The 108,525-nt window shown below is 49.1% G+C and overlaps 10 protein-coding genes and 3 long non-coding RNA genes across 33 annotated transcripts; 6 read left to right on the top strand and 7 right to left on the bottom strand.

Annotated features, from left to right (window-relative positions):
- Positions 1–739: 739 nt before the first annotated feature.
- Positions 740–16,617, top strand: LOC139587009 (cyclic AMP-dependent transcription factor ATF-6 beta-like; the record flags this gene model as incomplete). Its single annotated transcript, XM_071420817.1, has 9 exons — positions 740–887; positions 3,093–3,272; positions 3,841–3,920; positions 8,299–8,445; positions 10,014–10,113; positions 11,269–11,333; positions 12,517–12,622; positions 13,515–13,599; positions 15,008–16,617. Coding segments are annotated over 9 exons (1,078 nt in total), but the record flags the coding sequence as incomplete, so codon positions are not given.
- A 922-nt stretch (positions 16,618–17,539) lies between these two features.
- Positions 17,540–30,693, top strand: AGPAT1 (1-acylglycerol-3-phosphate O-acyltransferase 1). Of its 17 annotated transcripts, XM_071420814.1 has the most exons (10): positions 19,818–19,995; positions 20,537–20,715; positions 20,907–21,265; positions 24,654–24,787; positions 26,406–26,581; positions 27,601–27,696; positions 28,817–28,889; positions 29,823–30,028; positions 30,203–30,244; positions 30,338–30,652. In XM_071420814.1, exons 3-10 carry the CDS (start codon positions 21,081–21,083, stop codon positions 30,650–30,652), a joined length of 1,227 nt encoding a protein of 408 aa, XP_071276915.1. In that variant the 5' UTR covers positions 19,818–19,995; positions 20,537–20,715; positions 20,907–21,080. The 17 variants fall into 17 exon arrangements, with proteins under 17 accessions (XP_071276904.1, XP_071276907.1, XP_071276908.1 ...); XM_071420809.1 differs by having other exon boundaries at positions 29,823–30,488; positions 30,558–30,693; XM_071420810.1 differs by having other exon boundaries at positions 29,823–30,244.
- On the bottom strand, positions 19,107–19,821 carry LOC139587008 (uncharacterized). 2 transcript variants are annotated; one of them, XR_011678125.1, is made up of 2 exons: positions 19,730–19,821; positions 19,107–19,163 (listed from the first exon to the last, which is right to left on the bottom strand). It is a non-coding gene; the product is annotated as an uncharacterized lncRNA (long non-coding RNA). The 2 variants fall into 2 exon arrangements; XR_011678124.1 differs by lacking the exon at positions 19,730–19,821 and adding an exon at positions 19,548–19,613.
- LOC139587007 (uncharacterized) lies at positions 24,777–25,722 on the bottom strand. Its single transcript, XR_011678123.1, has 4 exons — positions 25,614–25,722; positions 25,383–25,495; positions 25,157–25,351; positions 24,777–24,985 (listed from the first exon to the last, which is right to left on the bottom strand). It is a non-coding gene; the product is annotated as an uncharacterized lncRNA (long non-coding RNA).
- Positions 30,694–32,777: 2,084 nt separating the features above from the next.
- LOC139587000 (protein starmaker-like) lies at positions 32,778–34,855 on the bottom strand. Its single transcript, XM_071420792.1, has 2 exons — positions 33,993–34,855; positions 32,778–33,908 (listed from the first exon to the last, which is right to left on the bottom strand). Exons 1-2 carry the CDS (start codon positions 34,126–34,128, stop codon positions 32,794–32,796), a joined length of 1,251 nt encoding a protein of 416 aa, XP_071276893.1. The 5' UTR covers positions 34,129–34,855; the 3' UTR covers positions 32,778–32,793.
- Positions 34,856–35,179: 324 nt separating this feature from the next.
- Positions 35,180–42,227, bottom strand: LOC139587002 (zinc finger protein 239-like). The gene is made up of 4 exons (XM_071420794.1): positions 41,992–42,227; positions 40,103–40,216; positions 37,128–38,055; positions 35,180–37,091 (listed from the first exon to the last, which is right to left on the bottom strand). The coding sequence occupies exons 1-3, from the start codon at positions 42,023–42,025 to the stop codon at positions 37,148–37,150; spliced, it is 1,056 nt and encodes a 351-aa protein (XP_071276895.1). The 5' UTR covers positions 42,026–42,227; the 3' UTR covers positions 35,180–37,091; positions 37,128–37,147.
- A 2,144-nt stretch (positions 42,228–44,371) lies between these two features.
- MGAT1 (alpha-1,3-mannosyl-glycoprotein 2-beta-N-acetylglucosaminyltransferase) lies at positions 44,372–54,686 on the bottom strand. Of its 2 annotated transcripts, XR_011678121.1 has the most exons (4): positions 54,525–54,686; positions 51,827–51,935; positions 46,618–48,037; positions 44,372–45,290 (listed from the first exon to the last, which is right to left on the bottom strand). XR_011678121.1 is itself a non-coding variant. In XM_071420793.1 (3 exons), exon 3 carries the CDS (start codon positions 48,022–48,024, stop codon positions 46,681–46,683), a length of 1,344 nt encoding a protein of 447 aa, XP_071276894.1. In that variant the 5' UTR covers positions 48,025–48,037; positions 51,827–51,935; positions 54,525–54,686; the 3' UTR covers positions 46,564–46,680. The 2 variants fall into 2 exon arrangements, 1 of the variants encoding a protein (XP_071276894.1); XM_071420793.1 differs by lacking the exon at positions 44,372–45,290 and having other exon boundaries at positions 46,564–48,037.
- Positions 54,687–54,815: 129 nt separating this feature from the next.
- POLR1H (RNA polymerase I subunit H) lies at positions 54,816–70,554 on the top strand. Its single transcript, XM_071420797.1, has 4 exons — positions 54,816–54,995; positions 58,077–58,215; positions 64,806–64,901; positions 68,927–70,554. Exons 2-4 carry the CDS (start codon positions 58,077–58,079, stop codon positions 68,995–68,997), a joined length of 306 nt encoding a protein of 101 aa, XP_071276898.1. The 5' UTR covers positions 54,816–54,995; the 3' UTR covers positions 68,998–70,554.
- A 163-nt stretch (positions 70,555–70,717) lies between these two features.
- On the top strand, positions 70,718–76,023 carry PPP1R11 (protein phosphatase 1 regulatory inhibitor subunit 11). The gene is made up of 4 exons (XM_071420796.1): positions 70,718–70,995; positions 71,347–71,455; positions 74,850–75,238; positions 75,871–76,023. The coding sequence occupies exons 1-3, from the start codon at positions 70,924–70,926 to the stop codon at positions 75,227–75,229; spliced, it is 561 nt and encodes a 186-aa protein (XP_071276897.1). The 5' UTR covers positions 70,718–70,923; the 3' UTR covers positions 75,230–75,238; positions 75,871–76,023.
- A 453-nt stretch (positions 76,024–76,476) lies between these two features.
- LOC139587005 (uncharacterized) lies at positions 76,477–77,523 on the top strand. Its single transcript, XR_011678122.1, has 3 exons — positions 76,477–76,490; positions 76,603–76,691; positions 76,876–77,523. It is a non-coding gene; the product is annotated as an uncharacterized lncRNA (long non-coding RNA).
- Positions 77,524–78,653: 1,130 nt separating this feature from the next.
- On the bottom strand, positions 78,654–83,334 carry LOC139586999 (RING finger protein 39-like). Of its 3 annotated transcripts, XM_071420790.1 has the most exons (4): positions 82,178–82,197; positions 81,144–81,405; positions 80,881–81,110; positions 78,654–78,762 (listed from the first exon to the last, which is right to left on the bottom strand). In XM_071420790.1, the coding sequence occupies exons 2-4, from the start codon at positions 81,330–81,332 to the stop codon at positions 78,675–78,677; spliced, it is 507 nt and encodes a 168-aa protein (XP_071276891.1). In that variant the 5' UTR covers positions 81,333–81,405; positions 82,178–82,197; the 3' UTR covers positions 78,654–78,674. The 3 variants fall into 3 exon arrangements, with proteins under 3 accessions (XP_071276891.1, XP_071276892.1, XP_071276890.1); XM_071420791.1 differs by having other exon boundaries at positions 80,881–81,405; positions 81,937–83,334; XM_071420789.1 differs by having other exon boundaries at positions 80,881–81,405; positions 82,178–82,196.
- A 996-nt stretch (positions 83,335–84,330) lies between these two features.
- Positions 84,331–90,555, top strand: LOC139587010 (uncharacterized). The gene is made up of 5 exons (XM_071420818.1): positions 84,331–84,381; positions 85,186–86,859; positions 88,383–88,465; positions 89,681–89,815; positions 90,474–90,555. The coding sequence occupies exons 1-4, from the start codon at positions 84,331–84,333 to the stop codon at positions 89,751–89,753; spliced, it is 1,881 nt and encodes a 626-aa protein (XP_071276919.1). The 3' UTR covers positions 89,754–89,815; positions 90,474–90,555.
- LOC139587011 (guanine nucleotide-binding protein-like 1) lies at positions 90,530–107,465 on the bottom strand. Its single transcript, XM_071420819.1, has 14 exons — positions 107,344–107,465; positions 106,618–106,921; positions 106,018–106,105; positions 105,775–105,904; positions 104,635–104,810; positions 103,183–103,254; positions 102,035–102,227; positions 101,357–101,421; positions 100,906–101,005; positions 100,144–100,341; positions 99,095–99,273; positions 96,623–96,767; positions 94,127–94,267; positions 90,530–90,803 (listed from the first exon to the last, which is right to left on the bottom strand). The coding sequence occupies exons 1-14, from the start codon at positions 107,417–107,419 to the stop codon at positions 90,616–90,618; spliced, it is 2,055 nt and encodes a 684-aa protein (XP_071276920.1). The 5' UTR covers positions 107,420–107,465; the 3' UTR covers positions 90,530–90,615.
- Between the last annotated feature and the right edge of the window lie 1,060 nt (positions 107,466–108,525).

Consider the following 108,525-nt stretch of genomic DNA (forward strand, 5'->3'; position numbering starts at 1 on the left):
AGGATTTTTGGGGGATGGTTTTGGGGTTGATTTTGGGTTCGTTTCAGGTGATTTTGGGTTGAATTTGGGGTATTTTGGTGCATTTCCAGTGCCCTGCACGCTGCTGCTCTCCCACATTTTGGGTTGGATTTTGGGGTGGATTTTTTGGGAATTTTTGGGGTTTTTGTGAGCAGGGAATTTTGGGATTTTTTGGGAGGATTTTTGGGGATGGTTTTTGGGATGGTTTTGGGGTTGATTCCAGGTGATTTTGGGTTGAATTTGGGATATTTTGGTGCATTTCCAGTGCCCTGCACGCTGCTGCTCTCCCACATTTTGGGGTGGATTTTTCGGGAATTTTTGGGGGTTTTTTGAACGGGAATTTTTGGGGTTTTTTGAGCAGGAATTTTGGGATGGTTTTGGGGAGGATTTTTGGGGTTAATTTTGGGTTGAATTTGGGGTATTTTGGTGCATTTCCAGTGCCCTGCACGCTGCTGCTTTCCCACATTTTGAGGTGGTTTTTGGGGTGGATTTTTCGGAAATTTTTGGGGTTTTTTGGGACGATTTTTGGAGTCGGTTTTGGGTTGATTTCAGGTGATTTTGGTGTTGATTTCAGGTGATTTTGGGGTGGATTTTTCAGGAATTTTTGGGGTTTTTTGAACGGGAATTTTTGGGGTTTTTTTGGGGATGGTTTTGGGATGGTTTTGGGGTTGATTCCAGGTGGATTTTGGGTTGATTTCAGGTGATTTTGGTGCATTTCCAGTGCCCTGCACGCTGCTGCTCTCCCCCGGCCGAGCTGCTCCTCCCGGGGGGGCTCCCTGTGCCTGCCCCACCCCCCCCCCGGCCACCCCCCCAAAACCATCGCCCCTGGCCCCGCCCCCGCCACGCCCACGGCCACGCCCACGGCAGATGTGAGTGACCCCAGAGTGACCCCAGAGTGGACCCCGGAGTGACCCTGAATGACCCCTGAATGACCCCTGAGTGACCCCTGACCAAATCTGTGCCCACCTGAACTCACCTGCACCCACCTGTGCCCCCCTGTGTGCACCCACCTGTGTCCCCCTGCACCCACCTGACCCCCACCTGTGTGGACCCATCTGCACCCATCTGAACCTACCTGAACTCACCTGTGTGCACCCACCTGACCCCCACCTGCACCCACCTGTGTGGAGCCTCCTGTGCCCCCCTATCCCCACCTGCACCCACCTGCACCCACCTGTGCCCACCTGGACCCACCTGCACCCACTTGAACCCACCTGAACTCACCTGTGTGGACCCACTTGGACCCACCTGACCCCACCCTGCCACCCACCTGTGCCCACCTGCACCCACCTGTGTGGACTCACCTGGACTCACCTGCGCCCACCTGCACCCACCTGTGCCCCCTGTGCCCACCTGAACCCACCTGACCTCACCTGTGTGGACCCACTTGCACCCACCTGTGCCCACCTTTACCCCCCCTGTGCCCACCTGCACCCACCTGACCCCCACCTGTGCCCACCTGTGTGGACCCACCTGACCTCACCTGCACCCATTTGTGGCCACCTGTGTGGACCCACTTGCACCCACCTGCACCGAACTGACCCCACCTGGACCCACCTGTGCCCACCTGACCCCTCCTGCACCCACCCTGAACCCACTTGGACCCACCTGGACCCATCTGACCCCACCTGAACCCACCTGACCTCACCTGTGCCCACCTGCACCCACCTGTGCCCACCTGGACCCACCTGTGTGGACCCACCTGCACCCACCTGTGCCCCCCTATCCCCACCTGCACCCACCTGTGTGGACCCATCTGCACCCACCTGAACCTACCTGAACTCACCTGTGTGCACCCACCTGCACCCACCTGCGCCCCCTTATCCCCACCTGCGCCCACCCTGCGCCCACCTGAGCCCCCTTATCCCCACCTGAACCCCTCCTGCACCCACCTGCGCCCACCTGCACCCCACCTGCACCCCAACTGACCCCACCTGCACCCACCTGAGCCCACCTGAACGCACCTGCACCCACCTGTGTGGACCCACTTGGACCCACCTGCACCCACCTGCCCCCAACTGACCACACCTGCACCCACCTGAACGCACCTGAACCCACCTGTGTGGGACCCACTTGGACCCACCTGACCCCACCTGCACCCACCTGTGTGCACCCACCTGTGCCCACCTGAACCCCCCTATCCCCACCTGAACTCACCTGTGTGCACCCATTTGCACCCACCTGCACCCACCTGTGTGGACCCACCTGCACCCCACCTGTGCCCACCTGCACCCATCTGAACCCACCCTGCACCCACCTGTGTGGACCCACCTGCACCCACCTGAACTCACCTGTGGACCCACCTGAACCAACCTCACCCCACCTGAACCCCCCCTGCACCCACCTGACCTCACCCTGTGTGGACCCCCCTGTGCCCCCCTATCCCCTCCTGTGCCCCCTGCACCCATCTGAACTCACCTGGGTGCACCCACCTGCACCCACCTGCACCCACCTGCACCCACCTGTGTGGACCCCCCTGAACCAACCTCACCCCACCTGCACCCACCTGCGCCCACCTGACCTCACCTGTGTGGACCCCCCTGACCCCATGTGCACCCCCCTGCACCCACCTGTGCCCTCCTATCCCCACCTGCACCCACCTGTGTGGATTCACCTGAATGCACCTGCACCCATCTGAACCTACCTGAACTCACCTGTGTGCACCCACCTGCACCCACCTGCACCCAACTGACCCCACCTGCGCCCACCTGAACGCACCTGCACCCACCTGCACCCACCTGAACGCACCTGAACCCACCTGTGTGGACCCACTTGGACCCACCTGCACCCCACCTGCGCCCACCTGCACCCAACTGACCCCACCTGCACCCACCTGAACCCTCCTGCACCCACCTGCACCCACCTGTGTGGACCCACTTGGACCCACCTGCACCCACCTGACCCCACCTGTGTGGACCCACCTGAACTCACTTGTGCCCATCTGAGCCCCCCCTATCCCCACCTGCACCCACCCGGACCCATCTGAACCTACCTGAACTCACCTGTGTGCACCCCCCCTGCACCGTGTGCACCCCCCTGCACCCACCCATGCCCACCCATGCCCCCCCGTGCAGGTGCGGGCGCTGCGGCGGCAGCAGCGAATGCTCAAGAACCGCGAGTCCGCCAGCGCCTCCCGGCGGCGGCGCAAGGAATACCTGGAACACCTGGAGAGGAGCCTGAGGCGCGCCCTGGCCGACAACGAGCGGCTGAGGAGGGACAACGGCGCCCTCAGGAGGAGACTGCAGGAACTGCAGGTGGGAATGGGGAGATACACCTGGGACAGGGGAGATACACCTGAGATACACCTGAGATACACCTGAGATACTCACGGGTTACACCTGAGTTACACCTGGGGTACACCTGAGTTACACCTGGGGTACACCTGGGTACACCTGGGATACACCTGGGATACACCTGGGGGCATTGGGAACACACCTGGGGATACACCTGAGTTAAACCTGAGATACACCTCGGTTACACCTGGGATACACCTGGGATACACCTGGGGGCATTAGGAACACACCTGGGTACACCTGGGATACACCTGGGTTACACCTGGGACACACCTGGGATACTCACAGGTTACACCTGGGATACTCACAGGTTACACCTGGGATACACCTGGGTTACACCTGGGACACACCTGGGACACACCTGGGATACTCACAGGTTACACCTGGGATACACCTGGGTTACACCTGGGACACACCTGGGACACACCTGGGATACTCACAGGTTACACCTGGGTCACACCTGGGGCTCCCTGGGCTCCCCTTTGCTCCCCTGACCCCTCCCCCCCCCCGTTATTTTTGCCCCCCCCAGGGCCCCCCGCCCCTCCCCCCAGTGAAGCTGGCGTGTCTGGGGGCGCTGCTGCTGCTCACCTGGTACCTGGCACCGCTCAGGTGAGCACAAAAACATCCCCAAAAACATCCCAAAAATCCCCCCAAGAATCCCCCAAAAATCCCCAAAAATCCCAGAAAAATCCCTGAAAAATTCCAAACAAATTCCAGAAAAATCCCAGAAAAATCCAGAAAAATCCCAAAAAAATCCAGAAAAATCACCCAAAAATCCCAGAAAAATCCCCCAAAAATTGCCCAAAAAATCCCTGAAAAATCACCCAAAAATCCCAGAAAAATCACCCAAAAATCCCAGAAAAATTCCAAAAAAATTCGAAAAATATCCCCAATAATTCCCAAAAAATCCCCCCCCAATAATCCCAAAAAATCCCCCCAAAAATCCCAAAAAAATCTCCCCAAAATCCCAGAAAAAATCCCCCCAATAATCCCCAAAAAATCCCCCATAGATCCCAGAAAATCCCCTGAAAAACCCCCGAAAAATCCCTCAAAAAATTCCCCCAACAATCCAGAAAAATCCCCCCCAAAAATCCCAGAAAAATCCCCCTCAAAATCCCCCAATAATCCCCAGAATTCCCCCCAAATCCCCAAAAATACCTTAAAAAATCCCCAAAAATCCCAGAAAAATCTCCCAGAAAAATCGCCAAAAAATCCCCCCAAAAATCCCCGAAAAATCCCTGAAAAATTGCCCAAAAAATCCCAGAAATCCCCCCAAAAATCCCCCCAAATATCCCTCAAAAATCCTTCCAAAAACCCAAATAATCCCCTAAAAATACCTTAAAAAATCCCCCTTAAAAATCCCCTAAAAATAGCTTTAAAAATCCCAGGAAAATAAAAAAAAAATCCCCAAAAAATCCCAGAAAAATCTCCGAAAAATCCCCCCCAAAAATCCCCAAAAAATTCCCCTGAAAAATCCCAGAAAAATCCCCCCAAAATCCCAGAAAAGTCCCCCAAAAATCCCAGAAAAATCCCTGAAAAATTCCAAACAAATTCCAGAAAAATCACCCAAAAAATCCCAGAAAAATTCCAAAAAAAATCCCCCAATAATGCCCAAAAAATCCCAGAAAAATCCCCAGAACTGCCCCCAACAATCCCCAAAAAATTCCCCTCAAAAATCCCCCAAAAATCCCATAAAAATCCCAGAAAAATCGCCCAATAATCCCAGAAAATCCCCCCCAAAATCCCAGAAAATCCCCCCAAAAATTCCATAAAAATTCCAAAAAAATCCCAGAAAATTAAAAAAAATCCACGAAAAATACCCAAAGAATCGCCAAAAAACCCCCAAAAATTATCAAAAAAATTCCCCAAAAATCCACAAAAAATCCCCAAAAAATCTCCCAAAAAACCCAGAAAAATTTAAAAAAATCCACAAAAAATCCACAAAAAATCTCCAAAACCCCCCAAAAATTATCAAAAAAATCCCCCAAAAAATCTCCCAAAAATCCCAGAAAAATCTTAAAAAACCACCAAAAAATCCACAAAAAATCGCCAAAAAAACCTTTAAAAATTCCCAAAAAATCCCCATAAAAATCCCCAAAAAATCTCCCAAAACCCCCAGAATAGTTTAAAAAAAACCCGCAAAAAATACACAAAAAATTCCCAAAAAAACCCCAAAAATTATCAAAAAAATCCCCAAAAAAATCTCCCAAAAATCCCAGAAAAATCTTAAAAAACCACCAAAAAATCCACAAAAAATCGCCAAAAAAACCTTAAAAAAATCCCAAAAAATCCCCATAAAAATCCCCAAAAAATCCATTAAAAAACCCTTTAAAATCTCCCAAAAATCAAATTTAAAATCTCCAAAATTTCCCAAAAACCCCAAATTTTCTCTTTTTTTTTTTTGCAGTTTCGCTCCGGGCCCCGCCCCTGCCCCTCCCCCACGGGGGGGGGCGGCGCCTCCTGGGGGCGGGGCCGGAGCCGAGGCCCCTCCCCCCCCACCTTGGGGACCCCCCCGGGATTTGGGGACCCCCCCCGGAGCCGGGGCCCCGCCCCCGCGGCCCCTTCAGGTAAGGAGACCCAAAAATGCCCCAAATTTACCCCAAAAATGCCCCAAAAATGCCCAAATTTACCCCAAAAATGCCCCAAAAATGCCCAAATTTACCCCAAAAATTCCAAAAAATTCCCCCCAAAATTTGCCTCAAAATTCCGTAAAATTTTCCCCAAAATTGCCTCAAAATTCTTCCAAAATTTCCCCAAAATTTCCCTCAAATTTCCTAAAAAATTCCAAAAAAATCCCCCAAAATTGCCTCAAAATTCCCTAAAATTTCCCCAAAAATTAAAAAAAGTCCTCAAAATTTCCCCCAAAATTTCCAGAAAATTTCTCTCAAAATTTCCCCCAAAATTGTCTCAAAATTCCCCCCAAAATTTCCCTCAAACTTCGACCAAAAATTCCCAAATTTACCCCAAAAATTTGCCTAAAATTTCCCTAAAAATTCCAAAAAATTCCTCAAAATTTCCTCCCAAAATTCCCCAAAATTTTCCCCAAAATTGCCTCAAAATTTCCCCCAAAATTCCAAAAAAATTCCTCAAAATTTCCACACAATTTCCCTCAAAATTGTCTCAAAATTTTGCCCAAAATTCCCACAAAAATTTCCAGTAAAAATGTCTCAAAATTCTTCCAAAATTTCACCCAAAAATTCCCCCAAAATTGCCTCAAAATTCCCTAAAATTGTCCCCAAATTGTCTCAAAATTCTTCCAAAATTTCACCCAAAATTTCCCTGGAATTCCCCAATTTACCCCAAAAATTTCACCCAAAATTTCCCCCAAAAAATTCCAAAAAATTTCACCCAAAATTTCCCCCAAAAATTCCAAAAAATTCCCCCAAAATTGCCTCAAAATTCCCTAAAATTTTCCCCCAAATTTTCCCCAAAAATGCCCAAATTTCCCCCAAAATTTCCCCCAAAATTTCCCCCAAAATTTCCAAAAAATTCCCCAAAAATTCCAATAAATTTCCACAAAATTTCCCCCAAAAATTCCGAAAAAATTCCCCCAAAATGCCCAAATTTCCCCAAAAAAATTCCCCAAAAATTCCCAAAATTCCCCCCAAAAAAATTCAAAAAAATTCCCCCAAAATTCCCAAATTTCCCCCAAATATTCCCTCAAATTTCCCCCAAAAATTCCCCAAAAATGCCCAAATTTACCCCCAAAATTAAAAAAAAAATTCCCCAAATTTTCCCCAAAATTGCCTCAAAATTCCCTAAAATTTTCCCCCAGAAAAATCCCAAATTTTGGGACAAATTTTTTGGGTTTTTTTTGAAAAATCTCCAATTTTTGGGGGGAAAAAATCCCAAATTTTGGGACAAATTTTTGGATTTTTTTTTTTTTTAATTTCCAAATTTTTGGGGAAAAAAAAATCCCAAATTTTGGGGGAATTTTTGGATTTTTTTGGGGGTTTTTTTTTTTTGGAAAAATTATCAATTTTTGGGGGTAAAAATCCCAAATTTTTTACTGAATTTTTGGAATTTTATTTTCAAAAAATCTCCAATTTTTTGGGGAGAAATTCCCAAATTTTTTCGGGTAACTTTAGAATTTTATTTTTAAAAAATCTCCAATTTTTTGGGGGGAAAAATCCCAAATTTTGGGACAAATTTTTGGAATTTTATTTTCAAAAATTCTCCAATTTTTGGGGGGGTAAAAATCCCAAATTTTGGGGCAAATTTTGGATTTTTTTGGGGGGTTTTTTTTGAAAAATTTTTAATTTTGGGGGGGTAAAAATCCCAAATTTTTGGGGGAATTTTTTGGGTTTTTTTTGAAAAATCTCCAATTTTTTGAGGAAGAAATTCCCAAATTTTGGTGGCAATTTTTGGATTTTTTTTTTTTTAAATCTCCAATTTTTTGGGGACAAAAATCCCAAATTTTGGGACAAATTTTGGATTTTTTGGGGTTGTTTTTTGAAAAATCTCCAATTTTTTGGGGTAAAAATCCCAAATTTTTTACTGAAATTTTAGAATTTTATTTTTAAAAAATCTCCAATTTTTTGGGGAGAAATTCCCAAATTTTTTCGGGTAATTTTAGAATTTTATTTTTAAAAAATCTCCAATTTTTGGGGACAAATTCCCAAATTTTTTCGGGTAATTTTAGAATTTTATTTTCAAAAAATCTCCAATTTTTGGGGGGAAAAAATCCCAAATTTTGGGGGAATTTTTGGATTTTTTTGGGGTTTTTGTTTTTTGAAAAATCTCCAATTTTTGGGGGTAAAAATCCCAAATTTTTTACTGAAATTTTGGAATTTTATTTTTAAAAATCTCCAATTTTTGGGGGGTAAAAATCCCAAATTTTGGGACAAATTTTTTGATTTATTTTGGAAAAATCTCCAATTTTTGGGGGGAAAAATCCCAAATTTTGGGGGAATTTTTGGATTTTTTTGGGTTTTTTTTTTTGGAAAAATTCCCAAATTTTTTTGTGTTTTCCCCTCCCCCCCCCCAGGAATTCGTCGCTGACCCCGTGGGGCCCCGCCCCCAGCCCTGGCCCCGCCCCCAACCCTGGCCACGCCCCTGGCCACGCCCCCGGCCACGCCCCCGGCCCCGCCCCCAGCCCCGAGTGCCGCAGCTTCAACCGCAGCGAATCCCTGAGGTAGGAACGGGAATTTTGGGGATTTTTGGGATATTTTGGGCAATTTTGGGACATTTTGGGACATTTTGGGATTTTTCAAAATTTTTTAGGAATTTTGGGGAATTTGGGGATTTTTTTCCGAATTTTTTTAGGAATTTTGGGATTTTTTTTGGATTTTTTTTGGAATTTTAAGGGAATTTTTTGAGGATTTTTTTAGGAATTTTGGGAGGATTTTGGGGGGGATTTTTCAGGATTTTGGGGGGATTTTTGGGGCTTTTTGGGAGGATTTTGGAGGTGATTTTGGGAGGATTTTATGACAATTTTGGGGGTTTTTTTGGGGAGGATTTGGGTGGATTTTTGGGTGGATTTTGGGGCGTTTTTCTGGGATTTTGGGGTTGTTTTGGGTGGATTTTTTGGAGGATTTTTGGGCCATTTCTTTGGTATTTTGGGGTTTTTTTAGGGCGTTTCTTTGGGATTTTTGGGAGGATTTTTTGGTATTTTGGGGTTTTTTTTGGGAGGCTTTGGGAGGATTTTTGGGCCGTTTCTTTGGGATTTTTTGGTGGATTTTTGGGCCGTTTCTTTGGGATTTTTGGGTTATTTTGGGGTTGTTTTGGGTGGATTTTTGGGGTGTTTCTTTGGGAGTTTTGGGAGGATTTTTGGGGCGTTTCTTTGGGATTCTTGGGTGGATTTTTGGGTGGGATTTTTTGGTTCTTTTGGGGTTGTTTTGGGTGGATTTTTGGGCCGTTTCCTTTGGATTTTTGGGGCTATTTGGGGCCGTTTCTTTTGGATTTTTGGGAGGATTTTTGGGAGGATTTTTGGGAGGATGTTTTGGTATTTTGGGGTTATTTTGAGTGGGTTTTTGGGTGGATTTTTGGGCCGTTTCTTGGGGATTTTTGGGAGGATTTTTGGGCCGTTTCCTTTGGATTTTTGGGAGGATTTTTGGGCCGTTTCTTTGGGATTTTTGGGAGGATTTTTGAGTGGATTTTTGGAAGGATTTTTTGGCATTTTGGGGTTATTTTGGGAGGATTTTTGGGCTGTTTCTTTTGGATTTTTGGGTGGATTTTTGGGGCATTTTTTTGGTATTTTGGGTGGATTTTTGGAGGATTTTTGTGCCGTTTCTTGGGGATTTTTGGGAGGATTTTTGGGCCGTTCTTTTGGGATTTTTGGGTGGATTTTTTGTTATTTTGGGTGGATTTTTGTGCTGTTTTTTGGGGATTTTTGGGAGGATTTTTGGGAGGATTTTTATGCTGTTTTTTTGGGAATTTGGGGCCTTTTTTTGTGGATTTTTGGGCGGTTTTTTTTGTTATTTTGGGGTGTTTTGGGGTGGATTTTTGGGAGGATTTTTGTGCCGTTTCTTTGGGATTTTTGGGAGGATTTTTGGGAGGATTTTTGGGAGGATGTTTTGGTATTTTGGGGTTATTTTGGGTGGATTTTTGTGCTGGTTTTTTGGGGATTTTTGGGAGGATTTTTGGGAGGATTTTTATGCTGTTTCTTTGGGATTTTTGGGAGGATGTTTTGGTATTTTGGGGTTATTTTGGGGGGGTTTTTGTGCCGTTTTTTTGCTATTTTGGGGTGTTTGGGGTGGCCAGGCTGGCGCATGAGCTGCGGGGTTGGGTCCGGAGGCACCAAAGCCAAAAGGAGCGAGAGGGGCCCGGGGGGAGCCCCCAGAGCCAACAAAGGCAGCGCCCGGTGAGAGAGGGGGGGATTGGGGGGAATTTGGGGAATTTTGGGGATTTTCGGGGATTTTTGGGGGGTTTGGGGGATTTTGGGGGAAGTTTGGGGGGATTTGGGGAGTTTGGGGCATTTTGGGGGGATTTGGGGGAGTTTGGGGCAGATTTGGGGGAATTTGGGGGAATTTTGGGGGGAATTTGGGGGAGTTTGGGGGGAATTGGGGGGAATTTGGGGGGGATTTTGGGGAATTTGGGGGAATTTGAGGGATTTTTGGGGGGATTTGGGGGGAATTTTGGGGCAGATTTGGGGGGAATTTGGGGGAAATTTGGGGGGGAATTTGGGGGATTTGGGGGGGATTTGGGGGATTTTTGGGGCATTTTTGGGGGGGGTCTGGGGGGCATTTTGGGGAGAATTTGGGGGTATTCGGGGGGATTTGGGGGGATTTGGGGAAATTTGGGGAAAATTTGGGGGAATTTGGGGGGAAATTGGGGGATTTGGGGGGATTTGGGGGGATTTGGTGGGAATTTGGGGGGATTTGGAGGGTTTGGGGGAGTTTGGGGGGATTTGGGGAAGTTTAGGGGGATTTGGGGGATTTGGGGGGAATTTGGGGACGTTCGGGGGAAAATTTGGGGGAAATTTGGGGGATTTTGGGGGATTTTGGGGAGTTTGGGGGGTTTGGGGGGATTTGGGGGGATTTGGGGAAAATTTGGGGCATTTTGGGGGGGAATTTGGGGGGATTTGGGGGGATTTGGGGAGTTTGGGAGGGTTTGGGGGGGAATTGGGGGATTTGGGGGAATTTTGGGGCATTTTTGGGGGGGTCTGGGGGGGATTTTGGGGAGAATTTTGAGGAATTTGGGGAGGATTGGGGGGGGAATTTAGGGGGTTCCAGGGGGATTTTGGGGGAGAATTTTGGAGGATTTGGGGGAGATTTGGGGAGGATTTGGGGGAATTTCCGGAGAATTTGGGGAGAATTTGGGGGAATTTTGGAGAGGTTTGGGGGGGGTTTAGGGGATCCCAAGGGGGTTTTGGGGGGAATTTGGGGAGGTTTGGGGTGGATTTTGGGGAGGTTTTTGGGGAGGTTTTTGGGGGTTTCTGGGTGGTTTTTGGGGTTTTTTTGGGTGTTTTTTGGGGTTTTTGGGGTCCCTGACCCTCTTTTCCCCCGTTTTGGGGCAGTTTCAGGGCTCCCCCCCCTGGAAGGGCCCGGGGCTGCTCCCGGCTGCGCCCCCCAGGCCCGAGAGGTGAGAGCCCAAATGTGGGCACCCCAAAATCCCCCAAAAATGCCCCAAATTCCCCCCAAATCCCGCCCAAAACTCCTCTCAAAACTCCCCCAAAAATCTCCCCCAAACCTCTCCCAAATTTTCCGCAAAAATCCCCCCAAAATTCCCTCAAAATCTCCCCAAATTTCCCCCCAAATCCCACTCAAAATCCCCCAAATTTCTCCAAATTCCCCCTCAAAATCTCCCCTAAACCCCCAAATTTTCCCCAAAATCTCCCCACATCCCACTCAAAATCCCCCCTAAACCCCTGAAAATCTCCCCAAATTTCCCCTGAAATTCCCCCTAAATCTCCCCTAAACTCCAAATTTCCCCCAAATTCTCCCCAAAATCCCCCTCAAAATCCCCCCAAATTCCCTCTCAAAATCCCCCGAATTTCCCCCGAATTCCCCCAAATTTCCCCAAAATCCCCCCTAAACCCCCAAATTCCCCCCTAAACCCCCAAATCCCCCTCAAAATTCCCCCAAATTTCCCCCCAAATTCCCCCAAATCCCCCCAAAATCCCCAAATCCCCCTCAAAATCCCCCCTAAACCCCCAAATCCCCCCAAAATCCCCAAATCCCCCAAATTTCCCCCAAAATTCCCCCTAAACCCCCAAATTTCCCCCAAATTCCCCCCCAAATCCCTCAACATTTCCCTCTCAAATCCCTCTCAAAATCCCCCCAAATTCCCCCAAAATCCCCCTTAAAATCCCCCAAAGTCTTCCCTAAATCCCCAGTTTTCCCCAAATTTCCCAGATCCCCCAAATTTCCCCAAAATCCCCCTCAAAATCCCACAAATTTCCCCCAAATTTCCCCCAAAATTCCCCCAAATTTCCCCCAAAATCCCACTCAAAATCCCCCTCAAAACCCCCAAATTCCCCCAAATTTCCCTCAAAATCCCCCAAAATCCCCCCTAAACCCCCAAATTCCCCTCAAAATTCCCCCAAAATCCCCCAAATTCCTCCCAAATTTCCCCCAAAATCCCCCCAAAATGTCCTTAAAACCCCCAAATTTCCCCCAAATTTTCCCCAAATTTCCCCCAAAATCTGCTCTAAAACCCCCGAATTTCCCCCAAATTTTCCCCGAATTTCCCCCTAAACCCCCAAATCCCCCCAATTTTCCCCAAATTTTCCCAAAATCCCCCAAATTTCCCCCATTTCCCCCAGGCCTCCCCCGTGGCCGCTGCAGCCGTTGCGAGGCCCCGCCCCCTCGGGGCTGCTGGCGGCGCTGGAGCGCAGGGACGACACTTTCTATGTGGTGTCCTTCCAGAAGGTGTTTTTGGGGCAAATTCGGGGCTTTTTGGGCAAATTCGGGGTGCTTGGGGGCCTGGGGGGGTTGGGGGATTTTGGGGGATTTTTTGGGATTTTTTTGGGATTTTTTTCGGGGTTTTTTGGGGGTTTTATTTGGATTTTTTTGAGATTTTTTGAGGATTTTTGGGGGATTTTTTTTAAATTTTTCTTTTTATTTTTTGGGGATTTGGGGTTTTGGGGGAGTTTGGGAATTTTGGGGATTTTTTCGGGATTTTTTTGGGATTTTTTTGGGATTTTTTTCAGGGTTTTTGGGGGTTTTATTTGGATTTTTTGAAGATTTTTTGGGGGTTTATTCGGATTTTATTTGGGGCAAATTCGGGGTGCTTGGGGTGCTGGGGGGTTGGGGGATTTTTGGGGATTTTTTGGGATTTTTTCAGGATTTTTTTCGGGGTTTTTTGGGGTTTTTTTGAGGATTTATTTGGATTTTTTGGGGATTTTTTAAAGATTTTTTTTAGATTTTATTTGGTGTTTTGGGGCAGATTTTGGGTATTTTGGGGCTGGGGGGGTTGGGGAATTTTTGGGGATTTTTGGGGATTTTTTGGGGATTTTTTCGGGGTTTTTTGGGGGTTTTATTTGGATTTTTTGGGAATTTTTTTTAGATTTTATTTGGGGGTTTTGGGGCAAATTCTGGGTATTTTGGGCCTGGGGGTTTGGGGAATTTTTTGGGATTTTTTGGGGATTTTTTGGGGGGGAATTTGGGGTTAATTTGGGGGGGGTTCAAGGAATTTTCGGGGCTGTTTTGATGGGATTTTGGGGCTAATTTGGGAAGGGTTTTTAATGGGATTCTGGGGGTTTTTTCATGGGAATTTTGGGGGGATTTTTGGGGTAAATTTGGGCTTTTTTGGTGCTTCCAGGACCACCTGCTCCTCCCAGCCCGGAGCCACAACAAAACCTCGAGGCCCAAAATGTCCCTGGTGATGCCGGCGGCGGCTCTGAACGGTGAGGGGAGCCCCAAAAACCCCCAAAAACCCCCAAAACCACCCCAAAAACCCCCAAAAACCACCCCAAAAATCCCCCTAAAACACCCAAAAAAACACCCCCAAAATCCCCCCAAAACAGCCAAAAAAACACCCAAAAAATGCCCCAAAAACCCCCCAAAACCACCCCAAAAATCCCCCTAAAACACCCCCAGAACACCCCAAAAAACACCCCCAAAATCCCCTGAAAAACACCCCAAAAATTCCCCAAAAATCCCCCAAAAACTACCCAAAAAAACCACCCAAAAAACGCCCCAAAAATGCCCCAAAACCACCCCCAAAATCCCCCCAAAACACCCAAAAAACGCCCCCAAAATCCCCCAAAAAACGCCCCCAAAATCCCCCAAAAATCCCCCAAAACCACCCCAAAAATCCCCTAAAAACACCCCCAAAAAACCTCTGAAAATATCCCCTAAAACACCCCCAAAACTCCCCAAAAATACCCAAAAAATTCCCCCTAAAACACCCCAAAAATTCTCCAAAAAACCCCAAAAAATCCCCCTAAAACACCCCCAAAAAAATCTGATTTTGGAAAATTCCAATTTTTGGGGTCTCCAATTTCTGGAAATCCCAATTCTAGAAAATTCCAAATTTGCGAATTTTGAAAATTCCCAATTCTAGAAAACTCCAAATTTGTGAATTTTGAAAATTTCAATTTTAGAAAATCCCGATTTTAGAAAACTCCAAATTTGTTCATTTTTTAAAATTCCCAATTTTAGAAAATTGCGAATTTCTGAAAATCCCAATTTTAAGAAACTCCAAATTTACAAATTTCGGAAAATCCCAATTTTAGAAAATTGCAAATTTTGAAAAAATCCTAATTTTAGAAAATTGCGAATTTTGGAAATCCCAATTTTAGAAAACTCCAAATTTACAAATTTTGGAAAATCCCAGATTTTAGAAAATCGCGAATTTTGAAAATCCCAATTCTAGAAAATCCCAATTTTTGAATTTTGAAAATCCCAAATTTGTTCATTTTTGAAAATCCCAATTTTAGGAAACTTGAAATTTGCGAATTTCTGAAAATCCCAATTTTAGAAAATTGCGAATTTTGAAAATCCCCATTTTAGGAAACTCCAAATTTGTGAATTTTGAAAATCCCAAATTTGCGAATTTCTGGAAATCCCAATTTTAGAAAATTGCGAATTTTGAAAATCCCAATTTTAGAAAAATCCAAATTTGTGAATTTTGAAAATATCAATTTTAGAAACTCCCAATTTTAGAAACCCCCAAATTTGCAAATTTCTGAAAATCCTAATTTTAGAAAATTGCGAATTTTGAAAATCCCGAATTCTAGAAAACGCCGAAATTTGTTCATTTCTGAAAATCCCAAATTTGCTCATTTTTTGGTGTTTTCGCCCCAACCCCAGAGTCCCTGGGCGGGGCCCAGCCCATGATGCAGGTGGACTGCGAGGTCCTGGACACGCGCGTCATCCACGTGCGCCGGGCCACGCCCCCCCGCCGGGACACGCCCCCTCACCGAGCCACGCCCACCCGCAGACCCCGCCCAATCAGCTTGGGGGGAGACGGCGGCTGAGACACGCCCACTTCCGGGGAAAAAGACACGCCCACTTTGTGAGATGCGCAGGTTGAAGCCGCGCCCCCTTGACGGGATTGAGTTTAAGCCACGCCCATTATCAAGGTCATGCCCCCTCACAGAGCCACGCCCACCCGCAGACCCCGCCCAATCAGCTTGGGGGGAGACGGCGGCTGAGACACGCCCACTTCCGGGGGAAAAGACACGCCCACTTTGTGAGACGCGCAGGTTGAAGCCGCGCCCCCTTGACGGGATTGAGTTTAAGCCACGCCCATTATCAAGGTCACGCCCCCTCACAGAGCCACGCCCACCCCGCAGACCCCGCCCAATCAGCCTGGGAGGAGACGGCGGCTGAGACACGCCCACTTCCGGGGAAAAAGACACGCCCACTTTGTGAGATGTGGTTGTTGAGGCCACGCCCCCCATGGGGGGATTGAGTTTAAACCACGCCCCTTTTACACTCACGTGTTTGAGGCCACACCCCCTTGAAAATGTTAATATGCTGAGGCCACGCCCCCTTTAAACTCACCCGATGGAGGCCACACCCCCTTGGAAATGTGCATATTCTGAGGCTACGCCCCCTTGGCGGGATTGAGTTTAAGCCACGCCCCCTAAGAAGGATGGGGTTTAGGCCACGCCCCCTTTAAAATATGTGTATTTGGAGGCCACGCCCCCTTGTTGGGATTGATAGTTTAAGCCACGCCCCCTTTAAACGCACACGATTGAGGCCACGCCCCCTTTTAGATGTGCGTATTTTGAGGTCGCACCCCTATGGAAATGTGCGCATTCTGAGGCCACGCCCCCTTGGAAATATGTAAAATTTGAGGCCACGCCCTTTTGATGGGATTGATAGTTTAAGCCACGCCCCCTTTACACTCACGTGTTTTGAGTCCACACCCCTTTTAAAATATGCATACTCTGAGGACACGCCCCCTTTGAAATGTGCATATTCTGAGGCCACGCCCTCTTTGAAATATGCAAATTTTGACGCCAAGTCTCACGATTTGGTATTGAAAATTTAAGCCACGCCCCTTTGAAACCATATGGTTTAAGCCACACCCCCAAGTCACATGGGTTGTTTTACGCCACACCCCCTGCAAAAAAAGCTTGGTATAGAGCCACACCCCTCTAATGATTTGCATAATTAAGCCACACCCATCCTTTTAAAAAGTTTATTAATATCAAGCTTTCAAACTCCGCCCACTTTGCATCAGGCCACGCCCCTTCATTCAAATCAGTGCGTTCGAGGCCACGCCCCTCAAGGGACTCGAACCTGGTCACGCCTATTGTAAAGCCCCGCCCCTTTTTCCTTGTACGGGCGTGGTTAATTCTGAGGCCACGCCTCCTCTTAAAGGGGCGGCGCCTTTTTCGGTCCCTGCCCTTCCCCCCGCGGCGTTTTTTACCCAAATCAATAAAAAATGGGGGAAAATCCCCAAAAATCCACCTGGAGTCTGTCTGTGGGGGCGGGGCTGAGAAAATCTGGGGATTTTGGGGGGAAATTTGGGGATTTTGGGCCATTTTTGGGGGGGTTTTTTGTTGATTTTTGTGGTGAACTTTGAGGGGAATTTTTGGTGAATTTTGGGAGGGAGTTCATTGGAATTTTTAGGGAGTTTCTTAGGAACTTTCTGGGAGGATTTTTGGTGACATATTTCGGGCATTCCTCACGAGTTTTTTGGGGGGAAATTTTGGAGAATTTTTTGGAAAATTTTTGAGGAAATTTTCCAGAATTTTAGGGGGATTTTGGGAGGAGTTTTTTTTTTTATTTTCGGCTTTTTTCCCTCATTTCGAAGCCACACTCAGCGTCGGCCGGGGGAGCAGCAGCTTTGATTCAATTTTGGGTGTTATTTTTAAGGGGAATTTGGGGGGATTTTGGGGTTTTGAGAGCAATTTTTTGGTTTTTGGGTTTTTTTTGGGAGGGGGGCTCTCACCTAATGGGTGAGAGACCCCCAAAACGCCCTAAATTTCCTCCCAGGAGGCCTCAACACCCCCAAAACCTCTCAAATTTCCTCCATGGGGTTTCCAATCCTTCTTAAATCTCCTTTTTTGGCGTCCCAGCCCCTCAGAACCCCCAAAATCCTCATAAATTCCCCCAAACCCCTCACAAACGCTCCTGGCCGCCGCCATCTTCTCCTTCCCCTCACACACCCTCCTCCCTCCCCATTTGCCGCCGGGCCTGCCAATCAAATCACCGCGCTGCTATTGGTGGAAACCCGTTAGGATCCGCCCACCATGACGCGCTGTGTATTGGTTCTCGGCGCGCCGCGCGCTGATTGGTTACCTGCTTTGACAAGCAGCCCTCTTATCCAATCAGACCCGCGAACTCACGTTGCCCTGGCGACGCCGCAATTTCCTGCCTGTCCGCTACCACGGCAACCACGCAGAGCGATTAGGCGGGGCCAGGCGCGCTTTTTGAGGCGGTGATTGGCCGAGCGCGCTGTCAATCAGCGACGTGGCTTCCGGCGGCGGGACGGGCCCGCGCCGCCGCCGCAGCCGCCGCCCCTCCCGGTACCGGCGGGGCCTGAGGGGACCTGGGGGTTCCTGAGGGGATTTTGGGGCTCCTGAGGGGTCCCCGGGGCTCCTCGGGGCTCCCGGAGGTCCTTGGGAGGCCTCGAGGCCCTTTCCGAGCCGGGGATGCCCCGCCCGGTCCCGCCCGGTTGGGCCCGGCCGAGCCCTGAGGGGAGGGCGGGGCCGGGGTGGGGCCCGTGAGGGAAATTTGGGGAGCCTGAGGGGATTTGAGGGGTTTTGGGGCGTTCTGAGGGGATTTGGGGATGGAAATGGAGAAATTCAGCTGAAAATTGGGGATTCGGGGGGTCCTGAGGGGGATTTGAGGGGTTTTGGGGCGTTCTGAGGGGATTTGGGGATGGAAATGGGAAAATTCAGGTGAAAATTGGGGATTCGGGGGGTCCTGAGGGGGATTTGAGGGGTTTTGGGGCGTTCTGAGGGGATTTGGGGGTGGAAATGGGGAATTTGGGGGTCCTGAGGGGGTTTTTGGAGTTCTGAGGAGATTTTGGGGTCCTGAGGGGATTTTGGGGTGGAAATGGGGAATTTGAGGAGGAAAATTGGGAATTTTCTGGGTTCTGAGGGGAATTTGGGGATCTTGAGGGGAATTTGGGGATCTTGAGGGGAATTTGGGGTGAAAATGGAGAATTTGGGGGATCCTGAGGGGAATTTGGGGATCCTGAGGGGATTTGAGGGATTTTGGGGCATTCTGAGGGGAATTTGAGGTGAAAATGGCGATTTTGGGGTGAAAATTGAGGATCTGGCAGATTCTGAGGGGAATTTGGGGTGAAAATGGCGATTTTGGGGTGAAAATTTGGGATCCGGGAGATCCTGAGGGGATTTTGGGGTCCTGAGGGGATTTTGGGGTTTCTGAGGGGATTTTTGGGGTCCTGAGGGGATTTTGGGGGATTCTGAGAGGATTTGGGGGTGGAAATGGGGAATTTGAGGTGAAAATGGGGAATTTGGGGTGAAAAGTGGAGATTTTGGGGGATCCTGAAGGGATTTTGGGGTGAAAATTGGGATTTTTGGGGGGTCCCAGGGAAGATTTGGGGGCCAATTTATGAACCCCAGTTGTAATTTTGGGGTGAATTTGAGATTTTTCAGGGGATTTTCTTCGGGGTTTCTCACCCAAATCCCCACAGAGGGAAAAATTCAGGATTCTCTAAATTAATTTAATTTAAATTTCAGATTTTTCTCCCCATTTTAGGCGCCATGGAGGTGACACCAGGGTGCAAACTTGAGGTTTTTTAATGGGGTTTTTTTGCCATTTCTGACCCCAAATCTCCGGGAATTTTCCCTCCTTGACCCCCCCTCCCCCTGAGGACCCAATTCAGGTTAATTTTGAGATAATTTAATTTAAATTTCACATTTTTTCCCCATTTTAGGTGCCATGGAGGTGACGGTTGAGGGGACAAAAACTGAATTTTCTCATGGGGTTTTTTGCCATTTCTGACCCCAAATCTTTGGGAATTTTCCCTCCTTGACCCCCCCTCAAACTGAGGACCCAATTCAGATTAAATTTAGGTTAAATTTGGGACAATTTAATTTAAATTTCAGATTTTTTTGCCCCATTTTAAGCGCCATGGAGGCGATGCCTTAGGGCAGAATTGAAGTTTTTTAATGGGTTTTTTTTGCCATTTCTGACCCCAAATCTTTGGGAATTTTCCCTCTTTGAGCCCACCTCCCCCTGAGAACCCAATTTAGGTTAAATTTGGAATAAATTTTGGATAATTTAATTTAAATTTCACTTTTTTTCTCCCCATTTCAGGCGCCATGGAGGTGACGATTGGGGACCAAAAACTGAATTTTCTTTTTTTGGTTTTTTTGCCATTTCTGACCCCAAATCTTTGGGAATTTTTGCTTTTAGACCCCACCTCCCAGAGAAGGGACATTTTGGGTTAAATTTATGATTTTTTTTAGATTAAATTTGGGATTTTTTGGTCCCCCTGTAGCTGCCATGGAGGTGATGCCTTAAGGCAGAATTGACCTTTTTTAATGGGGTTTTTTGGCCATTTCTGACCCCAAATCTTTGGGAATTTTCCCTCTTTAACCCCACCTCCCACAGAAGGGACATTTTAGGTTAAATTTATGATTTTTTCTATATTAAATTTGGGATTTTTCTGCCATTTTAGCTGCCATGGAGGTGACACTGGAGGACAGAATTGAGGTTTTTTAATGGGGTTTTTTGGCCATTTCTGACCCCAAATCTCCGGGAATTTTCCCTTTTTGACCCCCCCTCCCCCTGAGGACCCAATTCAGGTTCAATTTGAGATAATTTAATTTAAATTTCACATTTTTCTCCCCATTTCAGGCGCCATGGAGGTGACGGTTGAGGGCACAAAAACTGAATTTTCCCATGGGGTTTTTTGGCCATTTCTGACCCCAAATCTTTGGGAATTTTCACTGTTTGACCCCACCTCCACCTGGGGCCATAATTTAGGTTAAATTTGGGATAATTTAGGTTAAAATTTGTGCTTTTCCTGCCCCTTTTAGGAGCCATGGAGGTGACGGTTGAGGGCACAAAAACTGAATTTTCCCATGGGGTTTTTTGCCATTTCTGACCCCAAACCTCCGGGAATTTTCACTGTTTGACCCCACCTCCCCCTGAGGACCCAATTCAGGTTAATTTTGAGATAATTTAATTTAAATTTAGTATTTTTTTCCCCTTTCAGGAGCCATGGAGGTGACGCCGCAGTCCAAACTTGGGGTTTTTTAATGGGGTTTTTTGGCCATTTCTGACCCTAAATCTTTGGGAATTTTTGCTTTTAGACCCCACCTCCCACAGAAGGGACATTTTAGGTTAAATTTATGATTTTTTCTATATTAAATTTGGGATTTTTCTGCCATTTTAGCTGCCATGGAGGTGACACTGGAGGACAGAATTGAGGTTTTTTAATGGGGTTTTTTGGCCATTTCTGACCCCAAACCTCCGGGAATTTTCCCTCCTTGACCCCCCCTCCCCCTGAGGACCCAATTCAGGTTCAATCTGAGATAATTTAATTTAAATTTAGTATTTTTTTCCCCATTCCAGGAGCCATGGAGGTGACGGTTGGGGGTCAAAAACTGAATTTTCTCATTGGGTTTTTTGCCATTTCTGACCCCAAATCTTTGGGAATTTTCCCTCTTTGAGCCCACCTCCCCCTGAGAACCCAATTTAGGTTAAATTTGGAATAAATTTTGGATAATTTAATTTAAATTTCACATTTTTTTTCCCCATTTTAGGCGCCATGGAGGTGACGGTTGAGGGCACAAAAACTGAATTTTCCCATGGGTTTTTTTGCCATTTCTGACCCCAAATCTCCAGGAATTTTCCCTCCTTGACCCCCCCTCCCCCTGAGGACCCAATTCAGGTTCAATTTGAGATAATTTAATTTAAATTTAGTATTTTTCTCCCCATTCCAGGAGCCATGGAGGTGACGGTGGGCACGGCGGCGCTGGCCCTGGCGCTGCTGCTGCTGCCGCTGCTCTACGAGCGCTGGGGCTCCTTCCGCTTCTTCTGCAAGATGGGGTTTTACAACGGCTGGATCCTGCTCCTGGCCCTGCTGGCCATCCCCCTGTGCGCCCTCAGGGGCAGGGATGTGGAGAACATGAAGTGAGAGGGGATTTTGGGGCCATTTCAGGGGATTTTGGGTCATTTCAGGGCCATTTCCGGTGAATTTGGGTCAGTTCGGGGCCACTTCCGGTGAATTTCTGTCATTTTTGGGGTGGTTCTGGGGTGGTTTTGGGGTGGATTTGGGGCTCCTGGCCCTGCTGGCCATTCCCCTCTGTGCCCTCAGGGGCAGGGACGTGGAGAACATGAAGTGAGAGGGGATTTTGGGGGGAATTCAGGGGATTTTGGGTCACTTTGGGTCGGTTATTGGGGTTTATGGGGTGTTTATGGGGGATTTTAGGGTGGTTTTGGGGCTCCTGGCCCTGCTGGCCATCCCCCTGTGTGCCCTCAGGGGCAGAGACGTGGAGAACATGAAGTGAGAGGGGATTTTGGGCTGAATTTGGGCACTTTTGGGTCAGTTCGGGGCCATTTCGGGCGGTTTTGTGTCATTTATTGGGGTTTATGGGGGATTTTTGGGGGGATTTTGGGGTTTTATAATGGCTGGATCCTGCTCCTGGCCCTGCTGGCCATCCCCCTGTGTGCCCTCAGGGGCAGGGACGTGGAGAACATGAAGTGAGAGGGGATTTTGGGCTGAATTCGGGCAGTTTTGGGTCAGTTATTGTGGGTTTTGTGTCATTATTGGGGTTTATGGGGGATTTTTGGGGGGATTTTGGGGTTTACAATGGCTGGATCCTGCTCCTGGCCCTGCTGGCCATCCCCCTGTGCGCCCTCAGGGGCAGGGACGTGGAGAACATGAAGTGAGAGGGGATTTTGGGCTGAATTTGGGCAGTTTTGGGTCAGTTATTGTGGGTTTTGTGTCATTATTGGGGTGTTCATTGGGGATTTTGGGGTTTTATAATGGCTGGATCCTGCTCCTGGCCCTGCTGGCCATTCCCCTGTGTGCCCTCAGGGGCAGGGACGTGGAGAACATGAAGTGAGAGGGGATTTTGGGGTGAATTTGGGCGGTTTTGGGTCACTTATTGGGGTTTATGGGGGATTTTGGGGGGATTTGGTGTGGTTTTGGGGATTTGGGGTGGCTATGGGGAATTTTGGGTGGTTTATGGGGGATTTGGGGTTTCTATGGGGGATTTGTGGTTTCTATGGGGTTCCTATGGGATATTTGTGATTTCCATGGGGTTCCTATGGGGAATTTGTGATTTCCATGGGGTTCCTATGGGGAATTTGAGGTTTTATGGGGTTTCCATGGGGTATTTATGGTTCCTATGGGGTTCCTATGGGATATTTGTGATTTCTATGAGGTTCCTATGGGGGATTTGGGGTTTTATGGGGTTTCCATGGGTTGTTTGTGATTCCCATGGGGTTCCCATGGGGTTCCTGTGGGATATTTGTGGTTTCCATGGGGTATTTTTGATTTCCATGGGGTTTCTCTGGGATATTTGTGTTTCCCACGTGGTTTCTATGGGGTTTCTATGGGGGATTCATGGTTTCTATGGGGTATTTGGGGTTTTTATGGGGTTCCCATGGGGTATTTGTGGTTCCTCTGTGATTTCCATGGGTTCTCTGTGTTTCCTATGGGATATTTGTGATTTCCATGGGGTTCCTCTGGGATATTTGTGATTTCCATGGGGTTCCTCTGGGATATTTGTGTTTCCCACGTGGTTTCCATGGGGTTTCTATGGGGTATTTCTGGTTTTTATGGGGTTTCTATGGGGTATTCATGGTTTCTATGGGGTATTTGGGGTTTTTATGGGGTTCCCATGGGGTATTTGTGGTTCCTCTGGGGTATTTGTGGTTCCTCTGTGATTTCCATGGGTTCTCTGTGTTTCCTATGGGATATTTATGATTTCCATGGGGTTCCTCTGGGATATTTGTGATTTCCATGGGGTTTTTGTGGGATATTTGTGGTTTCCACGTGGTTTCCATGGGATATTTGTGCTTTCCATGGGATTCCTGTGGGATATTTGTGATTTCCATGGGATATTTGTGATTTCCATGGGGTTTTTGTGGGATATTTGTGATTTCCATGGGATATTTCTGGTTCCTATGGGATATCTGTGATTTCCATGGGGTTCCTATGGGATATTTGTGGTTCCATGGGATATTTGGGGTTTCCATGGGGTTTCCATGGGGTATTTGGGGTTTTCATGGGGTTTTTGTGGGATATTTGTGATTTCCATGGGATATTTCTGTTTCCTGTGGGATATTTCTGTTTCCTGTGGGATATTTGTCATTCCTATGGGATATTTGTGATTCCCATGGGGTATTTGTGATTTCCATGGGGTTTCCATGGGATATTTGTGATTTCCATGAGGTTCCTGTGGGATATTTGTGGTTCCTATGGGATATTTGTGGTTCCCATGTGGTTTCCATGGGGTTCCTCTGGGATATTTGTGATTTCCATGGGGTTCCTCTGGGTTATCTGAGTTATTTCTGGGTTTTCTATGGGGTTTCTATGGGATATTTGTGGTTCCTATGGGATATTTCTGTTTCCCACGTGGTTCCCATGGGGTTCCTCTGGGATATTTGTGATTTCCATGGGATATTTGTGATTTCCATGGGGTTCCTGGGGGATATTTGTGATTTCCATGGGATATTTGTGGTTCCTGTGGGATATTTCTATTTCCTATGGGATATTTCCGTTTCCTGTGGGATATTTCTGTTTCCTATGGGATATTTCCGTTTCCTATGGGATATTTCTGTTTCCTGTGGGATATTTCCGTTTCCTGTGGTATATTTCTGTTTCCTGTGGGATATTTCTGTTTCCTGTGGGATATTTCTATTTCCTGTGGGATATTTCTGTTTCCTGTGGTATATTTCTGTTTCCTGTGGGATATTTCTATTTCCTGTGGGATATTTCTATTTCCTATGGGATATTTCTATTTCCTGTGGGATATTTCTGTTTCCTGTGGGATATTTCTATTTCCTGTGGGATATTTGTGTTTCCTGTGGGATATTTGTGATTTCCATGGGGTTCCTGGGGGATATTTGTGATTTCCATGGGATATTTGTGGTTCCTGTGGGATATTTCTATTTCCTATGGGATATTTCCGTTTCCTGTGGGATATTTCTGTTTCCTATGGGATATTTCTGTTTCCTGTGGGATATTTGTCTTTCCTGTGGGATATTTCTGTTTCCTATGGGATATTTCTGTTTCCTGTGGGATATTTCTGTTTCCTGTGGTATATTTCTATTTCCTGTGGGATATTTCTGTTTCCTGTGGGATATTTCTGTTTCCTGTGGGATATTTCTGTTTCCTGTGGGATATTTGTGATTTCCATGGGGTTCCTGTGGGATATTTGTGATTTCCATGGGGTTCCTGGGGGATATTTGTGATTCCCATGGGATATTTGTGGTTCCTATGGGATATTTCTGTTTCCCCTGAGTTCTCCCCTGTTCTCCCCGTGCCCCTGACCCCGCTGTGTCCCCCCAGGATCATCCGGGGGCTGATGCAGCACGTCAAGAGGCTCTATGGGATCCGCATGGAGGTCAGGGGGGCGCAGCACTTCCCGCCCCGCCAGCCCTACGTGGTGGTCAGCAACCACCAGAGCTCCCTGGACCTGCTGGGTATGGGGCTGACCCATGGATCTGACCCACAGATAGCCCTGACCCCATAGATCCTGATCCTATAGAGCCCTGACCCCATAGAAACCCCATAGATCCCTGCCCCATAGAGCTCTGACCCCATAGATCCTGACCCCATAGAGCCCTGACCCCATAAAGTGACCATTGCCAGTGGTCAGCAACCACCAGAGCTCCCTGGACCTGCTGGGTATGGGGCTGACCCATAGATCCCCATAAAAACCCCATAGAAACCCCATAGATCTGACCCACAGATAGCCCTGACCCCATAGATCCCCATAAAAACCCCATAGATCCTGATCCCATAGAGCCCTGACCCCATAGAGTGACAGCAACCACCAGAGCTCCCTGGACCTGCTGGGTATGGGGCTGACCCACAGAAACCCCATAGAAACCCCATAGATCCCTGACCCATAGAGCCCTGACCCCATAGAGCCCTGCCCTATAGAGCCCTGACCCCATAGAGTGACCATTGCCAATGGTCAGCAACCACCAGAGCTCCCTGGACCTGCTGGGTATGGGGCTGACCCATAGAAACCCCATAGAGCCCTGCCCCATAGAGCCCTGACCCCATAAAAACCCCATAGATCCTGATCCCATAGAGCCCTGACCCCATAGATCCCGATCCTATAGAGCCCTGACCCCATAGAGTGACCATTGCCAGTGGTCAGCAACCACCAGAGCTCCCTGGACCTGCTGGGTATGGGGCTGACCCATGGATCTGACCCACAGATAGCCCTGACCCCATAGATCCTGATCCTATAGAGCCCTGACCCCATAGAGTGACAGCAACCACCAGAGCTCCCTGGACCTGCTGGGTATGGGGCTGACCCATAGAATATCCATAAAAACCCCATAGATCTGACCCACAGATAGCCCTGACCCCATAGATCCTGATCCTATAGAGCCCTGACCCCATAGATCCCCATAAAACCCCATAGAGTGACAGCAACCACCAGAGCTCCCTGGACCTGCTGGGTATGGGGCAGCCCCATAGAGCCCCAAACTCTCCCCAGCCCCACACGTGCCCCACACACCCCAAACCTGCCCCATAACCCCAAATGTGCCCCATAACCCCAAAGGTGCCCCATAACCCCACACACCCCACAGACCCCAAACGTGCCCCACAGACCCCATACATGCCCCATAACCCCCAGGGATGCTGGAGCTGCTCCCAGATTGCTGCTTCCCCATTGCCAAGCGGGAGCTGCTTTACATGGGCAGTTATGGGGCAGGTGTAGGACACCCCATAGACCCCACATGTGCCCCATAACCCCAAACATGCCCCACAGACCCCATACATGCCCCATAACCCCCAGGGATGCTGGAGCTGCTCCTGGATCGCTGCATCCCCATCGCCAAGCGGGAGCTGCCCTATATGGGTGGCTATGGGGTGGCTATGGGGCAGCTGTAGGGTGGCTATAGGGCACCCCACACACCCCATAACCCTATAACCCCCCCAGGGATGCTGGGGCTGCTCCCAGATCGCTGCGTCCCCATCGCCAAGCGGGAGCTGCTCTACATGGGGGGCTATGGGGTGGCTATGGGGCAGCTCTGGGACACCCCATAGACCCCACACACCCCATAACCCCATAACCCCCAGGGATGATGGAGGTGCTCCCGGATCGCTGCGTCCCCATCGCCAAGCGGGAGCTGCTCTACATGGGCGCCGTGGGCGTCGTGTGCTGGCTCGGGGGCATCATCTTCATCGACCGCAAACGCACCCACGACGCCATCAGCGTCATGGCCGAGGCCGCCCACACCATGCTCAGCCAGGACGTGCGTTTGGGGGTGGTTATGGGGGGATATGGGGGGCTATGGGGTGATACAAGGTGGTTATGGGGTGGTTATGGGGTGATACAGGGTGGTTATGGGGTGGTATGGGGTGGTTATGGGTGGTTATGGGGTGATACAAGGTGGTTATGGGGCAGTTATGGGGTGCTACGGGTGGTTATGGGGTGCTGTGGGGTGGTTATGGGGGGCTATGGGGTGATACAAGGTGGTTATGGGTGATAAGGGGTGGTTATGGGGTGGTTTAGGGGTGTTATGGGGTGGTTACGGGGTGATACAGGGTGGTTATGGGGTGGTTATGGGGTGCTATGGGTGGTTATGGGGTGATACAAGGTGGTTATGGGGTGGTTATGGGGCGGTTATGGGGTGGTTATGGGGTGCTATGGGACCCACGACGCCATCAGCGTCATGGCCGAGGCCGCCCACACCATGCTCAGCCAGGACGTGCGTTTGGGGGGTCAAGATGGGGGGATATGGGGTGATATGGGGTGGTTATGTGGGGCTGTGGGTGGTTATGGGGTGTTATGGGGTGATTATGGGGGGCTATGGGGTGGTTATGGGGTGATACAGGGTGGTTATGGGGCGGTTATGGGGTGATATGGGGTGGTTATGGAGTGATACAAGGTGGTTATGGGGTGATACAAGGTGGTTATGGGGTGATTATGGGGTGGTTATGGGTGGTTATGGGTGGTTATGGGGTGATACAGGGTGGTTATGGGGTGGTATGGGGGGCTATGAGTGGTTATGGGGGGCTATGGGGTGATACAGGGTGGTTATGGGGCAGCCATGGGGCGGTTATAGGGTGGCTATGGGGTGGTTATGGGGCAGTTATGGGGTGGTTACGGGGCAGTTCTAGGGTGGTTATGGGGCAGTTACGGGGCAGCCATGGGGCAATTATGTCACGGTTATGGGGCAGTTACAGGGCAGCCATGGGGCGGTTATGGGGTGGTTATAGGGCGGTTCTAGGGCGGCTATGGGGCAGCCCCACAGCCCGTCCTGCCCCACAGGTGCGCGTCTGGGTGTTCCCCGAGGGCACGCGCAACCACAGCGGCTCCATGCTGCCCTTCAAGCGCGGCGCCTTCCACCTGGCCGTGCAGGCACAGGTACCTGGGGGCTGTGGGGCGCTGTGGGGTGTTATGGGGTGGGTATGGGGCTCTATGGGGTGGGTATGGGGTGGTTATGGGGTGGGTATGGGGTGGTTATGGGGTGCAGCTCCATGCTGCCCTTCAAGCGCGGCGCCTTCCACCTGGCCGTGCAGGCACAGGTACCTGGGGGCTGTGGGGCGCTGTGGGGTGGGTATGGGGTGGGTATGGGGCTCTATGGGGTGGTTATGGGGCGCTATGGGGTGGGTATGGGGCGCTATGGGGTGGTTATGGGGCGCTATGGGGTGGCTATGGGGCACTATGGGGTGCAGCTCCATGCTGCCCTTCAAGCGCGGCGCCTTCCACCTGGCCGTGCAGGCACAGGTACCTGGGGGCTGTGGGGCGCTGTGGGGTGGTTATGGGGTGGGTATGGGGCTCTATGGGGTGGGTATGGGGCGCTATGGGGTGGGTATGGGGCGGTTATGGGGTGGTTATGGGGAGTTATGGAGGCCTATAGGATGTTATGGGTTGTATGGGGTGGTTATAGGATGGGTATGGGGCACTATGGGGTGGTTATGGGGCAGCTGTGGTGTTCATGAGGCAGTTATGGGGCAGTTATAGGGCTGTTATAGGGGCAGTTATGGGGCAACTTTAAGGTGGTTATGGGGCAGTTACAGGGCAGTTACGGGGCAGTTATAGGGCAGTTATGGAGCAGTTACAGGGCAGTTATGGGGCAGTTATGGAGCAGTTATAGGGGCAGTTATGATGTGGTTATGGGGCAGTTACAGGGCAGTTATGGGGGCAGTTATGGGGGCAGTTATGGGGCAGTTATAGGGGCGGTTATGGGGCAGTTATGAGGCAATTATGATGTGGTTATGGGGCAGTTATAGGGTGGTTATAGGGGCAGTTATGGGGCAGTTATGGGGCAGTTATAGGGCAGTTATGGGGCAGTTATAGGGGCAGTTATAGGGGCAGTTATAGGGCAGTTAAAGGGCAGTTATGGGGCAGTTATGGGGCAGTTATAGGGCAGTTACGGGGCACTTATAGGGCAGTTAAAGGGCAGTTATGGGGCAGTTATAGGGCAGTTATAGGGGCAGTTATGGGGCAGGAGGAGCCCCCCCGAGCCCATGCTGCCCCACAGGTCCCCGTTGTCCCCATCGTCATCTCCTCCTACCAGCACTTCTACAGCAAACGGGAGCGGCGCTTCACGGCCGGTCAGGGCACGGGGGAAATGTGGGGCTGGGGGGCAAATGTGGGGCTGGGGGGCAAATGTGGGGCTGGGGGGTTCATATGGGGGTGGGGGGTTCATGTGGGGCTGGGGGGCACCTGTGGGGCTGGGGGGCAAATGTGGGGCTGGGGGCTTCATGTGGGGCTGAGGGGTTCATATGGGGCTGGGGGGTAAATGTGGGGCTGGGGGCAAATGTGGGGCTGGGGGGTTCATATGGGTCTATGGGGGATTTGTGGGTCTGGGGTTTCTGGTGAGTCTGGAGTCCCAATGTGGGTCTGGGGTCTCTCTATGGGTCCCAGTGTGGGTCTGGGGTCCCAATGTGGGTCTGGGGTCTCTCTATGGGTCTGGGGTCTCTCTGTGGGTCCCAATGTGGGTCTGGGGTCTCTCTATGGGTCTGGGGTCTCTCTATGGGGTATTTATGGGTCTGGGGTCTCTCTATGGGTCCCAATGTGGGTATTTATGGCCCCGCCCCCAGGCGAGTGCGTGATCCAGGTGTGGGTCTGGGGTCTCTCTATGGGTCTGGGGTCCCAATGTGGGTATTTTTGGCCCCGCCCCCAGGCGAGTGCGTGATCCAGGTGCTGCTCTGGGGTCTGTCTGTGGGGTCTCTCTCTATGGGTCCCAGTGTGGGTCTGGGGTCTCTCTCTATGGGGTCCCAATGTGGGTCTGGGGTCTCTCTATGGGTCCCCCTGAGGGTATTTATGGGTCTGGGGTCTCTCTGTGGGTCTGGGGTCCCAATGTGGGTATTTGTGGCCCCGCCCCCAGGCGAGTGCGTGATCCAGGTGTGGGTCTGGGGTCTGTCTGTGGGGTCTCTCTATGGGGTATTTATGGGTCTGGGGTCTCTCTATGGGTCCCAACGTGGGTCTGGGGTCTCTCTGTGGGTCTGGGGTCCCCCTGAGGGTATGTTTGGCCCCGCCCCCAGGCGAGTGCGTGATCCAGGTGCTGCCCCCGCTGCCCACTCTGGGCCTGGCTCCGGCCGATGTCCCGGCGCTGACCGAGCGCGTGCGGGCGGCCATGCTGGACGCCTTCGAGGCGCTGTCGGCCGAGCTGCGGCCCCCGGGCACCGCGGCCACTCCGGCCACTCCGGCCACCCCCGGTGACCACCCCAGTGACCACCAGAGTGACCACCTGAGGGACCCAAGGAGTGACCACCCCAGTGACCGCCCCGGGAGTGACCGCCCCAGTGACCACCCCAGTGACCGCCCCAGTGACCACCTGAGGGACCACAGGAGTGACCACCCCAGGAGTGACCCAAGGAGTGACCACCTGAGGGACCCCAGGAGTGACCCAAGGAGTGACCACGCAAGGAGTGACCCAAGGAGTGACCACCAGAGTGACCGCCCCAGTGACCACCCAAGGAGTGACCCCAGGAGTGACCACCCCAGTGACCACTCCAGGAATGGCCACCCCAGTGACCACCCCAGTGACCACCCCGGGAGTGACCACCAGAGTGACCCCAGGAGTGACCCAAGGAGTGACCGCGCAAGGAGTGACCACCTGAGGGAGCCTGGGAATGACCGCCCCAGTGACCACCCCAGGAATGACCACTGGAGTGACCAACACAACCACACGGCCACCCAGAGTGACCCCCAGAGTGACCAGCACAGCCCCATGGCCTCGAATGACCCCTGGAGTGACCCCCAGTGTCCGGCAGTGACCCAGAGTGACCCCCAGAGTGACCCCCGGCCCTGCAGCCCCACAGGGGACCCAGCAGTGGGGCAGGGACTGAGCCCCAAGTGGAGCCTGGACTGACCCACAAGTGGGGCCCAGAGTGACCCCAAAGTGGGGACAGAGTGACCCCCAAGTGGGGACAGAGTGACCCCTAAGAGGGGACAAACTGACCCCTGAGTGGGGACAAACGGACCCCAAAGTGGGGCAGGGACTGACCCACAAGTGACCCCCGAGTGGGGCCCGAGTGAGCCCTGAGTGGGGACAAACTGAGGCACGAGTGGGGCCTGGACTGACCCATGGCAGGATGTGGGGCTGACCCCCAAGTGGGGCCTGGGCTGACCCCCAAGTGTGGCCACAACTGACCCCGGAGTGGGGACAAACTGACCCCCAAGTGGGGACAAACTGACCCACAAGTGTGGCCTGGACTGACCCCTAAGTGGGGACAAACTGACCCCCGAGTGGGCACGGACTGACCCCCAAGTTGGACACGGTTTGACCCCAAAGTGTGGCCACAACTGACCCCCAAGTGGGGACAAACTGACCCCAAAGTGGGGACAAACTGACCCCTAAGTGGGGCCCGAAGTGACCCCCAAGTATGGCCTGGACTGACCCCCAAGTGGGGACAAAGTGACCCCCAAGTGGTGTCCGGAGTGACCCCTAAGTGGGGACAAAGTGACCCCCAAGTGGTGTCCGGAGTGACCCCCAAGTGGGGCCCAGGGTGCCCCACGGCCGGGGCGTGGCCGGGGCGTGGCCGGTGCTGATTGGCCGCCGCAGCCAAGCCCCGCCCCCTCGATGCTGTGTATTTATTTTGGGGAGGGGGAGGGGGCGCGGATTTTGCCAAATTTCCCTCCCGGCCCCGCCCGGGGCCCCCCCCAGCTTTTAATAAACCCCCCCCAAAATCCCCCCCAAAAAAATCATTGTGGGGTGCTGTGACATCACTGTGACGTCATCGGGGTGGGGATGATGATGTCATCAAAGGGGGAATCATTGGGGGGAGGGGGTCCCGGGGTGTTGGGGGCTCCGGTTTGGGGCATTGGGGGGGGGGGGGTCCTGGGGGTTGGGATTGGGGCTGGGATTGGGATTGGGATTGGGGCTGGGATCGGGATTGGGGCTGGGATCGGGATTGGGGCTGGGACCAGGACTGGGACTGGGATTGGGATTGGGGCTGGGATTGGGATCAGGACTGGGGCTGGGATCGGGATTGGGGCTGGGATCAGGATTGGGGCTGGGATTGGGGCTGGGGCTGGGATTTGGGCCGGGATTTGGGCTGGGATTGGGATGGGACTGGGATCAGAACTGGGATTGGGATTTGGGCTGGGATCAGGACCAGGATTGGGACTGGGATTGGGATGGGACTGGGATTTGGGCCAGAATCAGAACTGGGATTGGGATTTGGGCTGGGATCAACCAGGACTGGGATCAGAACTAGGATTTGGATTTGGGCTGGGATCAGGACCAGGACTGGCACTGGGATTGGGGCTGGGATCAAACAATGGAACTGAGACCAAGATTGGAACTGGGATTGGGGTCGGGATTGAGACTGGGATGAGGATTTGGGCTGGGATCAAGATTGGGACTGGGACTGGGACCAAGACTGGGACTGGGATTGGGGCTGGGACTGGGATCAGGACAATGGGACTGAGACCAAGATTGGGACTGGAACCAGGGCTGGGATTTGGAAGGGATCAGGATGATGGGGCTGGGACCAAGATTGGAACTGGGACTGGGATTGGAACTGGGCTGGGACTGGGATCGGGACTGGAACTGGGACTAGGACGAGGATTGGGGCTGGGATCAAGATGATGGCGCTGGGACCAAGATTGGAACTGGGACTGGGATCAGAACTGGGACTGGGACGAGGATTGGGACTGGGATCAATATTGGGGACTGGGATTGGGTCTGGGACCAAGATTGGGACTGGAACCAGGACTGGGATTTGGAAGGGATCAAAATGATGGGGCTGGGACCAAGATTGGAACTGGGACTGGGATTGGAACTGGGACTGGGATCAGAATTGGGCTGGGACTGGGATGAAGGCTGGAACTGGGACTGGGACGAGGATTGGGGCTGGGATCAAGACTGGGACTGGGATTGGGATTGGGATTTGGGCTGGGATCAAGACACTGAAACTGCAACCAAAACCCAACTGAAACCCCCAAAACCCCAACCTCGCCACCACAAAAAACACCCAAAAAACCCCACGAAATTTTCCCAAACTCTCTTTAATTCTCGCTCCTCAGCAGGCCCCGCTCGGCGTCCCTGCGCTTCCCGCAGAGGCCGCAGCCGAACGGGCGCTCCCCGGTGCCGTGGTCACTCCTCTGTCCGGAGTGCAGGTGCTTGGCCAGGTCCGAGCGCTGCCCGAAGCTCTGCCCGCACCTGTTGGCCACGCCCGGGCGGGGTTCGGGGCGGCCACGCCCCCTCGGGCGGGCCTTGGAGCTTCGGGCGCTGTCCGGAGTGGCCGGAGAGTGACCGCTGGGAGTGGTCAGTGCGGGGTGGGCGCGGTGGTGGCGCTGAAGGCGGCAGAGCCTGGAGAAGGTTTGGCCGCAGTCCGGACAGGCCAGGGGGCAGCGGGCAGTGCTGGGGGGGGCATCGGTGTGGGCATCGGTGTGGGCATCGGTGTGGGCATTGGTGTGGTCATTGATGTGGTCATCGGTGTGGTCATTGATGTGGTCATCGGTGTGGGCATTGGTGTGGTCATCTGGGTGGTCATTGATCTGGTCATTGATCTGGTCATCGGTGTGGGCATCTACGTGGTCATCGATGTGGTCATCCAGGTGGGCATCCATGTGGTCATCGGTGTGGGCATCTGGGTGGGCATCTGGGTGGTCATTGATGTGGTCATTGATGTGGTCATCCATGTGGTCATCTGGGTGGGCATCAATGTGGTCATCTGGGTGGTCATTTACGTGGTCATTGATGTGGTCATCAATGTGGTCATCGATGTGGTCATTGATGTGGGCATCGGTGTGGGCATCTGGGTGGGCATTGATGTGGTCATTGATGTGGTCATCCATGTGGTCATCTGAGTGGTCATCGGTGTGGTCATCTGAGTGGGCATCGGTGTGGGCATCGGTGTGGTCATTGATGTGGTCATTGGTGTGGTCATCGGTGTGGTCATTGGTGTGGTCATCTGGGTGGGCATCCATGTGGTCATCCATGTGGTCACCTGGGTGGTCATTGATGTGGTCATCGATGTGGTCATCAATGTGGGCATCCATGTGGGCATTGATGTGGTCATCTGGGTGGTCATTGATGTGGTCATCGCTGCTGTGCTGCTGGCCACTGCTGGGGTTGGGCTGTTGGTCATTGTTGTCGATGTCCATCTGTCCAGAGCCGCCTCGCTGACCGCTGCTGCGGTCACTGCTCTGTCTGGAGCTGCCTTGCTGACCCCTGCCATGGTCACTCCTCTGGCCAGAGCCACCGCGCTGACCAGAGCTGTGGTCACTCCTGTGTCCGGGACCATCCTGCTGACCGCTGCCGTGGTCAGTGCTGTGTCCGGAGCCGTGGTCAGTGCTGTGGTCAGTGCTGTGGTCACTCTGGTGCCTGGCCAGGGCCATGCTGCGGTCATTGCTGTGTCTGGAGCCATGGTCACTCAGGTGGTCACTCACATGGTCAGTGCTATGATGGTCACTCCCATGGTCACTCCCGTGGTCACTCCCATGGTCACTCCTGTGGTCAGTGCTGTGATGGTCACTCCCGTGGTCACTCCCGTGGTCACTCCCGCGGTCACTCCTGTGGTCACTCCTGTGATGGTCACTCCTGTGGTCACTCCCATGGTCACTCCTGTGGTCACTCCCGTGGTCACTCCCATGGTCACTCCCGTGGTCACTCACATGGTCAGTGCTGTGGTCACTCCCGCGGTCACTCCTGTGGTCACTCCCATGGTCAGTGCTGTGATGGTCACTCCTGTGGTCACTCCTGTGGTCACTCCCGTGGTCACTCCGATGGTCACTCCAATGGTTACTCCTGTGGTCACTCCTGTGGTCACTCCTGTGGTCACTCCGGTGGTCACTCCTGTGGTCACTCCCGTCCGTGCCCTCGCTCCCCCCGCGGGTCTTTGCGCCCCCCTCCCCCACCCCGCCCCTCCCCCCCCCCACCCCGGCGCTTCGGCGCCATCGCCGCCCCTCCCCCACCCCCGGATCGGGGGGAAACGCCCCAAAAATCCCGGATGGGGGAGGGGGAGGGGATCCCGGGGCTGCCGCGGCCGCTCCGGACAAAGGAGGAGGAGGAGGGGGAGGGGGAGGAAGAGGAGGAAGAGGAAGAGGAGGAGGCGCCGACCCAGGAAGTTCAAACCCCCGGGGGCTGCGAGGAAAATAAAAATATTAAAAAAAAAAATTAAAAAAAAAAAAAATTTAAAAAAACACAAAAAGGGGGTGGGAGACCCCCCGCCCCTCCCCCACCCCGCTAAACCCCTCCCCCTCATTAAAGCCCCTCCCCCTCATTAAAGCCCCTCCCCCAAATCCGCCCCGTTTCCGTTTTTTTTTTTTGTTGGTTTTTTTTTTTTGGGGGGGAGGAATTGAGGAATTTTGGCGCCGTTCCCATCCCCCACCCGCGACCCCTCCCCCCCCCCCCAAAATTTCCCGAATTTTCTTTTTTTTGGGGGTTGGGGGGGGGGGGGAGGGGGCAGAGATCGCACGGGCGGCGGAGGTGGGGGAGGGGCTTTAATGGGGGGGAGGGGAGGGGCGGGGGGAGCCCCCCAGGGACATTTTGGGGCCATTTTGGGGCAATTTCGCTCCTTTTTTGTCCTCCCCTGGTGACACCGGAGGGGCCCCGACACTGGGGGGGGGGAGTTTGGGGTCACCCGAAGGCCCGGGATGGATTTAGGGGGGTCTGGAATGGATTTCCAAAAGTCTGGAATGGATTCTTGGGGTCTGGGATGGATTTGGGGGTTCAGGAATGGATTCCGAAAGTCTGGAGTGGATTCCCAAAAGTCTGGAGTGGATTTTGGGGGGGATTCTGGAATGGGATTCATTAGTCCGGGGTGGATTTTGAGGGTCCGGAATGGATTCCCAAAGGTCAGGAATGGATTCCCAAGGCCTGGAATGGATTCTTGGGGTCCGGGATGGATTTGGGGGGGTCCGGAATGGATTCCCAAAAGTCTGGAATGGATTTTGGGGGGCGGTTCTGGAATGGGATTCATTGGTCCGGGGTGGATTTTGAGGGTCGGGAATGGATTCCCAAAGGTCTGGAATGGATTCTTGGGCTCAGGAATGGATCCTTGGGGTCTGGAATGGATTTGGGGGGGTCCGGACTGGATTCCTGAGGTCAGGAATGGACTCTTGGAGTCTGGAATGGATTTGGGGGTTCAAGAATGGATTCCCAAGGTCTGGAATGGATTCGGGGGTTCAGGAATGGATTTCCAAGATCTGGAATGGATTTTGGGGAATCCAGAATGGATTTTGGGGTTCAAGAATGGATTCTTGGGGTCTGGAATGGATTTTGGGGATCCGAAATGGATTCTTGGGGTCTGGAATGGATTCCTGTGGTTAGGATTGGATTTTGGGGTTCAGGAATGGATTCCCAAGATCAGGAATGGATTCTGGGGTTCAGGAGTGGATTTTGGGGATTTCAGGAGTGGATTTTGGGGTTTCAGGAGTGGATTTTGGGTTCCCGGGGTCCCCCCACAGCTCCGTGGCCACGGGAACGTCCCCTCGAGTCCCCTCCCCCCCTGTCCAACGCCTCTGGGGGGGTCCCAGGCCTGGAATGGCCCCAGTTCGGGAATGGCCCCAGTTCTGGAAGGTTCCAGGTTCCGGAGGGGTCTCAGTTCTAGAAGGTTCCAGGTTCTGGAAGGTTCCAGTTCCAGAGAGGTCCCAGTCCCAGTTCTGGCTCCAGAGGGGTCCCGGTTCCAGAAGGTTCCAGGTTCCGGAAGGTTCCAGGTTCCAAAGCTGTTCCAGGTTCCGGAAGGTTCCAGGTTCCAAAGCTGTTCCAGGTTCTGGAGGGTCCTGCTCCCAGTTCCGGCTCCAGGTTCCGGTTCCGGAGGGTTCCCAGCACCGGTTCCAGTCCCAGTTCCAGAGCTTTCCCAGCCCCAGTTCTGGTCCTGGTTCCAGTCGTGGTTCCGGTCCCAGTCCTGGTTCCAGTTCCAGGGTTTGTGTGGTTCCGGTTCCAGTTCCAGTCCTGGTTCCGGAAGTTTCTCTGTCCTGGTCCCAGTTCAGGTCCTGGTTTTAGTCCTGGTTCTGGAAGTTTCCCTATCCCAGTTCTGCTCCCAGTTCCGGTTCTGGTTCCAGTTCCGGTTCCAGTTCCAGTCCTGGTTCTGGAAGTTTCCCGATCCTGGTTCCAGTTCTGGTTCCGGTTCCAGTTCCAGTTCCAGTTCCAGTCCCAGTTCTGGTTCCAGTACCAGTTCCAGTTCCAGTTCTGGTTCCAGTTCCAGTTCCAGTTCCGGTTCCGGTCCCAGTTCCAGTTCCGGTTCCGGTTCCAGTTCCAGTTCCGGTTCCAGTCCTGGTTCTGGAAGTTTCCTGGCCCTGGGGGTGGTTCCAGTTCAAGTCCCAGTTCCAGTCCTGGTCCCGGTTCCGGTCCCAGTTCCGGTTCCGGTTCCAGTCCCAGTCCCAGTTCCAGTTCTGGTTCCGGTTCCGGTCTTTCCTAGCCCAGGTGCAGCCGCTGGTGCCGGATGAGGGCGGAGCTTCCCCCGAAGCCCTTCCCACAATCCCCGCAGGTGTAGGGCGTGGCACAGGCGAGGGGCGTGGCACAGGCCAGGGGCGTGGCACAGGCCAGGGGCGTGTCCGCAGCGTGCCCGTGCAGGTGTGCCAGGAGGGCGTGGCCATCTGCAAACCCCGCCCCGCAGCGCTGACAGCTGTGCCCAGGTGTGCAGGTGTGCCCAGGTGTGCAGCTGTGCCCAGGTGTGCAGCTGTGCCCAGCTGTGCCCTTCCTCCTCCTCCTCTTCCTCCCCTCCTCCTCCTCCTCCTCCTCCTGGTCCTGCAGCCCGTGGGCGCGGCGGTGCTTGAGGAAGGCGGAGCTATAACTGAAGCCCCGCCCACACTCCGTGCAGGTGTAGGGCCTCTCGCCCAGGTGCGCCCTCAGGTGAGCGCTGAGGTTGGCGCTGCGGCCGAAGCTCCGCCCACACTGGCCACACCCGAAGCGCCGCTGGCTCACCTGGTGCAGCCGCAGGTGCCGCGCCAGCTGCGGGGCGTGGCCGAAGCCCCGCCCACAATGGCCGCAGGTGTGCGGGCGCTGGCCCAGGTGCGTGGCCAGGTGGGCGTTGCGGTTGGAGCTGCGCGTGAAACCTTTGCCGCACGCCAGGCAGGTGAAGGGCTTCGAAGGGGGCGGGGCTTGCTGCTGGCTCCGCCCACAGCCGCGCCGGCCACGCCCGCGGCGGGAGCCACGCCCCGAGGGAGGCGGGGGGAGGAGGGGGGAGGGGGAGGGAGGGGGGAGGGGACAGGGAGGGGGAGGGGAGGGGGAGGGGAGGAGGAGGAGGGAGTCCAGCGTGGGGGGAGGGGCGGGGTCGGGCTCCTCGGGGGCGGGGTCGTCATCGCTCGGGGGGGCGGAGTCGTCTGGGGGGAGAAAAGGAAGGGGCGGAGTTAGGGGGGAATAATGGGGGGATAATGGGGGGAATAATGGGGGAAATAATGGGGGGAAATAGAGAAAATAATGGGGGGAATTTGGGGGAAAATAGAGAAAATAATGGGGGAAAATAAGGAAAATAATGGGGGAAATTTGGGGGGAGTAGTGGGGGAAAATTGAGGGAAATAATGGGGGAAATTTGGGGGAAATAATGGGGGAAAATAGAGAAAATAATGGGGGAAATTTGGGGGAAAATAGAGAAAATAATGGGGGAAAATAAGGAAAATAATGGGGGAAATTTGGGGGGAGTAGTGGGGCAAAATAGAGAAAATAATGGGGGAAAATAGGAAAAATAATGGGGGAAATAATGGGGGAAATAGGGAAAATAATGGGGGAAAAAATGGGGGAAATAATGGCGGAAAATAGGGAAAATAATGGGGGAAATTTTGGGGAAATAGGGAAAATAATGGGGGAAATAATGGCGGAAATAATGGCGGAAAATAGGAAAAATAATGGGGGAAATAATGGGGGAAAATAGGGAAAATAATGGGGGAAATTTTGGGGAAATAGTGGGGAAAAATTGGGGGAAATTTGGGGGAAAATAGGGAAAATAATGGGGGAAATAATGGGGAAAATGGCGGAAATAATGGGGGAAATAATGGGGAAACTATGGGGAAAATAATGGGGGAAATAATGGGGGAAAATGGAGAAAATAATGAGGGAATTTTGGGGAAAAATAGAGAAAATAATGGGGGAAATTTGGGGGAAATAATGGTGGAAATAATGGGGGAAAATGGAGAAAATAATGGGGGAAATTTTGGGGAAATAGTGGGAAAAAATTGGGGGAAATAATGGGGAAAATGGCGGATATAATGGGGGAAATAATGGGGAAATAATGGGGAATAATGGATAAAATAATGGGGAATAATGGGGAAATTTTGGGGAAAATTATGGGGGAATAATGGGGAAATAATGGGGGGATAATGGGGAAAATTATAGGGAATAATGGGGAAATTTGGGGGAAAATTATGGGGAATAATGGGGAAATAATGGGGGGATAATGGGGGAAATAATGGGGGAAAATTGGGAAAAAATGGGGAATAATGAGGAAATTATTGTGAAAATGATGGGGAAATAATGGGGAAAATAATGGGGAATAATGGGGAAATTATTGGGAAAATTATGGGGGAATAATGGGGAAAATAATGGGGGAATGGGGGAAAAATGTGGAGAAATTGGGAAAAATTGGGAAAAATGGGGGAAATGGGGAAATAATGGGGGAATAATGGGGAAAATTATGGGGAATAATGAGGAAAATAATAGGGAATAATAGGGAAATTATTGGGAAAATAATGGGGAATAATGGGGAAATTATGGGGAATAATAAGGAAAATTATTGGGAATAATGGGGAAAATTAAAGGGAATAATGGGGAAATTTTGGGGAAAATTATGGGGGAATAATGGGGAAAATAATGGGGAAAATAATGGACGAATAATGGGAAATAATGGGGGAAATAATGAGGAAATAATGGGGAAAAAATGGGGAATAATGGGGAGATTATGGGGAATAATGGGAAAATAATGGGGAATAATGGGGAAAATTATGGGGAACAATGGGGAAATTTTGGGGATAATTATGGAGGAATAATGAGGAAAGTTATGGGGGAATAATGGGGAAAATTATGGGGGAATAATGGGGAATAATGAGGAAATAATGAGGAAAATAATGGGAAAATAGGGGAAAAATTGGGAAAAAAATGGCGAAAAATTGGGGAAAAATGGGGTAAATGGGGGAATAATGGGGGGAAATAATGGGGAAAATAATGGGGAATAATGAGGAAATAATGAGGAAAATAATGGGAAAATGGGGGGAAAATTGGGAAAAAAATGGGAAAAAATGGGGAAAAAAATGGAAAAAAAATGGAAAAAAATTGGGAAAAATTTGGGAAAAAATTGGGAAAAATGGGGGAAATGGGGAAATTGGGGTGGGGGAATTGGGTCTGGGGGCTGAGGCCTGGGGAGGGGTCCCCGCTCACCCGCAGGGGCCACCCTGAGGATCTCCCACTCCTTGGAGTCGTTGGGGTCGGGCACCCCCAGCTCCTCCTCGGGCTCCAGCCTGGACACGATGTTGGGCTTGGGGATGGGGAAATCTGGGTGAAAAAAGGCAAAAAATGGGAAAAAAAGGGAAAAAAAAGGGAAATTTGGGGTGGTTGTGGTTCGGTTTCATTCCAGATCCAGGGGGTTTGTGGCTGGTTTGGGGGGTTTGGAGGAAAAGGGGATTTTGGGGTGGTTATTTTGGGGAGGGGGATTTTTGGGATAATTTTGGGGGGATAATTTTGGGGTGGTTATTTTGGGGAGGGGGATTTGGGGAGGATTTTGGGGTGATTTTTTTGGGGGGGATAATTTTGGGGTGGTTATTTTGAGGAGAGGGATTTTGGGGGAGGATTTTAGGGAGGATTTGGGGTGATTTTTTGGGGTGGTTATTTAGGGGGGTTATTTTGGGGAGGGGGATTTTTGGGGGGTTTATTTTGGGGGGGATAATTTTGGGGTGGTTATTTTGGGGAGGGGGATTTTGGGGGGTTATTTAGGGGGGTTATCTTGGGGAGGATTTTGGGGGATATTTTGGGGAGGGGATTTTGGGGAGGATTTTTGAGGGATAATTTTGAGGGATAATTTTGGGAGGGGGATTTTGGGGAAAGGGATTTTGAGGAGAATTTTGGACGAGGATTTTGGGGAGGAGGATTTTGGGGAGGGGGATTTTGGGGAGTATTTTGGGGAGTATTTTGGGGAGGACTTTGGGGAGGATTTTGGGGGAGAATTTTGGGGAGGGGACTTTGGGAAGGATTTTGGGGGAGGATTTTAGGGAGGATTTGGGGTGATTTTTTGGGGTGGTTATTTTGGGGAGGGGGATTTGGAGGAGGGGGATTTTGGGGGGATAATTTTCGGGAGGGGGATTTTGGGGAAAGGGATTTTGAGGAGAATTTTGGAGGAGGATTTTGGGGAGGAGGATTTTGGGGAGGGAGATTTTAAGGGAGGATTTTGGGGGGATAATTTTGGGGTGGGGGATTTTGGGGGGGTTTATTTTGAGGAGGGGGATTTGGGGAGAGAATTTTAGGGGGAGAATTTTGGAGGAGGATTTGGGGTGATTTTTTGGGGTGGTTATTTGGGGGGGTTATTTTGGGGAGGAGAATTTTTGGGGGGATAATTTTTAAAGATAATTTAGAGGGTTAATTTTGAGGAGGGGGATTTTAAGGAGGGGGATTTTGGGGATAATTTGGGGCATAATTTTGCAAAGTTGTTTTGACGAGAAGGATTTTGAGGATGAAGATTTTGAGGAAGGGGATTTGGGGAGGATTTTGGGGATGGGGATTTTGAGGATAATAAGGATTTTAAGGACGGGGATTTTGGGCATAATTTGGGGATTATTTGGGGGGTTTATTTTGAGGGGTTATTTTGGGGAGGAGGATTTTGAGGAGGGGAATTTGGGGAGGATTTTGGGGAGGGGTTTTTGAGGATGATGAGGATTTTAAGGAGGGGGATTTTGAGGATAATTTTTAAAGATAATTTAGAGGGTTAATTTTGAGGAGGGGGATTTTAAGGAGGGGGATTTTGGGGATAATTTGGGGCACAATTTTGCAGTTATTTTGACGAGAAGGATTTTGGGGAGGGGGATTTTGAAGAAGGGGGATTTTAGGGACAATTTGGGGATCATTTTGGGGGGGTAATTTTGAGGGGTTATTTTAGGGAGCAGGATTTTGAGGAGGGGGATTTTGAGGATAATTTGGGGATATTTTGGGGGTAATTTGGGGATATTTTGGGGATAATTTGGGCATCATTTGGGGATATTTTGGGGATAATTTGGGGATATTTTGGGCATCATTTGGGGATCATTCGGGGATCATTCGGGCATCCTTCGGGGGCTCACCCAGCAGGATCAGGGACTCGTAGCTCTCCTGCATGGCGCCGCCTCCTCCGCTCGGACCGAGCCGGGCACGGGGGGCGGACTCGGCACCCCCAGGGACCCCCAGGGACCCCCGGGCACCCCCAGGCACCCCCAGGGACCCCCGGGCCGGGCGATGCTCGGGGGGCCCGGGGCTCCCCCGGCCCGGCCGCTCCGGGAAGCTCCGCCCGGGAGCGGATGGAGCCGCCGCCGCCGCTGACCCAGGAAGTGCCGCCCCCGAGGGCGGTGCCGCCTCCTCCTCCTCCTCCTCTTCATCCTCTTCTTCATCCTCTTCTTCAGCCTCGTGCCGTTCTTCTCCTCCTCTTCTTCCTCCTCTTCTTCATCCTCGTGCCGTTCTCCTCTTCCTCATCCCTATTCCCTTCTCCTCCTCCTCTTCTTCATCCTCATGCCGTTCTCTTCTTCATCCCTATTCCGTTCTCCTCTTCCTCCTCCTCTTCATCCTCGTGCCGTTCTCCTCTTCTTCATCCCTATTCCCTTCTCCTTTTCCTGCTCTTCCTCATCCCTATTCCCTTCTCCTCCTCTTCCTCATCCTATTCCGTTGTCCTCTTCTTCCTCTTCCTCATCCCTATTCCCTTCTCCTCTTCCTCATCCTTATTCCCGTCTTCTCTTCCTCTTCTTCCTCATCCCTATTCCCTTTTTCTCCTCCTCTTCTTCATCCCTATTCCGTTCTCCTCTTCTTCCTCTTCCTCATCCCTATTCCCTTCTCCTCTTCTTCATCCCTATTCCCGTCTTCTCCTCTTCTTCATCCCTATTCCCTTCTCCTCTTCCTCCTCTTCCTCATCCTCTTCTTCTTCATCCTCGTGCCGTTCTTCTCCTCTTCATCCCTATTCCGTTCTCCTTTTCCTGCTCTTCTTCATCCTCATGCCGTTCTCCTCTTCCTCATCCCTTCTTCTCTTCTTCATCCCTATTCCCTTCTCTTCCTCTTCCTCATCCCTATTCCCTTCTTCTCCTCCTCTTCTTCATCCCTATTCCCTTCTCCTCTTCCTCTTCATCCCTATTCCCGTCTTCCCTTCCTCCTCATGCCTCCTCCTCCCTTCTTCATCCTCATGCCGTTCTCCTCTTCCTCCTCTACCTCATCCCTATTCCCTTCTCCTCTTCCTCATCCCTATTCCCTTCTTCTCTTCCTCCCCTTCCTCATCCCTATTCCGTTCTCCTCTTCTTCCTCTTCATCCCTATTCCCTTCTCCTCCTCCTCCTCTTCTTCATCCTCATGCCATTCTTCTCCTCCTCTTCCTCATCCCTATTCCCTTCCTCCTCTTCCTCATCCCTATTCCCTTCTTTTCCTCCTCTTCCTCCCGCTTTCCATCTCCATCCTCATCTTTCCCTTCTCCTCCTCCTCTTCCTCCCCTTCTTCATCCCTGTTCTGCTCTCCTCCTCTTCCTCCTCCTCTTTTCCATCTCCATCCTCAGCCCATTCTTCTCCTCTTCCTCCTCTTCTTCATCCTCATCCCGCTCTTCCCTTCCTCCTCCCATTCTCCATCATCATCTCGCTCTTCTCCTCCTCTTCCTCCCCTTCTTCATCCCCATCCCGCCCTCCTCCTCCTCTTTTCCATCTCCATTCTCATCCCGCTCTTCCTCCTCCTCCTCCTCTTCATCCCCATCCCTTTTTCTCCTCTTCCTCCTCTTGTTCTTCATCCCCACCCCCTCCCTCCTCCTCCTCCTCCGCGTCCATACTGGGAGCGAGGGAACACCGGGGGCGCCTCAGGAGAATTTAACACAAAAGAAATAAAATAATTAAAAGAGATTAAAACCCTACAAAATCCGCGCTGAAATCGGGGCCGCCCCACGGCCGGAGCCGTGAGGGGACGAGATCGCCCCTCAGCGCCGCCCTGGCCAATCAGCGCGCGAGAAACGAGGAGTGACGTGGCGCGCGGCCAATCAGAGTGAGCGGTGGGGTTTGGGCGGGAAAATCAGCCAATGGCGGCGAGGGGCGGGCCCTGCGCGGGGGATTTGAAAGGGTCTGTGAGGGGGAGTGACGGCTCAAAATGGCGGCGGGGGGAGAGGGAGAAACGGGCCTGGAACGTCCGGGAATGTTCCAGAATGGTCCAAAATGCCCCCAAAAGGCCAAGAAATCGCTGAGGGTGAGTCGGGAATGGAGCAGGGGATGCCTGAGAGAGGCACCGAGCTGTGCTGGGACTCCCGGCCTGTTCCTGAGGGGTTCAGCGCCTGAGATTTATGAAAATTTGGGCATTTTCTTGTAAAATCCCTCCCCTGTAAAAGGCACTGGGCATTCCCACCCGGATTGGGGTTAATTTAATCAGGTTTGGGCACCCGGGGATGTCACCAAATCCTGCCGTTGGTTTCTTTGGAATTGTTCCACTTTTAATGACACGGCTCCAAAAAGGCAAAATTTTAAGCCCAAAAAGGCCTCGTTTAATTCCTGAATTTTGGGATGAAATTCAGATGGATCTGGCAGCAAAAGAAACCTGGGATTTGTGGGTTTGTTTTTTTTTTTTTTCACCTCTGTTTTACATTTTATTCTGGAAAATCCTCACCCCCCACGTCCCACAGAAAAAGAAAAAACCCAAATTTACCCTCAGGAGGGATTTTTAAACCACTTCAAATATGGTTTAAAATCAACGTTGGTTCAACTTAACAATGAAAATGGTGGCAGGGGATGATGGCGGAACCCCCACATTTTTCAGCCTTTATTCTGCAAACCCAACCCAAAAAGGGACAAATCCAAGCCAAAAAAGGGACAAATAAAACCCAAAAAAAAAGAACAAATCCAAGCCGAAAAAGGGACAAATTTAACCCCAAAAAAGGGACAAATCCAACCCAAAAAAAGGGACGAATCCAAGCCAAAAAAGGGGCAAATTTAACCCCAAAAAAGGGACAAATCCAACCCCAAAAAAGGGGCAAATCCAAGCCGAAAAAAAGGGACAAATCCGACCCAAGAAAGGGAGCAGCCCAAACCAAAAAAGGGGACAAATCCAACCCAAAAATGGACAAACCCAACGCCAAAAATGGACAAACCCAACCCAAAAAAGGGACAAATTTAACCCACAAAAGGGACAAACCCAATGCCAAAAATGGGGCAAATCCAACCCAAAAATGGGAGCAACCCAAACCAAAAAAGGGGACAAATCCAAGCCGAAAAAGGGACAAATTTAACCCAAAAACGGGGCAAATCCAACCCAAAAAAGGGGCAAACTCAACCCAAAAAAGGGGCAAACTCAACCCAAAAAAAGGGGCAAATCCAACCCAAAAAAGGGGACGAATCAAACCCAAAAAATGGAGAAACCCAACCCAAAAAATGGACAAACTCAACCCAAAAAAAGGGATGAATCCAACCTCAAAAAAGGGACAAATTTAACCCAACAAAACGGACAAATCCAAGCCGAAAAAGGGGAAAATCCAAGCCGAAAAAGGGGCAAACTCAACCCAAAAAAAGGGGCAAATCCAACCCAAAAAATGGACAAACCCAACCCAAAAAAAAGGGGACTAATCCAACCCAAAAATGGGAGAAACCCAATCCAAAAAAAGGGGACAAATCCAAACCAAATAAGGGATAAATCCAACCCAAAAAAGAGACAAACCCAACCCGAAAATGGGGCAAATCCAACCCAAAAAAGGGACGAATCCAAACCAAAAAAGGGACAAACCAAACCCAAAAATGGACAAACCCAACCCAAAAAGGGACAAATTTGACCCAAAAAAGGGACAAATCCAACCCAAAAAAGGGACGAATCCAAACAAAAAAAAAGAACAAATCCAACCCAAAAGTGGGACAAATTTAAGCCAAAAATGGACAAACCCAACCCAAAAAAAGGGATAAATTTAAGCTGAAAAAGACGTAAATCCAATGCCAAAAATGGAGAAACCCAACCCAAAAAAGGGACAAACCCAACCCAAAAAAGGGACAAATTTAACCCAAAAATGGAGAAACCCAACCCAAAAAAGGGACAAATTTAACCCAAATAAGGATAAACTCAACCCAAAAAAAGGGACGAATCCAAGCCAAAAAAGGGAAAAATTTAACCCAAAAATGGACAAACCCAACGCCAAAAAAGAGAGAAACCCAACCCGAAAAGGGAGAAACCCAACCTAAAAAAAGGGATGAATCCAAACCAAAAAAGGGACAAATTTAACCCAAAAGAAGGGACGAATCCAAACCAAATAATGGACAAACCCAACCCAAGAAAGGGGGCAAATCCAACGCCAAAAATGGACAAACCCCGCCCGAAAATGGACAAACCCAACCCAAAAAAGGGACAAATTTAACCCAAAAAAGGACAAACTCAACCCAAAAAAAGGGAGAAATCCAAGCCGAAAAAGGGACAAATTTAACCCAAAAAAGGACAAACTCAACCCAAAAAAGGGACAAATTTAAGCCGAAAAAGGCGTAAATCCAACACCAAAAATGGACAAACCCAGCCCAAAATGGACAAATCCAACCCAAAAAAAGGGACGATTCCAAGCCGAAAAAGGAAGAAACCCAACCCAAAAAAAGGGATGAAATCCAACCCAAAACTGGACAAACCCAACCCAAAACTGGACAAACCCAACCCAAAAAAGGGAGAAACCCAACGCCAAAAATGGACAAACCCAACCCAAAAAAGGGACAAATTTAACCCAAATAATGGACAAACCCAACCCGAAAAATGGCCAAACCCACCCCAAACCTGCACAGCCCCACCCCAAGCCGTCCCCGCTCAGCTCCAGGAGGGGTCGTAGCCCGTCCAGTCCGAGGGCGGCGCCAGGAAGACGCGGCGGCCGTGGCACACGACGCTGACCACGCCGCGGTAGCCGGCGCGGGGGACGCCGGACTTGAGGTCGTCCATGAGCCCCAGAGCTTTGGCCAAGGCCTTGAAGGAATCCCTGCCCCGGTACTGGAGCCTGACGGGGCCCGGGTGCGCGCCCGGCTCCCGGCGCAGCTCGTCCAGGCGGATCTCGGGGGCGGAATAAACCTGCTGGAGGAAGGCTCGCTCGTAGGGCTCCTTTTTGAGGTAAGAAAGGTCCATTTTGGTGAAAGGCACGAAGCGGTCGTTGAGTTTGATGAACTTCAGGTACTGGTCGTAGAACTGCCCGTGGCTGACGCCTTTCCTGCCGAACGTCATCGTCCTGGACACCTCGGGCCGCACGCAGGCCCGGCCGCGCCGCTGCTCCGGCTGCCTCATCCAATCGTCCCAAAACGCCGGCGGCCACTTGGGCTCCAGCTCGTCCCAAAGCTCCGCCAGCAACAACCACCCCAAGCCGGGGAAGAAATCGGTCCGGTAGAGCAGCTCGGCGCCGCGCCCGGCGTCCACCAACCCCTCCTTGCCGTTGTCGTTCCACGCCGAGGCGCACCAAAGGCTGCGATCCTCCTCCAACAGCGGCAAAACCGCCTGGAAATACTCGAAAAAATCCGGCGCCACCTCCAAGTCGTCCTCCACCACGATGGCGGCGCGGTAGCGGAAGGTGCGGAACACCTGCCCCAGCGCCCAGCGGTAGTGCCGGGAGATTTTGTAATACCCCTGGAATTTCCGGTGCTCCGGCGGCACCGGCACGTCGCCCAGCTCGGGCTGGCGGATGTGGGCCACGGCGGCGCCGTAGGAGGCGATGACGGCCGCGGTCTCGGCGTGGCCGCAGTCCTGCGAGACGATGACCGGGAAGCGCCGGGCGCTGGGGCGGTAGCGCAGGATTTTGTCCAGGCAGCGCCGCACGGAGCTGCGGTCGCACGCCAGCACCAGCACCGGGATCACTTCTTCCTCTTCCTCTTCCTCTTTGAGCGTTTTTGGCGGCGTTTTTGAGGATTTTGGCGGGGTTTTTGTGGTTTTTGGCGGGGTTTTTTGGGGTTTTTGGAGGCGGCCCAGCTGCTGGATCTGCAGCAGGAGCTGGCGCTGCAGGCGCAGCTCGGCCTCGGCGTCCTGGGCCAGGCGCAGCAGCTGCGCCGGCAGCAGCCGCGAGGAGCCGGGGCCCGGCTCGGCGGGGCGGCCCCAGAGGAAGAGGAGGAGGAGCCCGTTCCAGGCGAGGAAGAGCGCGGCGCCCAGCAGAGCCAGGCTGAGCTTCTTGGGCATCCTTCACATGGGGCTGGAGAGGGGGAAAATGGAAATTTGGGGTTAGAAATGGGAAAAAACAGAGAAATTTGGGGTTAGAAATGGGGGGGATGGGAAAATTTGGGATGGAAATGGGAAATTTGGGGGGAGAAATGGGAAATTTGGGGTTAGAAATGGGAAATTTGGGGTGAAAAATGGGGGAAAACGGGGAAATTTGGGATGGAAATTTGGGGTTAGGAATGGGGGAAAACGGGGAAATTTGGGATGGAAATTTGGGGTTAGAAATGGGAAATTTGGGATGGAAATTTGGGGTTGAAATTTGGGGTTAGAAATGGGAAATTTGGGGAGAAATGGGAAATTTGGGGTTAAAAATGGGGGAAAACGGGGAAATTTGGGATTGAAATTTGGGGGGAGAAATGGGAAATTTGGGGTTAGAAATGGGAAATTTGGGATGGAAATTTGGGGGGAGAAATGGGAAATTTGGGGTTAGAAATGGGGGAAAAGAGAGAAATTTAGGGTTAGAAATGGGGGAAAACAGGGAAATTTGGGATGGAAATTTGGGATTGAAATTTGGGGTTAGAAATGGGGGAAAATGGGGAAATTTGGGATTAGAAATGGGAAATTTGGGGTGAAAAATGGGGGAAAACAGGGAAATTTAGGGTTGAAATTTGGGGTTAGAAATGGGAAATTTGGGGTTAAAAATGGGAGAAAACAGAGAAATTTGGGATTGAAATTTGGGGTTAGAAATGGGAAATTTGGGGGGAGAAATGGGGGAAAACAGGGAAATTTGGGGTTGAAATTTGGGGGGAGAAATGGGAAATTTGGGGTTAGAAATGGGAAATTTGGGGTTAGAAATGGGAAATTTGGGATGGAAATTTGTGGGGAGAAATGGGGGAAAACAGAGAAATTTGGGATTGAAATTTGGGGTTAGAAATGGGAAATTTGGGGTTAGAAATGGGAAATTTGGGGTTAGAAATGGGAAATTTGGGATGGAAATTTGGGGGGAGAAATGGGAAATTTGGGGTTAGAAATGGGGGAAAAGAGAGAAATTTAGGGTTAGAAATGGGGGAAAACAGGGAAATTTGGGATGGAAATTTGGGATTGAAATTTGGGGTTAGAAATGGGGGAAAATGGGGAAATTTGGGATGGAAATTTGGGATTAGAAATGGGAAATTTGGGGTTAAAAATGGGAGAAAACAGAGAAATTTGGGGTTGAAATTTGGGGTTAGAAATGGGAAATTTGGGGTTAGAAATGGGGGAAATGGGGAAGTTCCTGAAGAGAAATTTGGGATTGAAATTTGGGGTTAGAAATGGGAAATTTGGGATGGAAATGGGGGAAAACGGGGAAATTTGGGGTTAGAAATGGGGGAAAATGGGGAAATTTGGGATTGAAATTTGGGGTTAGAAATGGGGGGAAAGAGAGAAATTTGGGATTGAATTTTGGGGTTAGAAATGGGGGGAAACGGGGAAATTTGGGGTGAGAAATTTGGGGTTAGAAATGGGAAATTTGGGATTGAAATTTGGGGTTGAAATTTGGGGTTAGAAATGGGGGAAAACAGAGAAATTTGGGGTTAAAAATGGGGGAAATGGGCAAATTGGGATGGAAATGGGGGAAATTTGGGGTTAAAAATGGGGGAAAATGGGGAAATTTGGGATAGAAATTTGGGGTTAGAAATGGGAGAAAAGGGCAATTCCTGAAGAGAAATTTGGGGTTGAAATTTGGGGTTAAAAATGGGGAAAATGGGGAAATTTGGGGTTGAAATTTGGGGTTAAAAATGGGGAAAATGGGCAATTACTGGAATGAGGAGAAGAAAAAGTCCAAATTCCCAATTTTCAGGGACAAAAAAAGTCAAACCTCAAAATTCCCAAATTTGGGCACAAAAACCCCCAAAATTCCCAAATTTCAGGCTCCAAAATTCCGGGGTTTTTGCCCCCAAAATCCGCCCCCAAAGAAAGAACTGAAACTTTGTGATTTAAAGCAATAAAATTATTAAAAATATCCCAAAATTTCCCCCAAAATTCCCCCCAAAATTCCCCCAAATTAATTTCAAAACAATGGAAAAAAACCTGGGAGAAAAGCAAATTAAACCCTGTTAAAAAATCCCTAAAATTAAATTAAAAATCCCCTGAAAATGCCCCAAAATTGCTTTAAAAATGAGGAAAAAAATTGAAAAAAATTTGAAATTTTCAGTTCCCACCCCAAATTTGACCGAGGAGGAAAAAATTCCTAAAAATTCCTGAAATTTCTGTTTAAAAAGAGGCAAAATTCATTAAAAAAAGAGGAAAAAAAATCAAATTCTGCCCTCACCAATGTGGAGTCCAAGGGCAGAGTCCAACCCTGTTAAAAATTAATTTTTATTCCAATTAAATTTTAATTTAAATGTTAAACTTTAATCGACCTCGGCGTTAAAGATCAACTTCAAATTCATTTGCATGGTGGAAAATGGGATTCAAATAAATTTGAATATTCAAATATAATTTCCAAATCCTGTTAAATATAATTATTTAAATATTATTTAATAGACTTAAATAATTATTTAATATTTATTAAAATTAATTTCAAGGTTAAAATTCCATTTCCTTTCCTGGTTTTTCCCATTTTTTCCCAGTTTTTCCCCATTTTTTCCCACATTTTCTTCCCAAATTTTCATTTTTTCCTATTTTTCCCCCCAAAATTTCAATTTTTTCCTATTTTCCCCACATTTTCTTCCCCAAATTTTCAATTTTTCCTATTTCCCCCCATTTTCCCCCAAAATTTCCATTTTTTATCTGATTTTCCCCCAAATTTCCCATTTCCCCCCCTAAATTCCAGGGTTTTTTTCCAAATATTCCAATTTTTCCCACTTTTTTCCCCTTTAATTTTTACCAAAATTCCATTTTTCCCATTTTCCCCCAAAATTTCCCATTTCTCCCATTTTTTCATAATTTTTCCCCTTTTTTGTGCCAAAATTCCAATTTTTCCCCATTTTCCCCCCATTTTTTCCATAGTTCTTTTCCTTTTCTTGTCAAATTCCAATTTTTCCCATTTTTTCCCCAAAATTCCAATTTTTCCTCCTTTTTTCCCAGTTTTTCCCCTAAAATTTCCATTTTCCCCCATTTTTTTCCCTTTTTTTTTTCTGTTTCTTCCACTTTTTCCCCAAAATTCCCATTTTTCCCCCATATTTTCCCAAAATTCCTTTTTTCCCCCCATTTTTTTCCAAAATTCAAAATTTTTCCCCATTTTTCCCAAAATTCAAATTTTTTCCCAATTTTTTCCCCATTTTTCCCCAAAATTCAATTTTTTCCCAATTTCTTCCCAATTTTTCCCCCCAAAATTCCCATTTTTTCCCCATTTTTCCCAAAATTCCCATTTTTTCACCATTTCTTCCCCAAATTCAATTTTTTCCCCCATTTTTTCCCCAATTTTCCCCCAAAATTCCCAATTTTCCCCCCATTTTTTCCCAAAATTCAATTCTCCCCCATTTTTTTCCCATTTTTCCGATAATTCCCATTTTTTTCTCCATTTTTCCCAAAATTCCCATTTCTTCCCCATTTTTTTCCCAAATTCCCATTTTTTTCCCTGATTTTTCCCAAAATTTCCAATTTTTCTCCATTTTTTCCTATAATTCCCATTTTCCCCGATTTTTCCCAAATTCTCATTTTTCCTCCATTTTTTCCCAAAATTCCCATTTCTTCCCCATTTCTTCCCCATTTTTTTCCCAAAATTCCCATTTTTTCCCCCATTTTTCCCCCATTTTCCCCCCATTTTTCCCCTGATTTTTCCCAAAATTCCCATTTTTCCCCCATTTTTTCCCATTTTTCCCCATTTTCGTTCCCAACTCACCTGTGCAGAGTGGGGGAGGGGGTGCTGGGGTTCCCCCTCCCCCCTCGGGAATTTTGGGGCAAATTTGGGGAAATTTGGAGCTCCTGGAGGGGGAGGGGCCGCAGAGATCCTGAGGGGGAAAAAAAAATTTAAAAAAATTTTAAAAATTAAAAATTCCCAAATTTTGGATTTGGGGGGAAAAGGGGAGGGGTCAGAGGGAAAAAAAAAACCCAAAAAAATCCAAAAAAAATCCCTAAAAAATGACACCAAAATCCCCAAAAAATCCCCCAAAAAATCCTAAAAAATCCCAAAAAATTCCTAAAAAATGACTCCAAAATACCCTGAAATTCCTCCCTAAAAAACCCCAAAAAAACCCCAAAAAAACCCCAAAAATTCCCAAAAAATTCCTAAAAAATGACTCCAAAATACCCTGAAATCCCCCCCCAAAAAATCCCCAAAAAAACCCCAAAAAAACCCCAAAAATTCCCAAAAATCCTAAAAAATGACTCCAAAATACCCTGAAATTCCCCCTAAAAAACCCCAAAAAAACCCCAAAAAAACCCCAAAAATTCCCAAAAAATTCCTAAAAACGCCTCCAAAAATACCCTGAAATCCTCCCTAAAAAACCCCAAAAAATCCCCCAAAAAACCCCAAAAATTCCCCAAAAATTCCTAAAAAACGCCTCCAAAAATACCCTGAAATTCCCCTAAAAAGCCCCCCAAAAAGCCCCCAAAAATTCTCAAAAAATCCTAAAAAATTAATCCAAAAATACCCTGAAATTCTCCCCTAAAAAACCCCAAAAAAATCCCCAAATAAATCCCAAAAAATTCCCAAAAAACTTCCCAAAAAAGCCCCAAAAATTTCTAAAAAATGACGCCAAAAAATACCCTGAAATCCCCCCCCAAAAAATCAAAAAAAATCCCCAAAAAAACCCCCAAAAAATCCCCAAAAAAGCCCAAAAAATTCCAAAAAAAAATCCCAAAAAAGCACCAAAAATTTCTAAAAAATGACACCAAAATCCCCAAAAAATCCCCCAAAAAATCCTAAAAAATCCCAAAAAATTCCTAAAAAATGACTCCAAAATACCCTGAAATCCCCCCCCAAAAAATCCCCAAAAAAACCCCAAAAAATCCCTAAAAAACCCCAAAAAAATCCCCCAAAAAAACCCCAAAAATTCCCCAAAAATTCCTAAAAAAACGCCTCCAAAAATACCCTGAAATCCTCCCTAAAAAACCCCAAAAATTCCTAAAAAATTACTCCAAAAATACCCTGAAATTCCCCTAAAAAACCCCCCAAAAAGCCCCCAAAAATTCTCAAAAAATCCTAAAAAATTAATCCAAAAATACCCTGAAATCTCCCCTAAAAAACCCAAAAAAATCCCCAAATAAATCCCAAAAAATTCCCAAAAAACTTCCCAAAAAAGCCCCAAAAATTTCTAAAAAATGACGCCAAAAATACCCTGAAATCCCCCCTAAAAAATAAAAAAAAATCCCCCAAAAAACCCCAAAAAATCCCAAAAAAGCCCAAAAAATCCCCAAAAAATCCCCAAAAAATCCACAAAAAATCCCTAAAAAATGACACCAAAATCCCCAAAAAATCCCCCAAAAAATCCTAAAAAATCCCAAAAAATTCCTAAAAAATGACTCCAAAATACCCTGAAATCCCCCCCAAAAAATCCCCAAAAAAACCCCAAAAAAACCCCAAAAATTCCCAAAAAATTCCTAAAAAATGACTCGAAAAATACCCTGAAATTCCCCTAAAAAAAACCCCAAAATTAAAAAAAAAATCCCAAAAATTCCTATAAATGAGTCCAAAAATACCCCAAAATCCCCCCAAAAAATCCCAAAAAATCCCCCAAAAATCCCCCAAAAATTCCTAAAAAACGACACCAAAAACACCCTGAAATCCCCCCTAAAAAAAACCCAAAAAATCCTAAAAAAACCCCAAAAATTCCCTAAAAAATCCTAAAAAATCCCCAAAAATTCCTAAAAAATGACTCCAAAAATACCCTGAAATCCCCCCTAAAAAACCCCAAAAAATCCCTAAAAAACCCCCCAAAAATTCCAAAAAACTTCCCAAAAAAGCCAAAAAATTCCTAAAAAAACGACGCCAAAAATACCCTGAAATCCCCCCCTAAAAAACCCAAAAAATCCAAATAAATCCCCCCCAAAAAAACCCTCAAAATTCCAAATAAACCCCCCAAAAAAACCCCTAAAAATCGCCAAAAAATCCCAAAATTTATCCCCAAAAAATCCAAACCAACTCTCATATTCCCCTTAAAAAATAACCCAAAAATCCCCCCAAAAAATCAAATTAAACCTCCAAAAAACAACGCCAAAAATCCCCATATGGAAACAAAATAAATCCCAAAAAATCCAATAAACCCCAAAAAAAGCCCCAAAAATCGCCCAAAAATCCCCAAATCTCCCCCAAAAATCCAAACCAACTCCTCCAACCCCCCTCCCCACCCAGAAAACCCCAAAAATCCCCGAATTTCCCCCAAAAATTCCCCCCAAAATTCCCATTTTCCCCCCCTCACCCCAAATCCCCCGCCCTTCCCCCACCCCAAACAAGGGCCCAAAACCCCCCAAAAAATTCCCCCTCCCCCCCCTCCAAACCCGGGACCCCCCAAAAAGTCCCAAAATTTCCCAAATTCCACCAAATTTACCCCAAAATCCCCGAATTTGCCCCAAAATCCCCGCCCTGGCCCCCCCCGTACCGGCGGCGCCTTCCCGGGGAGCGCCGCCACTTCCGGTTGGCCGCACCGGAAGTGTCGCCATGGCAACGGCGAGGCCACGCCCACTAAACCCGCGGTTTGACCAATCAGAGCGCGCCAAGACGCCTATAATATGTAAATAAACCCGCGTGGCCACGCCCTCGCGCAGGAAACCCGCGCCTCATTCTTAAGCCACGCCCATTTTAAGCAGTTTTAAAGCCACGTCTTCATTTTAAACATTTAAACCACGCCCCTTTCCTTTAAAACCACGCCCATCTCGTTAAACCACGCCTCCTCTTTTAGCCACTCTCTCCTCGCATAATTAACTCGTAATTAATTAATTAATGATTAATTAAGCGCTCCCCAGAGGTCGCTGAGGGCGGCTTCCGGTTGGCGGAGGGAGCGGAAGTGACGTAGCGGAAGGGGCGGAGCTTGCGGAGTTTCCCGCGCGCGCTGAGGCGGCTCCGGGAGGAGGTGGGGGAGGGGCGGAATTGCGGAAATTTTCGGGAATTTTGGGGAATTTTTGGGGAATTTTTGGGAATTTTGGGGGGTGAGGATCAAGGGGGGTGGGAGGGGCGGAATTTGGGGGAGTTTGGGGCTTTTTGGGGGGAGTTTTGGGGGGAAATTTGGAATTTTTGGGAATTTTGTGGAGATTTGCGGGAAAAGTTGGGAATTTGGGGGGGAAAACTTTGTGGGGAATTTGGGAATTTTGGGGGGAAAAATTGGGATAATTTTTGGGAAAAATTTTTGGGGAAATTCCGGATTTTTCGGGGAAATTTTTGGGGAATTTTTGGGAAATGTCGCGGAAAATTTTGAGGGAATTTTCGGGAGATTTTTTTAGGGGAAATTCGGAATTTTCTGGGGTAGAATTTGGAATTTTGGGGGAATTATTTTGGGAATTTTTGAGGGCATTTTTTGGGGTAAATGTTGGGATTTTAGGGGGAATTTTGGGGCATTTTCCTGGATTTTGGTTGTTATTTTATGCATAGTTTTGGGGTATTTTTGGGGCTATTTTGGGAGGTTTTTTTTGGGATTTTTTGGGGTTATTTTGGGGATATTTTGTGGTACTTTTGGGGCAGTTTTGTTGTTATTTTTGGGGTATTTTTGGGGCTACTTTGTGGTTATTTCGAGGGTATTTTTGGAGGGTTTTTGTGGTTATTTTTGTGCATTTGGGGTTATTTTTGGGGTATTTTTGGGGATATTTCTGGGAGCATTTTGCGGGTATTTTTATGGTATTTTGAGGTGTTTTTGTGTTATTTTTGGGGGGATTTTTATGGTATTTTGGGGTTATTTTAGTGTTATTTTCGGGAGCATTTTGGGCTGATTTTTGGGGTGATTTTTGGTTATTTTTGGGCTGATTTTTGGGGTGATTTTCTGTTATTTTTGGGGGTATTTTGGGCTGATTTCTGGGCTGATTTTCTGTTATTTTTTGGTTATTTTGGGCTGATTTTTGGGGTGATTTTCTGTTACTTTTTGGGGGTTTTTTGGGGTGATTTTCTGTTATTTTTTGGTTATTTTTGGGGATATTTCTGGGGTATTTTTATGGTATTTTGGGGGGATTTTTGGGCTGATTTTCTGTTATTTTTTGGTTATTTTTGGGCATATTTGTGAGGAATTTTTAAGGTATTTTTGGGGTATTTTTGTGTTATTTTGGGGGGATTTTTTATGGCATTTTTGGGCTGATTTTTGGGGTGATTTTCTGTTATTTTTGGGCTGATTTTTGGGCTGATTTTCTGTTATTTTTGGGAGTATTTTGGGCTGATTTTTGGGCTGATTTTCTGCTATTTTTGGGGGTATTTGGGGCTGATTTTTGGGCTGATTTTCTGTTACTTTTTGGGGATATTTTTGGCTGATTTTCTGTTATTTTTGGGGGTATTTTGGGCTGATTTTTGGGGTTATTTTCTGCTATTTTTTGCTGATTTTTGGGCTGATTTTTGGGCTGATTTTCTGCTATTTTTGGGCTGATTTTCTGTTATTTTTTGGGGGTATTTTGGGCTGATTTTTGGGCTGATTTTCTGTTATTTTTGGGTTATTTTTGGGCTGATTTTCTGTTATTTTTGGGCTGATTTTTGGGCTGATTTTCTGTTATTTTTGGATGATTTTCTGTTATTTTGGGTGATTTTCTGCTATTTTTTGGGGTATTTTGGGCTGATTTTTGGGCTGATTTTCTGCTATTTTTGGGCTGATTTTCTGTTATTTTGGGCTGATTTTTGGGCTGATTTTCTGTTATTTTTTGGTTACTTTTGGGCTGATTTTCTGGGGTTTTTTTTTTTGTTATTTTGGGCTGATTTTTGGGCTGATTTTCTGCTATTTTTGGGTTATTTTTGGGCTGATTTTTGGGCTGATTTTCTGTTATTTTTGGGCTGATTTTTGGCTGATTTTCTGCTATTTTTGGGGGTATTTTGGGCTGATTTTTGGGCTGATTTTCTGTTATTTTTTGGTTATTTTTGGGGATATTTCTGGGGTATTTTTATGGTATTTTCGGTTATTTTCGGGGTATTTTTTTGTTATTTTGGGGATACTTTTATGGTATTTTGGGCTGATTTTTCTGCTATTTTTGGGAATATTTTGGGCTGATTTTTGGGTTATTTTCTGCTATTTTTGGGCTGATTTTTGGGCTGATTTTCTGCTATTTTTGGGGGTATTTTGGGCTGATTTTTGGGCTGATTTTCTGCTATTTTTGGGCTGATTTTCTGCTATTTTTGGGGTATTTTGGGCTGATTTTTGGGCTGATTTTCTGTTATTTTTGGGTTATTTTTGGGCTGATTTTCTGTTATTTTTTGGTTATTTTTGGGATATTTTTATGGTATTTTGGGGTTATTTTTTGGGGTATTTTTTGGATATTTCTGGGAGCATTTTGGGGGTATTTTTATGGTTTTTTTGGGGTATTTTGTGTTATTTTTGGGGGGATTTTTATGGTATTTTGGGCTGATTTTCTGCTATTTTTGGGGTATTTTGGTCTGATTTTTGGGCTGATTTTCTGCTATTTTTTGGTTATTTTTGGGCTGATTTTCTGTTGATTTTTGGGCTGATTTTCTGTTATTTTGGGCTGATTTTTGGGACGATTTTCTGCTATTTTGGGCTGATTTTTGGGCTGATTTTCTGTTATTTTTGGGCTGATTTTCTGTTATTTTTTGGGGTATTTTGGGCTGATTTTTGGGCTGATTTTCTGTTACTTTTTGGGAGTATTTTGGGCTGATTTTGGGCTGATTTTCTGTTATTTTTGGGGATATTTTTGGGCTGATTTTCTGCTATTTTTGGGCTGATTTTCTGCTATTTTTGGGCTGATTTTCCTGCTATTTTTTGGTTATTTTTGGGCTGATTTTCTGTTATTTTTTGGGGTATTTTGGGCTGATTTTTGGGGTGATTTTCTGCTATTTTTGGGTGATTTTTGGGCTGATTTTTGGGCTGATTTTCTGCTCTTTTTGGGTGATTTTTGGGCTGATTTTCTGCTATTTTTGGGTGATTTTTGGGCTGATTTTCTGCTATTTTTGGGTTATTTTTGGGCTGATTTTTGGGCTGATTTTCTGCTCTTTTTGGCCATTCCCTCCCCAGATGGAGCCCCCAGGCCTGGCCCCGTCCCGGTTCCGTTCCCCGCCTGGAATTCTGCCCGAGTGCGGCTCCGTCCTGCCCCGGCCCGGCCCCCCCAGCTCCCTGCCCTGCCCCCGCTGCGGCTTCCGCCTGCTCTGCTCAGGTTTGGGGCCAAAAACACCCAGAAAACCCCAAAAAAACAAAAAAAACCCGAGAAAATCCATAAATCCTGTGAAATCCTATAAAAATCCCATTAAAATCCCATTAAATCCCATTAAAATCCCAAAGAAATCCCGTTAAAAATCCCATTAAAATCCTATTAGAATCCCATTAAAATCCACATAAAAATCCCATTAAAATCCCTTTAAAATTCAATTAAAATCCCGTTAAAATCCCATTAAAATCCCCATAAAAATCCCATTAAAATCCCCATTAAAATCCCTTTAAAATCCTATAAAAATCCCATTAAAATTCCCTTTAAAATCCCCATTAAAATCTCCATTAAGATCTCCATTAAAATCCCATTAAAATCCTCATCAAAATCCCATCAAAATCCTGTTAAAATCCCCATTAAAATCCCAATTAAAATTCCATAAAAATCCCACTAATATCCCCATGAAAATCCCATAAAAACTGCAATAAAATCCCATTAAAATCCCCATTAAAATCTCTCTAAAATCCCCCTAAAAATCCAGTTTAAATCCCATTAAAATCCCATTAAAATCCCATTAAAATCCCATTAAAATCCCATTAAAATCCCATTAAATCCCATCAAACCCAGCCCCCGCTGCGGCTTCCGCCTGCTCTGCTCAGGTTTGGGGCCAAAAACACCCAGAAAACCCAAAAAAACAAAAAAAACCCCAAAGAAATCCATAAATCCTGGCAAAATCTGCAAAAATCCCATTAAAATCCCATTAAATCCCATTAAAATCCCAAAGAAATCCCGTTAAAAATCCCATTAAAATCCTATTAGAATCCCATTAAAATCCACATAAAAATCCCATTAAAATCCCTTTAAAATTCAATTAAAATCCCGTTAAAATCCCGTTAAAATCCCCATAAAAATCCCATTAAAATCCCCATTAAAATCCCTTTAAAATCCTATAAAAATCCCATTAAAATTCCCTTTAAAATCCCCATTAAAATCTCCATTAAGATCTCCATTAAAATCCCATTAAAATCCCGTTAAAATCCTCATCAAAATCCCATCAAAATCCTGTTAAAATCCCCATTAAAATCCCATTAAAATTCCATAAAAATCCCACTAATATCCCCATGAAAAATCCCATAAAAACTGCAATAAAATCCCATTAAAATCCCCATTAAAATCTCTCTAAAATCCCCCTAAAAATCCAGTTTAAATCCCATTAAAATCTATAAAAATCCCATTAAAATCCCATTAAACATCCCATTAAATCCCATCAAACCCAGCCCCCGCTGCGGCTTCCGCCTGCTCTGCTCAGGTTTGGGGGGAAAAACACCCAGAAAATCCAAAAAATCAAAAAAAACCCCAAGAAATCGGTAAATCCTGGCTAAATCTAGAAAATCCTATAAAAATCCCATTAAATCCCATTAAAATCCCACTGAAATTCAAAAAAATCCATAAAAATCCCATAAAAATCCCATTAAAATCTTATAAAAAATCCAATTAAAATCCCGTTAAAATCCCCATTAAATTCCCATTAAAATCTCCATTAAAATCCCCACTAAAATCCCATTAGAATCCCATTAAAATCACAATAAAAAATCCATTAAAATTCAAAAAAATCCCATCAAAATCCTGTTAAAATCCCCATTAAAATCCCATAAAAAATCCCCATTAAAATCCCCACTAAATTCCCATTAAAATCTCACTAAAATCCCATAAAAATCCCATTAAAAAAATCCCATCAAAATCCTGTAAAATCCCCATTAAAATCCCACAAAAAATCCCATTAAAAATCCCCACTAAATTCCCATTAAAATCTCACTAAAATCCCTTAAAATCCCCATTAAAATCCCCATTAATATTTCACTAAAATCCCATTAAAAATCCCATTAAAATATCATTAAAAACCCCTTTAAAATCCCTTTAAAAATCCTATTAAAATTCCACTAAAATCCCATTAAAATTCAAAAAATCTCATAAAAATCCCCACTAAAATCCCATTAAATCCCATTAAAATTCAAAAAAATCTCATACAAATCCCCACTAAAATCCCATTAAAATCCTATAAAAATCCCATTAAAATCCACATAAAAATGCCATTAAAAATCCCATTAAAATCACCTTAAAATGCCATTAAAATCCCGTTAAAGTCCCCATTAAAATCCCACAAAAAATCCCATTAAAATCCCCACTAAATTCCCATTAAAATCTCACTAAAATCCCATAAAAATCCCCATTAAAATCCCCATTAATATTTCACTAAAATCCCATTAAAAAACCCATAAAATCCCATTAAAATATCATTAAAACCCCTTTAAAATCCCTTTAAAAATCCTATTAAAATCCCCCATTAAAATCCCCATTAATCCCAATAAAATCCCCATTAAAATCTCACTAAAATCCCATTAAAATCACAATAAAATCCCGTAAAAACCCCAATAATATCCCATTAAAATCCCATTAAAATCCTCATAAAAATCCCACTAAAATCCCCTTAAAATCCCACTAAATCCATCCCATTTCCCCCCTTTTCCTTAAAATTCCCCTTTTCTTCCCCAAAAATTCCCATTTTCCCCCCATTTTTTCCCCCGTTTTTCCCCCCATTTTTCCCCATTTTTTCCCCCATTTTTCCCCCCATCACCCCAAATTTCCCATTTTCCCATTATTTTGTCCCAAAATTCCCATTTCTCCCCAAAAATTCCCAATTTTCCCCTTTATTTCCCCCCACCAAAATTCCATTTTTCCCCCCTTTTTTCCCAAAATTTCCGTTTCTTTCCCCAATTTTTTCCCCATTTTTTCCCGTTTTTTTTCCCCATTTCTTTCCCCCAATCCCCATTTCCCCCCCATCATCCCAAATTTCCCATTTTTCCCATTATTTTGTCCCAAAATCCCCATTTTTCCCCCATTTTCCCCCCAAAATTCAATTTTTTCCCCATTTTTTCCCCGTTTTTTCCCATTTTTTCCCCATTTTCCCCCCATCCTCCCCAAATTCCCATTTTTTCCCATTATTTTGTCCCAAAATTCCCATTTTTGCCCCGTTTTTCCCCATTTTCCCCCAAATTTCACCTTTTTCCCATTTCTCCCCAAAAATTCCCAATTTTCCCCTTTATTTCCCCTCACAAAATTCCATTTTCTCCCCCTTTTTTCCCCTTTTTTTGCCCCATTTTCCCCCCCAAAATTCCCATTTTTTCTCCATTTTTCTCCATTTTTTCCCTGTTTTTTCCCGTTTTTTTTCCCCAATCCCCATTTTCCCCTTTTTTTGTCCCAAATTTCCCATTTTTCCCGGTTATTTTGTCCCAAAATTCCCTTTTTTCCCCCCATTTTCCCCCCTTTTTTTCCCTGTTTTTTCCCCATTTTTCCCCATTTTTTCCCCATTTTTTCCCGTTTTTTTTCCCCATTTCTTTCCCCAATCCCCATTTTCCCCCCATCCTCCCCAAATTTCCCATTTTTCCCATTATTTTGTCCCAAAATTCCCATTTTTCCCTTGTTTTTTCCCCCATTTGTTCCCCCAAAATTCCCATTTTTTCCCCATTTTCCCCTGTTTTTTCACCCTTTTTTCCCCATTTTTCCCCCATTTTTCCCCATTTTTCCCCCATTTTTCCCCCATCACCCCAAATTTCCCATTTTCCCGTTATTTTGTCCCAAAATTCCCCTTTCTCCCCAAAAATTCCCAATTTTCCCCTTTATTTCCCCCCACCAAAATTCCATTTTTCCCCCCTTTTTTTCCCAAAATTTCCGTTTCTTTCCCCAATTTTTTCCCCATTTTTTCCCGTTTTTTTTTTCCCCATTTCTTTCCAATCCCCATTTTCCCCCCATCCTCCCCAAATTTCCCATTTTTCCCATTATTTTGTCCCAAAATCCCCATTTTCCCCCCATTTTCCCCCCAAAATTCCCATTTTTTTCCCCATTTTTCCCCCATTTTCCCCCCAAAATTCCCATTTTTTTCCCCATTTTTCCCCCGTTTTTTCCCATTTTTTCCCCATTTTCCCCCCATCCTCCCCAAATTTCCCATTTTTCCCATTATTTTGTCCCAAAATTCCATTTTTCCCCCGTTTTTCCCCATTTTCCCCCCCAAATTTCACCTTTTTCCCATTTCTTCCCCTAAAATTCCCAATTTTCCCCTTTATTTCCCCTCACAAAATTCCATTTCCCCCCCTTTTTTCCCCTTTTTTTTGCCCCATTTTCCCCCCAAAATTCCCATTTTTTCTCCATTTTTCTCCATTTTTTCCCTGTTTTTTCCCATTTTTTTTCCCCAATCCCCATTTTCCCCCTTTTTTTGTCCCAAATTTCCCATTTTTCCCGGTTATTTTGTCCCAAAATTCCCTTTTTTCCCCCCATTTATAACCCCCTTTTTTTCCCTGTTTTTTCCCCATTTTTCCCCATTTTTTCCCCATTTTTTCCCGTTTTTTTTCCCCATTTCTTTCCCCAATCCCCATTTCCCCCCATCATTCCCAAATTTCCCATTTTTCCCATTGTTTTGTCCCAAAATTCCCATTTTTCCCCCATTTTTTTCCCCATTTTCCCCCAAAATTCCCATATTTTCCCCCGTTTTTTCCCCATTTTTCCCCATTTTCCCCCCATCACCCCAAATTTCCCATTTTCCCGGTTATTTTGTCCCAAAATTCCCATTTCTCCCCAAAAATTCCCAATTTTCCCCTTTATTTCCCCTCACAAAATTCCATTTTCCCCCCTTTTTTCCCCTTTTTTTTGCCCCATTTTCCCCCCAAAATTCCCATTTTTCCCCCATTTTTTCCCCGTTTTTTCCCGGTTTTTTTCCCCATTTCTTTCCCCAATCCCCATTTCCCCCCATCATCCCAAATTTCCCATTTTTCCCATTATTTTTCCCAAAATTCCCATTTTTCCCTTGTTTTTTCCCCCACTTTTCCCCCATTTTCCCCCCATTTTCCCCCATTTTTCCCCGTTTTTTCTCCCTTTTTTCCCCATTTTTCCCCATTTTTCCCCCGTTTTTCCCCATTTTCCCCCCAAATTTCACCTTTTTCCATTTCTTCCCCTAAAATTCCCAATTTTCCCCCTTTATTTCCCCTCACAAAATTCCATTTCCCCCCCTTTTTTCCCCTTTTTTTTGCCCCATTTTCCCCCCAAAATTCCCATTTTTTCCCCCATTTTTCCCCATTTTTTCCCCGTTTTTTCCCGTTTTTTTTTCCCCAATCCCCATTTTCCCCTTTTTTTGTCCCAAAATTCCCATTTTTCCCATTATTTTTTCCCAAAATTCCCATTTTTCCCGGTTATTTTGTCCCAAAATTCCCTTTTTTCCCCCCCATTTTCCCCCCTTTTTTTCCCTGTTTTTTTCCCCATTTTTCCCCCATTTTTTCCCCGTTTTTTCCCGTTTTTTTCCCCATTTCTTTCCCCAATCCCCATTTCCCCCCCATCATCCCAAATTTCCCATTTTTTCCCATTCTTTTGTCCCAAAATTCCCATTTTTCCCATTGTTTTGTCCCAAAATTCCATTTTTCCCCCATTTTTCCCCCAAAATTCCCATTTTTTCCCCATTTTCCCCCGTTTTTTCACCCTTTTTTCCCCCATTTTTCCCCATTTTTCCCATTATTTTGTCCCAAAATTCCCATTTCTCCCCCAAAATTCCCAATTTTCCCCTTCATTCCCCCCCACCAAAATTCCATTTTTCCCCCCTTTTTTTCCCAAAATTTCCGTTTCTTTCCCCAATTTTTTCCCCATTTTTTCCCGTTTTTTTTCCCCATTTCTTTCCCCCAATCCCCATTTTCCCCCCCATCCTCCCCAAATTTCCCATTTTTCCCATTATTTTGTCCCAAAATCCCCATTTTTCCCCCCATTTTCCCCCCAAAATTCCCATTTTTTTCCCCATTTTTCCCCCGTTTTTTCCCATTTTTTCCCCATTTTCCCCCCATCCTCCCCAAATTTCCCATTTTCCCATTATTTTGTCCCACAAAATTCCCATTTTTCCCCCGTTTTTCCCCATTTTCCCCCCAAATTTCACCTTTTTCCCATTTCTCCCCAAAAATTCCCAATTTTCCCCTTTATTTCCCCTCACAAAATTCCATTTTCCCCCCTTTTTTCCCCTTTTTTTTGCCCCATTTCCCCCCCAAAATTCCCATTTTTCCCCCATTTTTTCCCCGTTTTTTCCCGGTTTTTTTCCCCATTTCTTTCCCCAATCCCCATTTCCCCCCATCATCCCAAATTTCCCATTTTTCCCATTATTTTTCCCAAAATTCCCATTTTTCCCTTGTTTTTTCCCCCACTTTTCCCCCATTTTCCCCCCATTTTCCCCCATTTTTCCCCGTTTTTTCTCCCTTTTTTCCCCATTTTTCCCCCATTTTTCCCCCCGTTTTTCCCCATTTTCCCCCCAAATTTCACCTTTTTCCCATTTCTTCCCCTAAAATTCCCAATTTTCCCCTTTATTTCCCCTCACAAAATTCCATTTTCCCCCCCTTTTTTCCCCTTTTTTTCCCCATTTCCCCCCCCAAAAATTCCCATTTTTCCCCCATTTTTTCCCCGTTTTTTCCCGTTTTTTTCCCCATTTTTTCCCCCAATCCCCATTTTCCCGTTCTTTTTCCCAAAATTCCCATTTTTCCCATTCTTTTGCCCAAAATTCCCGTTTTTCCCCCCAGATCTCCAGGGCTGCTCCGTCCGGAGCTCCCTGAGCTTCAACGGCCCCGGGGGGGGGAGGGGCGGGAGCGGCCCCGCCCCCCCAGGAGGGACCCACGGTGAGGGGGAGGGGCGGGGGGGGGACCCGGAATTGGGGGAAAAATCCCAAAATTTTGGGAAAAAATCAAAAAAATTGGGGGAAAATTCAAAAAAAAAGGGAAAAAAAATCACAAAAATTGGGGAAAAAAATCACAAAAATTGGGGAAAAAAATCCCAAAAAATTGGGGGAAAAATCACAAAAAATTGAGAAAAAAATCACAAAAATTGGGGAAAAAAATCCCAAAATTTTGGGAAAAAAATCCAAAAAAATTGGGGGAAAATTCAAAAAAATTGGGGAAAAAATCCCAAAAAACTGGGGAAAAATCCCAAAATTTTTGAGGGAAAATAGCAAAAAATCGGGGGAAAAAATCCCCCAAAATTGTGGAAAAATAAAAAAAAAATTGGGGAAAAATTAAAAATAAATTGGGAAAAAAAATCCCCAAAAACTGGGGGAAAAATTCTGAAAATTGGGAAAAAAATCCCCCAAAATTGGGGGAAAAATCCCCAAAAATTGGGGACAAAAATTCCGAAAAAATTGGGAAATAATTCCCAAAATTTTGGGGAGAAAATCCCAAAAAATTGGGGAAAAAAAATCACAAAAATTGGGGGAAAAAAACCACAAAATTTTGGGGAGAAAATCCCAAAAAATTGGGGAAAAAAATCCAAAAAAAATTGGGGGAAAATTCAAAAAAAAAGGGGAAAAAAATCACAAAAATTGGGGGGAAAATCCCAAAAAATTGGGGGAAAAAATCACAAAAATTGGGGGGAAAATTTCCGAAAAAATTGGGGAAAAAATTCCAAAAAATTGGGGGAAAAAATCCAAAAAAATTGAGGAAAAAAATTCCGAAAAAATTGGGGGAAAATCCCAAAAAATTGGGGGAAAAAAATCCAAAAAAAAAGGGAAATAATTCCCAAAAAAATGGGGAAAAAATTCCAAATTTTTTGAGGGAAAATCACAAAAATTGGGGAGAAAATCCCAAAAAATATGGAAAAAAATCCCAAAATTTTGGGGAAAAAAAATCCCAAAAAAATGGGGAAAAAAATCCAAAAAAATTGTGAAAAAATCCCCCAAAATTGGGAGAAAAATACCAAAATTTTGGGGAGAAAATTCCCAAAAATTGGGGGAAAAAATCCCAAAAAATTGGGGAAAAAGTCCCAAAATTTTGGGGAGAAAATCCCAAAAAATTGGGGAAAAAATTCCGAAAAAATGGGGGGAAAATTCAAAAAAATTGGGGAAAAAATCACAAAAAATTGGGGGAAAATCCCAAAATTTTGGGGGAAAAAATTCTGAAAATTGGGGGAAAATTCAAAAAAATTGGGAAATAATTCCCAAAAATTGGGGAAAAAAATCCCCCAAAATTGGGGGAAAAAATCACAAAAATTGGGGAAAAAGATCCCAGAATTTTGTGGAGAAAATCACAAAAAATTGGGGAAAAAATCCCGAAAAAATTGGGGAAAAAATCCCAAAATTGTGAAAAATAAAAAATAAATTGGGGCAAAAAAAAATCAAAAATTTGGGGCTTTTTTGGGGTAAATTAATGGGGGGGGGGTTTGGGTAAATTTTGGGAATTTTGAAGTAAATTTTTGGGATTTGTTTTTTTAGGGTTTTTGGGGGAAATTAATGGAATTTTTTGGGGTGAATAAATGGAATTTTTGGGCTGAATAAATGGAAATTTTTGGGATAAATAATTGGAATTTTTGGGGTAAATCAATGGAATTTTTTGGGGTGAATAAATGGAATTTTTGGGGTGAATAAATGGAATTTTTGGGGGTAAATTAATGGAATTTTTGGAGTGAATAAATCGAATTTTTGGGATAAATAAATAGAATTTTTGGGGTGAATAAATGGAATTTTTGGGGTAAATAAATAGAAATTTTGGGGTGAATAAATGGAATTTTTGGGGATAAATCAATGGAATTTTTGGGATAAATAAATGGAATTTTTTGCATAAATAAATGGAATTTTTTGGGGTGAATAAATAGAATTTTTGGGGTAAATAAATGGAATTTTTGGGAATAAATAAATGGAATTTTTGGGGTGAATAAATGGAATTTTTGGGGTGAATAAATGGAATGTTTTGGGATGAATCAATGGAATTTTTTGGGGTGAATCAATGGAATTTTTTGGGGTAAAAAAATGGAATTTTTTGGGATCAATAAATCGAATTTTTGGGATAAATAAATAGAATTTTTGGGGTGAATAAATGGAATTTTTGGGGATAAACGAATGTAATTTTTGGGATGAATAAATGGAAATTTTTGGGGTAAATAATTGGAATTTTTGGAGTGAATCAATGGAATTTTTTGGGGTGAAGAAATGGAATTTTTGGGATAAATAAATGGAATTTTTTGGGATAAATAAATGGAATTTTTGGGATAAATAAATGGAATTTTTTGGGATAAATAAATGGAATTTTTGGGATAAATAAATGGAATTTTTTGCATAAATAACTGGAATTTTTTGGGGTAAAAAAATGGGATTTTTGGGGTGAATAAATGGAATTTTTTGCAGAAATAAATGGAATATTTTGGGGTAAAAAAATGGGATTTTTGGCATAAATAAATGGAATTTTTGGGGTGAATAAATGGAATTTTTTGGGGTAAATAAATGGAATTTTTTGGGGTGAATAAATGGAATTTTTGGGGTGAATAAATGGAATTTTTTGGGGTAAAAAAATGGGATTTTTGGGATGAAGAAATGGAATTTTTTGGGATAAATAAATGGAAGTTTTTGCATAAATAAGTGGAATTTTTTGGGGTAAAAAAATGGAATTTTTTGGGATAAATAATTGGAATTTTTTGGGGTAAAAAATTGAATTTTTGGGGTGAATAAATAGAATTTTTGGGATGAATAAATGGAATTTTTTGGGGTGAATAAATGGAATTTTTGGGGTGAATAAATGGAATTTTTGGGATAAATAAATGGAATTTTTTGGGGTAAATAAATGGAATTTTTGGGGATAAACGAATGTAATTTTTGGGATGAATAAATGGAAATTTTTGGGGTAAATAATTGGAATTTTTGGGGTAAATCAATGGAATTTTTGGGGTGAATAAATGGAATTTTTGGGGTGAATAAATGGAATTTTTGGGGGTAAATTAATGGAATTTTTGGAGTGAATAAATCGAATTTTTGGGATAAATAAATAGAATTTTGGGGTGAATAAATGGAATTTTTGGGGTAAATAAATAGAAATTTTGGGGTGAATAAATGGAATTTTTGGGGATAAATCAATGGAATTTTTGGGATAAATAAATGGAATTTTTTGCATAAATAAATGGAATTTTTTGGGGTGAATAAATAGAATTTTTGGGGTAAATAAATGGAATTTTTGGGAATAAATAAATGGAATTTTTGGGGTGAATAAATGGAATTTTTGGGGTGAATAAATGGAATGTTTTGGGATGAATCAATGGAATTTTTTGGGGTGAATCAATGGAATTTTTGGGGATAAACGAATGTAATTTTTGGGATGAATAAATGGAAATTTTTGGGGTAAATAATTGGAATTTTTGGAGTGAATCAATGGAATTTTTTGGGGTGAAGAAATGGAATTTTTGGGATAAATAAATGGAATTTTTTGGGATAAATAAATGGAATTTTTTGGGATAAATAAATGGAATTTTTTGCATAAATAACTGGAATTTTTTGGGGTAAAAAATTGAATTTTTGGGGTGAATAAATGGAATTTTTTGGGATGAATAAATGGAATTTTTTGGGGTGAATAAATGGAATTTTTGGGGTGAATAAATGGAATTTTTTGGGGTAAAAAAATGGGATTTTTGGGATGAAGAAATGGAATTTTTTGGGATAAATAAATGGAATTTTTTGGGATGAATAAATGGAATTTTTTGAGGTTAAAAAATGAGATTTTTGGGATAAATAAATGGAATTTTTTGGGATAAATTAATGGAATTTTTGGGATAAATAAATGGAATTTTTTGGGATAAATAAATGGAATTTTTTGCAGAAATAAATGGAATTTTTTGGGGTGAATAAATGGGATTTTTTGGGGTAAATAACCGGAATTTTTGGCCGTTGCAGGTGGACAGGAGCTGCCCCAGGTGCTCCCATGTGGGGATGTGGTTCCACACCCGGCAGATGCGCTCGGCTGACGAGGGCCAGACGGTTTTCTACACCTGCCCCCCGCTGCAGGTGACACAAACCAGCCCAAAATAGCCCCAAAATATCCTTAAAATATCCCTAAAATATCCCTAAAATATCCTTAAAATATCCCTAAAATATCCTTAAAATATCCCTAAAATATCCCCAAAAATATCCCCAAAATAATCCCGAAATATCCCTAAAATATCCCCAAAATAATCCTGAAATAACCCCCAAAAAAGCCCTAAAAACACCCCTGAAAGAGCCCCAAAAATAGCCCAAATAAGCCCAAAATATCCCTTGAATTAACCCCAAAATTACCCCAAAATAGCCCTAAAAAACCCCCAAAAATATCCCAAAATAATCCCCAAATAATCCCCAAATATCAACCAAAAAAATCCCCAAAATAGCCCCAAAGCAACCCCAAAATATCCAAAAATAACCCCCAGAAATATCCCAAAATAACCCCAAAATATCCCAAAAATAACCCCAAAATAACCTCAAAAAAACCCCAAAATATCCCTTGAATTACCCCAAAAATAACCCAAAAAAATATCCCTAAAATAGCCCCAAATTAACCCCAAAACATCCCCCAAAAAAACCAAAATATCCCCAAAATAATCCTGAAATAACCCCCAAATATCAACCAAAAAATATCCCCAAAATATCCCCAAAATATCCTTAAAATATCCCCAAAATAACCCCAAAAATAACCCCAAAATAACCCAAAAATCCCTCAAATTAACCCCAAAAAAAGCCCCAAAAATATCCCAAAAAATCCCTAAAATTACCCCAAAATATCCAAAAATAACCCCAAAAATATCCCTAAATTCCCTCAAATTAACCCCAAAAAAGCCCCAAAAATATCCCCAAAATATCCCCAAAATAATCCTGAAATAACCCCAAAAATATCCCTAAAATAACCCCCCAAAATCCCCAAAATAGCCCCAAATTAACCCCCAAAATATCCCTAAAATAACCCCAAAATATCCCAAAAATATCCCAAAAATAACCCCCAAATATCCCTTGAATTAACCCCAAAAAGCCCCAAAAATGCTCAAAATAACCCCAAAAATTCCCCCCCAAAAATCCAAAATAACCCCAAATTTACCCCCCAAAAACCTCAAAATATCCCCAAAATTAACCCCAAAACAGCCCCAAAAACCCCCAAATTCTCCCCAAATCCCCCCAAATTCTCCCCCAAATTCTCCCAAAAACCCAAAAAATCCCAAATTTCCCCCAAAATTCCCAATTTTCTCAACCCTTCCCCTTTTCCCGCAGGTTCCAGGAAAAGGAAGATTCCTGAAGTTCCCAATTTTGGGCTTTTTTGGGATTTTTTATTTATTTTATTTTGAGGATTTTTTGAGGACCATTTTTGGGTCCGATTTTGGGATTTTTGGGGTGGTTTTTTTTAGGATTTTTGGGTGGGATTTTTGGGAATTTTGAGGATTTTTTGAGGACCATTTTTTGGTCCTTTTTTGAGATTTTTTTGGGGGGGAAATTCTGGGGATTTTTGGGACCGTTTTCGTCACCAGAGCAGAAATAAAAGCGATTCCCCCAAATTTAAAGCGGAATTTTGATTTATTTTTTTCATTTTTTGGGGATTTTTTTGCCTTTTTGCGACTCCAAAATCGCCCCCGGGCCCTTTTTCACCCCCGCAATCTCCCCTGACCAAGATTGTCCCCTCCGCCCCTCCGTATCCGCCTCAGCCACACCGGAAGTGCCGCGCACCGGAAGCGGCGGCGCAGAGGGAGCGGATTCGCTGCCGCACCCACCGGAAGTGGCGCCGCACACCGGAAGTGGGGGCGGCCTCGGGCGCCGCACCGGGGGCGGCGGCGAGAGCGGCCCGGCCCTTCCCAGTTCCGCCCCCGCCCCATCCCAGTAGCGGGGCCGTCCCCTCCCGGTACCGGGGACACCCCCGGGTTCCCCCCGCGGCCATGGCGGAGACCGCGGAGACTGGCGGCGGCTGCGGCACCGCCACCGTCACCGAGAGCGGAACCGCGGAACCGGTACCGGGCCGGGGGAGGGAGTGAATGGGATGGGGGGGGGGACCGGGACTGGGATGGATTGGGAGGGGGTTTGGAGGGGACTGGGAGGGACTGGGAATGGGGGATGGGATACTGGGAAGGAGTGGGAGGGGTTTGGGAGGGACTGGGAGGGGTCTGTGGGGTTACTGGGAGGGACTGGGATGAACTGGGAGGGGTTTCGGGGCCTGGGAAGGGTCCCTGGGGACACAAAATGAGCCCTGAGTGACCCCTGGGGGACACAAAATGACCCCTTGGTCACCTTGAATGACCCCAAAATGACCCGGAGTGACCCCTGCTGACCCCTGGGTGACCCCTGCTGGCCCCGCCCCCCAGGAGAACCGCAGCCTGACGCTGAAGCTGAGGAAGAGGAAGCCGGACAAGAAAGTCGAGTGGTCGAGCGACACCGTGGACAACGAGCACCTGGGCCGGCGCTCCTCCAAGTGTGAGCGGCACCGAAAGATGCCCCAAAGAGCCCCAAAAGATTCCCAAATGCGGCCCCAAAATGGCCCCAAAATATCCCCAAAGTGTGGCTGAAATATCCCCAAAATTGTCCTAAAATATCCCTAAAATGTGTCCCAAAACAGCCCCAAAAATGGCCCAAAATATTCCCAAAGTGTGGCTGAAATATCCCCTAAATAGCCCCAAATGTGGCCCCAAAATAGCCCTAAAATATCCAAAATATCCCTAAAATATATCTCAAAAATGGCCCCAAAATGGTCTTAAAATATGGCTAAAACATCCCCTAAATATCCCCAAATATGTGTCAAAAATATCCCTAAAATAGATCCAAAACCACCCCAAATAAGCTCCAAAAATGACCCAAAATATTCCCAAAGTGTGGCTGAAATATCCCCAAAATAGTCCTAAAATAACCCTCAAATAGATCCCAAAACAGCCCCAAAAATGGCCCAAAACAGCCCAAAAATAGCCCCAAAATGGCCCTAAAATAGCCCCAAAATGGCGCTAAAATATCCCAAAAATGTATCCCAAAAATGGCCCAAAGTGCCCCAAAATGGCCTTAAAATAGCCCCCAAAATGGCCCTAAAATATGGCAAAAATATCCCCATTTATATATCCAAAATATCCCTAAAATAGATCCCAAAACAGCCCCAAAAATGGCCCAAAATATCCCCAAAGTGTGGCTGAAATATCCCCTAAAATAGCCCCAAATGTGGCCCCAAAATAGCCCTAAAATATCACAAAATATCCCTAAAATATATCTCAAAAATGGCCCTAAAATAGTCCTAAAATATCCCTAAAATAGATTCCAAAACAGCCCCAAAAATGGCCCAAAATATCCCCAAAGTGTGGCTGAAATATCCCCAAAATAGTCCTAAAATATCCCTAAAATGTATCCCAAAACAGCCCCAAAAATGGCCCAAAATGGCCCTAAAATAGCCCTAAAATATATCCCAAAAATGGCCCCAAAGTGCCCCAAAATAGCCTTAAAATAGCCCCCAAAATGGCCCTAAAATATGGCTAAAATATCTCCAAATATATATGCAAAATATCCCTAAAATAGATTCCAAAACAGCCCCAAAAATGGCCCCAAAATATCCCCAAAGTGTGGCTGAAATATCCCCTAAATTGTCCTAAAATATCCCAAAAATGTATCCCAAAACAGCCCCAAAGTGGCCCAAAATAGCCCCTAAATGGCCCTAAAATATGGCTAAAATATCCCCAAATATATATCCAAAATATCCCTAAAATAGATCCCAAAACAGCCCCAAAAATGGCCCAAAATGGCCCTAAAATAGCCCTAAAATATATCCCAAAAATGGCCCCAAAGTGCCCCAAAATAGCCTTAAAATAGCCCCCAAAATGGCCCTAAAATAGCCCCCAAAATGGCCCTAAAATAAGGCTAAAACATCCCCTAAATATCCCCAAATATGTGTCAAAAATATCCCTAAAATAGATCCCAAAACAGCCCCAAAAAATGGCCCAAAATAGCTCCAAAATAGCCCTAAAATAGATCCCAAAAATGCCCCAAAGTGCCCCAAAATAGTCCCGAAACAGCCCCAAAAACGGCCCCAAAAATATCACAAAATGTCCTGAAATATTTCCCAGAACAGCCTCAAAATATCCCCTAAAATATCCAAAAAAATATCCCAAAATATCCCCCAAAAAATCCCAAAACATCCCCAGAATATCCCCAAAATCTCCTTAAAATCGACCCCAAAAATGGCCCAAAATTAATCCCAAAAATATCCCCAAAATATCCCCTAAAATATCCCAAATTATCCCCAAAATATCCCCAAAAAATCCCAAAATTTTCCCCAAAATATCCCAAAAATCTCTTTAAAATCGACCCCAAAAATGGCCCAAAATTAATCCCAAAAATATCCCCAAAATATCCCAAAAAAACCCCCAAAAAATCCCAAAAATTTCCTTAAAATCGACCCCAAAATGGGCCCAAACCGCCCCTCCCCCTCCCGCCCCCAAAACCCCAAAATTCCCCCCCAGGGACCCCCCTAAAAAACCCCAAATCCCCCCCAAAATTTGCCCCTCTTGGGACCCCAAATTCCCCCAAAATTGCCCAAAATCCCCCAAAACCTCCCCAAACCGCCCCTCCCCCACCTCCCCTCCCCCCCTCCCACCCCTCAAACCTCCCCCAAAAAACCCCAAAACTCCCCCAAAAAAAACCCAAAATCCCCAAAATTTGCCCCTCTTGGGACCCCAAACTCCCCCAAAGTTGCCGCCTTTGGGACCCCAAAATTGCCCCCAAATCCCCCAAAACCCCCCCAAACCGCCCCTCCCCCACCTCCCCTCAAACCTTTTGGGGTTCCCTCCCCCCAAAACCTCCCCAAAAACCCCCAAACTCCCCAAAATCCCCCCAAAAAACCCCAAAATTCCCCCAGATTTGCCCCTCTTGGGACCCCCAGATTTGCCCCCCCAGGGACCCCAAAATTGCCCCAAAATCCCCTAAAACCCCCCCCAAAACCGCCCCTCCCCCACCTCCCCTCCCCCTCCCCCACCTCCCCTCCCCCCTCCCACCCCTCAAACCTCCCCCAAAAACCCCAAAACTCCCCCAAAAAACCCCAAAATTCCCCCAAATTTGCTCCTCTTGGGACCCCAAACTCCCCCAAAGTTGCCGCCTTTGGGACCCCAAAATTGCCCAAAATCCCCCAAAATCTCCCCAAACCGCCCCTCCCCACCTCCCCTCCCCCCTCCCACCCCCTCAATTTTTTTTGAAACCCCTCCCCCCACCCCAAAACTCCCCAAGAAAACCCCAAAATCCTCCCAAAAACCCCAAATCCCACCCCAAAATCTGCCCTTCTTGGGACCCCAAACTCCCCCAAAATTGCCCCAAAATCCCCTAAACCCCCCCCCAAAACCGCCCCTCCCCCACCTCCCCTCCCCCTCCCCCCACCTCCCCTCCCCCCAAACCTCCCCCAAAAACCCCAAAACTCCCCAAAAAAACCCAAAATCCCCAAAATTTGCCCCTCTTGGGACCCCAAACTCCCCCAAAGTTGCCGCCTTTGGGACCCCAAAATTGCCCCCAAATCCCCCAAAATCTCCCCAAACCTCCCCTCCCCCACCTCCCCTCAAACCTTTTGGGGTTCCCTCCCCAAAAACCCCAAAATTTCCCCCCCCCAGGGACCCCCCAAAAACCCCAAATCCCCCCCAAAATTTGCCCCTCTTGGGACCCCAAACTCCCCCAAATTTGTTCCCCTTGGGACCCCCAAATTCCCCCAAAATTGCCCCAAAATCCCCCAAAACCTCCCCAAACCTCCCCTCCCCCACCTCCCCTCCCCCTCCCACCCCCCAAACCTCCCCCAAAAACCCCAAAACTCCCCCAAAAAACCCCAAAATCCCCCAAATTCCGCTCTCCCCAGGCTGCTGCATCTACGAGAAGCCGCGGGCGTTCGGCGAGAGCTCCTCGGAGAGCGAGGGCGAGGAGGAGGAGGATGAAGAGCGGGGGGGGGAGGGGCAGGCGCGGGGGGGGGAGGGGCCCGGGCAGGAGGGGGGGAGGGGCGGGGTGGGGGAGGGGAGCTGCGGGCACCTCCATTGCATCGGGGCCACAAACGGGGCCGGGGGCGCCGCGGGGAGGGGGAGGGGCAAAAGGAGGGGGAGGGGGAGGGGCAGCCCCTCCCCCACCCCGGTGCTGCTGCTGCCGCCCCTCCCCCCATGGAGCACTGAGGGACCGCCCCTCCCCCCAACCCCCCCCAAAAAAAGGGAACAAACCGGGGGGGGGGAGGGGGAGGGTTTGGGGTGAAATTTGGGGGTTTTGGGGCTGAGAATTGCGGTGGTTCCGTTCCCAGAATTTGGGGGATTTGTGGGGCAAAATTCGGGAGTTTTAGGGTTAAAACTCTGGAATTTCAGGGTTAAAATTTCAGGGGTTTAAGGCCAAAATTTTGGGGGTTTTAGTCCCAAAATTCGGGATTTTGAGGGTTAAAGTTTCTGGGGTTTTAGGGTTAAAACTCTGGAATTTCAGGGTTAAGACTTCAGGGGTTCGAGGCCAAAATTTTGGGGGTTTTAGAGCCAAAATTTGGCAATTTTAGGACCAAAATTTCGGAGTTTCAGGGTTTAAAATCCGGGAGTTTTAGGGTTAAAAATTTGGGGGTTTTGGGGCTGAGAATTGCGGTGGTTCCGTTCCCAGAATTCGGGAGTTTTGGGGTTAAAATTTCGGGGGATTTGTGGGCAAAATTTTGGGGATTTTAGGGCCAAAATTTTGGGGCTTTGGGGCTGAAAATTCTGGGTTTTAGTCCCAAAATTTTGGGGGTTTTAGGGTTAAAACTCTAGAATTTCAGGGTTAAAATTTCAGGGGTTTAGAGCCAAACTTTTGTGGGTTTTAGGGTTAAAATTTTGGAGTTTCAGGGTTAAAAAAATGTGGGGGTTTGGGGCCAAATTCGGGAGGTTTTGGGGCTGAGAATTCCGGTGTTTCCATTCCCAGAATTCGGGAGTTTGAGGGTTAAAATTTCGAAATTTCGGGGAAATTTGTGGGCAAAATTTTGGGGGTTTTAGGGTTAAAATTTCAGGGGTTTAGAGCCAAAGTTTGGGAGGTTTAGGGTTTAAAACTCTGGAATTTCAGGGTTAAAACTTCAGGGGTTCGAGGCCAAAATTTTGGGGGTTTTAGAGCCAAAGTTTGGCAGTTTTAGGACCAAAATTTTGGAGTTTTAGGGTTAAAATTCGGGAGCTTTTGGGGCTGAGAATTGCGGTTTCCATTCCAGAATTCGGGAGTTTTGGGGGTTAAAATTTCGGGGGTTTTGAGGCTGAAAATTCTGGGTTTTAGTCCCAAAATTCGGGAGTTTGAGGGTTAAAATTTTGGGGGTTTTAGGGTTTAAAATTCTGGAATTATAGGGTTAAAATTTTGGGGGTTTTAGGGTTAAAGTTTCAGGGGTTTGAGGCCAAAATTTTGGGGGTTTTAGGGTTAAAATTTGGGGGTTTTGGGGCTGAGAATTGCGGTGGTTCCGTTCCCAGAATTCGGGAGTTTTGGGGGTTAAAATTCGGGGGATTTGTGGGGCAAAATTTTGGGGGTTTGAGGGTTAAAATTTCAGGAGGTTGAGGCCAAAATTTTGGGGCTTTGGGGCTGAAAATTCTGGGTTTTAGTCCCGAAATTTTGGGGGTTTTAGGGTTAAAATTCTGGAGTTTTAGGGTTTAAAATTTCAGGGGTTTAGAGCCAAACTTTGGGAGTTTTAGGGTTAAAACTCTGGAATTTCAGGGTTAAAATTTCAGGGGTTCAAGGCCAAAATTTTGGGGATTTTAGAGCCAAAGTTTGGCAGTTTTAGGACCAAAATTTTGGAGTTTCAGGGTTAAAATTTGGGGGTTTTGGGGCTGAGAATTGCGGGTGGTTCCGTTCCCAGAAATTCGGGGTGTTTGAGGGTTAAAATTTCGGGGGATTTTTGGGGTGAAATTCGGGAGTTTTAGGGTTAAAATTTCAGGGGTTCAAGGCCAAAATTTTGGGGGTTTTAGGGTTAAAATTTCAGGGGTTTAGAGCCAAAATTTGGCAGTTTTAGGACCAAAATTTTGGAGTTTCAGGGTTAAAGTTTTGGGGTTTAGAACCAAAATTTTGGGGCTTTGGGGCTGAAAATTCTGGGGTTTAGTCCCAAAATTCGGGAGTTTTAGGGTTAAAAATTTGGAGGTTTGGGGCCAAAATTTGGGAGTTTTAGAGTTAAAATTTTGGAATTTTAGGGTTAAAATTTCAGGGGGTTCGTTCCAAAATTTGCAACTTTTAGGATCAAAATTTTGGAGTTTTGGCGTTAAAATTTGCGAGGTTTAGGGTCAAAATTTTGAGGTTTTAGGGCTGAAAATTTCAGGGTTTTAGTCCCAAATTCTGGGGAGTTTTAGGGTTAAAATTTGGGGCTTTTGGGGCTGCAAATTCTGGGGTTTAACCCCAAAATTCCGGAGTTTTAACCCCAAAATTCCGGAGTTTCAGCCCCAAAATTTCTGTTTTTTTTGCTCCCAAATTCTGGAATTTTAGCCCCAAAAATTCCGGGTTTTTTAGTCCCAAAATCTGGAACTTTAGCATCAAAATTTCAGGGTTTCAGCCCTAAAAATTCTGAGTTTTTAGGGCCAAAATTCTGGAGTTTTAGTCCCAAAAATTCTGGGATTTTTGCTCCGAAATTCTGGAGTTTTTACCCCCCAAAATTCCAGATTTTTAACCCAAAAATTCCTGGGGTTTAGGGCCAAAATTCCAGGGTTTCAGCCCTAAAAAATTTCAGATTTTTGCCCCAAAACTCCGGAGTTTTAGCCCCAAAATCCCTGGGGTTTTTAGTCCCAAAATTTCGGAATTTTAGTCCAAAACTTCCTGGGTTTTCGTCCCAAAAAATTTCAGATTTTTGCCCCAAAATTCCGGAATTTCAGCCCAAAATTTCAACCCCAAAATCCAAAATTTCACTGCCAGGGGTTGAAACCCGAACCCCCCCCACCTGGGGACCCCAAAAATTCACTGGAAACCCCAAAAATGTCACGGGGAACCCCAAAAATTCACCTGGAAACCCCAAAAATTCACTTGGGGAACCCAAAATTTCACTTGGAAACCCCAAAATTTCACCTGGGGACCCCAAAACTTCACCTGGGGACCCCAAAAAATTCACTTGGGGACCCCCAAAATTCACCTGGGGACCCCAAAAATTCACCTGGGAACCCCCAAAATTTCACCTGGGGACTTTAAAAATTCACTGGGAACCCCAAAAATGTCACGGGGACCCCAAAAATTCACCTGGGGACCCAAAAAATTCACTGGAAACCCCAAAATTCACCTGGGGACCCCCAAAATTCACCTGGAAACCCCAAAAATTCACTTGGGGACCCCAAAAACGTCACCGGGGAACCCAAAAAAATCACCTGGAAACCCCAAAAATTCACCTGGAAACCCCAAAAATTCACTTGGGGACCCCCAAAATTCACCTGGGGACCCCAAAAATTCACCTGGAAACCCCAAAATTCACCTGGGGACCCCCAAAACTTCACCGGGAGACCCCAAAATTCACCTGGAAACCCCAAAAACGTCACGGGGGACCCCAAAATTTCACCTGGGGACCCCCAAAATTTCACCTGGAAACCCCAAAACCCCCACCCCGCCCCTCCCCCACCCCCCGAATCCCCTCCCCCCACCCCCGGGGCGGGGCCATTTTGGGGGTCCCCTCCCCTCCCCCCCCCCTTTGGGGACATTAAAGCGACACCGGAGGACACAAAAAGGGGGGGGAGGGGCCGCGTTTTTATTGTGGGGGGAGGGGCGGGGGTGGGGGAGGGGTGGCGCGGGGGGTGGGGGGAGGGGCGGCGTCCGCTCGCAGTTGGGCCCCGAGGCTGTGGGGGAGGGGGAGAGAGAAAGAAAAACAAAAATACAAAAAAAAATTAAAATTAAAATTAAAAATTAAGAAAAAAAAATCCCAAAAAATTTTGGGGTGGGAGGGGCCAAAATGGGAGAAAAAAAAAAAAAAAACCAAAAAAAATTTTGGTCACCGCCCAAAAATGTCAAAAATGTCAAAAATGTCACCGGGCCGGGTGGGGGAGGGGCGGGGCCAGCCCCGAGGGTGGGGGAGGGGCGGAGGGGTGGGGACACCCCAAAAAATCCAAAAAAATCCCAAAAAATCCCCAAAATTCCCAAAAAAATCCCTTAAAAATCCCAAAAAAAATCCCCCCCAAAAAAATCCCTTAAAATTCCAAAAAATGCCTAAAAAAATAAAATAAAATCCCTTAAAAATCCCCCAAAAATCCCTTAAAAAATCCCTAAAAATCCCCAAAAATTCCTTAAAAATCCCCAAAAAATCCCTTAAAAATAAAAAAAAAATCCCTTTAAAAATCCCTAAAAATCCCTTAAAAAAATCCCAAGAAAATCCCTTAAAAATCCGCCAAAAATCCCTAAAAAAATCCCTTTAAATATCCCTAAAAATCCCTAAAAAATCCCTTAAAAATCCAAAAAAACCCATCCCTAAAAATAAAAAATAAAATCCAAAAAAATCCCTTAAAAATCCCCCCAAAAATTCTTTAAAATCCCTTAAAAAATCCAAAAAAAATCCCCAAAAATCCCTTAAAAATCCCCAAAAAATCCCTTAAAAATTCCTTTAAAAATCCCCCCAAAAAATCCCTTAAAAATCCCTTAAAATCCAAAAAAAAAATCCCCAAAAATCCCCAAAAAATCCCTTAAAATCCAAAAAAATCCCTTAAAAATCCCTAAAAAATCCCTTAAAAATCCCTTAAAATTCCTTAAAAAATCCCCCCAAAAATCCCTTTAAAAATCCCCAAAAAATCCCTTAAAAAATTCAATTTTGGGGTTTTTGTTGTCCCCTCCCCCCGCAGGGTTTGGGGTGGATTTGGCCCCAAATTGGCCCAAAATTAAATTTCGACCCCGCCCCCACCCCGGGTTTGTGGGGGGTTCCAAAAGTTCCCAAAATTTCCCCCAAAAATTTCACCAAATTCCCCCCTAAAAAATCCCAAAATTTTTACCCAAATCCCCCCCAAAAATTCCCCCAAATCCCCAAATTTCACCCCAAATTTCCTCCTCCACCCCCGTCCCCAAAGCCCCAAAATCTCCCCCCAAAAAAATCCCTAAATTTCCCCCAAATCCCTCAAAAATCACCAAAAATGTCCCAAAAAACACCCCAAAAAATCCCAAAAATTCCCCAAATTCTCACCTGCACCTCCCGGCTCGGCGCCGTCCCCTCGGTGCCACTTTTGTCCCCTCGGTGCCACTTTTGTCACCTCCTTTGTCGCTTTTGTCACCTCCCTGTCCCCAGCCCTGTCCTTTCCATCCCCGATGTCCCCAGAACTCCCAAAAAACCCCAAAAAATCCCCAAAAAATCCCCAAAAAATTCCCAAAAATCCCCCAAAAAAATCCCAAATTCTCACCTGCACCTCCCGGCTCGGCGCCGTCCCCTCGGTGCCCACTTTTGTCCCCTCGGTGCCACTTTTGTCCCCCTCCTTTGTCGCTTTTGTCACCCCCCCTGTCCCCAGCTCTGTCCTCTCAACCCCATGTCCCCAAACCCCAAAATCTCCCCAAAAATCCCCCAAAAAAATCCCAAAAAATTCCCAAAAATCCCCAAAAATTCCCCAATCCTCACCTGCACCTCCCGCCTCGCCGCCGTCTCCTGGCGCTGTCGCTTTTGTCGCCTCCTTTGTCGCTTTTGTCACCCCCCTGTCCCCACCTCTGTCCCCTCCATCCCCTGTGTGTCCCGATGTCCCCAAAACTCCCAAAAAAACCCCAAAAAAATCCCAAAAAATCCCCAAAAAATCCCAAAAATTCCCCAAATCCTCACCTGCACCTCCCGGCTCGGTGCTGTCCCCTCGGTGTCACTTTTGTCACCCCCCTGTCCCCACCTCTGTCCTCTCAACCCCATGTCCCCAAACCCCAAAATCTCCCCAAAAATCCCCCAAAAAAATCCCAAAAAATTCCCAAAAAAATCCCAAAAATCCCCCAATCCTCACCTGCACCTCCCGCCTCGCCGCCGTCTCCTGGCGCTGTCGCTTTTGTCGCCTCCTTTGTCGCTTTTGTCACCCTCGGCGTCCCCCGCGAGCCTCCTGGCGATCCGCGCCTCCACCGCCAGCGCCACCGCGGTGCGGACGCGTCCGGGAGCGCAGGGACGGCGACATTGGGGACAGCGGGGCCAGCGCTGGGGACAGCCCGGGGACAGCGCCGGGGACACCTCTGGGGACACCTCTGGGGACATCGGGGACAGCGCTGGGGACACCTCTGGGGACATCGGGGACAGCGCTGGGGACATCGGGGACAGCAGCGGGGGCAGGAGGCAGCGGCGGCAGCAGCGATGCTCGCACGGCAGCAGCACCGGGTCCTGCAGGGGACAGCGACAAAGGGGACACGAGGTGGCCGCGGCCAGCAGGGCCAGGGGACCGCGCTGGGCGGGCAGCGAGGGCGACATCGGGGACAGGGATGGGGACAGGGATGGGGACAGAGGGGATGGGGACAACAGGAAATGGGCGGGGACAAGGGGGGTGGCACCGATGGGGACAGGGAGGGGACAGGGGCGGGGACAGGAGCGAGACAAACACGGGGACACGGAGGGATTTGGGGACACGGGGAGGGACATCGGAATGTGGGGACAGGGAGGGGACACGGGAATGTCGGGGCGGGGACAGGGGCGGGGACAGGAGCGAAACAAACACAGGGACACGAGGGGGACACGTGGGGACATCGGAATGTGGGGACAGGGAGGCACAGGGGTGGCACCGATGGGGACAGGAGGGGACGGAGACGGGGACAACAGGAAATGGGCGGGGACAGGGGAGGGGACGGGAGCGACACAAACGCGGGGACACGAGGGGGACACGGGAGGGACACGAGGGGATTTGGGGACACGGGGAGGGACAGAGGGACACGGAGCGACATCGGAATGTGGGGACACAGGGAGGGGACACGGGAATGTCGGGGCGGGGACACGAGGGTGACACGTGGGGACATCGGAATGTGGGGACAGGGGAGGGGACAGAGCTGGGGACAACAGGAAATGGGCGGGGACAGGGGAGGGACAGGGGCGGGGACGGGAGAGACACAAACGCGGGGACACGAGGGGGACACGAGGGGGACACAGGAGGGACACGGGGGGATTTGGGGACACGGGGAGGGACAGAGGGACACGGAGCGACATCGGAATGTGGGGACACGGGGAGGGGACACGGGAATGTCGGGGCGGGGACAGGGAGGGGACAGGAACGGCACAAACACGGGGACATGAGGGGGACACGTGGGGACATCGGAATGTGGGAGGGACAGGGGAGGGGACAGAGCTGGGGACAACAGGAAATGGGCGGGGACAAGGGGGGTGGCACCGATGGGGACAGGGGCGGGGACAGTAACGACACAAACACAGGGACACGAGGGGACACGGAGGGACACGGGGGGACATCGGAATGTGGGGACAGGGAGGGACAGGGGTGGCACCGAGGGGGACAGGGGAGGGGACAGGAGCGACACAAACACGGGGACATGAGGGGGGAAACGAGGGGGACACGAGGGGGACACGAGGGGGACACGAGGGGGACACGAGGGGATTTGGGGACACGGGGAGGGACAGGGGGACACGGAGGGCGATCGGAATGTGGGGACACAGGGAGGGGACACGGGAATGTCGGGGCGGGGACAGAGGCGGGGACAGAGCTGGGGACAACAGGAAATGGGCGGGGACAAGGGGGTGGCACCGATGGGGACAGGGAGGGGACAGGAGCGGGGACAGGAACGACACAAACACAGGGACACGAGGGGGACACGGAGGGATTTGGGGACACGGGGAGGGACAGAGGGACAGGGAGCGACATCGGAATTTGGGGACACGGGAATGTCGGGGCCGGGACAGGGAGGGGACAGGGGAGGGGACACGAGGGTGACACGGAGGGACATCGGAATGTGGGGACAGGGAGGGACAGAGGGACACGGGGAGGGACAGGGGGACACGGAGCGACATCGGAATGTGGGAGGGACAGGGGTGGCACCGATAGGGACAGGGGCGGGGACAGGAGCGACACAAACACAGGGACACGAGGGGGACACGAGGGGATTTGGGGACACGGGGAGGGACAGGAGGACACGGGGAGGGACATCGGAATGTGGGGACACAGGGAGGGGACAGGGAGGGGACACAGGGAGGGGACACGGGAATGTCGGGGCGGGGACACGAGGGTGACACGTGGGGACATCGGAATGTGGGGACAGGGGAGGGGACAGAGCTGGGGACAACAGGAAATGGGCGGGGACAGGGGAGGGACAGGGGCGGGGACGGGAGCGACACAAACACGGGGACACGAGGGGGACACGTGGGGACATCGGAATGTGGGGACACGGGGAGGGACAGGGGTGGCACCGATGGGGACAGGGGGACAGGGGAGGGGACAGCGACAAAGGGGACACGAGGAGGCCGCGGCCAGCGTGGCCAGGGGACATCGGGGACAGAAATGGGGACAGGAAGGGACAGAAATGGGGACAGAAATGGGGACAGAAATGGGGACAGAAATGGGGACAGAAATGGGGACAACAGGAGAGAGGCGGGGACAGGGGAGGGGACACGAGGGTGACACGGAGGGAGATCGGAATTTGGGGACAGGGAGGGGACGCGGGGGTGGCGCCGGAATTTGGGGAATGGGGACAGGGAGGGACAGAGGGACAGGGAGGGACAGAGGGACAGGGAGGGACAGGGGGACACGGAGGGACAGGGGGACAGGGAAAACACGGACGGGGGAATTTGGGGAGGATTCGGGAATTTTTTTGGGGGGAATAATTTGGGGAATTTGGGGGCAGGAGGGGACAAAGGGACAGGAGGGGGCTGGGGAATTTTGGGGTAATTTTGGGAATGATTTGGGAATTTTGGGGATAAATTTGGGAATAAATTGGGAATAAATTGGGAGTAAATTTGGGAATAAATGGGGATAATTTTGGGGATAAATTTGGGAATAAATTTGGGAATAAATTAGGATAATACTGGGATAATTTGGGAATAAATTTGGAATAATTCTGGGATAAATTTGGAATAATTCTGGGATAATTTGGGAATAATTTGGGAATAATTTGGGAATAATTTGGGAATAATTTGAAAATTTGGGACAATTGGAGATAATTTTGGAGTTTGGGGATAATTTGGGACAAATCGGAAAAAATGTGGGAAAAATTTGGGATAATTTCGGAAAAAATTGAGATAATTCGGGAATACAGGAAAACTTGGAATAATTTGGGATAATTTGGGGAAAATGTGGGATTTTGGGGACAAATTCCCCACCCGGGGTCCCCAAAGGGGAGGACGGGACCCCAAAAATGTCGCCAAAACCGTACAGGAAATGACGTCACCCAATAGCGAGACCACGCCCACCTCACTGAGGCGATGACCAATGAGGAGCCTCGGCCACGCCCACAAGGGGCGGGGCAGAGGGAAGATGGCGGCGCCCGTGAAGGACCGGGAGGCGCTGCAGAGGCTGAACTTTCCTGTTCCAGGTGGGATTTGGGGAAATTTTGGGGATTTTGGGGAATTTTGGAGGAAATTTCGGGGGTTCCCGAGGCTGGGAAGGGGCCTGCCCCCCAAAAAACCCCAAAATTCCTCAAAAAAACCCCAAACCCTCCTCGAAACTCCCCAAAAATCCCCAAATCCCCCCCTAAACCCCCTCAAAACTCCCCAAAAATCCCCAAAATCTTTCGAAAATCCCCCCAAAACCCATCAAAAACTCCCCAAAATCCCCCAAAATCCGCTCGAAAAATCCCCACAACCGCCCTCAAAACCCCTCAAAAAACCCTCCCAAAACCCCTAAAAAATCCCTCAAAAACTCATCAAAAACGCCCCAAAATCCCTCAAAACTTCCCCGAAAATCTCTCCCAAAGCCCCGAATTCTCCGATTTTCCCAAAATCCCCGTTTTTTACCCCAATTTCCCCCCTCCCAGGCCGCCCATTGGTCGCTCCCGGTGTCGCCGGCCCTGTCGCGGTTCCCGCTGCAGCTGCCCCAAAACCGGCCCAAACCCCCCAAAATCTCCCTCAAAATTCCTAAAAAAATCATCAAAACTCCCTAAAATCCCCCAAAATCCTCAAAAAATCCACCAAAAATCCCCAAAACCGCTCGAAAATCCCATACCCCCCCTCAAAACCCCTCAAGAAACCCCCTAAAAATCCCTCAAAAATCCCCTCAAAACCCATAAAAAATCCCTCAAAAACGCCCCAAAACTCCCCAAAACGTCTCCCAAACCCCGAATTCCCCGATTTTCCCCCAAAATCCCCGATTTTTACCCCAATTCCCCCCCAGGCCGCCCATTGGTCTCTCCCGGTGTCGCCGGCCCTGTCGCGGTTCCCGCTGCAGCTGCACCAAAACCGCCCCAAAACCCACCCAAAACCCCCCAAAAAACCACCCAAAAAGCATCAAAAACCACCCAAAATCTCCTCAAAATCCCTAAAAATCACCACAATCCCCCAAAATCCTCAAAAAATCCACCAAAAATCCCCAAAACCCCTCGAAAAATCCGCAAAACCCCCTCAAATCCCCTCAAGAAAAACCCCCCGAAACCCATCAAAAATCCCTCAAAAAAGCCCCAAAATCCCTCAAAAACGCCCCCAAAATCCCCCAAAACTCCCCCAAAACGTCTCCCAAAGCCCCGAATTCCCCGATTTTTCCCAAAATCCCCGTTTTTTACCCAATTTCCCCCCCTCCCAGGCCGCCCATTGGTCTCTCCCCGCGTGTCGCCGGCCCTGTCGCGGTTCCCGCTGCAGCTGCCCCAAAACCCACCCAAAAACCCCCCAAAACCCACCCAAAAACTACCAAAACCCACCCAAAATCTCCTCAAAATCCCTAAAAATCACCACAATCCCCCAAAATCCTCAAAAAATCCACCAAAAATCCCCAAAACCGCTCGAAAAATGCCCAAAACCCCCCTCAAAACCCCTCAAGAAAAACCCCCCGAAACCCATCAAAAATCCCTCAAAAATCCCTCAAAAAAGCCCCAAAATCCCTCAAAAACGCCCCAAAACTCCCCGAAAATCTCTCCCAAAGCCCCGAATTCCCCGATTTTTCCCAAAATCCCCGTTTTTTACCCCAATTTCCTCCCCTCCCAGGCCGCCCATTGGTCTCTCTCGGTGTCGCCGGCCCTGTCGCGGTTCCCGCTGCAGCTGCCCCAAAACCGCCCCAAAAACCACCCAAAACCCACCCAAAATCTCCCTCAAATTTCCTATAAAAACACCAAAACTCCCTAAAATCCCCCAAAATCCTCAAAAAATCCACCAAAAATCCCCAAAACCACTCGAAAAATCCCCAAACCCCCCTCAAAACCCCTCAAGAAACCCCCTAAAAATCCCTCAAAAATCCCTCAAAAACGCCCCAAAATCCCTCAAAACCGCCCCAAAACTTCCCGAAAACGTCTCCCGAACCCCCGAATTCTCCGATTTTTCCCCAAAATCCCCGGTTTTTACCCCAATTTCCCCCCCTCCCAGGCCGCCCATTGGTCTCTCCCGGTATCGCCGGCCCTGTCGCGGTTCCCGCTGCAGCTGCCCCAAAAACCACCCAAAAAACCGCCCAAAACCCACCCAAAAACCCCCCCAAAACCACCCAAAATCTCCCTCAAAATCCCTAAAAATCACCACAATCCCCCAAAATCCTCAAAAAATCCACCAAAAATCCCCAAAACCGCTCGAAAAATCCCCAAAACCCCCCTCAAATCCCCTCAAAAATCCCACAACCGCCCTCAAAACCCCTCAAGAAAAATCCTCAAAAATCCCTCAAAAATCCTTAAAAAACGCCCCAAAACGCCCCAAAACTCCCCCAAAACGTCTCCCAAAGCCCCGAATTCCCCGATTTTTCCCAAAATCCCCGTTTTTTACCCCAATTTCCCTCCCAGGCCGCCCATTGGTCTCTCCCGGTGTCGCCGGCCCTGTCGCGGTTCCTGCTCCGCACCCAGCGGGCGGCGGCGCAGCGCCTCGTGCTCCGCATGTGAGGATTTGGGGCAAATTCCGCCGATTTTGGGCAAATTCGGGGTTTTGGGGGGATTTGTGGGGTTTGGGAGGGGTTGGGGGGAAAAATTTGAGGGGTTTGAGGGGGGGTTTTGGGGTTTTTTGGGGGATTTTTGAGAGGTTTCGTGGTGGGTTTTGAGGGGGTTTTGGGTGATTTTGTGTGGAATTTGGGTTATTTTGGGTGATTTTGGATGATTTTGTGTTGTTTTGTGTTGATTTTGGGTTATTTTGGGATATATTGTGTTGAATTTTGGTTATTTTGGGTTATTTTGGGTTGATTTTGGGTTATTTTGGGTAATTTTGTGTTGATTTTGGGTTATTTTGGGTTGTGTTGATTTTGGGTTAATTTGACTTATTTTGTGTTGATTTTAGGTTATTTTTTCTTGATTTTGGGTTATTTTGGGTCATTTTGTGTTGATTTTTGGTTACTTTGGGTAATTTTGGGTTATTTTGTGTTGATTTTGGGTTGATTTTGGGTCATTTTGGGTCATTTTTGGTCCATTTTCAGGGCCCTTCGGCCTGGGTTATTTTGTGTTGATTTCGTGTTGATTTTGGGTCATTTTGAGTTGATTTTGGGTCATTTTTGGTCATTTTTGTTCATTTTCAAGGCCCCCTCCATCAAGCGCCGCCTCTGGGTTATTTTGTGTTGATTTTGTGTTGATTTTGTGTTGATTTTGGGTCATTTTGTGTTGATTTTGGGTTATTTTGGGTTATTTTGTGTTTATTTTTGTTGTGGGTTATTTTGTGTTGATTTCGTGTTGATTTTGGGTCATTTTGTGTTGATTTTGGGTCATTTTGGGTCATTTTTGGTTCATTTTCAGGGCCCTCTCGGTCTGGGTTATTTCGTGTTGATTTTGTGTTGATTTTGGGTCATTTTGAGTCATTTTGGGTCATTTTTGGCCATTTTTGGTTCATTTTTCAGGGCCCCCTCCATCACGCGCCACCTCTGGGTTATTTTGTGTTGATTTTGGGTGATTTTGGGTGATTTTTGGTCCTTTTTGGTTCATTTTTCAGGGCTCCCTCCATCAAGCGCCACCTCTGGGTTATTTTGTGTTGATTTTGTGTTGATTTTTGATTATTTTGGGTCATTTTTGGCCATTTTTGGTTCATTTTTCAGGGCTCCCTCCATCAAGCGCCACCTCTGGGTTATTTTGTGTTGATTTCGTGTTGATTTTGGGTCATTTTGTGTTGATTTTGGGTCATTTTTGGCCATTTTTGGTTCATTTCCAGGGCCCCCTCAGTCTGGGTTATTTTGTGTTGATTTTGTGTTGATTTTGGCTCATTTTGGGTCATTTTTGGCCATTTTTGTTCATTTCCAGGGCCCCCTCCATCAAGCACCACCTCTGGGTTATTTTGTGTTGATTTTGTGTTGATTTTGGGTCATTTTGGGTTATTTTGTGTGGATTTTTGATACTTTGTGTTATTTCAGGTTATTTTGTGTTGATTTTGGGTCATTTTGTGTCATTTTTGGCCATTTTTGGCCATTTTTGGTTCATTTTTCAGGGCCCCTTCCATCAAGCGCCGCCTCTGCCGCCGCTGCTGCTCCCTGCAGGCGCCGGGGGACGGGAGCCGGGTCCGGCTCCGAGGTGAAATTTGGGGCAAATTTGGGCCATTTTGGGCATTTCCGAGCAATTTGGGATTTTTAGGGATTTTTCTGGCAGATTTTGGGGGGAATTTTGGGGATTTTGGGGAATTTTTTGGGAGTTTTGGGCTCTTATTGGGGGAATTTGGGGGATTGGATTTGGGGATTTTTGGGGGATTTTTGGGGGAAATTTGGGGAATTTTTGGGGGAATTTTTTTGGGATTTTTGGGGGAATTTTTTGGGATTTTTGGGGGAATTTTGGGGGAATTTTGGGGATTTTTGGGGGAATTTTTTTGGATTTTTGGGCTCTTATTGGGGGAATTTAGGGGAGTGGATTTGGGGATTTTTGGGGGATTTTTGGGGGGAATTTTGGGGATTTTGGGGGGAATTTTTGGACAGTTATTGGGGGAATTTGGGGCATTGGATTTGGGGATTTTGGGGGAATATTTGGGGATTTTTGGGGGAATTTTTTGGGGATTTTTGGGGAAATTTTTTTTGGATTTTTGGGGAAATTTTTGGGGATTTTTGGGCTGTTCTTGGGGGGATTTGGGGGAGTGGATTTGGGGATTTTTGGGGGAATTTTTTGGGATTTTTGGGCTGTTCTTGGGGAAATTTGAGAGAGTGGATTTGGGGATTTTTGGGGGAATTTTGGGGGGAATTTTGGGGAAATTTTTTTTGGATTTTTGGGGAAATTTTTGGGGATTTTTGGGGGAAATTTTTGGGGATTTTTGGGCTGTTATTGGGGGAATTTAGGGAGAGTGGATGGGGGAGTTTTGGGGGAATTTTTGGGGATTTTTGGGGGAATTTTTTTTGGGATTTTTGGGCTGTTATTGGGGAAATTTGTGGAGGAATTTTTGGGCGTGATTTTGGGGGGTTTTGGGATATTTTGAGAGGGATTTTGGGGAATTTTTTTGGGGGGAATTTGGGGGCATTTTGAGGAAATTCGGGATTTTTGGGGGGGATTTTGAGGAGTTTTGGGGGGATTTGGGGGAATTTTGGGGCTTTTTGGGGGGGATTTTGGGGACATTTTGGGATTTTTGGGGGGATTTTTGAGGGGAATTTTGGGGAATTTTCGGGTGATTTTTTATTATTTTTGAGGGGATTTCAGGGTGGATTTTGGGAAGATTTTGGGGAATTTTGGGGGGTTTTTTTTTGGGGACATTATTGAAGCATTTTAGGGCGTGTCCATCGCTGACCACGCCCCCTGCCCCGCCCCCAGGGCGTGGCCAGCCCCGCCTCCTCCAGCGCTGCCTCAGCTGCGGCCTCAGGAGGCGCCTCCTGTGCCCCCCTGAGCCACGCCCACCCCGGCCACGCCCACCCCGACCACGCCCACACGATCAGGACACGCCCACAGGTCCGTGGGGGCGGGGCGTGGATGGGGAAGGGGCGTGGCCAAAGGTAAACTATGGGGATGTGGGCGTGGTTTGATGGAGGGGGAGGGAAGGGCCAAATATGGTAAAAGTGGGTGTGGTCACGTCCTTATGAGGGGATGTGGGCGTGGCTAAACCAAATAAGGGAATGTGGGTGGGGCTAGACCAAATAAGGGGATGTGGGCGGGGTAAACCCAAACAAGGAAATGTGGGCGGGGCTAAACCCAAATAAGGGAATGTGGGCGGGACTAAGCACAAATAAAGAACGTGTGGGCGGGGCTAAATACAAATAATGGAATGTGGGTGGGGCAAATTCCAAATAAGGGAACAGGGGCGGGGCTAAACCAAATAAGGTGTTGTGGGCGGGGCTAAACCAAATAAGGGAATGTGGGTGGGGCTAAATGCAAATAAGGAATTGTGGGAGTGGCTAAACCCAAATAAGGGAACGTGGGTGTGGCTAAATCCAAACAAGGCATTGTGGGCAGGGTAAAACCAAATAAGGGAATGTGGGTGGGGCTAAACACAAATAAGGGAATATGGGTGGGGCTAAACCAATTAAGGCAATGTGGGCGTGGCTACTTTGGATGAACCCAAATCCATATAAGGAAAAGGGCGTGGCCTAACGATGCCTTTACTCCCCAGGCCCCGCCCCCTCGCTCTGATTGGCCGCCGCCGCGCCCGCCCCAGCCAATCAGCTCTGCAGAAATAAACCCTTTATTCCATACTTGGCTGTATGCAAATCCGCGCGCTCCCATTGGCTGCTCCCCCGCGAAGGGGGCGTGGCTCAGCACTCGTCCTCCCCCAGCAGCGCGAAGGGGTTGGGGGCGGGGCTGGGAGGGGGCGTGGCCTGCTCGGACTCCTCCCCCTCGTCGTCCTCGGAGCTGGAGGCGGGGCCGGGCGGGGGATGGGCGCTGGCCCCGCCCCCTGTCATGGCCGCCATGGCCGCGGTGTCGGGGTGGAGCTCCCAGTGCTCTGGGGGAGGGGCAGGGGGCGGGGTCAGAGGGGGCGGGGCCAAAAGGGGGAGGGGCCAGCCCAGGGGAGGGACCCAACCCCCCCCAAAAAAACGGAGCCAAAATTCCCCAAATTCACCCCAAAATCCCAAAATTTGGGGCCCAAATCCCCAATTTCGGATCCTAAATCCTCAATTTTGGGGTTTTTTGGGTGCACTCTGCACAAAGTGCCCCAAACCTCCCAATTTTGGGGCGTTTTGGGTGCCAAAAGTGCCCCAAATTCCCCCCAAATCACCCCAAAATCCCCCCAAAATTCCCCTGATTTTGGGTCCTAAAATCCCCAATTTTGGACATTTCTGGGTCCCAAATCCCCAATTTTGGACATTTTTAGGTCCCAAATCCCCAGTTTTGGACATTTTTTGGTCCCAAATCCCCAATCTTGGATATTTTTAGGTCTAAAATCCCAGATTTTGGGGTTTATTGGGTCCCAAATTCCCCCAGAACTGTCCCAAAACTGCCCCAAAATTCCCCCAATTCTCCCCCAAAACTGCCCCAAATGCCCCCAGAACTGCCCTAAATCCCCAATTTTGGATATTTTTGGGGTCCCAAATCCCCAATTTTGGACATTTTTAGCTCCCAAATCCCCAATTTTGGATATTTTGGGGTCCCAAATCCCCGATTTTGGGTATTTTTGGGTATTTTTTGGATATTTTTGGTACGTTTTTCCAATGAATACCCCAGGGGTCTCATGCAGAGCCTGATCCTGCCCTCAGGAGCCCCAAATCCCTCCAGAACTGCCCCAAATCCCCGATTTTTGATATTTTTTTATATTTTTGTGTATTTTAAAATATTTTTGGATATTTTTGGATTTTTTGGGGTATTTTTGGTACCTTTTTGCAATGAATATCCCGGGGGTCTCAGGCAGAGCCTGATCCTGCCCTCAGGAGCCCCAGAACTGCCCCAAATCCCCCCAGAACTGCCCCAAATCCCCGATTTTTGATATTTTTTGATATTTTTTGATATTTTTGGATATTTCTGGATATTTTTTGATATTTTTAGGATATTTTTGGTACCTTTTTCCAGTGAATACCCGGGGGTCTCAAGCAGAGCCTGATCCTGCCCTCAGGAGCCCCAAAATTGCCCCAAATCCCCCCAGAACTGCCCCAAAACTGCCCCAAAACCCCGATTTTTGATATTTTTGGATATTTTTGGATTTTTTTGGACATTTTTGGATATTTTTTTGATTTTTTTGGATTTTTTTAGGATATTTTTGGTACCTTTTTCCAATGAATACCCCAGGGGTCTCAGGCAGAGGCGGATCCTGCCCTCGGCCGCCATCCTCAGGAGCCCCAAAACTGCCCCAGAACTGCCCCAAAACTGCCCCAAATCCCCGATTTTGGATATTTTTGGATTTTTTTTTTTTTTTTGCATTTTTTTGTATATTTTTGGATATTTTTTGGGTATTTTTGGTACCTTTTTGCAGTGAGTACCCCAGGGGTCTCAGGCAGAGCCGGATCCTGCCCTCGGCCGCCATCCTCAGGAGCCCCAAATCCCCTCAGAACTGCCTCAAAACTGCCCCAAATCCCTGATTTTGGATATTTTTGGATATTTTTTGATTTTTTTGGATATTTTTTGTATATTTTTGGGTATTTTTGGTACGTTTTTCCAATGAGTACCCCGGGGTCTCAAGCACAGCCTGATCCTGCCCTCAGGAGCCCCAAAACTGCCCCAAATCCCCCCAGAACTGCCCCAAAACTGCCCCAAAACCCCGATTTTGGATATTTTTTGATTTTTTTTTATTTTTTTGGATATTTTTGGATATTTTTTGGATTTTTTTGGATTTTTTTAGGATATTTTTGGTACCTTTTTCCAATGAATACCCTGGGGGTCTCAAGCACACCCTGATCCTGCCCTCGGCCGCCATCCTCAGGAGCCCCAAAACTGCCCCAAAACTGCCCCAAAACTGCCCCAAATCCCCGATTTTTGATATTTTTAGATATTTTTGGATTTTTTTTTTAAGATTTTTGGATATTTTTGTATATTTTTGGGTATTTTAGGATATTTTTGGTACCTTTTTGCAGTGAGTACCCCGGGGGTCTCAGGCAGAGGCGGATCCTGCCCTCAGCCGCCATCCTCAGGAGCCCCAAATCCCCTCAGAACTGCCCCAGAACTGCCCCAAATCCCCGATTTTGGATATTTTTTGATATTTTTGGATTTTTTTGGACATTTTTGGATATTTTTTGGATTTTTTTGGATTTTTTTTGGGTATTTTTGGTACCTTTTTGCAGTGAATACCCCGGGGGTCTCAGGCAGAGCCTGATCCTGCCCTCGGCCGCCATCCTCAGGAGCCCCAAATCCCCCCAAAACTGCCCCAAAACTGCCCCAAATCCCCGATTTTGGATATTTTTTGGTCCCAAATCCCTGATTTTGGATATTTTTGGATATTTTGGGGTGTTTTTGGTACCTTTTTGCAGTGAATACCCTGGGGGTCTCAAGCAGAGCCGGATCCTGCCCTCGGCCGCCATCCTCAGGAGCCCCAAAACTGCCCCAAATCCCCGATTTTGGATATTTTTGGATTTTTTTTTTTTTTTTTTGCATTTTTTTCTATATTTTTGGATATTTTTTGGATATTTTTGGTACCTTTTTGCAGTGAGTACCCCGGGGGTCTCAGGCCGAGCCGGATCCTGCCCTCGGCCGCCATCCTCAGGAGCCCCAAATCCCCTCAGAACTGCCCCAAAACTGCCCCAAATCCCCGATTTTGGATATTTTTTGGTCCCAAATCCCTGATTTTGGATATTTTTGGATTTTTTTGGTACCTTTTTGCAGTGAGTACCCCGGGGGTCTCAGGCAGAGGCAGATCCTGCCCTCGGCCGCCATCCTCAGGAGCCCCAAATGCCCCCAGAACTGCCCCAAAACTGCCCCAAAACTGCCCCAAATCCCCCCAGAACTGCCCCAAAACCCCGATTTTTGATATTTTTGGATTTTTTTGGATTTTTTTGGGGTATTTTTGGTACCTTTTTGCAATGAATACCCTGGTGGTCTCAGGCAGAGCCGGACCCTGCCCTCGGCCGCCATCCTCAGGAGCCCCAAAACTGCCCCAAAACTGCCCCAAATCCCCCCAGAACTGCCCCAAATCCCCGATTTTTGATATTTTTGGATATTTTTGGATATTTTGGGGTATTTTTGGTACCTTTTTGCAATGAATACCCCGGGGGTCTCAGGCAGAGCCGGATCCTGCCCTCGGCCGCCATCCTCAGGAGCCCCAAAACTGCCCCAAATCCCTGGTTTAGGATATTTTTTGGTCCCAAATCCCTGATTTTGGATATTTTAGGATATTTTTGGTACCTTTTTGCAGTGAATACCCCGGGGGTCTCAGGCAGAGCCGGATCCTGCCCTCGGCCGCCATCCTCAGGAGCCCATTGGCCGCCCTGGCCACGTCGTTCCGAGCCGCCCGCGCTGTTTTGTAGCCTCTCTGCTCTGCCCAGGCTGGGGGGGAAAAAAACCACACAAAAATGGTCAGAAATGGCAAGGGAAATACCCCAAAAATCACCTTAAAATAGTGGAGGAAACAGCCCAAAAATCACCTTAAAATAATGGAGGAAATAGCCCAAAAATCACCTTAAAATAGTGGAGGAAATACCGCAAAAATCACCCTAAAATAGCAGAGGAAACACCTCAAAAATAATCCCAAAAACTGTCAGAAAATGGGAGGGGAAACAGCCCAAAAATCACCTTAAAATAACAAAGGAAATACCCCAAAAATCACCCTAAAATAGCAGAGAAAACACCCCAAAAATGGTGATAAAATAGCAGGGGAAATATCCTAAAAAGGTCACAAAATGACAGAGGAATCATCCCAAAAATACCCCCAAAATTGTCACAAAGTAGCAGAAGAAATACCCCAAAAATACCCCAGAATTGTCACAAAATGGGAGGGGAAACACCCCGAAAATCACCTTAAAATAGCAAAGGAAATACCCCAAAAATCACCTTAAAATAGCAAAGGAAATACCCCAAAAATACCCCAAAAACTGTCACAAAATGGCAGAAGAAATGCACCAAAAATCACCCCAAAAATGTCATAAAATTAAAGGAGAAAGATCCCAAAAATCACCCAATAAAACCCCAAAAATAGCGGGGAAAATATCCTAAAAATCACCCCAAAAATGTCATAAAATTACAGGATAAACATCCCAAAAACCCCCCAAAAATAGCAGGGGAAATATCCCAAAAACCACCCCAAAAATGTCCCAGAATTACAGGAGAAAGATCCCAAAAATACCCAAAAAATACCCCAAAAATAGCAGGGGAAATATCCCAAAAACACCCCAAAAAAACCCCAAAAATAGCAATGGAAATATCCCAAAAAAAACCCCAAAATAACAGGAGAAATATCCTAAAAATCACCCCAAAAAAAGTCCCAAAACAGCAGCGAAAACCTCACAAAAATCACCCAAAACCACCCAAAACCCTCCCCTCTGAAATGCCCGGAAAAGCCCCAAAAAATTCCCCCAAAATTGCACCAAAATCCCCCAAAATATTCCGGGATCCTGGAAGGTTCCAGAAGGTCCTGGAAGGTTCCTCAAACCCCAGAACATTCCAGGGTCCTGGAAGGTTCCACAAAGTCCTGGAAGGACCTGGAAGGTTCCAGAAGGTTCCTCAAACCCCGGAACATTCTGGGGTTCTGGAAGGTCCCAGAGGGTCCCTCAAACCCCAGAACATTCCGGGGTTCCAGAAGGTTCCAGAAGGTCCTGGAAGGTTCCAGAATGTCTCTCAAACCCCAGAATGTTCCGGGATCCTGGAAGGTTCCAGAAGGTCCTGGAAGGTCCCTCAAACCCCAGAACATTCCTGGATTCTGGAAGGTTCCAGAAGGTCTTGGAAGGTTCTGGAAGGTTCCTCAAACCCCAGAACGTTCCGAGGTCCTGGAAGGTTCCAGAAAGTCCTGGAAGGTTCCAGAAGGTCCCAGAAGGTTCCAGAAAGTCCCGGAAGGTCCCAGAAGGTCCCAGAAGGTTCCTCAAACCCCAGAACATTCTGGGGTTCTGGAAGGTCCCGGAAGATCCCTCAAACCCAAGAACATTCCGAGGGCCTAGAAAGTTCCAGAAGGTTCCTCAAACCCCGGAACATTCTGGGGTTCTGGAAGGTCCCAGAAGTTCCAGAAAGTCCTGGAAGGTCCCAGAGGGTCCCTCAAACCCCAGAACATTCCGGGGTTCCGGAAGGTTCCAGAAGGTCTTGGAAGGTTCTGGAAGGTTCCTCAAACCCCAGAACGTTCTGAGGTCCTGGAAGGTTCCAGAAGGTCCCGGAAGGTTCCAGAAAGTCCTGGAAGGTTCCAGAAGGTCCCAGAAGGTTCCTCAAACCCCAGAACATTCTGGGGTTCTGGAAGGTCCCGGAAGATCCCTCAAACCCAAGAACATTCCGAGGGCCTAGAAAGTTCCAGAAGGTCCTGGAAGGTTCCAGAAGGTCCCTCAAACCCCGGAACATTCCAGGGTTCTGGAAGGTTCCAGAAAGTCCTGGAAGGTTCCTCAAACCCCAGAACATTCCGAGGTCCTGGAAGGTTCCAGAAGGTCCTGGAAGGTTCCAGAAGGTTCCTCAAACCCCAGAACATTCCAAGGTCCTGGAAGGTTCTGGAAGGTTCCAGAAGGTTCCTCAAACCCCGGAACATTCTGGGGTTCTGGAAGGTTCCAGAAGGTCCTGGAAGGTCCCTCAAACCCCAGAACATTCCAAGGTCCTGGAAAGTTCCAGAAGGTTCCAGAAAGTCCTGGAAAGTTCCAGAAAGTCTTGGAAGGTTCTGGAGGGTTCCAGAAGGTCCTGGAAGGTCCCAGAAGGTTCCGGAAGGTTCCCCACCTTCGCAGAGCTCCCAGGCCGTCCAGCCGGGGCCGTTTGGGGGGCGCAGCTGCAGCAACGGGGGCAGGGCCAGGCGGGACCCCAAAAATCCCACGGCGGAATAGGGGTCCTGGAGCTGGGCTATGGGGTACACCCCTGCCAGGACCTGTAATACAAAATGGGGTGAAATAATGGGGTACAGCCCTGCCAGGACCTAAAACAGGAGAGAGACAATGGGGTACAGCCCTGGGAAACCCCAAAAACCCCACGGCGGAATAGGGGTCCTGGAGCTGGGCTATGGGGTACACCCCTGCCAGGACCTGTGAAAGGAGAAAACAATGGGGTGAAATAATGGGGTACAGCCCTGAGAAACCCCAAAAACCCCCAAAAATCCCCCAAAAACCCCACGGCGGAATAGGGGTCCTGGAGCTGGGCTATGGGGTACACCCCTGCCAGGACCTAAAACAGGAGAGAGACAATGGGGTACAGCCCTGGGAAACCCCAAAATCCCCAAAATCCCCAAAACCCCCATGGTGGAATAGGGGTTCTGGAGCTGGGCTATGGGGTACAGCCCTGCCAGGACCTGTGAGAGGAAACACAATGGGGTACAGCCCTGGGAAACCCCAAAAACCCCAAAAATCCCCCAAAAATCCCATGGTGGAATAGGGGTCCTGGAGCTGGGCTATGGGGTACACCCCTGCCAGGACCTGTGAAAGAAAATAATGGGGTAAAATAATGGGGTACAGCCCTGAGAAACCCCAAAAACCCCAAAAATCCCATGGTGGAATAAGGGTCCTGGAGCTGGGCTATGGGGTACACCCCTGCCAGGACCTGTGAGAGGAAACACAATGGGGTACAGCCCTGGGAAACCCCAAAAACCCCAAAAATCCCCCAAAAATCCCATGGTGGAATAGGGGTCCTGGAGCTGGGCTATGGGGTACACCCCTGCCAGGACCTGTGAGAGGAGAAAATGGGGTGAAACAATGGAGTACAGCCCTGCCAGGACCTCAAACAGGAGAGAGACAATGGGGTACAGCCCTGGGAAACCCCAAAAACCCCAAAAATCCCCCAAAAATCCCACGGTGGAATAGGGGTCCTGGAGCTGGGCTATGGGGTACACCCCTGCCAGGACCTGTGAGAGGAGAAAACAATGGGGTGAAATAATGGGGTACAGCCCTGGGAAACCCCAAAAACCCCAAAAATCCCCCAAAAATCCCATGGTGGAATAGGGGTCCTGGAGCTGGGCTATGGGGTACACCCCTGCCAGGACCTAAAACAGGAGAGAGACAATGGGGTACAGCCCTGGGAAACCCCAAAATCCCCAAAAATCCCCCAAAAATCCCATGGTGGAATAGGGGTCCTGGAGCTGGGCTATGGGGTACACCCCTGCCAGGACCTGTGGGAGGAGAAAATAATGGGGTGAAATAATGGGATACAGCCCTGCCAGGACCTGGGGGTGTTGGGGGTCCCACCTGGTGGGGTCGGGATGGGTTCGGGTCACACCTGAGGGGGTTCAGGTCACACCTGGCAGGGTTGGGGTCACACCTGGCAGGGCTGGGTCACACCTGAGGAGGTTCAGGTCTCACCTGATGGGGTTGGGTCACACCTGGCAGGGTCAGGATGGGTTTGGGGTCACACCTGACCAGGTTGGGGTCACACCTGATGGGGTTCAGGTCTCACCTGATGGGGTTGGGTCACACCTGGCAGGGTCAGGGTGGGTTTGGGTCACACCTCGAAGGGTTTGGGTCACACCTGAGGGGGTTCAGGTCTCACCTGGCAGGGTCAGGATGGGTTTGGGGTCACACCTGGAGGGGTTTGGGTCACACCTGGCGGGGTCAGGATGGGTTTTAGGCTCTCACCTGCAGCTCAGGTGGGGCCCAGGAGGGGAACACGAGGCCGGGGCGGGGTTCAGGTCACACCTGGCAGGGTTGGGGTCACACCTGAGGGGGTTCAGGTCACACCTGGTGGGGTTTGGGTCTCATGGGGCGGGGTTGGGGTCACACCTGAGGGAGTTCAGGTCACACCTGAGGGGGTTCAGGTCTCACCTGATGGGTTTGGGGTCACGCCTGAGGGGGTTCAGGTCTCACCTGCAGCTCAGGTGGGGCCCGGGAGGGGAAGACGAGGCCGGGGCGGGGTTGGGGTCACACCTGGAGGGGTTTGGGTCACACCTGGCAGGGTCAGGATGGGTTTGGGGTCACACCTGGCAGGTTTGGGGTCACACCTGAGGGGGTTCAGGTCTCACCTGGTGGGGTTGGGGTCACACCTGGAGGGGTTTGGGTCAAACCTGGCAGGGCTGGGTCACACCTGATGGGGTTTAGGTCACACCTGATGGGGTTGGGGTCACACCTGGCAGGGTCAGGATGGGTTTGGGTCACACCTGGCAGGTTTGGGGTCACACCTGAGGGGGTTCAGGTCTCACCTGGCAGGGTCAGGATGGGTTTGGGGTCACACCTGAGGGGGTTCAGGTCACACCCGAGGGGGTTCAGGTCTCACCTGCAGCTCAGGTGGGGCCCGGGAGGGGAAGACGAGGCCGGGGCAGTCGCAGAGCCGCACCTGGGCCGTCAGGAAATGGGTCTGGAAGTAGCGGGTGCGGCCGGGGGCCCGGGACACGCCCACGGCGCTGCGGCCCAGCACCGCGTTCAGCACCGAGGATTTGCCTGCGTTGGGCAGCCCTGGGCGGGGCCAGAGCGAGCGCCGTGAGCCACGCCCACACGGGCCACGCCCACAGGGAGATACAGCCCCATAAACCACGCCCAAAGGGGGATACAGCCAATAAACCACGCCCACAGTGAGATACAGCTGCATAAATCACACCCACAGGGAGATACAGCCCCATAGACCACGCCCACAAGGAGATACAGCCAATAAACCACACCCACAGGGAGATACACCCACATAAACCATGCCCACAGGGAGATACAGCAAATAAACCACACCTACATAAACCACGCCCACAGGGAGATAAAGCCACATAAACCACACCCACATAAACCACGCCCACAGGGAGATACAGCCCCAATAACCACACCCACAGGGAGATACAGCCAATAAACCACACCCACAGGGAGATACACCCACATAAACCACACCCACATAAACCACACCCACATAAACCACAGCCACAGTGAGACACGCCCACATAAACCACACCCACAGGGAGCCACGCCCACATAAACCATGCCCACAGGGTGATACAGCCAATAAACCACACCCACACTGAGACACGCCCACATAAACCACACCCACAGGGAGACCTGCCCACCAGAGTACACCCAGTGACCACACCCACACCCCAATAACCACACCCACATTGACCACACGCACTAGCCACACCCACCCAATTGACCACACCCACAGTGACCACACCCACTGAGTGCAGATAATTACCCATCCAATGACCACACCCACATTGACCACACCCATAACGACCACACCTCCAATGGCCACTCCCACTGACCACACCCACAATGACCACACCCAACCCCCACCCCAACGACCACTCCCCTTGGCCCCACCCCCCCTGGCCCCACCCCCTGACCCACCCACGCAGCCCAGGGTCAGCACGCCGTGCCGGTAGCGCTCCCACTGCCGGGGCGGGGCCATGCCCCCAGGCCCCGCCCCTTCCTCCTCCTCCTCCTCCTCTTCATCCCCCACCGGGGGCTCCTCCTCCTCCTCATCCTCATCATCCTCGGGGTGCTGCTCCGCCCGCTCCAGCCGCGCCCGCCAGCTGCTGAGGTCAACTGGGACAGAGAATGGGGGATACTGGGGGGACTGGGAGGGGACTGGGAGGGGATTGGGGGGGACTGGGAGGGGATTGGGGGGGACTGGGGGGGACTGGGAGGGGATTGGGGGGACTGGGAGGAGATTGGGGGGGACTGGGAGGGGATTGGGAGGGGATTGGGGGATACTGGGGGATACTGGGATGGACTGGGGGGCACTGGGAGGGACTGGGGGGACTGGGAAGGACTGGAATTAACTGGGAATGGCTGGGAGGGGACTGGGGGGCACTGGGGGATACTGGGGGGCACTGGGAGGGACTGGGGGGCACTGGGGACACAGGGATCCTCCCCCTCCCAGGGTCCCCCTTAGTGTCACCCCCACCCTTCACAAAGCTAAGCAGGATCCGCCCCGGGCAGGGCCTGGATGGGTGACCCCAACCCCAATTCAACCCTGAGACCCCCCAGGGACCCCTCCCCATGGACCCAAACCCCCCAAAAACCCCCCAGGACCCCCTCAAACACCCCCAAATCACCCCAGGGCCCCCCAAACCCCCCCAGGACCCCCCCAGGCCCCTCCCCACGCACCCGCCCCCCCCCACGATCTCCTCGCAGGCCTCCAGCAGCAGCCGGGGTCCCACGGCGCGGCCCCAGCGCCCCCCCCTCTTCTTCTGCCTCTTCTGCAGCCCTGGGGAGCCCAAAAACAGCAAATGTCACCCCAAAAATACAGAATGTCACCCCAAAAACAGCGAGTGTCACCCCAAAAACAGCAAATGTCACCCCAAAAACAGCCCTGGGGACCCCAGAAACAGCCAGGATCACCCCAAAAACCAGCCCAAGGTCACCGCAAATCCTCTCAATGCCACCCCAAACCCCACAAATCCCCCTCCAAAGTCACCCCAAAACCCCCCAAATTAACCCCCAAATCCCCCCAATATCAACCCCAAAACCTCCCAAATTCACCCCAAAACCACTAAAATCTCCCAAAATTCCCCCAGTATCAACCCCAAATCCCCCCAAATTCACCCCAAACGGGTACCAGGGCCAGGGGGGGGTCCGGGGTTGGTGCTGAACGGGACCACCCGGGCGGGTCCATACCGGGCCCTCAGGTGGTGGCTCCCAAATTCACCCCAAATTCACCCAAAAACCTCCTAAAAACCCCCCAAATCACCCCAAAACCACCCCAAATCCCCCCAAATTCACCCCAAAACCCCCCAAATTCACCCCAAATCGGGTACCAGGGCCGGGGGGGGATCCAGGGTTGGTGCTGAATGGGACCACCCGGGTGGGGCCATGTGGGGCCCTCAGGTGGTGGCTCCCAAATTCACCCCAAAACTCCCCAAATTCACCCCAAACTCCTTTAGGGTGTTACCAGGGCCGGGGGAGGGTCCGGGGTTGGTGCTGAACGGGACCACCCTGGCAGGGCCATACCGGGCCCTCAGGAGGTGGCTCCCAAATTCACCCCAAAACCCCCAATATCGACCCCAAAACCCCCCAAATTCACCCCAAAACCCCCCAAATCCCCCCCAATCATTTACCAGGGCCAGGGGGGGGTCCGGGGTTGGTGCTGAACGGGACCACCCTGGCAGGGCCATACCGGGCCCTCAGGTGGTGGCTCCCAAATTCACCCCCAAATTCACCCAAAACCCCCCCCAAATCCCCTCAAATTCACCCCAAAACCCCCCAAATTCACCCCAAATCCCCCCCAATCATTTACCAGGGCCAGGGGGGGGTCCAGGGTTGGTGCTGAACGGGACCACCCGGGCGGGTCCATACCGGGCCCTCAGGTGGTGGCTCCAGGCCACGGCCACCGAGGGCGGGGCCAGGTCCACCTTGTTGAGGATGAGGATGAGGCCCTTGGCCAGGGCCTGCGTGACGTGGGCACAGAGGGACGGGGGCACGCCCAGGGCCTGGGGGGACACAGGGGACACAAAGGGACAGTCAGGGATGGGGGGACACAAAGGGGACACAAAGGGAACAGTCAGGGATGGGGGGACACAAAGGGGACACTCAGGGCCAGTCAGGGATGGGGGCACACAGGGGACAGGGGGCACACAGGGACAGGGGCACGCCCAGGGCCTGGGGGGACACAAAGGGACAGTCAGGGACAAGGGGACACAGGGGACAGGGGGCACACAGGGATGGGGGCACACCCAGGGCCTGGGGGGACAAAGGGACAGTCAGGGATGGGGGGACAGAAAGGGGACAGGGGGACAGTCAGGGCCTGGGGACACAAAGGGGACAATCAGGGGACAGTCAGGGATGGGGACACACAAGGACGGGGCCACGCCCAGGGCCTGGGGGGACAAAGGGGACACAAAGGGACAGTCAGGGATGGGGGGACACAAAGGGGACACTCAGGGCCTGGGGACAAAGGGGACAATCAGGGATGGGGGGATATCCAGGGGGACAGGGGGCACACAGGGACGGGGGCACGCCCAGGGCCTGGGGGGACAAAGGGGACAGTCAGGGACACTCAGGGACAGGGGGGACACAAAGGGGACAGTCAGGGACACAAAGGGCACACCCAGGGCCTGGGGGGACACAAAGGGGGACAGGGGGACACAAAGGGACAGGGGGCACACAGGGACGGGGGGGACACAAAGGGGACAATCAGGGAGAGTCAGGGACAGTCAGGGATGGGGGGACACAAAGGGACAGGGGGACACAAAGGGGACATTCAGGGAACAATCAGGGACACACAGGTGACACAGGTGACAATGAGGTGACCCAGGTGACACACAGGTGACCCAGGTGACACCCAGGTGACAATGAGGTGACCCAGGTGACACAGGTGACACCCGGGTGACAATGAGATGACCCAGGTGACACAGGTGTCCCCCAGGTGTCCCCAGGGTCACTCACCGGGTGCCGCGCGTCGGCGATCAGCAGCACGATGTCCGACATCTCCAGCACGCGCCACAGCTGCCGCCACGTCTGGGGACAGCGTGGGGACAGCGCTGGGGCAGCGGCTCCCAGGGGACCCAAAAATGTCCCCAAATCCCTCCTTAACCCCCCCAATGTCTCCAATGTCCCCAAATCCCCTTTAACACCCCAAAAATGTCCCCAAACACCCCCAAAAATGTCCCCAAATCCCCCTTAACACCCCCATTGTCCCCAATGTCCCCAAACACCCCAGAATGTCTCCAAATCCCCTTAAACCCCCAAAATGTCCCCAAATCCCCTTAACTCCCCCAGTATCCCCAATGTCGCCAAACACCCCAAAAAAATGTCCCCAAATCCCCCTTAACCCCCCCAAAATGTCCCCAAAGCCCCCAAAAATGTCCCCAAATCCCCCTTAACACCCCAAAAATGTCCCCAATGTCCCCAAAACCCCTTAACCCCCCCAATGTCCCCAAAATGCCCAAAGGCCCTCAAAAATGTCCCCATATCCCCCTTAACACCCCCAATGTCCCCAATGTCCCCAAACCCCTCCAAAATATCCCCAATGTCCCCAAATCCCCCTTTAACCCCCCCAATGTCTCCAATGTCCCCAAATCCTTTAGCACCCCAAAAATGTCCCCAAACACCCCCAAAAATGTCCCCAAATCCCCTTTAACACCCCCAAAATGTCCCCAAATCCCCCCTTAACTGCCCCAAAAATGTCCCCAAACCCTGTTAACCCCCCAAAAATGTCCCCAAACCCCTCCTTAACCCCCCCAAAATGTCCCCAATGTCCCCAGAGCCCCCAATAATGTCCCCAAATCCCCCTTAACCCCCCAAAAATGTCCCCAATCCCCCTCCAAAATGTCCCCAATGTCCCCAAATCCCCTTAACCTCCCTTCCCATGTCCCCCTCCCTGTCCCCAATGTCCCCAAACCCCCCTTAACCCCCACAGTGTCCCCCAATGTCCCCAAACATGTCCCCAAATCCCTCCTTAACCCCCCCAAAATGTCCCCAAAGACCCCAAAAATGTCCCCAAATCCCCCTTAACCCCCCCCAAAAAATGTCCCCAAACCCCTCCTTAACCCCCCCAAAATGTCCCCAATGTCCCCAGAGCCCCCAATAATGTCCCCAAATCCCCCTTAACCCCCCAAAAATGTCCCCAATCCCCTCCAAAATGTCCCCAATGTCCCCAAATCCCCTTAACCTCCCTTCCCATGTCCCCCCTCCCTGTCCCCAATGTCCCCAAATCCCCTCTTAATCCACCCAAAAATGTCCCCAAACCCCCCTTAACCCCCCCTACCCATGTCCCCCTCCCTGTCCCCCAACGTCCCAAGACCCCCTTAACCCCCCCAAAATGTCCCCAAACCCCTCCAATGTCCCCAAACTCCCCCAAAAATGTCCCCAAACCCCCCCAAACCCAGCTTTTGTCACCTCCAGGTTGTGCTCGAAGGGCGCCAGCCCCGCCTGTCCCCGGTGCTGTCCCCGGGGGTGTCCCCGGTGTCCCCCAGCGCCCTCAGGAAGTCCCCCAAACGCCGCCTCCTCCCGCGCCCGCAGCTCCTCGGGGCTCATCCCGAAGCTCCAGGGCGGGCGCCGGGGGAAATCCAGGCCTGGGGACACAAAGGGGGGGGACAGGGGGGTCACCCCTGGGGTGGGGGCACCTCCTGGGGGCACTTTGTCCTTCTGGGGCGGCTTTGTCCCTCCCTGGGGTCACTTGATCCTGGTAGGGGGGCCACTTTGTCCCTTCCTGTGGCCATTTTGTCCCTCCCAGGGGCCATTTTGTGCCTCCCAATGGGCCACTCCCCCCCTCCCATTAGCCCCACCCCATTCAGAGTGGCCACGCCCCCTTTCCATTGGCCACTCCCCATTCCAGTGACCCCTCCCATTTCCCATTGGCCCCTCCCCATTCCCCAGTGACCTCTTCTCATTCCCAGTGGCCCCTCCCTATACTCAGTGGCCCCTCCCCATTCCCAGTGACCCCTCCCCATTCCCATTGACCCCCTCCACATTCTCAGTAACCCCGCCCCATTCCCATTAGCCCCTCCCCATTCCCATTAACCCCTCCCCATTCCCATTGCCCCCCCTCCCCATTCCCATTGGCCCCTCCCCTTTCCAGTGACCCCTTCCCCATTCCCATTAGCCCCTCCCCACTCCCATTGGCTCCTCCCCATTCCCATTGGCCCCCACCCCATTCCCATTAGCCCCTCCCCATTCCCATTAGCCCCTCCCCTTTCCCAGTGACCCCACCCCATTCCAATGGCCACTCCCCATTCCCAGTGACCCCACCGCATTCTCACTGACCCCTCCCCATTCTCAGTAACCCCTCCCCATTCCCATTAGCTCCTCCCCATTCCCATTAGCTCCTCCCCATTAGCCCCACCCCATTCCCATTAGCCCCACCCATTCCATTTCCCCATTCTCAGTGATCCCTCCCCATTCCCACTGACCCCTCCCCATTAGCCCCTCCCCATTCCCATTAGCCCCTCCCCATTCCCATTAGCCCCTCCCCATTCTGATTGACCCCTCCCCATTCCCATTAGCCCCGCCCCATTCCCACTGGCCCTGCCCCCTCACCAGGCCCATAGACGCTGTCGGGGTCCAGCTCCAGGGCGCTCTCGGGCAGCAGCTCCAGCAGCTCCTCCTGGGGCCCGGCGCCGGCTCCGCTCCAGGGCCTCGGCCGGGGCCCCCCAGCTGCAGCCGGAACCTGGGGGGGGAAACGGGGGGGGTCACCAGGCTGGAACCCCCACATGGGGTCCCCCACCCACGGCTGGACCCCGCTCTGGGCCCGGACACCCGGGATCCGGGCCGGGGTTTTGCCGTAAACCTGGGTGCCATGCGGAATCCGAGCCAGGTTTTCCCTCCAGCCTGGGTTCCAGTGAAATCCAGGCCAGGTTTTCCCTCCAGCCTGGGTTCCAGGTGAAACACAGGCTGGGTTTTGCCTCCAGCCCGGGCTCCGGGTGGAATCCAGGCCGGGTTTTGCCTTAAACCTCAATTCCCAGCGAAATCCAGGCCTGGTTTTGCCTTAAACCTTGGTTCCCCAGTGAAATCCAGGCCAGGTTTTGTCTCCCATTAATTCCCAGCCCAAATCCAGCCCAGGTTTCCCCCAATCCAGGCATTTTCCCATTCCCAATCCCAGTCCAAATCTACTCCAGGTTTTCCCTCCCGTTAATCCCCACCCTGAATCCAGTCCGAGTTTTCCCTCAGGTTTATTCCCATCCCAAATCCAGTCCGGGATTTCCGTCCCATTAATCCCCATCCCAAATCCAATCCGGGCTTTCTCTCATTTTAACTGCCAGCCCAAATCCAGTCCAGGTTTTCCCTCAGGTTTATTCCCATCCGAAATCCAGTCCGGGATTTCCGTCCCATTAATCCCCACCTCAAATCCAGTCCAGGCTTTCCTTTAGGTTAATTCCCAACCCAAATCCAGTCCGAGTTTTCCCTCCGTTAATTCCCAACCAAATCCAGTCCCGTGCTTTCCCTCCCGTTAATCCCCACCTCAAATCCAGCCCGGGTTTTCCCTCAGGTTTATTCCCAACCCAACTCCAGTCCGTGCTTTCCCTCCCGTTAATCCCCATCCCAATCCTGTTATTTTCCCCCCTCACCTGCCGGGGTCGTGGCGCCGGGGGGGCTCTGAGGGGGGGGTCTCCGGGGGGGCCATCGCCGCCCCGTTCGCGGCTCCCGCTGCGGCTGCCAGGGCCCGAGGCCGGCCCGGCCGGGGCATCTGAGGCCACCAGGATGAGAGCTCAGGGGGTCCCGGGCCCCTTCCCGGGGCTCTTTCCCCTCATAATCCGAAGGCCCCAGCCTCCATTCCCAGGGGTCCTTCCCCTCTCTCCCGGGGCTCCCAGCCTCCATTCCCGGGGGTCTTTCCCCTCATAAACCGGGGCCCCCAGCCCCCATCCCCGGGGGTCTTTCCCCTCATGATCCGAAGGTTCCAGCCCCCATTTCCGGGGGGCCTTTCCCCTCATAAACCGAGATCCCCAGCCTCCATTCCCGGGGGTCCCGTCCCTATCTCCCGGCGCCCCCAGCCCCCATCCCCGGGGGGTCTTTCCCCTCTCTCTCAGCGCCCCCATCCCCGGGGGTCCCTCTCCCCCCCATCCCGAGGGTCCCGACCCCCTCTCCCGGAGCCCCCAGCCCCTCCCTCACCGCCCCGTTTCCGCTCCCGCCGGTCCCGGAGCTGTTGCTTTTTCCGCTTGGCGCTGAACGGCACCTTGCGGGGCATGACGGGAGCGCACGTGACGGGGCGGGGCCGCGCTCCGCCAATAGGCGTAAAGGGGCGGAGACACGCTGAGGGGAGGAGCCAATAGGCCGGCGAATCGCCTCGGGCCCGCGGCGTGATTGACAGATCGGCCCCACTAATAGCAGCGCAGCACACCCGGCAGGACGGGATCAGCCAATAGGAGAACGCGTTACCTCAGGGATAGGCGGGACAAAAAAGCGCTAGCCAATAGCGAAAGAAGCGCGTGGGCGGTGGGCGGGGTTTGAGGAGGAGCGGACCAATGGGAAGCGGCGTCGCGGCCCGGAAGCAGCTCTGGACGACGGTGGCGGCGCATGCGCAGTGCGCGGTGCCCGGCCATGCCGAAGGGAGCGCGGCAGGCGGGGGCCAAGCAGGAGGAATGGAAGGGGGGGGGAGGAGGAGGGTGAGACCCCCCGGAAGGGACCCCGAAATTGGGGGAGACCCCCGGGGAATGGGGGGAGGATGAGGGTGAGACCCCCGGGATGGGACCCTGGGACTGGGGGGAGACCCCCGGGATGGGACCCCGGGATTGGAGGGGATGGGGACCCCAGAAATGGCGGGAAGAGGGTGGGACCCCCGTGAGGGGAACCCGGGACTGAGGGTGGAACCCCGGGAACGGAACCCCCGGGATTGAGGGGAGACCCCCCAGGAAGGGACCCCCAAAACTGGGGGGGGGGGGGGGGGGAATGAGGGTGAGACCCCCATGAGGGGACCCCAAAATTGTGAGGGGGGGAGAGAATCCCCGTGAGGGGACCCCCGGGATTTTGGGAGACCCCCGGGGCTGGAACCCTCAGGATTTGGGAGAGCCCCTCAGGATTTTGTGCCCCTTTCATTTTCCCCCCATTTTTTCACCCCAAACCCCCCAATTTTAAGGGAATCCCCCCCTCGACCAACCCCCAAATTTGGGGAGGGGGCCTCCCCCCAAACTTTTGGATTTTGGGGCGCCCCCAGACCCATTTAACCCTTCCCTCCCCAGAGCAAACCGGTCAAGAAGGGCAAGAAGGACCGGAAGGGCAAGAAATCCGTGAGTGACCCTGACCTTTGACCTCTGACCCCTCCTCCAAATTCCTGGAGACCCCTCCCTGAATTCC

This window comes from Agelaius tricolor, unplaced genomic scaffold (assembly GCF_023055355.1).
Source record: "Agelaius tricolor isolate 1412-34295 unplaced genomic scaffold, bAgeTri1.0.p SCAF_165, whole genome shotgun sequence".
NCBI classification, from domain to species: domain Eukaryota; kingdom Metazoa; phylum Chordata; class Aves; order Passeriformes; family Icteridae; genus Agelaius; species Agelaius tricolor.

What these genes read in the sequence shown, in the direction of transcription:
- LOC139587011 (XM_071420819.1), bottom strand. Translation starts at nt 107,419, where the DNA reads ATGCCCCGCAAGGTGCCGTTCAGCGCCAAGCGGAAAAAGCAACAGCTC. An exon ending in GCATGGCACCCAGGTTTACG is followed by an intron (nt 105,905 to 106,017) that starts GCAAAACCCCGG and finishes TTCCCCCCCCAG; the next exon opens with GTTCCGGCTGCAGCTGGGGG. An exon ending in CGGACCCCCCCCTGGCCCTG is followed by an intron (nt 101,006 to 101,356) that starts GTACCCGTTTGG and finishes TGGGCTCCCCAG; the next exon opens with GGCTGCAGAAGAGGCAGAAG.
- POLR1H (XM_071420797.1), top strand. Translation starts at nt 58,077, where the DNA reads ATGGAGCCCCCAGGCCTGGCCCCGTCCCGGTTCCGTTCCCCGCCTGGA. An exon ending in CTTCCGCCTGCTCTGCTCAG is followed by an intron (nt 58,216 to 64,805) that starts GTTTGGGGCCAA and finishes TTTTCCCCCCAG; the next exon opens with ATCTCCAGGGCTGCTCCGTC. An exon ending in CCCCCCAGGAGGGACCCACG is followed by an intron (nt 64,902 to 68,926) that starts GTGAGGGGGAGG and finishes TGGCCGTTGCAG; the next exon opens with GTGGACAGGAGCTGCCCCAG.
- PPP1R11 (XM_071420796.1), top strand. Translation starts at nt 70,924, where the DNA reads ATGGCGGAGACCGCGGAGACTGGCGGCGGCTGCGGCACCGCCACCGTC. An exon ending in AGAGCGGAACCGCGGAACCG is followed by an intron (nt 70,996 to 71,346) that starts GTACCGGGCCGG and finishes CCCGCCCCCCAG; the next exon opens with GAGAACCGCAGCCTGACGCT. An exon ending in GGGCCGGCGCTCCTCCAAGT is followed by an intron (nt 71,456 to 74,849) that starts GTGAGCGGCACC and finishes CGCTCTCCCCAG; the next exon opens with GCTGCTGCATCTACGAGAAG.
- LOC139587002 (XM_071420794.1), bottom strand. Translation starts at nt 42,025, where the DNA reads ATGCAGGAGAGCTACGAGTCCCTGATCCTGCTGG. An exon ending in CGAGTCCCTGATCCTGCTGG is followed by an intron (nt 40,217 to 41,991) that starts GTGAGCCCCCGA and finishes TTTTTCACCCAG; the next exon opens with ATTTCCCCATCCCCAAGCCC. An exon ending in CCTCAGGGTGGCCCCTGCGG is followed by an intron (nt 38,056 to 40,102) that starts GTGAGCGGGGAC and finishes TTCTCCCCCCAG; the next exon opens with ACGACTCCGCCCCCCCGAGC.
- LOC139586999 (XM_071420791.1), bottom strand. Translation starts at nt 82,871, where the DNA reads ATGTCGCTCCGTGTCCCCCTGTCCCTCCCCGTGTCCCTCTGTCCCTCC. An exon ending in TCCCGTCCCCGCCCCTGTCC is followed by an intron (nt 81,406 to 81,936) that starts CTCCCCTGTCCC and finishes CATCGGTGCCAC; the next exon opens with CCCCCTTGTCCCCGCCCATT. An exon ending in CGGCGAGGCGGGAGGTGCAG is followed by an intron (nt 78,763 to 80,880) that starts GTGAGGATTGGG and finishes CCTCCCCCACAG; the next exon opens with CCTCGGGGCCCAACTGCGAG.
- AGPAT1 (XM_071420803.1), top strand. Translation starts at nt 21,081, where the DNA reads ATGGAGGTGACGGTGGGCACGGCGGCGCTGGCCCTGGCGCTGCTGCTG. An exon ending in ACCTGGCCGTGCAGGCACAG is followed by an intron (nt 27,697 to 28,816) that starts GTACCTGGGGGC and finishes GCTGCCCCACAG; the next exon opens with GTCCCCGTTGTCCCCATCGT. An exon ending in GGAGCGGCGCTTCACGGCCG is followed by an intron (nt 28,890 to 29,822) that starts GTCAGGGCACGG and finishes CCCCGCCCCCAG; the next exon opens with GCGAGTGCGTGATCCAGGTG.
- LOC139587010 (XM_071420818.1), top strand. Translation starts at nt 84,331, where the DNA reads ATGGCGGCGCCCGTGAAGGACCGGGAGGCGCTGCAGAGGCTGAACTTT. An exon ending in TGCAGAGGCTGAACTTTCCT is followed by an intron (nt 84,382 to 85,185) that starts GTTCCAGGTGGG and finishes ATTCCCCCCCAG; the next exon opens with GCCGCCCATTGGTCTCTCCC. An exon ending in CAGCGCCTCGTGCTCCGCAT is followed by an intron (nt 86,860 to 88,382) that starts GTGAGGATTTGG and finishes TTCATTTTTCAG; the next exon opens with GGCCCCTTCCATCAAGCGCC.
- MGAT1 (XM_071420793.1), bottom strand. Translation starts at nt 48,024, where the DNA reads ATGCCCAAGAAGCTCAGCCTGGCTCTGCTGGGCGCCGCGCTCTTCCTC.
- LOC139587000 (XM_071420792.1), bottom strand. Translation starts at nt 34,128, where the DNA reads ATGGCCCTGGCCAGGCACCAGAGTGACCACAGCACTGACCACAGCACT. An exon ending in CCACAGCTCTGGTCAGCGCG is followed by an intron (nt 33,909 to 33,992) that starts GTGGCTCTGGCC and finishes GCGGTCAGCGAG; the next exon opens with GCGGCTCTGGACAGATGGAC.